Genomic DNA, 121,177 nt, shown 5'->3' on the forward strand with positions numbered 1-121,177 from the left:
TGGTCAGTCTGTTTCTCTGTTTTTGTTTCACAATGTTCATTGTTGAAAATGTTGCTTCACATGAATAAGTGCTGACAAAAAATGATGTCACCTTTTGCACACACTGCTTCAGAAGTGGATACTCTGTGTCTGACACAAGGCTTTTTTTTTTAAGTGCTTGTACTCCATGATACCATTGAATTTTGACTCAAACTTCAACTCTTCCAACACACGCACAAATGCATCAGAGCTAAATGTTGCAGTGTGTCTGGGTTGGATGTGGTGACTGCTCTGAGTTTTGGGAAATTAACTAAATGTCAGGTATGAACAGTGTGGTGGCTTTATTTTGAAATGCTGTGACCAGACGTAGCATTTTGCACTGAATTTGAGCTTTCCCTTGGAGCTGGAGATTCACTGTGTTCAGGTGGCAGGTGATGTCACTTAAAAAAGAAAGCTTTAATATCCATTGTGGATCATCCATCTCTGGCTCCTCTCTCCCCTGGCTTGCAACAAATTCACGGATTTGACTACTTGCTGCATCACATTCTAAGTCACAGTCTGAGTGTAGCCACAAGTGCTTCCTGAGGAATGATACAATGAAACGTAACACATTTGCCAATATCCTCTTTTTCTCATCAGGCCTATGAGTCCCGTCTCCTTCCCTCACATGTTTGGGGCGCCGTCAGTGGACACAGATCCCAGATTTGACCAGTCAATATTATTATCATCAAAAAAAGTAACAAGGGCTTTCAAAATATCATCTCCTCGTGTTTGTCCCTGAAGGGGCAGTAAACATAAGTTCCTCTCTGAACGACTCGTTTTGAGGGAAACGGACCAAAACACATAATTGGGCAATGTCCAATATCCAAGCAATCTCATATGTTGCCTCTGTCGTTTTCTATGCAACACTGCTAGATCTGTCCACCATTTGTTGTTGTCCTTCGAGCTGTCTTTTGAGTTGCGCTATTATGTTGTTTCTGAGGTTGCTTTGAGGTGGATATGTTTTGTCAAAGTGGGCATGGTGTGACTGGAAATGTTGCTCTAAATTTGCTCGTTTAAAACAATTGACTGTCTTCTGGCAAATTAGACAAAGTGAGCTAGTCCCATCATGCAGTACAAAAAAATATTTGTTTGTCCATTTCTCTTGGAACTATCTGTTCTTCTTGAATTGACCATATCCTTCTCTTAGCCACCGGAGCCATGTTTGCTAGCTGCATTTCCCCCACACCATCTTCCTGATTTTCCTGGGTCTCAGGTGGTTTTTGGTTCATACTGTAGCTGTCACGTTGTTCTGCAGCTCTTCTCCCTCATTTTCATTGTCAATATATTTAGACTGCAAAATTAGCTAGTAGCAAACTGACATGTGTCAGTCGCTGTAGCTGAGCAGTTGCCTTCTATTTCGGCAAACGTTCTATTTCGGCCTTTCTGTTCAACAGCTGCGCTATACTGCCATCTATCTGCCGTCCAGAGAACAATCGATATATTCAATGAAGTGATTCAGGCCTGCTTTAAACACCTTGAATTGAAACTGTATCATTATTAAAAATGGATATGAATATGAAAATCCCAGCGAGCTGCAAATTAAGGGTTCATGCGGCCTGCGGGGGCACGCAATGAGTACCACTGGTATAGGCCAACAGCTAAACACAGAAGAATTTGTTCAATGTCAATTATTTAGTGTCAAACACTAGCAAATTTAATTAGTTTCATTGGTTACTATAAAGTTTGTGATTTTAGCTATTATTCTTCCAGTCCATAAAACCAAACTTTCTATTTCCTTATAAGTCAATATAATTGGTTGTGCTGATGAAAAGTAATATATTGAAATAGGAAAGAAGGGTCATGAAAGCTAGCGATGGGAAAGGTCCTCTCTGTGACCTTCATCACACTCTAGTTCTGACAGCAGCAGCAGTTCTGCCGGAAGCAGTGTTCTCCCCCACAACGGTTCAGGTTGAGTAGTTCCAGCTGTCTCTCTCTCTCTTTCTCCCCCTCTCCTCATATCCTCTCTCTCCCTACAGTGGGACAGATAGATCTCCTCTGATCAGGGCTGAGGTATCATGGTCATAGTATGGCAAATTTCTCTGTATGCACAGTGGTATCTAGTTACTGTTAAGACAATGATAGGTAGAGATGATACAATTGGCTAACAATCAGCAAGCAAAGGAAGGCTTTAACCTTGAGTGCTCTCTCTCTCTCATTAAAGCTTGTGAATGGATGCTTGTCTTTTTATGTGGCACAACATTGTTTTCTCTGGCTTGGCATTACTGAATGAGCCAGCCCGCTTTTAAAATGCATGTTTACATCTATTTTATCATAATACTGTATTTGGTTGAATTAGCAACCTCTTTCAGTAATAGGAAGTCTCTCCTAACAAACTAAAATATTGGAATGTTCTGTCGGGTGGCTAAAGTTTAACATTTGGTTCTGGATTGCCGAGATTAGTTTAGAATCAATGTGGATAATTGAAGTCATGCTACAGCAGCATTCAACTGAACAGTGTAAACCCCTTCAGCCTCCCAGCAGGCCTCAGCTCAGCAGAGGGAGCATGGCAGGCTGGGGAGAGGAGAGGGAAGGAGTGGAGGAGGAGGGAGGGGCTCACTGTGACATGGCATAGAAGAGACCATATGAAAGTCAGACAGACACAAACACACACCTGCTATGTCTAGGTCGGACTCAGAGGCATGCATGTCTGTCTGCTTTGCGCAAGATCAGTCAGTCACTGTTCAATAATTAATTGGTCAGAGATAATGGTGACCAGTCAGTCCTTCCTGCTCTGACATGGGCCATTTTGGAATCATTCTGATTGGATACCCATGCTCACTGTACTGTAAAGCTGCAAAAATAAACAGTATAGCTGCTATTGGTATGTCCTGTACATACAGGGTAAATATTAATGTTGCATGTTGGAACATGTTTTAGTAAATACCAGGGTTGGGCTAAATTCCTTTTTAATTCCAGTCAAATCAGGATGTACACTGAAATTCCAACTCTTCAATGCTCTTCAAAGAGGACATTTGGAATTGCGTTTACTTTCTGAAATTGAAATGGAATTGACCCCAACCCTGGTAAATACTTACTTGACCAAACTATTGACCAGAACCAGACAAATCTGACTCAAATAGTAGATAGGCTAGCTACTCACTTGAGACCCTATTTACATACTCATAATTTGTATTGTGTGTACATGTGTTATTACTCCTCTATACTCCTGTTGTTTATGTATCCCGACAGAATGTCACCAGGCTCTCATTTCGTGGCCCGAGGTCTTATCTTTACTGTATTCATCTCAATCAATAGTTTGTTAACCCCTGAACTCATCAATCACCCCTTCCTGTTAGCTAGTATCCAGCTGTTATTATGCTAATGTATCCTGACACACATCACGTGATTAACCTAACCCAGTCAAACCAGACCAAGCTGTCCTGAGCTGGCCTGGTTACACATCCACCACACAGGAACAGGGTTGGAGTGAACCTAGAGGAGGGAGTGGCTTTCCAGGAACAGGGTTGGAGTGAACCTAGAGGAGGGAGTAGCTTTCCAGGAACAGGGTTGGAGTGAACCTAGAGGAGGGAGTAGCTTTCCAGAAACAGGGTTGGAGTGAACCTAGAGGAGGGAGTAGCTTTCCAGAAACAGGGTTGGAGTGAACCTAGAGGAGGGAGCAGCTTTCCAGAAACAGGGTTGGAGTGAACCTAGAGGAGGGAGCAGCTTTCCAGAAACAGGGTTGGAGTGAACCTAGAGGAGGGTAGCTCTCCAGAAACAGGGTTGGAGTGAACCTAGAGGAGGGAGTAGCTTTCCAGGAAGAGGATAGGAGTGAACCTAGAGGGAGTAGCTTTCCAGGAACAGGGTAGGAGTGAACCTAGAGGAGGGAGTAGCTTTCCAGGAACAGGGTAGGAGTGAACCTAGAGGAGGGAGTAGCTTTCCAGGAACAGGGTAGGAGTGAACCTAGAGGGTAGCTTTCCAGAAACAGGGTTGTAGAGCACTGCTCTATACAGTGCGAAAGGAAAAACAACAAATATGTTACAGAGGGATACAATAACCTGTTCTCAGTACAGGAACATTTAGTATTGAACACAAACTACCCTTATAACTGATAAATAGCATGCAGCTATTGCATGACAGAGCAAAATGTGTAAAATATATTTTAGTCAGTTGTATGAGGTCATTATGAAACAAATCATGAAACGGCTAATACCAGTAAGGATACTTAACAACAAACATATCATACAAGGATTCAAGGCAAGTGCTGCGTTTATGAGATAAATAGGCCCAACCTCAACCAATCTGCTCAATGAACTCCATTCCAAACAACCTCCGAGTGTTTCTTTCCTGTGAGATCTAAAGCATCAATAATAACAGAAAGCTTCAAAGAGGATTCTGGGGTTGAGAGAGCGAGAGAGAGATAGAATCCGCATCTCATCCTCCTCACCTGAGACAGCACCGACACACACACACACACCGTCGTGAACAGGGGTGGGGAAGGAGGTGGGTAATAGGACACAGGGGACGTGCACCAGTAATAGTTCCCGAATCTGACACCACACCTCCAAAACACATCATACAGTCCTGGACCAGGCTGTAACATAAGGAAACTCGAGACTGCAGCTAATACTGTAGGCACAGCAGGCTAGCTAGGCTAATGATAACATACAGTACCAGGCCATAACATGGACATTGGACAACATATTACAAAGACTGCATGCAGCACATGGCCAAGGCACAACAGGCTAGCTAGGCTAATAATAACATAAAGGCCTAGCAAGGATACTGAGCCAAGCCCCATACTAATCCCATGCTGTCATAATGAAAAGGACAGATTTCGAGGCTGTGCTGGATGTTGTTGGATGATGGATGATGTTAAGGAGGTCCAGTTCGCATCCCAAATGGCACCCTGTTCCCTATTTAGTGCACTACTTCTGAGGGAGGCTAGCCAGGCCAAAGCCATTATGGAGAAGATATTAAGGCGTGACCTCCCCACCTGCTCAGCATTTACTGGGAAGAAACATTCAGACAAACCTTTTTCTTCCCTTTCAGGGTGGGATTAAAAAACAGCAATGTAGGAGGAGAGGAAAGGGTGCGATGAAAGGATTTTGTGGCCGGGGTATTAACTAACTAACGCTCACTGGGCATTTTGTTTAGTCATGCTCATGCAAAAGGGAAGGGAAACTACCTGACACATCCTAGACCTAGAGAGGTGGGTGGAGAACATGACAATCACATCCCATAAAAGGAGCAACAGCTAACGGTGGTAGCAGCTTATAGCTACAGGCTATGGCTGGTAAAAAGAGGTAATGATCCAGCTATTGTCCATCCCAGCTGGGGGCTAGGGCTGGGGCATTTGTGTATGCGGACTGCAGACCCTTAGCTCTGCAGGCCGCCTGGCCCCTTTAGCAAAGCTGCCTCTCTCATTCTAATGGTGTTAGCATCAAACAGCCCATTAAATCAGCCTGCTTGAGAGGATCACACACCCTCCTCACTGCCTGCTTGTAAAACACATAACACAACACAACAGTCAAACACAGAGAGCACAGAAAACCCAGCACCTACCTACCATATCCCTTTTCGCGTCCACATCATTTTCCTTTTACTGAGTGTTGATGGAGACTGTGCTGCAGCGCGACATGAAGCAAGAGAAGATGCTTGATGTTACCCACTGCTGGGCTGATAGCTCCTGCTTCCTCTCGACCAGCCCTGCGTGGATGATAATGATGATGCGGCGCCTTTCAGGAGAAAGGCCCTGCCCGTTGCCTTGGAAACTAAAAAGTGATGGAGAGGTGGTGCTGCGTGGCAATTGGTGATGGATCCCCCCCCCCCCCCAATGAGGGGCTCCCTTGCTGGGACTGGGAGGGTCATGGCTCGAAGGGATCCATCTTTTGTCAGAATTGACCTTTCGTAGCAGGTTTAAGAGAATTTACGCAGCAAATTAGTGGAATAAACATGGCAGGTTAGGAAAGGAGTTAGGGTTAGCTAAGATGCAAAAAATACAGAAAGAAGCTGGATCCCATCTAGACATGACCGGTGGGAGGTGCTGTTGCTGTAGATGAGAGCCAGGGCAGGCTGAGCAATGAAAAGAGCTTGGATGTAGAGGAGAAAGTGATCTCTGCTAAAACAACAACCTCATCTAGTAGCAGCATGGAACAAAACACTGGGGAAAGATTCTGCATATTGTTAGGGTTGCGTCAATTCGAATCTGGTATCAGGATAAATATGACATTGAGTCACCGATTGTATACTATGTATTTTTTATTACATAAGCAATAAGTGGTAAATGCAATTTTCGTAAATACGGGCTCTCTGTCCCACCTCGCAGGGCAAACAGAGAACTGACTTGTTCCTGACAAAGATATTATAAATATACTCTGACAGAGGTAGTTCCTGCTTCCGAGCCGGCCTGCCAGTAGAGACTGGGCATGGTTTAGTCTCACCCAGCCTATCGTTGATTGTTGGCGCAGAGGCTAGTCCCAGCCCCCTAAGCGCTTCAGCGGTCAGTTGTTGTAGCTGTGTAGAATATAAAGTTATCAGGCACCTGGCTCCTGTTATCTAACAAAAGACTAATGGCTTTCTTCCTGGGAAGGAGAGGCGGACCAAAACGCAGCGTGGTTAGAGTTCATGTTAATTTAATAAGGTAACTCAAACATGAACAGGATACAAAACAATAGACGTGAAAACTGTCTTCATGTTATTCTGTATTTTTCCATCATGAAAAAGGCCCTGAAAATGTTTACAATGTTTCAAGTCAGCTATGTTGCATAACACATACAACCACACAAGCCAACAGCAGATAATATTCAATCACATATATGGTAACGGGCTATAGTGCATAACACAGAATCCTCATAATCTGGGTTCTACTTCGAAAACGTATTCAAATTAAGCATAGGTTGATTTATCCAAATGATTAAAATATCGTTTTGTCTAATGTAACTGTTGAGTTAGAAATGGAGCTATTGCACAGTGCAATATGCCTACATGAGCACAATAAGATAAAGTTACTGTTATTTCAGATTGTGGCAAGGTGGGCACCTTGAAGTAAGGAACAGTTTTACTCTAATGGATCATTTATTTGAATAAATAGAGTGGTTAAAATCAGGACACAAACTGAAACTATAAAACAAGGCATAAAATCTTGCCAATTTACTCTTGCTTTCCACTCCAAACTGCCTCTCTTTCCAAACACATATACACCTGCATTCAATCAACTCAAATTGGTGGGAGGGGCTTAGCATACACAATTGAGTACCAAAGTATCAGTCATAATACAAATAAAACCTAGCGTTAAAACACAAAAATGGTTCCAATAGTTTTTATGGCATTTTTCCATAGGGGATTTTAGAACTTCTTCTTATAAGGCCTGTGTTTTGCATACGCTTACCCTGGTGTGACGTTTTGATCATGCGCAGATCTCACTTGGACAAGGTAATATATTTGCCTGTAATTACCCCCCCCCGCCCCCCCCCCCCACACACACCAAAAAAAAGAAACCTAGTTAGCTGTTAATGTGGCTATCAGAACTGCACATCCTGTCGCAAGTTTTGACATCATCGCTCAAGGCAGAGTGTGGGGAAAACCTCCATATTTCTCCATACAAACTCATCGACATGTAGTAAGTATATATTATAGCTTTTTTGTTTTTCATGTAAATAATTGATATTGTGTGTATTCTTGTTTAGCGTTTTTCAAATGACCTAGCTAGCTATCTTAGCATGTTTTAATTACCCCCAAAAATGTATTAGCCTGGCCTTTTTGTAGCTAACTTAGGTCTCTGCGTCAATCAGAAGCAAGTATGGCTCTGTGCTATGGATTGTAACCAGTACCCCCAATAAGCACAAGTGCATTTTATTGTTTTCCAACCTCTGTAAGCGAGAGGCGTTGCTGGAGATGTGCGATAAGGTAAACCCTGTTTGCTAGCTGCAAACAAGCTATTTTGTGTCATGCCTTGGTCTTAGTATTTTGTGTTTTCTTTAATTATTTGTTCAGGCCAGGGTGTGACATGGGTTTATGTTATTGTATTTTCGTATTGGGGTTTGTAGTATTTGGGATCGCGGCTGATTAGGGGTGTTGTATAGGCTTGGCTGCCTGAGGCGGTTCTCAATCAGGAGTCAGGTGCTTCTCGTTGCCTCTGATTGGGAACCGTATTTAGGTAGCCTGAGTTCGCTTTGTATTTCGTGGGTGATTGTTCCTGTCTCTGTGTAGTTTCACCAGATAGGCTGTAATTAGGTTTCACGTTCCGTTTGTTGTTTTTGTATTTATCGTTATTTCATGTACCGTCACTTCTTTTCATTAAAGACATGAGTAACCACCACGCTGCATTTCGGTCCGACTCTCTCTCAACAAACGAAGAACGCCGTTACAGAATCACCCACCACACACGGACCGAGCGGCGTGGTTACAGGCAGCGACCGCAGGAAAAGCGAAAGGAGGAATGGACATGGGAGGACGTTATGGACAGCAATTGCATGGAGTATACGACGTGGGAAGAAATCGACAGGTGGGCAGCCGACCCAGAGAGAGTGCAGGAGCCCGCATGGGATTCGCTAAAGCAGTGCGAAGAAGGCTATAGGCGAATGGAGTTGGAGAAACAGACACGGCGGCGCAGAGCGAAACCCGAGAGTCACCCCAAAAAATTTCTTGGGGGGGGGGCTTACAGGGTGTATGGCTATGCCAGGTAGGAGACCTGCGCAAACTCCCTGTGCTTACCGAGGGGCTAAAGAGACCGGGCAGGCACCGTGTTATGCTAGTGAGCGCACGGTGTCTCCAGTGCGGGTGCATAGCCCGGTATGGTTCATACCAGCCCTTTGTATTGGCCGGGCTAGAGTGAGCATCGAGCCAGGTAAGCTTGGGCAGGCTCGGTGCTCAAGAGCTCCAGTGCGCCTGCACGGTCCGTTCTATCCAGAGCCACCTCCACACACCAGTCCTCCGGTAGCAGCTCCCCGCACCAGGCTTGCTGTGCGTGTCCTCGCTCCAGTATCACCAGTGCCCGCACCACGCATCAGGCCTACAGTGCGCCTCGCCTCTCCTGCTCTGTCGGAGTCTCCCGCCTGTTCAGCACAGCCAGAGCCTTCCTTCCCTCCTGCGCTGTCGGAGTCTCCCGCCTGTTCAGCGCAGCCAGCGTTTTCCTCCTCTCCTGCGCTGTCGGAGTCTCCCGCCTGTTCAGCTCTATCAGAGCCTTCCTTCTCTACAGCGCTGCCGGAGCCTCCTGCCTGTTTGAAGCTGCAAGGAGCTGCCAGTCTGCAGGGAGCTGTCAGTCTGCAAGGAGCTGTCAGTCTGCAAGGAGCTGCCAGTCTGTAAGGAGCTGCCAGTCTGCAAGGAGCTGCCAGTCTGCAAGGAGCTGCCAGTCTGCAAGGAGCTGTCAGTCTGCAAGGAGCTGCCAGTCTGTAAGGAGCTGCCAGTCTTCAAGGAGCTGCCAGTCTGCAAGGAGCTGCCAGTCTGCAAGGAGCTGTCAGTCTGCAAGGAGCTGTCAGCCTGCATGGAGCAGTCAGAGCTGTCAGTCTGCAAGGAGCTGTCAGTCTGCATGAAGCAGACAGAGATGTCAGTCTGCAAGGAGCTGTCAGTCTGCATGAAGCAGCCAGAGATGTCAGTCTGCAAGGAGCTGCCAGTCTGCAAGGAGCTGCCAGTCTGCAAGGAGCTGCCAGTCTGCAGGGAGCTGTCAGTCTGCAAGGAGCTGTCAGTCTGCAAGGAGCTGTCAGTCTGCATGAAGCAGCCAGAGCTGTCAGTCTGCAAGGAGCTGCCAGTCTGCAAGGAGCTGCCAGTCTGCAGGGAGCTGTCAGTCTGCAAGGAGCTGTCAGTCTGCAAGGAGCTGCCAGTCTGCAAGGAGCTGCCAGTCTGCAAGGAGCTGTCAGCCTGCATGGAGCAGTCAGAGCTGCCAGTCTGCAGGGAGCTGTCAGTCTGCAAGGAGCTGTCAGTCTGCAAGGAGCTGTCAGCCTGCATGGAGCAGTCAGAGCTGTCAGTCTGCAAAGAGCTGCCAGTCTGCAAGGAGCTGTCAGCCTGCATGGAGCAGTCAGAGCTGTCAGTCTGCATAGAGCAGCTAGATCCGCCAGTCAACCAGAATCTTCCAGATCTGCTAGTCAACCAGAATCTTCCAGATCTGCTAGTCAACCTGAATCTTCCAGATCCGCCAGCCAGCCAGGATCTACCGGAGCCTACTACCTACCTGAGCTTCATCTCAGTACTGGGCTTCCTCTCAGTACTGGGCTTCCTCTCAGTACTGGGCTTCCCCTCAGTTCCGAGCTGCCTCAGTCCCGAGCTGCCCCTCAGTCCCGAGCTGCCCCTCAGTCCCGAGCTGCCCCTCAGTCCCGAGCTGCCCCTCAGTCCCGAGCTGTCCCTCAGTCCCGAGATGCCCCTCAGTCACGAGCTGCTCCTCAGTTCTGTGGGGTTCTGGGTGAGGACTATTAGGCCATGGTCGGCGGCGAGGGTGGATTATCCCAGGACGCGAAGGGGAGGAACTAGGACATTAATGAAGTGGGGTCCACGTCCTGAGCCGGAGCCGGAGCCGCCACCATGGACAGACGCCCACCCGGACCCTCCCTATGGTTTTGAGGTGCGTCCGGGAGTCCGCACCTTGGGGGGGGGGGTTCTGTCACGCCTTGGTCTTAGTATTTTGTGTTTTCTTTAATTATTTGTTCAGGCCAGGGTGTGACATGGGTTTATGTTATTGTATTTTCGTATTGGGGTTTGTAGTATTTGGGATCGCGGCTGATTAGGGGTGTTGTATAGGCTTGGCTGCCTGAGGCGGTTCTCAATCAGGAGTCAGGTGCTTCTCGTTGCCTCTGATTGGGAACCGTATTTAGGTAGCCTGAGTTCGCTTTGTATTTCGTGGGTGATTGTTCCTGTCTCTGTGTAGTTTCACCAGATAGGCTGTAATTAGGTTTCACGTTCCGTTTGTTGTTTTTGTATTTATCGTTATTTCATGTACCGTCACTTTTTTTCATTAAAGACATGAGTAACCACCACGCTGCATTTCGGTCCGACTCTCTCTCAACAAACGAAGAACGCTGTTACATTTTGGTTAGGTCAAAGATATGTGGTTAGCTAGATGCTTATGAAAATGTGCAAGATAACCACCGACTGTACCTACCTTACCTACCTTACAGCTAAAGTTGTACCGTATCTCACAGTGGTTTCCTGACAGGCGGTGGTGATATGCTAGTGAATGTGCCTAAATATCCCTGCCCCAGGGGACATGTTCCATTCCTACACATCAGTCTCTTTCAGATGATCCCCCTATGTGTCGCCAGACCCACTGGCTCCAGGTCATCTACAAGTCCATGCTAGGTAAAGCTCCGCCTTATCTCAGTTCACTGGTCACGATGGCAACACCCATCCGTAGCACACGCTCCAGCAGGTGTATCGCACTGATCATCCCTAAAGCCAACACCTCATTTGGCCGCCTTTCGTTCCAGTTCTCTGCTGCCTGTGACTGGAACGAATTGCAAAAATCGCTGAAGTTGGAGACTTTTATCTCCCTCACCAACTTCAAACATCTGCTATCTGAGCAGCTAACCGATCGCTGCAGCTGTACATAGTCTATCGGTAAATAGCCCACCCATTTTTACCTACCTCATCCCCATACTGTTTTTATTTATTTACTTTTCTGCTCTTTTGCACACCAATATCTCTACCTGTACATGACCATCTGATCATTTATCACTCCAGTGTTAATCTGCAAAATTGTAATTATTCGCCTACATCCTCATGCCTTTTGCACACAATGTATATAGACTCCCCTTTTTTTTCTACTGAGTTATTGACTTGTTAATTGTTTACTCCATGTGTAACTCTGTGTTGTCTGTTCACACTGCTATGCTTTATCTTGGCCAGGTCGCAGTTGCAAATGAGAACTTTTTCTCAACTAGCCTACCTGGTTAAATAAAGGTGTTCTCAACTAGCCTACCTGGTTAAATAAAGGTGAAATAAAAAATAAATAAAAATAAAAATCACTGTTGGTCCTCCTCAGTGACCTCATGGCTGAGGGTTTTAACTTTCCTCTTGAAATAGAATCAGAAGTACAGTCGTATAGCTCATTGCAATACTTCACCTCTATGGGAAAATAGTATTCTAGACTGTCCTGATCATTTAGTTCAGCAACAAGATAATTCCTCCATCCCAGCAGAAATGTCCCATCCACAATGTAGGATTTTAGATGTTTTTGTATTTATTAGGGATCCCCATTAGCTGCTGCCTAAGGCACTTACATTACATAACAAACAAAATATAAAACGGTACATCCTGTATCATTATTACTCCACTACAAATCTACAGTACAAAATGTATAAAACCCCCATACAACAATATTACAATGTACGTGTGTGTAGAGTGCATATGCTAGCGCTTGTGTGTGTATGCGTGTGTCTCTTCACAGTCCCCACATATGCTGAGCACTTGTTGGCTGCTTTTCATTCACTCTGTGGTCCAATTCATTCCAAACCATCTCAATTGGGTTGAGGTCGGGTGATTGTGGAGACCAGGTCATCTGATGCAGCACTCCATCACTCTCCTTCTTGGTCAAATAACCCTTACATAGCCTGGAGGTGTGTTGGGTCATTGTCCTGTTGAAAAACAAATGCAATCGCAAACCAGATGGGAGGGCGTATTGCTGCAGAATGTTGTGGTAGCCATGCTGGTTAAGTGTGCCTTGAATTTTTTTTAAATCACCTCCAGTGTCACCAGCAAAGCACCATCACACCACCTCCATGCTTCATGTAGTGTTCACACATGAGGCGATCATTCGTTCGCCTACTCTGCGTCTCACAAAGACACGGCGGTTGGAACCAAAAATCTCTAATTTGGACTCATCAGACCAAAGGACAGATTTCCACCGGTCTAATGTTCATTGCTTGTGTTTCTTGGCCCAAGCAAGTCTCTTCTTCTGAGGCCTGATTTATGCAGTCTCCTCTGAACAGTTGATGTTCAGATGTGTCTGTTACTTGAATTGCGTGAAGCATTTATTTAGGCTGCAATCTGAGGCAGTTAACTCTAATGAACTTATCCTCTGCAGCAGAGGTAACTCTGGGTCTTCCTTTCTCATGAGAGCCAGTTTCATCATAGCGATTGATGGTTTTTGCGACTACATTTGGAGAAACATTCAAAGTTCTTACTTTCTGGATTGACTGACTTTCATGTTTAAAGTAATGATGGACTGTCATTTCTCTTTGCTTATTTGAGCTGGTCTTGCCATAATATGGACTTGGTCTTTTTCCAAATAGGGCTATCTGAATACCTACCCTACCTTGTCACAACACAACTGATTGGCTCAAACGCATTAAGGAAAGAAATTCCACAAATACATTTTTAACAAGGCACACCTGTTAATTGAAATGCATTCCAGGTGACTACCTTATGAAGCTGGTTGAGAGAATGCCAAGAGTGTGCAAAGCTGTTTGGCAAAGGGTTGCTACTTTGAAGAGACAAATATAAAATATATTAAAATGAGTTATTTTCTGTATCTCCTTGCTAATGTAGGTAGGATTAATTTGTACAATACCATATTCTGTGATAATTGACAAAGTTTCAAAAAGTAAAAACTTGAACTCATTGCAATATCACATCTATTTTAGTCTACTCTCCTTGTATTTTAAATTCTATTCTATTCATCCCAAAAGCATCAACCCACTGGGCATACTGGTTGAATTAATGAAATTACGTTGAATTGACATCTGCACAACGGGACGCTTTTCTACCTTAACGAGGCACTACCAGGCCTATACAGAAGATGGCGTATGTGTGCTATCGTCAAGGAATATCATGGTGGACAGCATGGTGTATATTTTGGTGGTGTATATTTCAAAAAGTTGATTTTGATAGTGTTGATGAAACATGTCTAGTTGCATTGTATTCCCCGAAGGCTAATTGTAACCTTTTGTATCAACCATCTTCACATGTACCCGAGTATCCTCTGACTGGTCTCCGATTACCATTCCATATGTTTACCAGGAGGAAAGACAAGTTTACAACAGATGTTAAGAGTATTTTTATTTTGGTCCTTGCTATGCGGGACCCTTGTGACGTCCCAACTCTGACGTCACAGAATTGAAGTGGTTTATCTAATCTAATGGTTTAAGGTTAGGGCAGGGTTCAAACGATCCCGGATAGCACTAGACTTTTCCTTTTGGTGCATATTTCTGAGGACAATTCTATTGAAATACAGACATTTAAATAATATATTATATGTCTGTGCAAATATGATTAGACATTTTGAACAAAAAAAAACAAAGAACATTTTAAAAAAACATTCTACAAACATGAGCAGGCCAGGCTGCAATACATTTTATGAATATAAAAATAAATATTTTCATGTTGCGGCTAGGACATGTTTCGCCACCAGGTGGTGTACTTTCATCTCTTCTCGCCCGAGGGGGGCTGTGTGACTGGGACATCGAATTAATTGAACTGAACAAACTGTTCTCAAAACTACTGCAGATCCTGTAATTTAGGTTTCAAGCAGATATGAGCTTAAATAATTCATTAATGTGACAAATAGGTTCTAGTTCTGTCACACGAAATGTTGATTGTGTTGTATTGCTCTTTAGCTACTCTTTTACTTTCATACTACACCATGTCAATCAGAGGAGGCTGCTAGGAGGAGTTATAGGAGGACAGGCTCATTGTAATAGCTGGGATGGTATGAATGGAACAGAGTCAAATATGTTTCCATTTTCTTTGTGTTTGATATCACTCCATTAATTCTATTCCAGCCATTGCAATGAGCCGATCCTCATATTGCTCCTCCCACCTGCCTCCACTGATGTCAATGCAGTCCAACAATGACTAAATCCTGTAATCATATTCCCCGCTGTATAAGAAACGAGAGCATATTTCAACACCATTTAGACTCAAGCTTGGAGAAATAAAAAAAATAAAAAACTTTATTATGAAAAAATTATGGAGTAAACCAAACTCTCAATTTTTCTTTTCTTCTCAAAATCATTTATTTCCTATAATACATAGCAGATGTTAAAATCTTAAGAGTTTGTACACCGGCTTGAATGAGGCAGATCTTATGAATAAAATACGGTTGCGTTTTATTGAAATGACACAAAAGGTATATTCTATCTAGCAGCTGCACACTCCTTTCTCCCCTTCCACCACATTATCTGAAGTGTCTCTATAGAGACGAATAACAATAATAGGTTGTCTGAACTGGCATCCTATTCCCTATATAGTGCACTTCTTTTGACCAGGATCCATAGGGCTCTGGTGAAATGTAGTGAACTACGTAGGGAATAGGGTGCCATTTAAGTCACAGGCATAGTCTTGAGTCTTAAAAATGTCTTCGATCTGTCAAGCTGTTACCCGCTTCATCCCACCAAGCTCCTCTCTCCCTCTACTTACACTTTTCCTTTCCACAACTTTCTAAGCAGCATCTTTTACTTACAGCAAAACAGAATTCCGTACCATTTACAAAGAAGCAATGGTTCTTTATTCATAAGATGAATGGCATTAAGTACACAGTCAATTAATCTAGCCCAAACATTTTTGTACATCATACCACAAATAAATCTGATTATAGTAGGTTTTACAAGATTATACAGAATTTCAGTACCCCATGGTATTTTGCTAATAACAATAATCTTATCTGCTGATAAATATATATATATATATATATATATATATATATATATATATATATATATATATATATATATATATATATATATACATATACACATATATATATATATATATATATATATATATATATATATATATACACATACACTTATAATTTTCCCCCCTCTATTTAAGGGAAACAATTAGACAGATAACCAAAATATGATATTAAGAGTTAACTTGCATTGCAAAAAGAATGAATGAACAATAGATACAATTTCAGCCCTGTTTCAATGTTCCCTCAATCAAGTTAGATAAAAAAATATCATCTGAATGAAAGCGGTTAATGTTGAGTTGTAAATTCAGTCTTTTTTTTTTTTATTGTTCATTTTTTGGAGGCAAAAGAAATACATGCAAATGTAGTTGAACAAACAAGAGGAAAACAAAGGTCTCTTATTGGTGAGTATCAAGACCGCCAAGACATTTCATCAATGAAACAAAACAACAGAGACCGAGACTGCTTTGCAATGAGTTCATTTCAGAGTTAACACAGAGATGTGCCAGTAGGGTTCTAGTAGTGGGATGCTTCCTACATAAGCTTCAGGAATTGCATGAGTTCTGCTCCAATAGGAGGCCAGTCTGTCTGTCTTATGTCCCGGTCTGGTGCAGTACAGCATCAGTCTTTCACGTAGAGTCCCCTCCCTCCCAAACAGTGCGAGGCGTTGGGAGCAGGTAGAGACAAAGCCTGCCAACGTTCACTGTCTTTCTGTCCCTCAAACCGTTCAGATAAAAATGTAAATCATACTGGTAAAAATACAAGAATCCATCATCATCGCCAAATCATACAAAAATAAACAAGCAGAATAATGTCTATGCTGGTAGAAGTATCATAACAGATGATGCCTCATCTAACGTCAAGTTCACTTGAATGAATAAAGGGTTTAAAAAAAAAAAACACAACTAGTATAAATATATTTTCCTTATATTTTGCAAGGTGTTGTAGAATTTAGCAAATCATTTTTGCATCGCATGTTTTTGTCCGTCTGCTGGAGGCATACAGCATCTTTATTACTGTGTATTACTGTACAGCACTGAATGAAGAAAAATGCATTTGTTTTGATGTTGTTTTTTTGTTCCTGGGGGAGAGTCAGTCACCCCTGAATCCAGTCAGTCGCCCAGAAAGGGGAGCAGAGAACAAAGTTGATCAAGTAATGTTGTTGTTTTGCAGTCAGAGGGAAGGAGGACACATCACCCTATGTCCCCCCACTAGCCCAGCTGGGTCTATATGAGTGGTTCAGGCTGCAGGGACATACTGTGCTGGATCTGCTGGGGCTGAAGAGGAGGGGGCAGCTGCAGGGGCCTCAGGGCCTCCACCATGCTGTGACAGTGGTGGGGTGGTGGGGTGCTGGAGGTGCTGGAGGTCTCCTGGATGTCTCCGCTGTAGAAGAAGTAGTGGCTCTGCTGGATGAAGGACTCGATGACAGACTGGTTGAGCTTGGTGGTGGAGAGTGTGTCCTTGTTCTCAAAGTCGGGACGCATCAGTGTGGGCCAGAAGCAGATGGATAGATTGTCGGCTGTCATCAAGGTGGTCTTACTCTGCTGGCTCACCCTGGGGAAACACACCATTTCCCTGATTTATTCCAACCATACTTATTTTGTACTTTATTTAAAAAATAAAGAATCAGGTACTCAATTAGAGGGGAGTGCAGATAACTCTGGTCTCCAGAACAGTAGCTGTTCACTAAATATACCTTCCTAATATTGAGTTTCATTCTTGATACACACGAGAAACTGTTGAGCATGAAAAACCCAGCAGCATTGCGGTTTTGACACAAACCGGTGCGCCTGGCACCTACTACCATACCCTGTTCAAAGGCACTTAAATATTTTGTCTTGCCCATTCACCCTCATCTCAATTGTCTTAAGGCTTAAAAATCATTCCTCCCCTTCATCTGCACTGATTGAAGTGGATTTAACAAGTGACATCAATAAGGGATCAAAGCTTTCACCTGGTCCATCTCTGTCATGGAAAGAGCAGGTGCTCTTAATGTTTGTATACTCCGTGTATATCACAACAGAACTGAATTATGTTCATGTAGCATCTCCACGTATCACTACGTTTTCTCCCTACTGAACACGGCCCGGTCCAACTACACAACTGTATGACATGCTTGTTTCTATGACTACGGTCACATAACAAACATCATGTATACTTTGCAGCTTACTTCAGACATACTTCAAATTGCACCCAGTATCAGTCAGCTGAAGGCCTGAGACTGTTTCTGGGTCACAGGGTTGTCTCTTACCTGTTCAGGTGAGTGATGACATATTTAAACACCTCGTAGTTCACTGCAGGGAACTTCCTCACTATTTCTTTCAGCACTTGGAGTCTTTCTATGTGGTCCACAATTTCTGAAAGGAGGAGAACAGAGTTTTTACTGATTCCTTCCCTTGGGAGAAGAAGAAACAATTAAAGGAGTATCACGAAGCCGACAGGGCTGCCAATGACCTCCCACACAAGAAACACATTCAAATACCAGCTAGACCTTCGGCAGATACAACACCAGCCCACTACGCTGCAGACTATACTACTATTTTGGTATAGTCTGCTACCAGCCCACTATACCAAAATACATAGTCCATGAGCCGGACCCCCAGATTGGGGCTGTCGGTATCATCTGGGGGCACAATGTCTCATAGTGATTTTATTGTCACTCTTTCTCTAATTAATAACAGCATCAAATGCACTCCTGTGTTGGATGAGAAGCTCTAACTCTAAGATCGCTGAGTAATAAGAGATGTAGGGACAAACCATCTATTAGGACGTCAACTCTGTCAAGGCATTTAACATACCAATCAGATACACTTTATCACAGCCTGCCAATTAACTCTGACCAAAGTGCTATTGTCAAGGTCAACCGGCCGAGACTACTGGGCTAATCAATAGTTAGAACGTCATATGAGTGTGAGTGTTATGTGTCCCAGAGCAGAGCACTGGGCACCAAGGCTGGCCAGGGCCTGAGACCAACGCTGCATCCCAGATGGCAATAGTGCACTACTTTTGACCAAAGTACTACACTCCATGTATTTGGGACGCAGAGTGAGACTTGGAGATCCTGGTCCAAACACCTCCACATTATGCTGCTTGCAGAATGATAATTTCTACAGAGCTGCTCCAAACTCTTAGAGACAAGCTCCAGGGCTCTGTCTCTTCCTCCACCCATCTCCCTCTCTGTCTCTCATTCTTCCCTCCATCCAGGGGACAGTAGATGGAGGCCTATTTCTGGGACATTAATCTGCAGCAGTGAGCCAGAAAGGAGGCCGACAGCTGGGTTGGTTTCAACACTGATCCAGGATCACATGACTCCAGCTCGGAGATCATACAGAACCACACAGGCTGGGGCCTCCAGCGACCGGGAGACCCATGGGGCGGCGCACAACTGGCCCAGCGTCGTCCGGGTTAGAGGAGGGTTTGGCCGGCAGGGATGTCCTTGTCCAATCAAGTTCTAGCGACTCCTGTGGCGGGCCGGGCGCAGTGCACGCTGACACGGTCGTTAGGTGTACGGTGTTTCCTCCGACACATTGGTGTGGCTGGTTTCTGAGCGAGCAGTGTGTCAAGAAGCAGTGCGGCTTGGTTGGGTTGTGTTTCAGGGAATGCACGGCTCTCGACCTTCACCTCTCCCGAGTCCGTACGGGAGTTGCAGCGATGAGTCAAGACCGTAACTACCAATTGGATACCACGGAATTGGGGAGAAAAAATGGGTTAAAAAAATATATACAAATTAAACACACAGGTTGTGTCAAAAATGGCACCCTTCTCCCTATATATTGCACTATCCTATGGGCCCTGGTTAAAAAAAAGAAGAAAAAAGTAGTGCACTATATAGGGTGCCATTTGGGACACGGGGAGCCAGGCAGGCAGGGGAAAAAGATGCAGATGCATGAAAATCTTGGCATCCTTGGGCAGGAATTAGTCTTTCAGGAAGATGACTGTGAGCTGAGTGTGATGTGACTTAGAGGTGTGAATTATAACTGGGGTTGAAATGTTAATGCAGGCTTGCAGTTCTACAGCAAAAACACAGAGATAAGTGTGTATACAGTCATGGCTGACTGGAGGATGACACAAATATTAATTTTCCCAAAGTCTGCTACCTCAGTTTGTATGATGGCAATTTGCATATACTCCAGAATGTTATGAAGAGTGATCAGATGAATTGCAATTAATTGCAAAGTCCCTCTTTGCCATGCAAATGAACTAAATCCCCCCAAAACATTTCCACTGCATTTCAGCCCTGCCACAAAAGGACCAGCTGACATCATGTCAGTGATTCTCTCGTTAACACAGGTGTGAGTGTTGACGAGGACAAGGCTGGAGATCATTCTGTCATGCTGATTGAGTTCGAATAATAGACTGGAAGCTTCAAAAGAAGGGTGGTGCTTGGAATCATTGTTCTTCCTCTGACACACATGGTTACCTGCAAGGAAACATGTGCCGTCATCATTGCTTTGCACAAAAAGGGCTTCACAGACAAGGATATTGCTGCCAGTAAGATTGCACCTAAATCAACCATTTATCAGATCATCAAGAACTTCAAGGAGAGCGGTTCAATTGTTGTGAAGAAGGCTTCAGGGCGCCCAAGAAAGTCCAGCAAGCACCAGGACCGTCTCCTAAAGTTGATTCAGCTGTGGGATCGGGGCACCACCAGTACAGAGCTTGCTCAGAAATGGCAGCAGGCAGGTGTGAGTGCATTTGCACGCAGTGAGGCAAAGATTTTTGGAGGATGGTCTGGTGTCAAGAAGGGTAGCAAAGAAGCCACTTCTCTCCAGGAAAAACATCAGGGACAGACTGATATTCTGCAAAAGGTACAGGGATTGAACTGCTGAGGACTGGGATAAAGTCATTTTCTCTGATGAATCCCCTTTCCGATTGTTTGGGGCATCCGGAAAAAAGCTTGTCCGGAGAAGACAAGGTGAGCGCTACCACCAGTCCTGTGTCATGCCAAGAGTAAAGCATCCTGAGACTATTCATGTGTGGGGTTGCTTCTCAGCCAAGGGAGTGGGCTCAATTTTGCCTAAGACCACAGCCATGAATAAAGAATGGAACTAACACATCCTCCGAGAGCAACTTCTCCCAACCACCCAGGAACAGTTTGGTGATGAACAATGCCTTTTCCAGCATGATGGAGCCCCTTGTAAGGGTTGTCGTTGGGAGAAAGAGAGGAGGACCAAAGTGCAGCGTGGTAAGTGTTCATGATGATGTTTAATTAAAACTCAGAACACTAAACAATTAATGACAACGTGAATTTACCAAAACCGAAACAGTACCGTGTGGCCCAAACACACACGGAAGCAAACACCCACAAACCAAAAGTGAAACCCAGGCTACCTAAGTATGATTCTCAATCAGGGACAACAATTGACAGCTGCCTCTGATTGAGAACCATACTAGGCCGACCTCAAAAACCAACATAGGAAAAAAAACAGACTGCCCGCCCCAACTCACACCCTGACCATACTAAAACAAAGACAAAAACAAAGGAACTAAGGTCAGAACGTGACACCCTTGCCATAAGGCAAAAGTGATAACTAAGTGGCTCAGGGAACAAAACATCGATATTTTGGGTCCATGGCCAGGAAACTCCCCAGACCTTAATCCCATTGAGAACTTGTGGTCAATCCTCAAGAGGCGGGTGGACAAACAAAAACCCACAAATTCTGACAAACTTCAAGCATTGATGATGCAAGAATGGACTGCCATCAGTCAGGATGTGGCCCAGAAGTTACCTGACAGCATGCCAGGGCGGATTGCAGAGGTCTTGAAAAAGAAGGGTCAACACTGCAAATATTGACTCTTCGCATCAACTTCAAAAATGGTCAATAAAAAACTTGACATTTATGAAGTATGTATACATACAGAGAGAGAGAAGTGTGTATACATACAGAGAGAGAGAAGTATGTATACATACAGAGAGAGAAGTGTGTATACATACAGAGAGAGAGAAGTATGTATACATACAGAGAGAGAGAAGTATGTATACATACAGAGAGAGAAGTGTGTATACATACAGAGAGAGAGAAGTATGTATACATACAGAGAGAGAAGTGTGTATACATACAGAGAGAGAAGTGTGTATACATACAGAGAGAGAAGTGTGTATACATACAGAGAGAGAGAAGTATGTATACATACAGAGAGAGAGAAGTGTGTATACATACAGAGAGAGAGAAGTATGTATACATACAGAGAGAGAAGTGTGTATACATACAGAGAGAGAGAAGTATGTATACATACAGAGAGAGAAGTGTGTATACATACAGAGAGAGAGAAGTATGTATACATACAGAGAGAGAAGTGTGTATACATACAGAGAGAGAAGTATGTATACATACAGAGAGAGAGAAGTATGTATACATACAGAGAGAGAGAAGTATGTATACATACAGAGAGAGAGAAGTGTGTATACATACAGAGAGAGAGAAGTGTGTATACATACAGAGAGAGAGAGAAGTATGTATACATACAGAGAGAGAGAAGTATGTATACATACAGAGAGAGAAGTGTGTATACATACAGAGAGAGAAGTGTGTATACATACAGAGAGAGAGAAGTGTGTATACATACAGAGAGAGAGAAGTATGTATACATACAGAGAGAGAAGTGTGTATACATACAGAGAGAGAGAAGTATGTATACATACAGAGAGAGAAGTGTGTATACATACAGAGAGAGAGAGAGAAGTATGTATACATACAGAGAGAGAGAGAAGTGTGTATACATACAGAGAGAGAGAAGTGTGTATACATACAGAGAGAGAGAGAAGTGTATATACATACAGAGAGAGAGAGAGAAGTGTGTATACATACAGAGAGAGAGAGAAGTGTGTATACATACAGAGAGAGAGAGAGAGAAGTATGTATACATACAGAGAGAGAGAGAAGTGTGTATACATACAGAGAGAGAGAGAGAAGTATGTATACATACAGAGAGAGAGAGAGAAGTATGTATACAGAGAGAGAGAAGTGTGTATACAGAGAGAGAGAAGTGTGTATACATACAGAGAAAGAGAAGTGTGTATACATACAGCGAGAGAGAGAGAGAGAGAAGTGTATATACATACAGAGAGAGAGAGAGAAGTGTGTATACATACAGAGAGAGAGAGAGAGAGAGAGAGAGAGAGAAGTGTATATACATACAGAGAGAGAGAGAGAGAAGTGTGTATACATACAGAGAGAGAGAAGTGTGTACACATACAGAGAGAGAAAGGTGACTGACTGGTACTAAGAGAGGCACTATGAGGGGCTTGGAGGAAACGGCATAAAGGCTGTTCAAACTAAATGTGTAACTAAAGACAAAAGCTTTCAGATGGGGGGGGGGGGGACAGAGCTCATCCCAATTTATATACAATACATTCAGTGCATTCAGACTGGGGCGAAGGTTCACCTTCCAACAAGACAACGACCCTAAGCACACAGCCAAGACAATTCAGGAGTGGCTTCGGGACAAGTCTCTGAATGTTCTTGAGTGGCCCAGCCAGAGCCCGGACTTGAACCCGATCGAACATCTCTGGAGAGACCTGAAAATAGCTGTGCAGCAACGCTCCCCATCCAATCTGACAGAGCTTGAGAGGATCTGCAGAGAAGAATGAGAGAAACTCCCCAAATACAGGTGTGCCAAGCTTGTGGCGTCATACCCAAGAGGACTTTAGGCTGTAATCACTGCCAAAGGTGCTCCAACAAAGTAAAGGGCCTGAGTCCTTATGTAAATGTGATATTAGTGTTGCCATCTCCACGGCCTCCACAATGGATCAGTCCACTCAGACAGGCTCCAATCACACAGGTGTCTTGTACACCATTCATTTAAAAAAAAAATGTTGATAATGCTTGACTAAAGAAATCTTGCTCGACCAACAGCATATTGATTAAACAATCGACCAATCGACTAAAGGGTCAGCCCTACAGTAAAATAAATAACACAGAAATTAACCAAGCAGGAAAAGGACAAGGACAGACTGGGGCACTGTAAAGTAAAATATATTCTATTTAGCAGTACTTTAGAGAGAGAGGGGGAGAGGCAGAGAGGGGGGAGAGAGGGAGAGAGATAGAGGGGGGAGAAAGAGGGAGAAGCAGAGAAAGAGAGAGAAAGAGGGGGGGAGAGAGGGAGAGAGAGAGGCAGAGAGAGAGAGAGAGAGAGAGAGAGAGAGAGAAGGAGCGAGAGAGAGAAAGAGGCAGAGGAGATAGAGGGGGGGGAGAGAGGGGCAGATATATAGAGGGGGGAGAGAGGGAGAGAGAGGAAGAGAGAGAGGGGGGAGAAAGAGGGAGAGAGGCAGAGAAAGAGAGAAAGAGGGGGGGAGAGAGGGAGAGAGATAGATTGGAGAGGGAGAGAGAGAGAGAGAGAGAGAGAGAGAGAGATAGAGTTAGAGAGAGAGAGAGACAGGGAGAGAGAGAGAGAGAGAGAGAGAGAGAGAGGGAGAGAGAGAGAGAAAGGAAGAGAGAGAGAGAGAGAAAGGGGGGGAGACAGAGAGAGAGGGAGAGAGAGAGAGAGGGAGAGAGAGAGAGAGAGAGAAAGGAAGAGAGAGAGAAAGGGGGAGACAGAGAGAGAGGGAGAGAGAGAGAGAGGGAGAGAGAAGAGAGACAGAGATAGAGTTAGAGAGAGAGAGAGAGAGAGAGCGAGAGAGAGAGAGAGAGACAGGAGGAGAGAGAGAGAGGAGAGAGAGAGAGAAAGGGAGATAGAAGAGAGACAGAGATAGATAACTGGTTGAACCCCTCTTCTCTAGCTGCTGTTTGTGATTTAAGGGGAGGTCTGAGGCGCTGGGTGTCAACCCTCCCCACAGCTAGTAGTTATTGAGTCAGGACACTGGCCTCTATAGACCAGACATGGGTTGATAAAATATGTTTTTTCTTTCAATAGCATTTTGTTGAGCCTGCCTGAGAATGCTAGATGGGCAGGGTTTGTACTGCCACTTTTGGGAGTAACCAAGCGCAGCTAAAAGCATTTGAAAGAGACACAATACTATTGAACCCAGGCCTCCAGAGAATGTGTAGCTAACAGTACAGTATAGTACTCACTGGCTGCCTCCACCAGCTCTGGGTGCAGGGTGTAGGGGATGAGAGGGTCAGGTAGGTCAGAAAAAAAGGCCTTCAGAGCTCCCGCCACAGCATTCACAGCCACATCCATCACTATCAGGTCCATACTGTGGTCTGTAGGGAGAGAGAAAGGGAGACAGGGTTAGATTGGAGGGGGGTACAGAGACAGAGAGAGGGGAGAGAGTTAGAGGGAGAGAGAGAGGAGAGGGAAGAGAGTAAAGTGAGAGAGTAAAGGGAGAGCGAGGGAAGAGAGAGAGGAGAGGGAAGAGAGTAAAGGGAGAGAGAGAGGAGAGGGAAGAGAGTAAAGGGAGAGAGTAAAAGGGAGGATGGAGAGAGTAAGAGGGAGGGAGAGAGTAGAGGGAAGGAGCGAGAGTAAGAGGGAGGGGAGAGAGTAAGAGGGAAGGAGAGAGTAAGAGGGAAGGGAGAGAGTAAAAGGGAGGGAGAGCGTAAAAGGGAGGAGGGAGGGAGAGAGTAAGAGGGAGGGGAGAGAGTAAGAGGGAGGGAAAGAGTAAAAGGGAGGAGGGAGGGGAGAGAGTAAGAGAGTAAGAGGGAGGAGGGAGGGGAGAGAGTAAGAGGGAGGGGAGAGAGTAAGAGGGAGGGAAGAGTAAAAGGGAGGATGGAGGGGAGAGAGTAAGAGGGAGAGGGAGGGGAGAGAATAAGAGGGAGGGAGAGAGTAAAAGGGAGGAGGGAGGGGAGAGAGTAAGAGTAAGAGGGGAGGGAGAGAGTAAAAGGGAGGAGGGAGGGGAGAGAGTAAGAGGGAGGGGAGAGAGTAAGAGGGAGGGAGAGAGTAAGAGGGAGGGAGAGAGTAAAAGGGAGGAGGGAGGGGAGAGAGCAAGAGGGAGGGGAGAGAGTAAGAGGGAGGGAGAGAGTAAGAGGGGGAGAGAGTAAGAGGGGGGAGAGAGTAAGAGGGAGGGAGAGAGTAAGAGGGAGGGCGAGAGTAAAAGGGAGGAAGGAGGGGAGAGAGTAAGAGGGAGGGGGAGAGAGTAAGAGGGAGAGAGAGAGGAGAGGGAAGAGAGTAAAGTGAGAGAGTAAAGGGAGAGCGAGGGGAAGAGAGAGAGAGGAGAGGGAAGAGAGTAAAGGGAGAGAGAGAGGAGAGGGAAGAGAGTAAAGGGAGAGAGTAAAAGGGAGGAGGGAGAGAGTAAGAGGGAGGGGAGAGAGTAGAGGGAAGGAGCGAGAGTAAGAGGGAGGGGAAGGAGTAAGAGGGAGGGGAGAGAGTAGAGGGGAGAGAGTAAGAGGGAGGGGGAGAGAATAAGAGGGGAGGGAGAGAGTAAGAGGGAGGGAGAGAGTAAAGGGAGGAGGGGAGGCGAGTCAGAGGGAGGGAGAAAGCGTAAGAGGGAAGAGAGTAAAGGGAGAGAGAGGAGGGAGAGTAAGAGGGGGGAGAGAGTAAAGGGAGGAGGGAGGGGAGAGAGTAAGAGGGAAGGAGAGAGTAAGAGGGAGGGGAGAGAGTAAGAGGGAGAGAGAGAGTAAAAGAGAGGAGGAGGGAGAGAGTAAGAGCGAGAGGGTAAGAGGAGGGAGAGAGTAAAGGGAGGAGTGAGAGAGTAAGAGGGAGGAGGAGAAAGTAAGAGGGAGGGAGAGAGTAAAAGGGAGGAGGGAGAGAGTAAGAGGGAGGGAGGGGAGAGAGTAAGAGGAGGGAGAGAGTAAGAGGGAGGAGGGAGGGAGATAGTAAGAGGGAGAGAGTAAGAGGAGGGAGAGAGTAAGAGGGAGGGGAGAGAGTAAAAGGGAGGAGGGAGAGTAAGAGGGAGGGAGAGAGTAAAAGGGAGGAGGGAGAGAGTAAGAGGGAGAGAGGGCGGGAGAGAGGGGAGAGGAGTAAAGGGAGGAATAGAGTAAGAGGGAGATGGGAGGGGAGATAGTAGAGGGAGAGTCAACGGGAGGAGGAGAGTAAGAGGAGGGAGATAGTAAGAGGGAAGGAGAGAGAAAGAGGGAAGGAGATAAGAGGGAGTGAGAGTGTAAAAGTGAGGAGGGATGGGAGAGAGTAAGAGGAGGGAGAGAGTAAGAAGAGAGAGAGTAAGAGGAGGGAGAGAGAGTAAAAGGAGGAGGAGGGGAGAGAGTAAGAGGGAGGGAGTAAGAGGGAGAGGAGAGTGGAGAGAGATAAGAGGGAGAGAGAGAGTAAAAGAGAGGAGGGAGGACTAGAGAGTAAGAGGGAGAGTAAGAGGAGGAGGGAGGGGGCGAGAGTAAGAGGGAGAGAGAGAGTAAAAGAGAGGAGGGAGGGGAGAGAGTAAGAGGAGAGAGAAGAGTAAAAGAGAGGAGGAGGGGAGAGAGTAAGAGGGAGAGAGAGAGTAAAAGAGAGGAGGGAGGGGAGAGAGTAAGAGGGAGGAGAGCGTAAGAGGGAGAGAGTAAGAGGGAGGGCGAGAGTAAAGGGACGAGGGAGGGAGAGAGTAAGAGGGGGGAGAGAGTAAGAGGGAGAGGAGAGAGTAAGAGGAGGGAGAGAGTAAAGGGAGAGGAGGGGAGAGAGTAAGAGGAGAGGGCGAGAGTAAGAGGAGAGAGAGAGTAAGAGGGAGGGAGAGAGTAAGAGGGGAGGGAGAGAGTAAGAGGAGGAGGGAGAAAGTAAGAGGGAGGGAGAGTAAAAAGGGAGGAGGGAGAGAGTAAGAGGGAGGAGGGAGGGAGATAGTAAGAGGGAGAGAGTAAGAGGGAGGAGTGAGTAAGAGGGAGGGAGAGAGTAAAAGGGAGGAGGAGTAGTGTAAGAGGGAGAGAGGGGGGAGAGTAAGAGGGGAGAGAGGGGAGAGAGTAAGAGGGAGGAATAGAGTAAAGGGAGGCAGGAGGGGAAGATAGTAAGAGGAGAGAGTCAATGGGAGGAGGAGAGTAAGAGGAGGAGGGAGAGGAGATAGTAAGAGGGAAGGAGAGAGTAAGAGGGAGCGTGAGAGGTAAAAGGGAGGAGGGAGGGGAGAGAGTAAGAGGGGGGGAGAGAGTAAGAGGGGGAGAGAGTAAGAGGGAGGGAGAGAGTAGGGGGAGGGAGAGAGTAAGAGGGAGGAGAGAGAGTAAAAGGGAGGAGGGAGGGGAGAGAGTAAGAGGCGAGGGGAGAGAGTAAGAGGGAGGGAGTAAGAGGGAGAGGGAGAGAGTAAAAGGGAGGGGGGAGAGGAGAGAGTAAGAGGGAGAGAGTAAAAGAGAGGAGGGAGGGAGAGAGTAAGAGGGAGAGAGAGAGTAAAAGAGAGGAGGGAGGGGAGAGAGTAAGAGCGAAGAGGGTAAGAGGGAGGGAGAGAGTAAAAGGGAGGAGTGAGAGAGTAAGAGGAGGAGGGAGAAAGTAAGAGGGAGGGAGAGAGTAAAAGGAGGAGGGAGAGAGTAAGAGGAGGAGGGAGGGGAGAGAGTAAAGAGGAGGAGAGAGTAAGAGGGAGGGAGGGAGGGGAGATAGTAAGAGGGAGAGAGTAAGAGGGAGGGAGAGAGTAAGAGGAGGGGAGAGAGTAAAAGGGAGGAGGGAGGGGAGAGAGTAAGAGGAGAGAGAGAGTAAAAGGGAGGAGGAGGAGAGTAAGAGGAGAGAGGGGGAGAGAGGAGGGAGAGAGTAGAGGGAGGAATAGGAGTAAGAGGGAGGAGGGAGGGGAGATAGTAAGAGGAGAGTCAACGGGGGAGGGAGAGTAAGAGGGAGGGAGATAGTAAGAGGAAGGAGAGAGAAAGAGGGAAGGAGAGTAAGAGGGAGTGAGAGTGTAAAAGGGAGGAGGGAGGGGAGAGGAGTAAGAGGGAGGGAGAGAGTAAGAATGGAGGGAGAGAGTAAGAGGGAGGGAGAGAGAGTAAAAGGGAGGAGGGAGGGGAGGAGAGTAAGAGGGAGGGGGAGTAAGAGGGAGGAGGGAGAGGAGAGAGTAAGAGGGGAGGAGAGAGTAAAAGAGGAGAGGAGGGAGGGATAGAGTAAGAGGGGAGGAGTAAGAGGGAGGAGGGAGGGGCGAGAGTAAGAGGGAGAGAGAGAGTAAAGAGAGGAGGGAGGGGAGAGAGTAAGAGGGAGAGAGAGAGTAAAAGAGAGGAGGGAGGGGGAGAGAGTAAGAGGGATAGGGTATGAGGAGGATGGAGGGGGAGAGAGTAAGAGGGAGAGGGTAAGAGGGAGAGAGGGGGGAGAGAGTAAGAGGGAGGAATAGAGTAAGAGGGAGGAGGAGGGGAGATAGTAAGAGGGAGAGTCAACGGGAGGAGGGAGAGTAAGAGGGAGGGGAGATAGTAAGAGGGAAGGAGAGAGAAAGAGGGAAGGAGAGTAAGAGGGAGTGAGAGAGTAAAAGGGAGGAGGGAGGGGAGAGAGTAAGAGGGAGGGAGAGAGTAAGAGGGAGGGAGAGAGTAAGAAGGAGGGAGAGAGTAAGAGGGAGGGAGAGAGAGTAAAAGGGAGGAGGGAGGGGAGAGAGTAAGAGGGAGGGGGAGTAAGAGGGAGGGAGAGAGTAAAAGGGAGGAGGGAGAGGAGAGAGTAAGAGGGAGAGAGGAGAGTAAAAGAGAGGAGCGAGGGGATAGAGTAAGAGGGAGAGAGTAAGAGGGAGGAGGGAGGGGCGAGAGTAAGAGGGAGAGAGAGAGTAAAAGAGAGGAGGGAGGGGAGAGAGTAAGAGGGAGAGAGAGAGTAAGAGGGAGAGGGTAAGAGGGAGGAGGGAGGGGAGAGAGTAAGAGGGAGAGGGTAAGAGGGAGAGAGAGAGAGAAGAGGGAGGGGGAGTAAGAGGGAGGGAGAGAGTAAAAGGGAGGAGGGAGAGGAGAGAGTAAGAGGGAGAGAGAGAGAGAGAGTAAAAGAGAGGAGGGAGGGGAGAGAGTAAGAGGGAGAGGCTAAGAGGGAGGGAGAGAGTAAAAGGGAGGAGGGAGAGAGTAAGAGGGAGGAGGGAGAGAGTAAGAGGGAGGGAGAGAGTTAAAAGAGAGGAGGGAGAGGAGAGAGTAAGAGGCAGAGAGGTTAAAAGAGAGGAGGGAGGGGAGAGAGTAAGAGGGAGAGGTAAGAGGGAGGGAGAGAGTAAAAGGGAGGAGGGAGATAGTAAGAGGGAGGAGGGAGAAAGTAAGAGGGAGGGAGAGAGTAAAAGGATGGAGGGAGAGAGTAAGAGGGAAGAGGGAGGGGAGAGAGTCAGAGGAAGGGAGAGAGTAAGAGAGAGGAGGGAGGGGAGAGAGTAAGAGGGAGGGAGAGAGTAAAAGGGAGGAGGGAGAGAGTAAGAGGGAGGAGGGAGGGTTGAGTGTAAGAGGGAGGAGGGAGGGGAGATAGTAAGAGGGTAGAGAGAGGGGGAGATAGATGGGGAGAGAGAGGGGAGAGAGAGGGGGAGAGAGGGGGGGAAAGCGAGAAGGAGAGCGGGAAGAGTAAGAGGGAGAGAGAACAAGATAAAGAGTGGTGAGAAGAGGAAGAGGCTGAGAGAGAACGAGCTGGTGAAAGCAGGACAGGGCCTAAGATGAACTGACAGCTGTCAGAGTAGATCTCTCTCCCAGAGAACAGAAAGGGAAAGAGGGAGAAAAATGACCTTAATTCCACAAATTCCTGTGGTGAAGAAGTGAGAGAGTGAGTGAGAGAGAGTGAGAGAGAGTGAGAGAGTAAGAGAGAGTGAGAGAGTGAGAGAGAGTGAGAAAGAGAGAAGGCAGTGGCTAGTGTCTTCGGTAAACAGTGTCTCATGGATAGGAAGTCATTTGGCCACTTGACGGAAGGAAGATCTTTCCACCCAGCCCCTTTACACAGCTCGATGGCTCCCCCCGGGGAAATACAGACAACCAGTGAGCTTACGCAGTAATTCAATTCCAGGCTAAAGAAAATAACATCAAATGATTGCTTGTGTAAGTCAAGCTATAAGGCAAATTGGAGTCATTTTGACTTGGTCCGGGCGTATTTAGAGACCATATTTACTGCACTACACCGCAACCAGTATTTATAAGTTGTAAATGTATAACAAGAGGGAGGGGAGGATCCCTCTGCAGCTGAGAGGAGATTACATCCTTCTAAATCATATTATAGGCCATTCCCAGAACTCCCTCATTACAGGTTAATACAATCAGCCATACCCTGTATGTTATAAAACTTACATTCACAGTCATTCAGATATATTTGTGTCTGAAATGAAACAGTTAGGAGGAAAAGTACTTGGGAAGAGTCATTGGTTATTGGTTTTCCCAACCAAACACTTTCGCTCTCTGACGTCTTACTGAACCAGTGTGATCCTGTTCAGTTTCAAAAAAGAAGAAAAGTGAGCTTGTAAAGATAATTAGGAAAACAGTGAGCTTGTAAAGATAATAAGGAAACAGAGAGCTTGTAAAGATAATAAGGAAAACACTGAGCTTGTAAAGATAATTAGGAAAACAGAGAGCTTGTAAAGATAATAAGGAAAACAGAGAGCTTGTAAAGATAATAAGGAAAACAGTGAGCTTGTAAAGATAATAAGGAAAACAGAGAGCTTGTAAAGATAATAAGGAAAACAGAGAGCTTGTAAAGATAATAAGGAAAACACTGAGCTTGTAAAGATAATAAGGAAAACACTGAGCTTGTAAAGATAATAAGGAAAACAGTGAGCTTGTAAAGATAATAAGGAAAACAGAGAGCTTGTAAAGATAATAAGGAAAACAGAGAGCTTGTAAAGATCATAAGGAAAACACTGAGCTTGTAAAGATCATAAGGAAAACAGTGAGCTTGTAAAGAAAATAAGGAAAACACTGAGCTTGTAAAGAAAATAAGGAAAACACTGAGCTTGTAAAGATAATAAGGAAAACACTGAGCTTGTAAAGATAATCAGGAAAACACTGAGCTTGTAAAGATAATAAGGAAAACAGAGAGCTTCTAAAGATAATAAGGAAAACACTGAGCTTGTAAAGATAATTAGGAAAACAGAGAGCTTGTAAAGATAATAAGGAAAACAGTGAGCTTGTAAAGATAATAAGGAAAACAGAGAGTTTGTAAAGATAATAAGGAAAACAGAGAGCTTGTAAAGATAATAAGGAAAACAGAGAGCTTGTAAAGATAATAAGGAAAACAGAGAGCTTGTAAAGATAATAAGGAAAACAGAGAGCTTGTAAAGATAATAAGGAAAACAGAGAGCTTGTAAAGATAATAAGGAAACACTGAGCTTGTAAAGATAATAAGGAAAACACTGAGCTTGTAAAGATAATAAGGAAAACAGTGAGCTTGTAAAGATAATAAGGAAAACACTGAGCTTGTAAAGATAATAAGGAAAACACTGAGCTTGTAAAGATAATAAGGAAAACACTGAGCTTGTAAAGATAATAAGGAAAACACTGAGCTTGTAAAGATAAGGAAAACAGAGAGCTTGTAAAGATAATAAGGAAAACACTGAGCTTGTAAAGATAATAAGGAAAACAGTGAGCTTGTAAAGATAATAAGGAAAACAGTGAGCTTGTAAAGATAATAAGGAAAACAGTGAGCTTGTAAAGATAATAAGGAAAACAGAGAGCTTGTAAAGATAATAAGGAAAACAGTGAGCTTGTAAGATAATAAGGAAAACAGTGAGCTTGTAAAGATAATAAGGAAAACACTGAGCTTGTAAAGATAATAAGGAAAACACTGAGCTTGTAAAGATAATAAGGAAAACACTGAGCTTTGTAAAGTTAAGGAAAACAGAGAGCTTGTAAAGATAATAAGGAAAACACTGAGCTTGTAAAGATAATAAGGAAAACAGTGAGCTTGTAAAGATAATAAGGAAAACAGTGAGCTTGTAAAGATAATAAGGAAAACAGAGAGCTTGTAAAGATAATAAGGAAAACAGAGAACTTGTAAAGATAAAGATAATAAGGAAAACAGTGAGCTTGTAAAGATAATAAGGAAAACACTGAGCTTGTAAAGATCATAAGGAAAACACTGAGCTTGTAAAGCTAATAAGGAAAACAGTGAGCTTGTAAAGATAATAAGGAAAACAGTGAGCTTGTAAAGATAATAAGGAAAACAGTGAGCTTGTAAAGATAATAAGGAAAACAGAGAGCTTGTAAAGATAATAAGGAAAACAGTGAGCTTGTAAAGATAATAAGGAAAACAGAGAGCTTGTAAAGATCATAAGGAAAACACTGAGCTTGTAAAGATAATAAGGAAAACAGAGAGCTTGTAAAGATAATAAGGAAAACAGTGAGCTTGTAAAGATAATAAGGAAAACAGAGAGCTTGTAAAGATAATAAGGAAAACAGAGAGCTTGTAAAGATAATAATAAGGAAAACAGAGAGCTTGTAAAGATAATAAGGAAAACACTGAGCTTGTAAAGATAATAAGGAAAACACTGAGCTTGTAAAGATAATAAGGAAAACAGTGAGCTTGTAAAGAAAATAAGGAAAACACTGAGCTTGTAAAGATAATAAGGAAAACACTGAGCTTGTAAAGATAATAAGGAAAACACTGAGCTTGTAAAGATAATAAGGATAACAGAGAGCTTGTAAAGATAATAAGGAAAACAGAGAGCTTGTAAAGATAATAAGGAAATCAGAGAGTTTGTAAAGATAATAAGGAAAACAGTGAGCTTGTAAAGATAATAAGGAAAACAGTGAGCTTGTAAAGATAATAAGGAAAACAGTGAGCTTGTAAAGATAATAAGGAAAACAGTGAGCTTGTAAAGATAATAAGGAAAACAGAGAGCTTGTAAAGATAATAAGGAAAACAGTGAGCTTGTAAAGATAATAAGGAAACAGAGAGCTTGTAAAGATCATAAGGAAAACACTGAGCTTGTAAAGATAATAAGGAAAACAGTGAGCTTGTAAAGAAAATAAGGAAAACACTGAGCTTGTAAAGATAATAAGGAAAACACTGAGCTTGTAAAGATAATAAGGAAAACACTGAGCTTGTAAAGTTAAGGAAGACAGAGAGCTTGTAAAGATAATAAGGAAAACACTGAGCTTGTAAAGATAATAAGGAAAACAGTGAGCTTGTAAAGATAATAAGGAAAACAGTGAGCTTGTAAAGATAATAAGGAAAACAGAGAGCTTGTAAAGATAATAAGGAAAACAGAGAACTTGTAAAGATAATAAGGAAAACAGTGAGCTTGTAAAGATAATAAGGAAAACAGAGAGCTTGTAAAGATAATAAGGAAAACAGTGAGCTTGTAAAGATAATAAGGAAAACACTGAGCTTGTAAAGATCATAAGGAAAACACTGAGCTTGTAAAGATAATAAGGAAAACAGTGAGCTTGTAAAGATAATAAGGAAAACAGTGAGCTTGTAAAGATAATAAGGAAAACAGTGAGCTTGTAAAGATAATAAGGAAAACAGTGAGCTTGTAAAGATAATAAGGAAAACAGAGAGCTTGTAAAGATAATAAGGAAAACAGTGAGCTTGTAAAGATAATAAGGAAAACAGAGAGCTTTGTAAAGATCATAAGGAAAACACTGAGCTTGTAAAGATAATAAGGAAAACAGAGAGCTTGTAAAGATAATAAGGAAAACAGAGAGCTTGTAAAGATAATAAGGAAAACTGTGAGCTTGTAAAGATAATAAGGAAAACAGAGAGCTTGTAAAGATAATAAGGAAAACAGAGAGCTTGTAAAGATAATAATAAGGAAAACAGAGAGCTTGTAAAGATAATAAGGAAAACACTGAGCTTGTAAAGATAATAAGGAAAACACTGAGCTTGTAAAGATAATAAGGAAAACACTGAGCTTGTAAAGATAATAAGGAAAACACTGAGCTTGTAAAGATAATAAGGAAAACAGAGAGCTTGTAAAGATAATAAGGAAAACAGAGAGCTTGTAAAGATAATAAGGAAAACAGTGAGCTTGTAAAGATAATAAGGAAAACAGTGAGCTTGTAAAGATAATAAGGAAAACAGTGAGCTTGTAAAGATAATAAGGAAAACAGTGAGCATGTAAAGATATAAGGAAAACAGAGAGCTTGTAAAGATCATAAGGAAAACACTGAGCTTGTAAAGATAATAAGGAAAACAGTGAGCTTGTAAAGAAAATAAGGAAAACACTGAGCTTGTAAAGATAATAAGGAAAACACTGAGCTTGTAAAGATAATAAGGAAAACACTGAGCTTGTAAAGATAATAAGGAAAACAGAGAGCTTGTAAAGATAATAAGGAAAACAGAGAGCTTGTAAAGATAATAAGGAAAACAGAGAGCTTGTAAAGATAATAAGGAAAACAGTGAGCGTGTAAAGATAATAAGGAAAACAGAGAGCTTGTAAAGATAATAAGGAAAACAGAGAGCTTGTAAAGATAATAAGGAAAACAGAGAGCTTGTAAAGATAATAAGGAAAACAGAGAGCTTGTAAAGATAATAAGGAAAACAGTGAGCTTGTAAAGATAATAAGGAAAACAGAGAGCTTGTAAAGATAATAAGGAAAACAGAGAGCTTGTAAAGATAATAAGGAAAACAGTGAGCTTGTAAAGATAATAAGGAAAACAGAGAGCTTGTAAAGATAATAAGGAAAACAGAGAGCTTGTAAAGATAATAAGGAAAACAGAGAGCTTTGTAAAGATAATAAGGAAAACAGAGAGCTTGTAAAGATAATAAGGAAAACAGAGAGCTTGTAAAGATAATAAGGAAAACAGTGAGCGTGTAAAGATAATAAGGAAAACAGAGAGCTTGTAAAGATAATAAGGAAAACAGAGAGCTTGTAAAGATAATAAGGAAAACAGAGAGCTTGTAAAGATAATAAGGAAAACAGAGAGCTTGTAAAGATAATAAGGAAAACAGTGAGCTTGTAAAGATAATAAGGAAAACAGAGAGCTTGTAAAGATAATAAGGAAAACAGAGAGCTTGTAAAGATAATAAGGAAACAGTGAGCTTGTAAAGATAATAAGGAAAACAGAGAGCTTGTAAAGATAATAAGGAAAACAGAGAGCTTGTAAAGATAATAAGGAAAACAGAGAGCTTGTAAAGATAATAAGGAAAACACTGAGCTTGTAAAGATAATAAGGAAAACACTGAGCTTGTAAAGATAATAAGGAAAACAGTGAGCTTGTAAAGAAAATAAGGAAAACACTGAGCTTGTAAAGATAATAAGGAAAACACTGAGCTTGTAAAGATAATAAGGAAAACAGAGAGCTTGTAAAGATAATAAGGAAAACAGAGAGCTTGTAAAGATAATAAGGAAAACACTGAGCTTGTAAAGATAATAAGGAAAACACTGAGCTTGTAAAGATAATAAGGAAAACAGTGAGCTTGTAAAGATAATAAGGAAAACAGTGAGCTTGTAAAGATAATAAGGAAAACACTGAGCTTGTAAAGATAATAAGGAAAAGACTGAGCTTGTAAAGATAATAAGGAAACACTGAGCTTGTAAAGATAATAAGGAAAACACTGAGCTTGTAAAGATAAGGAAACAGAGAGCTTGTAAAGATAATAAGGAAAACACTGAGCTTGTAAAGATAATAAGGAAAACACTGAGCTTGTAAAGATAATAAGGAAAACAGTGAGCTTGTAAAGATAATAAGGAAAAAAGTGAGCTTGTAAAGATAATAAGGAAACAGAGAGCTTGTAAAGATAATAAGGAAAACAGTGAGCTTTTAAAGATAATAAGGAAAACACTGAGCTTGTAAAGATAATAAGGAAAACACTGAGCTTGTAAAGATAATAAGGAAAACACTGAGCTTGTAAAGTTAAGGAAAACAGAGAGCTTGTAAAGATAATAAGGAAAACACTGAGCTTGTAAAGATAATAAGGAAAACAGTGAGCTTGTAAAGATAATAAGGAAAACAGTGAGCTTGTAAAGATAATAAGGAAAACAGAGAGCTTGTAAAGATAATAAGGAAAACAGAGAGCTTGTAAAGATAATAAGGAAAGCAGAGAGCTTGTAAAGATAATAAGGAAAACAGAGAGCTTGTAAAGATAATAAGGAAAACACTGAGCTTGTAAAGATAATAAGGAAAACACTGAGCTTGTAAAGATAATAAGGAAAACACTGAGCTTGTAAAGATAATAAGGAAAACACTGAGCTTGTAAAGATAATAAGGAAAACACTGAGCTTGTAAAGATAATAAGGAAAACAGAGAGCTTGTAAAGATAATAAGGAAAACAGAGAGCTTGTAAAGATAATAAGGAAAACAGAGACCTTGTAAAGATAATAAGGAAAACAGAGAGCTTGTAAAGATAATAAGGAAAACAGAGAGCTTGTAAAGATAATAAGGAAAACAGTGAGCTTGTAAAGAAAATAAGGAAAACACTGAGCTTGTAAAGAAAATAAGGAAAACACTGAGCTTGTAAAGATAATAAGGAAAACACTGAGCTTGTAAAGATAATAAGGAAAACAGAGAGCTTGTAAAGATAATAAGGAAAACAGAGAGCTTGTAAAGATAATAAGGAAAACAGAGAGCTTGTAAAGATAATAAGGAAAACAGAGAGCTTGTAAAGATAATAAGGAAAACACTGAGCTTGTAAAGATAATAAGGAAAACACTGAGCTTGTAAAGATAATAAGGAAAACAGTGAGCTTGTAAAGATAATAAGGAAAACAGTGAGCTTGTAAAGATAATAAGGAAAACACTGAGCTTGTAAAGATAATAAGGAAAAGACTGAGCTTGTAAAGATAATAAGGAAAACACTGAGCTTGTAAAGATAATAAGGAAAACAGTGAGCTTTTAAAGATAATAAGGAAAACACTGAGCTTGTAAAGATAATAAGGAAAACACTGAGCTTGTAAAGTTAAGGAAAACAGTGAGCTTGTAAAGATAATAAGGAAAACAGAGAGCTTGTAAAGATAATAAGGAAAACAGTGAGCTTTTAAAGATAATAAGGAAAACAGTGAGCTTGTAAAGATAATAAGGAAAACAGAGAGCTTGTAAAGATAATAAGGAAAACACTGAGCTTGTAAAGATAATAAGGAAAACACTGAGCTTGTAAAGATAATAAGGAAAACAGTGAGCTTGTAAAGAAAATAAGGAAAACACTGAGCTTGTAAAGATAATAAGGAAAACACTGAGCTTGTAAAGATAATAAGGAAAACAGAGAGCTTGTAAAGATAATAAGGAAAACACTGAGCTTGTAAAGATAATAAGGAAAACAGAGAGCTTGTAAAGAAAAAATACATTTCGAGGAGAGGACCGCAAGTAAAATAGTGAGTTGACAATTGCAGCTGTGTTTTACCTTGATCAAACTGCTTCTGAATATTGTCTTGATCAGTCTTGTTCCCACTCACGCGATACAGGCCCTCTGTTGTAAGTCCTGGAGGACAAAAGAACAGACATATTTAGAGCATAAGTACAGGCATTGTGAAGCTACTACATGGTTCCACTGTGAAAAGGGCAGGAGAAGTTTAAAGACACTTTTCCATTTAGCAATGATTTTTGATCAGAGAAAAATAAAACACAGACACAACCACCGTGATATTAAGCATGGTCCGAGACCATTTTTATACACACACACAGACACACACACACACGGACGGACGGACACACAGACACGGACGGACGGACGGACACACGCACACACACGGACGGACGGATAGACACGGACGGACGGACACAGACACACACGGACGGACGGACGGACACACACACACACACGGACGGACGGACACACACACACACGGACGGACAGACACGGACGGACGGACGGACTGACACAGACAGTGTGTAGGGGGTGGAGGAAGAGGCTATCAGGGGTGGAGGAAGAGGCTATCAGGGGTAGAGGAAAAACAGGCCCTGGGATACAATAAGCAACACCTCCAAACCTAATCTAACCAAACCTATCCTAACCAAACCTATCCTAACCTAACCAAACCAAACCTAACCAAGCCTAAACAAGCCTAACCTATCCTAACCAAACCTATCCTAACCTAACCTAACCAAACCTAACCAAACCTAACCAAGCCTAACCTAACCAAACCTAAACAAGCCTAACCTATCCTAACCTAACCAAACCTAACCTATCCTAACCATCCTATCCTAACCAAACCTAACCTAACTAAACCTAAGCAAACCTAATCAAACCTAACCTAACCTAACCAAATCTAACCAAACCTAACCTAACCTAACCTAACCAAGCCTAACCTATCCTAACCATACCATCCTAACCATACCGTCCTAACCTAACCTAATCAAACCTAACCTAACCAAACCTAACCTAACCAAATTTAAACAAACCTAACCAAACCTAACCAAGCCTAACCTATCCTAACCTAACCATACCATCCTAACCAAACCTAATCTAAACAAACCTAAACAAACCTAACCTAACCAAACCTAACCTACTTACAAACCAGCCCAATAGCCAGGCCTATTTAGACGATTATTCATATTAAACATGATGAGGCATTGTCCTTGCATCGTCTAGAGACAGCCATTTGTAATTTGTATTAGGATCCCCATTAGCTAACGCCGTAACTCTAGCTAATCTTCCTGGGGTCCAAAACCAATTAATCTGACATTACAAACAACCACAAATCAAGACTTCACAAACATTCAACAAGTAGACAATACAGACAATTAAAATACCTGACAGGAAACACATTTAACATCCAGTTGATGCTTTCTACTTCCTGTCCAGTCATATGGTCTATAGCATTAGATGCTCTTTCTATTTCCTGTCCAGTCATATGGTCTATAGCATTAGATGTTCTTTCTATTTCCTGTCCAGTCATATGGTCTATAGCATTAGATGTTCTTTCTATTTCCTGTCCAGTCATATGGTCTATAGCATTAGATGTTCTTTCTATTTCCTGTCCAGTCATATGGTCTATAGCATTAGATGTTCTTTCTATTTCCTGTCCAGTCATATGGTCTATAGCATTAGATGTTCTTTCTATTTCCTGTCCAGTCATATGGTCTATAGCGTTAGATGTTCTTTCTATTTCCTGTCCAGTCATATGGTCTATAGCATTAGATGTTCTTTCTATTTCCTGTCCAGTCATATGGTCTATAGCGTTAGATGTTCTTTCTATTTCCTGTCCAGTCATATGGTCTATAGCATTAGATGTTCTTTCTATTTCCTGTCCAGTCATATGGTCTATAGCGTTAGATGTTCTTTCTATTTCCTGTCCAGTCATATGGTCTATAGCGTTAGATGTTCTTTCTATTTCCTGTCCAGTCATATGGTCTATAGCGTTAGATGTTCTTTCTATTTCCTGTCCAGTCATATGGTCTATAGCATTAGATGTTCTTTCTATTTCCTGTCCAGTCATATGGTCTATAGCATTAGATGTTCTTTCTATTTCCTGTCCAGTCATATGATCTATAGCGTTAGATGTTCTTTCTATTTCCTGTCCAGTCATATGGTCTATAGCATTAGATGTTCTTTCTATTTCCTGTCCAGTCATATGGTCTATAGCATTAGATGTTCTTTCTATTTCCTGTCCAGTCATATGGTCTATAGCATTAGATGTTCTTTCTATTTCCTGTCCAGTCATATGGTCTATAGCATTAGATGTTCTTTCTATTTCCTGTCCAGTCATATGGTCTATAGCATTAGATGTTCTTTCTATTTCCTGTCCAGTCATATGGTCTATAGCATTAGATGTTCTTTCTATTTCCTGTCCAGTCATATGGTCTATAGCATTAGATGTTCTTTCTATTTCCTGTCCAGTCATATGGTCTATAGCATTAGATGTTCTTTCTATTTCCTGTCCAGTCATATGGTCTATAGCGTTAGATGTTCTTTTATTTTTCTTGAAGGTAGATTTACTTTTTGCCTGAGAAATATGTATTGGTAAAGAGTTCCATTCAGCTATGGCTCTACATTAAACTGTAGATTTAAGATGATTTGTCCTTGGCTTGGGTTGTCTTAGCTGCCTTGAATTTGCCTTTCTGGTTTGTTAGTTATGCGTGTTGCTAGTATGTACTAACTGGTCTGAAAAATACAGTGGTTTTTTTTATTTTTAAAAATAACATTCCTGAAGAAAATCAGAAGGCTGGATAGTAACTTGTTTTCAACATGAAGCCATGAGAGATTGTGATGCATTTGGATAAGATTCATATAGATAGAGCAATGAAGAGCTAATCTGACAGCCCTGTTTAGAGCAATGAAGAGCTAATCTGACAGCCCTGTTTAGAGCAATGAAGAGCTAATCTGACAGCCCTGTTTAGAGCAATGAAGAGCTAATCTGGCAGCCCTGTTTAGAGCAATGAAGAGCTAATCTGGCAGCCCTGTTTTGAGCAATGAAGAGCTAATCTGACAGCCCTGTTTAGAGCAATGAAGAGCTAATCTGACAGCCCTGTTTAGAGCAATGAAGAGCTAATCTGACAGCCCTGTTTTGAGCAATGAAGAGCTAATCTGGCAGCCCTGTTTTGAGCAATGAAGAGCTAATCTGGCAGCCCTGTTTTGAGCAATGAAGAGCTAATCTGGCAGCCTTGTTTAGAGAAATGAAGAGCTAATCTGACAGCCCTGTTTTGAGCAATGAAGAGCTAATCTGGCAGCCCTGTTTTGAGCAATGAAGAGCTAATCTGGCAGCCCTGTTTAGAGCAATGAAGAGCTAATCTGACAGCCCTGTTTTGAGCAATGAAGAGCTAATCTGGCAGCCCTGTTTTGAGCAATGAAGAGCTAATCTGGCAGCCCTGTTTTGAGCAATGAAGAGCTAATCTGGCAGCCCTGTTTTGAGCAATGAAGAGCTAATCTGGCAGCCCTGTTTTGAGCAATGAAGAGCTAATCTACCAGCCCTGTTTTGAGCCATTTGGAGCCTTTTTATATCTTTGCTGCAGATGACCATATAACTGGACAGTACTCTAAGTGTGATAGGACCAGGGATTGACCATATAACTGGACAGTACTCTAAGTGTGACAGAACCAGGGATTGACCATATAACTGGACAGTACTCTAAGTGTGATAGGACCAGGAATTGACCATATAACTGGACAGTACTCTAAGTGTGACAGAACCAGGGATTGACCATATAACTGGGCAGTACTCTAAGTGTGACAGAACCAGGGATTGACCATATAACTGGACAGTACTCTAAGTGTGATAGGACCAGGGATTGACCATATAACTGGACAGTACTCTAAGTGTGATAGGACCAGGAATTGACCATATAACTGGACAGTACTCTAAGTGTGACAGAACCAGGGATTGACCATATTACTGGGCAGTACTCTAAGTGTGACAGAACCAGGGATTGACCATATAACTGGACAGTACTCTAAGTGTGATAGGACCAGGGATTGACCATATAACTGGACAGTACTCTAAGTGTGATAGGACCAGGGATTGACCATATAACTGGACAGTACTCTAAGTGTGATAGGACCAGGAATTGACCATATAACTGGACAGTACTCTAAGTGTGATAGGACCAGGGATTGACCATATAACTGGACAGTACTCTAAGTGTGATAGGACCAGGGATTGACCATAGAACTGGGCAGTACTCTAAGTGTGACAGGACAGGTTGGATGTTTAGGAACAAAACAGCAACTATGGGGCAAAACAGACGGGGTTGGCTCCATTGTCCTTGGCTTGGGGACAGCACTTGGGGAGCATCTGACCAGCAGAATAATGCAAATGCAGGAACTGTGTGTGTGTGTGTGTGTGTGTGTGCGCGCGCATCTCAGACACAGAGCTGAGCAGCGCTGAGCCAGTTTATAGTACACACACACAGGCACGGAAACACAGGCAAACACACATACACACACACAGGCACAGACACACAGGCAAACACACACACACATACACAGGCACACACACACAGGTACACACACACAGGCAAACACACACACACAGGCACACACACACACACACACACACACACACATACACACACATACGCATACAGGCACACACATAGTGTGGGACTAGCTAGCTACAGTATACATTCCTGAGATGCTGTAACATGTCAGAGCAGGTCCTCTCTTAGACTACTGACGTGATGGCAGTGTGTTCATATAATAATTTTATATAGTAAAGCACAGGGGTGCAGGTAGAGGGGAACGGTAGGAGCTGAATTTAAAATATAGTAAAGCACAGGGGTGCAAGTAGAGGGGAACGATAAATGGCAGGTGGAAATCCAGATGAATCCCACACTCCCTATTCCCTATATAGTGCATTACTTTTGATCATTTGGGACACGGCCCTAGCTTAGTTATGAAATGAACAGCAGTGTCTTATGGGAATGGGAAGCGTAAATTTCCTCCCCAAAACGGCCCTTGTGCAATTTGTTTGAAAGAGTGTGTATTTGTGTGTGTGTGTGTGTGTGTGGGTGTGTGAAAATACTACACAAGAGCAGCTGCTTTACGAGAGGCACTGGGGACATTTCCATGCATGATAAGATAGAGATAAGAGCTTCTACTTTATAGGGCAGAGTGTAATACTGACTCCCCCTTAAAGCTGTCATTCATGACTTATGTTCATATTTCCTGCAACTACTATTTCATTAGAAGCCTGTTAAGCTCTGTTTCCTGTAACCACTATTAGAAGCAACTAAAAAGCCATTCAAGGTCTATTCTGAGAAGCGACCGAAGGCATCATAATAAGACAGCGCTAGGGCTAAATAGCCCAGTCTAACGACCTCCTGTCAGTTCTAGAGGTCGACCGATTATGAATTTTCAACGCCGATACCAATACCAATTATTGGCGGCCAAAAACGTCCGATGCCGATTAATCGGCCGATTAATTTATTTGTAATAATGACAATTACAACAATACTGAATGAACACTTTTATTTTAACTTAATATGATACATCAATAAAATCAATTTAGCCTCAAATAAATAATGAAACATGTTCAATTTGGTTTAAATAATGCAAAAACACAGTGTTGGAGAAGAAAGTAAGAAAGCTTGCTCCGAACAAGGGAACATATTAAAGCTTGATATTCCTTTTAACATGAGTCTTCAATATTCCCAGGTAAGAAGTTTTAGGTTGTAGTTATTGTAGGACTATTTCTCTCTATACCATTTGTATTTCATATACCTTTGACTATTGTATGTTCTTATAGGCACTATAGTATTGCCAGTGTAACAGTATAGCTTCCATCCCTCTCCTCTCCCCTACCTGGGCTCGAACCAGGAACACATCGACAACAGCCAACCTTGACGCATCTTTACCCATCGCTCCACAAAAGCCGCGGCGAGCGACTACTTCAAGGTCTCAGAGCGAGTGACGTCACCGATTGAAACGCTAATAGCGCGCACACCGAACGCTAATAGCTAGCCGTTTCACATCGGTTACACCAGCCTTATCTCGGGAGTTGATAGGCTTGAAGTCATAAACAGCTCAATGCTTGAAGCATTGCGAAGAGCTGCTGGCAAATGCAGGAAAGTGCTGTTTGAAGGAACACTTATGGGCCTGCTGCTGCCTACCACTGCTCAGTCAGACTGCTCTATCAAATATCAAATCATAGACTTAATTAGAACACAATAACACATAGAAATGTGAGCCTTAGGTCATTAATATGGTCAAATCCGTAAACTATCATTTCGAAAACAAAACTTTTATTCTTTCAGTGAAATACGGAAACATTCCGTATTTTATCTAACGGGTGGCATCCCTAAGTCTAAATATTGCTGTTACATTGCACAACCTTCAAAGTTATGTCATAATTATGTACAATTCTGGCAAGTGAATTACGGTGTTTGTTAGGAAGAAATGGTCTTCACACAGTTCACAACGAGCCAGGTGGCCCAAACTGCTGCATATAGCCTGACTCTGCTTGTACAGAACGCAAGAGAAGTGACACAATTTCCCTAGTTTAAAAGAAATGCATGTTAGCAGGCAATACTAACTAAATATGCAGGTTTAAAAATATATACTTGTGTATTGATTATAAAGAAAGGCATTGATGTTTATGGTTAGGTAAATTGGTGCAACGACAGTGCTTTTTTCGTGAATGCGCTTGTTAAATCATCACCCGCTTGGAGAAGTAGGATGTGATTCGATGAAAAATTAACAGACACCGCATCGATTATATGCAAAGCAGGACAAGCTAGATAAACTAGTAATATCATCAACCATGTGTAGTTAACTAGTGATTATGTTAAAATTGTTTTTTTATAAGATAAGTTTAATGCTAGCTAGCAACTCACCTTGGCTCCTTGCTGCACTCGCATAACAGGTAGTCAGCCTGCCACACAGTCTCCTCATGGAGTGCAATGTAATCGGCCATGATCGGTGTCCAAAAATGCAGACTACCGATTGTTATGAGAACTTGAAATCGGCCCTAATTAATCGGCCATTCCGATTAATCGGTCGACCTTTAGTCAGTTCCACCCCACATCATGACTTCTCCGACCGTTGTCATGACATTGCTGAAACAAACACGTTTTTTTCCTTTGTGTGTGTGTGTGTGTGTGTATGTGTGTGTTGATGCTGATGGGCCAAGGTTTTTGACTGGAAGTGACCCTGCCTGCACTTTAGTCAAATAACTGGGAAGAAGGTTGCAGCCAAAGACAATAAGAACAAAATGAACTCAACTGAGGGAGGGAAGCACAATAGGGAAGTTATCCGAATTTAGATGTGTTCTACAAGCCGGATGTTCCATTGTCCTGCTCCCTAACTACACATTAACTGAACATCACCTCCACTACTACTACCACCTCCACTACTACAACCACTACCTCCACTACTACTACCACCACTAATACCACTACTACTACCAGTAATACCACCACCTCCACTACTACTACCACCACTAATACCATTACTACTACCACTAATACCACTACTACTACCACCACTAATACCACTACTACTACCACCACTAATACCACTCCTACTACCACCACTAATACCATTACTACTACCACCACTACTACCACCACTAATACCACTATTACTACCACCACTAATACCATTACTACTACCACTAATACCACTACTACTACCACCACTAATACCACTACTACTACCACCACCACTAATACCACTCCTACTACCACCACTAATACCATTACTACTACCACCACTACTACCACCACTAATACCACTATTACTACCACTACTACTACCACCACTGATACCACCAATACCACTACTACTACCAACCACTAATGCCACTACTACTACCACCACTAATACCACCACTATTACCACTACCACCACTAATACCACAACCACTAGCTCCACTACTACCACCACTAATACCACAACCACTACCTCCACTACTACCACTACCACGACCACCACTTAAAAAAAAAAGTATTTACCTAGGAAAGCAAGTTAAGAACAAATTCTTATTTATAATGACGTCCTAGGAACAGTAGGGTAACTGCCTTGTTCAGGGGCAGAAGTACAGATTTTTTACCTTGTCAGCTCAGGGATTCGATCTAGCAAGCTTTCAGTCACTGGCCCAACGCTCTAACCACTAGACCACCTGCCGCCCCACTAGGCTGCTGTTGTCGCTGCCGCTACCATTCCCAATACTACTACCACTACCACTACCAATACTACTACCAATACTACTACGACTACCAATAATACTACCACTACCAATACTACTATGACTACCAATACTACTACGACTACCAATACTACTACGACTACCAATACTACTACCACTACCAATAATACTACCACTACCAATACTACTACCACTACCAATACTACTACGACTACCAATACTACTACGACTACCAATACTACTACCACTACCACTACTACTAACCACTACCAATACGACTACCAATACTACTACCACTACCAATACTACTACCACTACCAATACTACTATGACTACCAATACTACTACGACTACCAATACTACTACCACTACCAATACTACTACCACTACCACTACCAATACTACTACGACTACCAATACTACTACGACTACCCATACTACTACCACTACCAATACTACTACGACTACCAACACTACTACGACTACCAATACTACTACCACTACCAATACTACTACGACTACCAATACTACTACGACTACCAATACCACTACCACTACCAATACTACTACGACTACCAATACCACTACCAATACTACTATGACTACCAATACTACTACGACTACCACCACTACTACGACTAACAATACTACTACCACTACTACTACCACTACCAATACCACTACGACTACCAATACTACTACGACTACCAATACTACTACCACTACCAATACTACTTCCACTACCAATACTACTACCACTACCAATACTGCTACGACTACCAATACTACTACCACTACTGATACTACTACCACTACTACTACGACTACCAATACTACTACCAATACCACTACGACTACCAATACTACTACGACTACCAATAATACTACCACTACCACTACCACTACTACTATGACTACCACTACGACTACCACTACCAATACTACTACCACTACCAATACTACTACCACTACCAATACTACTACGCCTACCAATACTACTACGACTACCAATACTACTACCACTACTACTACCACTACCAATACTACTACTCCCATTATGTCTTTGTCTGGGGGTCAGAGCACTTGATTAAGTGAGTAGCATCATGTTCTACATATCACTATACAAAGTTAACCTGGTCCCAGATCTGTTTTTACCATCTTGCCAATGCTAACTCCTATGGTCATTGTCAGGAGTTGGTAGGTGCAAGACAGCACAAACAGATCTGGGACCAGGCTAGTACAGAACATAAGCTCTCTTTACAACTACAACTTTCATAAATAGTGTAGCAGACTGATGGCAGCACTAGAATCTTTGCATTTCAAAATCTGACCTCCAGCGGTAGATAAACTTCTGATATCCTTTTGGATGGGCGTGACCGGTAGTTCCTCACGACGTCATAACGTCCTAGAAACAGTGGAACAATCGACTAAAGCGTTTCGTTTAACTGCCCGGGCAGCTGCCTGGATTGTTTTATGACTAACTTTTATCTGCTGCAACGGAAACAATAAAATCCACTAACCTGGGCAGTGCTTGTCACATGATGCTAGTACAAAAGGTCAGCAGTTAGCTAGAGTTGTACTCTACCACTGCTTTCATAATGTTGTTGAACACAAATATACACTGCTCAAAAAAATAAAGGGAACACTAAAATAACACATCCTAGATCTGAATGAATATAATATTCTTATTAAATACTTTTTTCTTTACATAGTTGAATGTGCTGACAACAAAATCACACAACAATTATCAATGGATATCAAATTTATCAACCCATGGAGGTCAGGATTTGGAGTCACACTCAAAATTAAAGTGGAAAACCACACTACAGGCTGATCCAACATTGATGTAATGTCCTTAAAACAAGTCAAAATGAGGCTCAGTAGTATGTGTGGCCTCCACGTGCCTGTATGACCTCCCTACAACGTCTGGGCATGCTCCTGATGAGGTGGCGGATGGTCTCATGAGGGATCTCCTCCCAGACCTGGACTAAAGCATCCGCCAACTCCTGGACAGTCTGTGGTGCAACGTGGCGTTGGTGGATGGAGCGAGACATGATGTCCCAGATGTGGTCAATTGGATTCAGGTCTGGGGAACGGGTGGGCCAGTCCATAGCATCAATGCCTTCCTATTGCAGGAACTGCTGACACACTCCAGCCACATGAGGTCTAGCATTGTCTTGCATTAGGAGGAACCCAGGGCCAACCGCACCAGCATGTGGTCTCACAAGGGGTCTGAGGATCTCATCTCGGTACCTAATGGCAGTCAGGCTACCTCTGGCGAGCACCCCCAAAGAAATGCCACCCCACACCATGACTGACCCACCACCAAACCGGTCATGCTGGAGGATGTTGCAGGCAGCAGAACGTTCTCCACGGCGTCTCCAGTCTCTGTCACGTCTGTCACATGTGCTCAGTGTGAACCTGCTTTCATCTGTGAAGAGCACAGGGCGCCAGTGGCGAATTTGCCAATCTTGGTGTTCTCTGGCAAATACCAAACGTCCTGCACGGTGTTGGGCTGTAAGCACAACCCCCACCTGTGGACGTTGGGCCCTCATACCACCCTCATGGAGTCTGTTTCTGACCGTTTGAGCAGACACATGCACATTTGTGGTCTGCTGGTGGTCATTTTGCAGGGCTCTGGCAGTGCTCCTCCTGCTCCTCCTTGCACAAAGACGGAGGTAGCGGTCCTGCTGCTGGGTTGTTGCCCTCCTACGGCCTCCTCCACGTCTCCTGATGTACTGGCGTGTCTCCTGGTAGCGCCTCCATGCTCTGGACACTACGCTGACAGACACAGCAAACCTTCTTGCCACAGCTCGCATTGATGTGCCATCCTGGATGAGCTGCACTACCTGAGCCACTTGTGTGGGTTGTAGACTCCGTCTCATGCTACCACTAGAGTGAAAGCACCGCCAGCATTCAAAAGTGACCAAAACATCAGCCAGGAAGCAATTGCCTATAATTTCCACCTGTTGTCTATTCCATTTGCACAACAGCATGTGAAATTGATTGTCAATCAGTGTTGCTTCCTAAGTGGACAGTTTGATTTCACAGAAGTGTGATTGACTTGGAGTTACATTGTGTTGTTTAAGTGTTCCCTTTATTTTTTTGAGCAGTGTATATATAGAGTTTAGGCTTAAATAATGTAGCCTGTGGGCTGTCAGTAATTCCCCTAGTTTAAATTCCAGTACAAAAAAGTGCAGCATCAAAACTGTTATGTCACGCCCATGCCATAGAGAGGCTTTTATTCTCTATTTTGGTTAGGCCAGGGTGTGACTAGGATGGGCATTCTATGTTCATTTTCTATGTTTTGGATTTCTGTGTTGTTTGGCCGGGTGTGGTTCTCAATCAGAGGCAGCTGTCTATCGTTGTCTCTGATTGAGAACCATACTTAGGTAGCCTGTTTTCCCACTATTAGTTGTGGGTGGTTATTTTCTGTTTAGTGTTGGTTGCACCTTGCAGAACTGTTTTGGCTATTCTTTTGATAGTTTGTGTTCAGTCAGTTAAGCTAATAAAGATGAACACGTACCCCACTGCATTCTGGTCCAATGACTCCTCTTCTTGCGACGAAAGCCGTGACATGTTAATTGAAACCAAATAGAATCCAAATGCTCCTTGGTAACAATGGTATGAGAAATATGCTGTGTTAAACCGGGGGGTTGAGCAAATTGGGGTCTTCACTGCCTGTGATCCCCATCCTCCTGATCTAATGTTATCCTACACCAGTAGCAGCAGCAGCCCACAGATTCCCAGCCACACTCCACAGGAAATTGGTTTAAAAATAAAACGTGTTTTATTAAATCCATTCATCACAAGGCTAATTCAGTCAGAGAAATAAAACAAATAATCTACTATCGCCCAAATGACCTTGACTGTTGTGCTGGTGACTGAACCCAAACATCACAGCCAAATCTATTGCAATGTTCTGGTCGTTTGTAGCTAGTATCTACTCTGTCATCTATCCTGTGTGGAATAGTCTAGGAGCCCTATTCCATCCTCAGCGGTGAGAGGCGGAGGCTCAGGCTAGTGCTCTGTGCATCCTAAATGGCACATTATTTCATATACTTACTTCTGACCAGGGCCAAAAAGCCTGGCAGGCATAATTACAGTAGTAGCCCATCCTCCAGCAGCTCCAACAGTTACTGCACTGTGTCAAGAGACCAGAGCATCCGAGCCAACTCATCAATTTCCAGCCTAGTGCGTTAACTGTCCTTTCTTGCAGCCCTCTGTGCCCATAAATCACCAGCCCTAGATGCAATGCGGGGGAGGGACTAGTCTGTGTCCCAAATGGCACCCTATTCCCTATATAGTGCACTACTTATGATGTAGTACTAGGGCTTGGGCAACAGTAGTGAATGTTAAAGGGAATAGATGAGCAACCAGACACCCATTCCTCACACACACCTTCAACACTGACTCAATATCCAGACACCCATTCCTCACACACACCTTCAACACTGACTCAATATCAAGACACACATTCCTCACACACACCTTCAACACTGACTCAATATCCAGACACCCATTCCTCACACACACCTTCAACACTGACTCAATATCCAGACACCCATTCCTCACACACACCTCCAACACTGACTCAATATCAAGACAACCATTCCCCACACACACCTTCAACACTGACTCAATATCCAGACACCCATTCCTCACACACACCTTCAACACTGACTCAATATCCAGACACACATTCCTCACACACACCTTCAACACTGACTCAATTTCCAGACACCCATTCCTCACACACACACCTTCAACACTGACTCAATATCCAGACACCCATTCCTCACACACACCTCCAACACTGACTCAATATCAAGACAACCATTCCCCACACACACCTTCAACACTGACTCAATATCCAGACACCCATACCTCACATACACCTTCAACACTGACTCAATATCCAGACACCCATTCCTCACACACACCTTCAACACTGACTCAATATCCAGACACCCATACCTCACACACACCTTCAACACTGACTCAATATCAATACACCCATACCTCACACACCTTCAACACTGACTCAATATCAAGACACCCATTCCTCACACACACCTTCAACACTGTCTCAATATCAAGACACCCATACCTCACACACACCTTCAACACTGACTCAATAACCAGACACACCCACCTTCAACACTGTCTCAATATCAAGACACCCATACCTCACACACACCTTCAACACTGACTCAATATCCAGACACACCCACCTTCAACACTGACTCAATATCCAGACACCCATACCTCACACACACCTTCAACACTGACTCAATATCCAGACACCCATACCTCACACACACCTTCAACACTGACTCAATATCCAGACACCCATACCTCACACACACCTTCAACACTGACTCAATATCCAGACACCCATACCTCACACACACTTTCAACACTGACTCAATATCAATACACCCATACCTCACACACCTTCAACACTGACTCAATATCCAGACACCCATACCTCACACACACCTTCAACACTGACTCAATATCAAGACACCCATACCTCACACACCTTCAACACTGACTCAATATCAAGACACCCATTCCTCACACACCTTCAACACTGACTCAATATCCAGACACCCATTCCTCACACAGACCTTCAACACTGACTCAATATCCTGTGACGACCCTCCCACTCTGTCTGCCATATTCTCTCTCTGTTATTTCCTTATTAGGATGCTGGTGGGCGGAGTTGGGAGGGTCGTCAGCTACATGGGAAACACCTGGGCCCGGTGTCTCCCAGGATAAATACACCACTTCCCCATTCATGGAGGAGACTCTCTCCATGCAGATACCTTTATGGATTTTGTTGTGTTTCTTGGTGGTTTTTGGGTTGTTTGCGACAACATCTTTCAACACCCTGCATTATCACATTCATGCATGCAAAACACTCACTTACACTACTGATTACACACACCATTGTATATTTTCCTTAGTTGCTTTAGTTAATAAATATATATTTTGTTACGCCTTATCTCCATGTTGTCTCCCTTTTGTTACGGGCTTTGAGACGGTTCGTGACAAGTGGGGGCTCATCCGGGATCTTTGAACTATTGGTTTGGGAGACCGTGAAGGTACGTGTTTGGTTTGCATATTTTGTTTTGAGTTTGATAGGCCCAGTATTGGTTGCCTTTTGTTGTTTGGTTTGTGTGCTGTGTTGGAGAGAGTATAATGGTTAGTTTCCAGGCCCTGCCTAGCCTGAACTCTTGTTCTACTTTCTGTTGGGACGTCAGTCTGAGGTGAGTAATCGGCTGTGTACCTCGGTGGGAGATTTGGGTAGGGTAGTGGAACTTGCTACCCGGAGCTATAGCCTTTTTCCCCCTGATAGGTTTAGCGATGTGTTTCATTTTTTGGAATATGTTGGGCATGGTTAATGTTTTTTATTTTTGTGTGTTGTCTGTGGACTGAGCAGTTGTCTCGGGGGCACATCCTTGGCTTGGTGGAATTTGCCAGCATGCTGGGGAGTTTTTCCTTGCCAGCGGGCTACAGTGCGTAAATTCCCACCGCAAATCTGCATGAAGACTAGTGTTGAGTTATTGTAGGTTTTGGGGAAGCTCCATATCTCATCTCTCTTCTGTGGTGCTCAGGGTGATTGTCAATTCTCGGGTTGTGGTCTGGTGTGCTCAGCAGAAGGGAAGAGCGAGAATTTTTTTGTGATTATGGCGTCTTATGTAGATAAGTTCATTCACTCTCCATCAGAGGAATTGTTAGATTTAGGTACTAAAGAACAGCTGTTGAAGGTCGCGGAACACTACAAGGTTGAGATTAGTGATAAACGTCTAAAGAATTCTATTAGGTTGATATTGAAGGCCAATCTGATGGAGGGTGGTATTCTTGAAGTTACCACTGGTCCAGCCTCTGCTGAGGATTTGTCGTCTCCCCATAACGTTACAATGGCCATTCCATCGGTTAGTCCTAGTAGCCTTCTTTTTGAACAGCAGAAAGAACTGCTTTTGTTACAGCTGGAGCATGATCGTGAGAAGAGGGAGCATGCTCGGCAGCATGATCGTGAGAAGCTAGAGCATGATCGTGAGAAGCTAGAGCATGATCGTGTAAAATATGAAAAGGAATTGGCATTTAAACAAGATATGGAGCGTGCTAAAATCAAGTTGCAACAAGAACGTATAGAGTTGGTTAGGGAAGGAAATATCTCAGGGGAGAGTTTGTTTTGGGAAGGTGACCCAGATTTACCTAGGGGTAGTTCTGCTTTTGGTCGTGCCCCAGAGACATTTGATATTGTTGGGAACTTACGGTTATTGCCTTAGTTTAATGAAAAGGACCCCGAGACATTATTTTTGTTGTTTGAGCGGGTTGCTGACGCTAGGAGTTGGCCTGATTCTGACCGCACTTTAATGTTGCAGTGTGTGCTGACTGGTAAAGCGCAGGAAGCATATTCAGCTCTTAGTGTACACGACAGTGCCAGTTATGATAAAGTTAAAACAGCTGTGTTACAGATTTATGAACTGGTCCCTGAGGCTTACCGCCAACGATTTAGAACTTTAAAAAGGGATGATAAGCAGACTCATGTTGAGTTTGCGCGACAGTTAGCTTTACAGTTTAATCGCTGGTGTTCCGCCTCTGCAGTTGTGACTTTCCAAGGGCTGTGTGATCTGATTATGTTAGAGCAATCTAAGGACACAATTTCTGATCGTATTGCCACGTATATTAACGAACTGAAAGTAAAGAATGTTGCTGAAGCTGCGGTTTTGGAGGACGAGTATGTGTTGACTCACAAAAGTGTCTTTGCAGAGCCCCGTATTCGGAAAGAGTGGGGGCGTTCGGATAGATTTGGGCTTCGCTCACCGAGATACTTTGGTTCACGGGCAGAGTTCTATTCAACTAGGGTTGAGCCTGACTCTCATGGTAAAGCTGACTTTGGGCAGGAGTGTCACTACTGTCAAGGTTCAGGTCATTGGAAAAATGAATGTCCACTTCTCAGGTCAAAGGGTGCTTATGCTAAATCTAAGCCTACTGCGTTAGCTGCACCTGTTCCACATCAGTTCACTCATGACTCATTTCCTCAGGCCCAGGAGAATGTGAAAGTCCATATTGATCCAGACTATTTACCTTTCATTATGGAAGGTTTTGTGTCTATGTTAGGAAGTAAAGACCTAGTGCCAGTGAAGATCCTGAGAGACACAGGTGCCTCTGAATCATTTGTGTTGGAGTCTGTGTTACCCTTTTCTGCTGAGACTGATTCGGGGAATAGTGTTCTAATTAGGGGAATAGGTTTGAACACTCTGTCAGTTCCATTCCATAAACTGATGTTGGATTGTGGGCTGGTGAAGGGTGAAGTTGTTGTGGGGGTGCGTCCTTCGTTGCCTATTGAGGGTATCGACGTTATCCTTGGGAATAACTTGGCTGGTGAGCGTGTATGGCCTGTCGTGTTTCCATCTCTAGTGGTTTCCACTAAGCCGTCATTTGTTGGGATTCCTGGAGAGTGTACAGAGTTTCCCAGAGGTGTTCTCTGCATGTGCAGTGACACGTTCTATGAGCCGTGGCGACTAATGATAATAATACAAAGTATGTCACTGTTTTCCCTGTTATCCCGTTATCTGTAACCCGGTCAGATCTAATCAATGCACAACGGGATGACCCCACATTGGAAGAGTTGCGTGATCAAATTGTGCCTGTAGAACAGTTGGGAGATGTCGCCCATGGCTATTTTCTCCAAGAGGATGTCCTGATGAGAAAGTGGGTGTCTCATGATAGTAGTTTTCTGGGGGAGGCAATTAGTCAGGTTGTTGTACCAGTTAAGCTTCGTGAGTTGGTGTTGGAAACTTCTCACAGCGACGTTGCTGGACATATGGGGGTGAGGAAAACCTACAATCTCATATTAAGCCATTTATTTTGGCCTAGATTAAAGAGGGATGTTTCTGATTTTATCAAAACTTGCCACACCTGTCAATTAACTGGTAAGCCTAATCAAGCTATTAAACCAGTACCATTGTTTCCTATTCCTGTACTCAGCCAACCTTTTGAGTATCTGATTATTGACTGTGTGGGTCCTCTGCCTCGTTCTAAAAAGGGTAGCAGTTACCTGTTCACTGTGATGTGTCAGACCACTAGGTTTCCAGCTGCCTATCCTCTCTGATCTATCACGACTAAATCGGTGTTAAAAGCTTTGACTCAGTTTCTCTCATTGTTTGGAATCCCTAAGGTCATTCAGAGTGATTCTACACCGTGCTTCTACACCTGCATTGCTTGCTGTTTGGGGTTTTAGGCTGGGTTTCTGTACAGCACTTTGAGATATCAGCTGATGTACGAAGGGCTATATAAATACATTTGATTTGATCAAGGATCAAATTTTACCTCATCTGTTTAGTCAGGTTCTTCAACAGCTCCATATTAAACACAATTTGTCTAGCGCCTATCACGCGCAAAGTCAAGGAGCACTGGAACGTTTCCATCAAACACTTAAGTCTTTGAGAGCTTATTGTACTGAGATGGATAAGGATTGGGAGGAGGGGTTGCCTTGGTTACTGTTAGCCGCTAGGGAAGTTTCACAGGAGAGCACAGGTTTCAGTCCAAATTACCTTGTGTTTGGACATGGGGTGCGTGGACTTTTATCTGTTCTCCAGGATGACTGGAAGTCTCCCGAGCCTCCTCAGTCCCTATTATTGTATGTGTGTGATTTCCGGCGACGACTGTACGCCGCTGGTGAAATGGCTAAAGAGAAGTTATCTTCACAGGAGAGGATGAAGGGCATATTTGATTGCCGAGGTGACCAGGTTCTTGCTCTGCTGCCAATTGTTGGTTCTCCTTTTCAAGCCAAGTTTCAAGGTCCATATACAGTGGTGCGCCAGTACACTGAGCAAAATTATCTAGTTGCCACTCCAGAACAGAGGAAAGCACACCAGCTATGCCATGTAAATCTGTTAAAACCCTATTATGCACGTTCCTCTGAGACTGAACAGTGGGATTCTACAGAGGACGGTAAAACCTGTTCTTATGGCTGATACCGTTGTTTCCTTGGGTTCTTGTTGTGCTAGATCTGTGCATGAGGATGTTCCTGGTCCTGACGATTGTATATTGCAGGGTAGATTGTCTAAAATATCCAGTGTTTCTGAATTTTTCAGTCTTCTCACTCACCTACCTGTTGATGGGCGGAAAGAGATGGTTGGTCTTATTCAGAGATTTCCAGGTTTGTTTTCTGATACACCTACACGTACAAACTTAATAGAGCAAATTTGACCTGTTAAAAGGCTATTGGCAGGTGCCACTGACGAGTAGGGCAGGTGCCACTGACGAGTAGGGCACGTGAAATCTCTGCCTTTATTACACCCTTTGGTCTGTACTCTAATTCGGTTATGAGTTTCGGTCTGCGTAATGCACCTGCCACTTTTCAGCAAGTTATGAACAGGGTTGTCGCCGGTCTGCCCGGGTGCGCTGTTTATTTGGACGATGTAGTAATATATGCAGATACTTGGGAAGAACATCTGTCCCGTATTCAAGCCTTGTTCGAACGTCTGGCTGCGGGTCGCCTCACAATCAATCTGGCTAAATGTGAGTTTGCTCAGGCGACCGTTACATACCTTGGAAAAGTGGTTGGGCAGGGTGAAGTGCGTCCTGTTCAGGCTAAAGTGGTGGCTATTGATGCTTTTCTACCACCAACTACTAAAAAGGAACTGATGCGTTTCTTGGGCATGATTGGCTATTACCGTAGTTTTTGTAATAACTTCTCTACTGTGGTCGCTCCCTTGACAGATATGCTGAAAGCTAAGGCTGTTTACGTTTGGTCTACTCGTTGTCAACATGCTTTTGAAGATGCAAAGAGGTTGCTTACCTCAACTCCGGTGCTGGCTGCTCCTCTCATGGATTTGTCATTTACCTTGCAGGTGGATGCTAGTCATGTGGGGGCAGGTGCAGTTTTGCTGCAAGCAGATGTTTCTGGGGTTGCGAGGCCTGTTAGTTTCTTTTCCAAAAAGTTTAACGATTATCAGTTGAACTATTCGGTTATTGAAAAGAAAGCGCTAGCACTCATTTGGGCGCTACAACACTTCGAAGTGTATGTCGGGTCGGGGGTAGTACCTATTGTGGTCTACACCGACCATAACCCCCTCACTTTTTTGAGGTCCATGATGTGTCCAAACCAGAGGATAATGAGATGGTGTTTATTTTTACAATCATTCCATCTCGATGTGCGGCACATCCGGGGGACTGAAAACGTGATTGCTGATGCGCTCTCTCGTGCGCCCTGTTCCTAAATGTTTACGTGACTGACCATTGTTTCGTATTGTCATGTTCTCTCTGTCCTGTCTGCTCCCTCCTGTCTTGTTTTCTTATTTCCTCTTAAATGTTGCTTCCTGTGCGAAGGTCGCTGAGGTCTGTGGAGGAGGTTGGCTGGGGCAAATTGTAAGTGTGAACACGTAAACCCTCATCAATTTGTGGCGCAGAAGCTGTGTCAATTTGGAACTTAGAGGCTGGTATTTTGTTCCGGGGTCCTTGTTGGTCCCCGGTTTTATGGGGGGGATGTGACGACCCTCCCACTCTGTCTGCCGTATTCTCTCTCTGTTATTTCCTTATTAGGATGCTGGTGGGCGGAGTTGGGAGGGTCGTCAGCTACATGGGAAACACCTATGCCCGGTGTCTCCCAGGATAAATACACCACTTCTCCATTCATGGAGGAGACTCTCTCCATGCAGACACCTTTATGGATTTTGTTGTGTTTCTTGGTGGTTTTTGGGTTGTTTGCGACAACATCTTTCAACACCCTGCATTATCACATTCATGCATGCAAAACACTCACTTACACTACTGATTACACACACCATTGTATATTTTCCTTAGTTGCTTTAGTTAATAAATATATATTTTGTTACGCCTTATCTCCATGTTGTCTCCCTTTTGTTACGGGCTTTGAGACGGTTCGTGGCAATCCAGACACCCATTCCTCACACACCTTCAACACTGACTCAATATCCAGACACCCACTCCACTAAAGCCACACTGACTCAATATCCAGGACCAGCTAGACAGGACACTTATAGTAGGCACAATTAGAACTAAGCTTCATAGCTGGAGTCTTTTGTCATCCGAGCGAGGCAAGATTATCGCATCATTGATCCCGTTATCAAATGTAATTTGGTCTCTACCGTTTGTAGTGAAATGGTCAAATAACCCAGCAGGACAGTGTTGAAACAATTTAAACTTTGACCACAAGCTTGGATATACAAGACACATGACTGCTTCTCTCTTCGCTGGGTCTGAGTGAGCACACCCAAATCCAGTTTGCATTCCATATGGCACTCTATTCCCTATATAAGTGCACTACTTTTATCCAGAGCCATTTGGGCCCTGGTTAAAAGTAGTGCACTAAATGGGGAATAGGGAGCATTTGGGAGGTAGCAGCAGAGTGAAGGATGAGCTCCTAGACGTCAGGCCCAGGTGCCAGAGCAGAGCGCTGTCTGTCTGAGTGTCTGTCTGTCTGTGGACGTAAGGTGTTATCACACAGGAATGTGTACAGATACAGCAGAGCGGGCTGGAAGAAAGCAGCAGCTCTTATCTGGGGCCTGCAGCACAGTTCTGTACCTCATGCTGCTACTGCTCTGACTAGAAGAGAGGAGGCAGTCATTATCATTTACTTCTTCTCTCTCCCTTTCTATATTTCCCCCTATCCTCCATCTCTCTACCTCTACTTGTCTCTCTCTCCCTCCCTCTCTCCGTCAGGGATGATAGAGGGCTGTCTGAACTGACTCAGCTATACAGGAAACCTGGGCAGAGACTGGCTAATCATGAGAGGAAGGAAGAGATGGGTATTGGAATCCATAATGAAGTCTGGTAACCTGACCATGTTACCTAAAGCCACCACTGACGTACAGTGAACAGGGTAAAGAACTGAGCAAATTGTTGAGCTCCAGGCCAGCCGTCAGTGTAAAATCATATTCTAGTTGCTGTATAGGCTGTGTCATATGGCTCTGGTCAAAAGTAGTGCACTCAGTAGGGTATAGGGTGCCATTTGGGATCAAGGCATAGTCTATCAATTAACTAAGACCCTTAGTATTAACAGAGCAATAATAACCACAAATTGTCAGACTGATATTGATGGCAAATTATCTCTACAACAGCCTAACATAAGTGTTCATTAAGTTTTCTGGAGGCTTGTTGTGATCACTGGAGCTTGTCTGAGGTGTTAGCCTGGGACCAATCCTCAAGTGAGACTACGGTCAGTCAGACCCTATTCCCTATACAGTGCACTACTTTTCATTATGGTCAAAACCCTACGGGCTCTGGTCAAAAGTAGTGAGTGCACTTTGTAGGGAATAGGGTTCCATTTAAGATGCATCCAGTCAGACAGCTCCTCCTCCTCCTGTCACAGACGGTAGTGGTGGACATCTGTCCCTCTCTGAGCCAAACTGACACAACCACCATCGCATCATTTGATTCAACTCATCTCAAACTTATCATGAACAGATGGGGCACATTTGAAAAATAGACCCTTTACTTCTCAAACTGTAGCAATTGCATAATAATTTGCAGTGTGTGTGTGTGTGTGACAGTAAATGAGAAAGATGTACATCACTGTTCCACTTTCCTTACACCTCTCTCTCTCTGCCCCTCTCTCTGCCCCTCTCTCTCTCCCCCTCTCTCTCTCTCTCTCTTCTCTCACCAGGGACAGCAGTAGCAAACCAAAGCTACATAAATTGTCTTATTGCAAAATATTAACAGCTGTGTGGCCCATTAAATATCCTGGCCTGGATATAATAGGATAGAATGTGATGGATTATTATGCTAGCAACAAAAAAGGCTTGTAATAAGACAAATCTGAATTCCTCTAAACAGTGTATTAAAGTTGACCTAATAGTGTATGATAATCTACCGAGGAATATACTTCATGTTTTGGTGACATTAGCCATAGATATTGACGTCACATGGACAGAATGACTTTCTGATCAACAGCTAGGCCACATTATTTTGCTTCCTTAAACTTTCTCAATACTTGTCTTTTTTGCTGGCAGGTTAGACAAGTATGAGCCTGTAAGTAAGTATTTCACTTTGAGGTCTATACCTGTTAAACTGTGATTTGATTTGAGTAGTTTGGTGGATTTGTCTGAAAAGTGCCAAATATACTCTCTCATTCACACACACACACACACGTCTAACGCTAATCACACTAGGAGTGTTAGAGAGGCGTATAACACAATGATCCGCACATTCAAACACTTCCCTCCAGCATCCCTGAGAAGCATTCCTACCTGGGGTGAAGTAGCTATGCTGGCTAACTGTGTGATATGTGGAGGACTACAAGTCAAGCCACGATGCCAGGGCCCCTCAACTTCAAGCATAGAGCCATGAAAACAAGAATACATGTTCTGTTCTATAGTGTAACAGTGTGTGTGTGAGCGTGGGTTATTTAGCCCTGGCTGACATACCAACAGTTGTTGAAGAAGAGAGAACAGGAACTCTAGTGAACTCTGTGCTATGGGTGGGTAGGGCTGGCTGATGACTGATGGAGCCACAGTACAGTTACTGCGTCCCAAATGGCACCCTATTCCATATGTAGTGCACCACTTTTGACCAGGGCTCTGGTTACAATTAGTACACTATGTAGGGGATATGGTGCCATTTGGGACACAAGCCAGTGTTTAGCGCCTGCTGGCAGGGAGTATTCTGTTCAGGCAGTGTTGTGTTGTTCTGCCATTGTGAGGCTGACGTCACGGGCAGCAGAAGAGGTGCCTGTGGTGGGGAATCACTAGGGAGGGACGGTGGCTCTGGCAGGCAGCTCTGAACAGGGTTGTGTTCCGTAGGGAGAAAATGTTTTGAATAGGTGTGAAACAAGGAGGGGCCACTTGATCTTGTCCAATAAGAATATAGATTTTTGTTTTGCGTTGCGTGTTCTACTGAACAAGACCCATGCCTGCTGTTATACACCGTGGCTTCCTAGGGCCAGCACCAGGCTAGAGGAGGTGGAGGTGGAGGAGTGCTTATCACCAGCCAGCCCAGCCTGCTTGCAGCCACAGAAGAACGGGACCTGATTTGTGTAGAGTCGACAGCTCTGTCATATCCAACTCACTCAAGCTCCCTCTGTGACATCCCCTGGCCCCACACTGAGGGGAGAAAGCAGAACACGCTGCCAAAGGGAATAACAGGAGATTGTTTTGTTCAACATGGACAGCTAAGCGTTCGCCCTATCTGCCAAGACCTTGATAAAGTAGCCTGCCGCATCATCACAAACTTCCCCAGCTGCAGCTGGTCTGTAGCAAGGTGCTTGAGTCACATCCGTCAGGAGAAGAGACAACACAACAGCAGCAAAGCAGGGGTCAGATCCTCAGTTCCAGTATTAGTTTAGAGAGAGAAGCCCCAACAATCAATTATCTGGAGCACAGGGCCTGCCATGTCATGCATCCACAGAGCAGAGCCCAGCCCCACAGAGCAGAGCCCAGCCCCACAGAGCAGAGCACAGCCCCACAGAGCAGAGCCCAGCCCCACAGAGCAGAGCACAGCCCCACAGAGCAGAGCCCAGAACCACAGAGCAGAGCCCAGAACCACAGAGCAGAGCACAGCCCCACAGAGCAGAGCACAGCCCCACAGAGCAGAGCCCAGAACCACAGAGCAGAGCCCAGAACCACAGAGCAGAGCCCAGCCCCACAGAGCAGAGCCCAGCCCCACAGAGCAGAGCACAGCCCCACAGAGCAGAGCACAGCCCCACAGAGCAGAGCCCAGAACCACAGAGCAGAGCCCAGCCCCACAGAGCAAAGCCCAGAACCACAGAGCAGAGCCCAGAACCACAGAGCAGAGCCCAGCCCCACAGAGCAGAGCCCAGAACCACAGAGCAGAGCCCAGAACCACAGAGCAGAGCCCAGCCCCACAGAGCAGAGCCCAGCCCCACAGAGCAGATCCCAGCCCCACAGAGCAGAGCCCAGCCCCACAGAGCAGAGCCCAGAACCACAGAGCAGAGCCCAGAACCGCAGAGCCCAGCCCCAGAGCAGAGCCCAGCCCCACAGAGCAGATCCCAGCCACACAGAGCAGAGCCCAGCCCAACAGAGCAGAGACTAGCTAGAGCACAAAGCCTGAAATGAAGCTTAACAAGCCCCAGAGGCTACTGCTGGAGCTGGATGGAAGGGAGGCTTGGCAAATAGATCTGATCATGGCCCTACTACAGCTCCTCCCTCCAGTGCTCTCCTCCTGGGCCTGGCTCACCACTAACCAGGAAACATGACTCTACAGCTCCTCTCTCTCCTCCTGGGCCTGGCTCACCACTAACCAGGAAACATGACTCTACAGCTCCTCTCTCTCCTCCTGGGCCTGGCTCACCACTAACCAGGAAACATGACTCTACAGCTCCTCTCTCTCCTCCTGGGCCTGGCTCACCACTAACCAGGAAACATGACTCTACAGCTCCTCTCTCTCCTCCTGGGCCTGGCTCACCACTAACCAGGAAACATGACTCTACAGCTCCTCTCTCTCCTCCTGGGCCTGGCTCACCACTAACCAGGAAATATGACTCTACAGCTCCTCTCTCTCCTCCTGGGCCTGGCTCACCACTAACCAGGAAACATGACTCTACAGCTCCTCTCTCTCCTCCTGGGCCTGGCTCACCACTAACCAGGAAACATGACTCTACAGCTCCTCTCTCTCCTCCTGGGCCTGGCTCACCACTAACCAGGAAACATGACTCTACAGCTCCTCCCTCCAGTGCTCTCCTCCTGGGCCTGGCTCACCACTAACCAGTAAACATGACTCTACAGCTCCTCCCTCTCCCCAGCTCCTCCCTCTCCCCCTGGGTCTGGCTTACTGGGCCCTATCTGAAAACTCTTGCCTGGATGGGCCGTAACAAATCACCTGAACATCTAATTCCACCGAGGCTCAACGGCAATGTGCTGCAGGGCATTATGGGAGAGAGAGAGAGGGAGCGAGAGAAGAGAGACACAGAGAGAGAGAGAGAGAGAGCGAGAGAAGAGAGACACAGAGAGAGAGAGAGAGAGAGAGAGCGAGAGAGCGAGAGAGACAGAAGAAGTCTAACAAAATATATAATATAATAAACCTAGATAAGAATAAGTTAGAATATATATTTAAAACATTTGACTATTTCCTATTCAATATTGACTGTAGTACAGTGAGTATCCTTGAGGGCGAAATCTGTTGTTTGACATTGACGGCTAGCGTGAGTAACTCAGAGACTAGCATGACTGGGGCCTGACGATCATTGACCCATTGAGGAGCAGAGTAATCCCTGAGGCTGAGGAGAATGCTAAACAGGAAGCCGTAGCCCCATCTTCAGATCCAGGGGCTAAGTGTGCACACACTCATGCATACACTATTGTGAAGAGCTGACTGATGCTTTTCCACTCAGCATGAAGTCACTTTGAATCCTGAAAAGGCATATGGTCATTTTAACTGCATCAAATCAAGCTTTATTTATACAGCACATTTCAGAAATGGAATGCAACGCAACGTGCTTCACCGGGAAAAAAACATGAAATATTTACTACTCAACAAACATAAAATAAAATCCAAAAGAATGATAGAAACTGAACGATTAAAAGCACCCTGAGGAAAAGCAAAGCTAAAAAGATATGTTTTAAGATCTCTTTTATATATGTCCACAGTTTGGGCCCCCCTCAGGTTCTCTGGCAGGCTATTCCAGAGGCTGGGGGCATAATAACTAAAGGCTGCCTCTCCATGCTTCTTGGCCCCCCTCAGGTTCTCTGGCAGGCTATTCCAGAGGCTGGGGGCATAATAACTAAAGGCTGCCTCTCCATGCTTCTTGGCCCCCCTCAGGCTCTCTGGCAGACTATTCCAGAGGCTGGGGGCATAATAACTAAAGGCCTCTGCAGGCCTCTTAGATGATTCTTAAAATTAATTCTAAAACTCAAAGGCAGCCAGTACAGAGACCTTAAAACCGGTGTAATATGTGCTCACCATCTGGTCTTGGTCAGTACCCGTGCTGCAGCATTCTGTATGTTTTGCAGTTGACCAATGGCTTTCTTGGGTAGGCCAGACAGGAGAGCATTACAGTAGTCAAGCCTGCTTGTAATAAAAGCATGGATGTGTCTCTCTATATCAGCATGAGAGAGAAACGTATCCGTGAGCTGTTCTGAGTTAGTAACGTTAAAGCACCAATGATCTGTTCATAGACCCTACTGATCAGCATCTTGCCTGGTGTCCATTATTAACATTACAATACCAGTGATCTGTTCATAGACCCTACTGATCAGCATCTTGCCTGGTGTCCGTTAGTAACATTACAATACCAGTGATCTGTTCATAGACCCTGCTGATCAGCCTCGTGCCTGGTGTCCATTAGTAACATTACAATACCAGTGATCTGTTCATAGACCCTACTGATCAGCATCTTGCCTGGTGTCCGTTAGTAACATTACAATACCAGTGATCTGTTCATAGACCCTGCTGATCAGCCTCGTGCCTGGTGTCCATTAGTAACATTACAATACCAGTGATCTGTTCATAGACCCTACTGATCAGCATCTTGCCTGGTGTCCATTAGTAACATTACAATACCAGTGATCTGTTCATAGACCCTACTGATCAGCATCTTGCCTGGTGTCCATTAGTAACATTACAATACCAGTGATCTGTTCATAGACCCTACTGATCAGCATTTTGCCTGGTGTCCATTAGTAACATTACAATACCAGTGATCTGTTCATAGACCCTACTGATCAGCATCTTGCCTGGTGTCCATTAGTAACGTTAAAGCACCAGTGATCTGTTCCGAGACCCTACTGATCAGCATCTTGCCTGGTGTCCGTTAGTAACATTACAATACCAGTGATCTGTTCATAGACCCTACTGATCAGCATCTTGCCTGGTGTCCGATAGTAACATTACAATACCAGTGATCTGTTCTGAGACCCTACTGATCGGCCTCTTGCCTGGTGTCCGTTAGTAACATTACAATACCAGTGATCTGTTCCGAGACCCTACTGATCAGCATCTTGCCTGGTGTCCATTAGTAACATTACAATACCAGTGATCTGTTCTGAGACCCTACTGATCAGCCCCTTGCCTGGTGTCCATTAGTAACATTACAATACCAGTGATCTGTTCTGAGACCCTACTGATCAGCATCTTGCCTGGTGTCCGTTAGTAACATTACAATACCAGTGATCTGTTCATAGACCCTACTGATCAGCCTCTTGCCTGGTGTCCATTAGTAACATTACAATACCAGTGATCTGTTCTGAGACCCTACTGATCAGCATCTTGCCTGGTGTCCATTAGTAACGTTAAAGCACCAGTGATCTGTTCCGAGACCCTACTGATCAGCATCTTGCCTGGTGTCCGTTAGTAACATTACAATACCAGTGATCTGTTCTGAGACCCTACTGATCAGCATCTTGCCTGGTGTCCATTAGTAACATTACAACACCAGTGATCTGTACTGAGACCCTGATCAGGACATACTGAGGTGAGGCCTCAACATGAAGGCTGACACAAGTGCTAACCAGGTCAATATTTCCAAATATAATTTGGTCTCAGTTACTTGTGTGTGACAAATGTAGGAGTAAATCCGTTATGCTCACGGAATACCAATGCACTCATCTCCTTTACTTACTGTATAACCTACATTTTATGTACACAAATGTTACTTCGAGAAGACAGGTGTACTGTATTGTGACCCCTCGTCCATCTGTTGTGGGTTAAAGGGGAATTTTACATCAAATAAATGTTCACGTGTATTTGTAGTCTCCAAATATCATAATTTACTGTACGGTTGCATCATAGCTATCGAAACACCCCGTCTGTAAAATAAAGTTGCATAGCCTCGTCAAATCACCATACAAGACTTTGCACTTCGAACCTGCCCTTACCTGCCCCTCTTGCTCTGTACAACCGACGGTGAGCGTGTAGTTAAAATGATTTTCTATGTTTAGTAGAGCCCATGCCCGCAATGTTCAGACCTAGACCCACTTCAATTGCTTCCGAAAACCTAAATTTGAAATAACCGCATTAGTAAATCCATTCGCTGGTCCTCACTATGTCACCCGCTCCCTGCAGACTGCATGTGCTCTGTGTGTGTGAACAACGGCTCCGCTTGGGCTGCTGAGTGACGAGACATGAGAGCACAGAGCATGGCTGTAAGCTACTTTTCATCACTTTAAACTATGACAAAACTCAACAAACATTATTTTCTGTGAAATAATCTCTCCTGTGTTATATAACATAGTGCACCGAGGCAGGACTGTGGGCTCTCATTCTCCGAGGCCAACGTAAGTAAGATATTTAAGCATGTTAACCCTCGCAGTGCTGCCAGCCCAGATGGAATCCCTAGCCGCGTCCTCAGAGCATGTGCAGACCAGCTGGCTGGAGTGTTTTTCAGACATATCCCAGTCTGCTGTCCCCACTTGCTTCAAGATATTCCACCATTGTTCCTGTACCCAAGAAAGCTAAGGTAACTGAACTAAATTACTATCGCCCCGTAGCACACAATTCTGTAATCATGAAGTGTTTTGAAAGTCTAGTTAAGGACCATATCACCTCCACCCTACCTGACACCTAGACCCACTTCAATTTGCATACGTCCAAATAGATCCACAGATGATGCAATCGCCATTGCACTGCACACCGCCCTAACCCATCTGGACAAGAGGAATACCTATGTAAGAATGCTGGTCATTAACTACAGCGCAGCCATCAACACCATACTACCCTCCAAACTCATTAATCTCGAGGCCCTGGGTCTGAACCCCGCCCTGTGCAACTGGGTCCTGGACATCCTGACGGGCCGCCCCCAGGTGGTGACAACACCACTTCGCTGATCCTCAGCACAGGGGGCCTACAAGGGTGCGTGCTCAGCCCCCTCCTGTACTCCCTGTTCCCCCATGACTGCGTGGCCATGCACGCCTCCAACTCAATCATCAAGTTTGCAGACGACATAACAATAGTAGGCCTGATTACCAACAATGACGAGAGCCTACAGGGAAGTGGTGAGGGACCTGACAGAGTGGTGCCAGGAATATAACCTCTCACTCAATATCAACAAAACGAAGGAGCTGATCATGGACTTCAGTGGACAGCCGAGGGAGCATGCTCCATCCACATCGACGGGGCCACAGTGGAGAAGGTGAAAAGCTTCAAGTTCCTTAGCCTACACATCACTGATAATCTGAAATAGTCCACCCACACAGACAGTGTGGTGAAGAAGGCTCAACAGTGCCTCTTCAACCTCAGGAGGCTGAAGAAATTCAGCTATGCCCCCTCAGACCCTCACAAACTCTTACAGATGCACCATTGAGAGCATTCTGTTGGAATGTGTCACTGCCTGGTACGGCAACTGCACCACCCGCAACCGCAGGGCTCTCCAGAGGGTGGTGTGGTCTGCCCAAAGCATCACCGGGTGCAAACTTCCTCCCCTCCAGGACACCTACAGCACCTGATGTCACAGGAAGGACACATCAACCACCTGAGCCACGGCTTGTTCACCCCGCTATCTTCCAGAAGGCGAGGTCAGTACAGGTGCATCAACGCTGGGGACGAGAGACTAAAAACATATTCTATCTCAAGGCTTCAGACTGTTAAATAGCCATCACTAGCTGGCTACCGCCTGGTTACTCAACCCTGCTACTGCCTCTAAGGTGGAATCACTGGTCACCTTAATAATGGAATCACTGGTCACTTTAATAATGTTTACATACTGTTTTAATCATTTCATATGTATATACTGTATTCTAGTCAATGCCATCCTATTTAACTATTGCTGTGTATATACACTATTCTATCCTCTGTATTCTACAGATATACTAAATATTCTATCCACGTAGTGTCCATTATGTCTATAATTTCACATATATACACTACCTTTCCAAAGATTTGGGTTCACTTTGAAATGTCCTTGTTTTTGAAAGAAAAGCACATTTTTTGTCCATTAAAATAACATAAAATTAATCAGAAATACAGTGTAGACATTGTTAATGTTGTAAATGATTATTGTAGCTGGAAAAGACAGATTTTTTAAATGGAATATCTACATAGGTGTACAGAGGCCCATTATCAGCAACCATCACTCCTGTGTTCCAATGGCACGTTGTGTTAGCTAATCCAAGTTTATCATTTTAAAAGGCTAATTGATCATTAGAAAAACCTTTAGCAATTCTGTTAGCACAGCTGAAAACTGTTGTGCTAATTAAAGAAGCAATAAAACTGGCCTTCTTTAGACTAGTTGAGTATCTGGAGCATCAGCATTTATGGGTTCGATTACAGGCTCAAAATGGCTAGAAACAAAGAACTTTCTTCTGAAACTCATTAGTCTATTCTGGTTCTGAGAAATTATGGCTATTCCATGCGAGAAATTTCCAAGAAACTGAAGATCTCATACAACGCAGTGTACTACTCCCTTCACAGAACAGCGCAAACTGGCTCTAACCAGAACAGAAAGAGGAGTGGGAGGCCCCGGTGCACAACTGAGCAAGAGGACAAGTACATTAGTGTGTCTAGTTTGAGAAACAGAATCCTCACAAGTCCTTCATTAAATAGTACCCGCAAAACATCAGTCTCAACGTCAACAGCGAAGAGGCACCCATCTTAATCTTTTCTTTCTATTGGTCTGTCTGAGATATGGCTTTTTCTTTGCCTCTTCATTGTTGACGTTGAGACGTTGATTTGTGAGTACTATTTAATGAAGCTGCCAGTTGAGGACTTGTGAGGCATCTGTTTCTCAAACTAGACACTCTAATGTACTTGTCTTCTTGCTCAGTTGTGCACCGGGGCCTCCCAATCCTCTTTCTATTCTGCTCTCTCTCTATGTGACCCAAGCCTAAGTACTAGTCTGCGTGTCAGTCTGAACATGCTTCTTATGCACATATGTGCAGTCAGTCATTATTTAATTATCTTTTCCTATCCTCCATTTGTGATGTGGAGATGAGAACGTCCATAGCGGCAGGAGAGCGAGAAAGTGCAAGAGAGAGCGAGAGACATGGAGAGAGAAAATGGGAAGCAACGGGTGTCTGTTAATTGAATGTGATTGCTCAGCATTCCTCAGAATCTTGATAAAGCCAGCTGCCCTCTTCCTGCACTCTGCATGTTATGTTCAGTGATCCGATGATAGCCTAATACCTATAAACTAAGGCCCCCAGAGCAAAATCCAGGCCCTGTCTGAGTCATGTCAGGCCCTTGTCATTTAAAACTAATAGAAGTCACAGTATTTGGGTGAGCCTGGTCTGTAGGGAAACAGGCATCAAAGCAGCAGCAGCAAGGCCTCTCTCTCAGGTCTCCATCCCCATTCTACCAGTTCTAGTGTCCACAACACCATGCAAAGCCCCTCACCCCCCAGTCACTACAATCTAGTGAGGGTCACACGGACAGCAAAAAACAAGCAAACTTGTTGAATGAGTAGTATCTTCAGGTAGAGAAAGAAAACATTTAGAAACTAGACACAATGACTGAAACGTGAAAATATATGACAGTGTTTTCCACTAGTGCCGGCGTGAAGATGCATGACAGTGTTTTCCACTAGTGCCGGAGTGAAGATATATGACAGTGTTTTCCACTAGTGCAGGCGTGAAGATATATGACAGTGTTTTCCACTAGTGCCGGAGTGAAGATATATGACAGTGTTTTCCACTAGTAAAAGCGTGAAGATGTATGAGTGTTTTCCACTAGTGCCGGAGTGAAGATGTATGACAGTGTTTCCACTAGTGCCGGAGTGAAGATGTATGACAATGTTTCCACTAGTGCCAGCGTGAAGATGTATGACAGTGTTTCCACTAGTAAAGGCGTGAAGCTGTATGACAGTGTTTCCACTAGTGCCGGCGTGAAGATGTATGAGTGTTTTCCACTAGTGCCGGCGTGAAGATATATGACAGTGTTTTCCACTAGTAAAGGCGTGAAGATGTATGACAGTGTTTCCACTAGTGCCGGCGTGAAAATGTATGAGTGTTTTCCACTAGTGCCGGCGTGAAGATGTATGACAGTGTTTTCCACTAGTAAAGGCGTGAAAATGTATGACAGTGTTTCCACTAGTAAAGGCGTGAAGATATATGACAGTGTTTTCCACTAGTAAAGGCGTGAAGATATATGACAGTGTTTTCCACTAGTAAAGGCGTGAAAATGTATGACAGTGTTTTCCACTAGTAAAGGCGTGAAAATGTATGACAGTGTTTCCACTAGTAAAGGGGTGAAGATATATGACAGTGTTTCCACTAGCGTCGGAGTGAAGATGTATGAGTGTTTTCCACTAGTGCCGGCGTGAAGATGTATGACAGTGTTTCCACTAGCGCCGGAGTGAAGATGTATGACAGTGTTTTCCACTAGTAAAGGCGTGAAGATGTATGACAGTGTTTCCACTAGTAAAGGCGTGAAAATGTATGACAGTGTTTCCACTAGTAAAGGCGTGAAGATGTATGACAGTGTTTCCACTAGCGTCGGAGTGAAGATGTATGACAGTGTTTTCCACTAGTAAAGGCGTGAAAATGTATGACAGTGTTTCCACTAGTGTCGGAGTGAAGATGTATGACAGTGTTTTCCACTAGTAAAGGCGTGAAGATATATGACAGTGTTTCCACTAGCGTCGGAGTGAAGATGTATGACAGTGTTTTCCACTAGTAAAGGCGTGAAAATGTATGACAGTGTTTCCACTAGTAAAGGCGTGAAGATGTATGACAGTGTTTTCCACTAGTAAAGGCGTGAAGATATATGACAGTGTTTTCCACTAGTAAAGGCGTGAAAATGTATGACAGTGTTTTCCACTAGTAAAGGCGTGAAAATGTATGACAGTGTTTCCACTAGTAAAGGCGTGAAGATATATGACAGTGTTTCCACTAGCGTCGGAGTGAAGATGTATGACAGTGTTTTCCACTAGTAAAGGCGTGAAGATATATGACAGTGTTTCCACTAGCGTCGGAGTGAAGATGTATGACAGTGTTTTCCACTAGTAAAGGCGTGAAGATATATGACAGTGTTTCTACTAGTGCCGGCGTGAAGATGTATGACAGTGTTTTCCACTAGTAAAGGCGTGAAGATATATGACAGTGTTTCCACTAGCGTCGGAGTGAAGATGTATGACAGTGTTTTCCACTAGTAAAGGCGTGAAAATGTATGACAGTGTTTTCCACTAGTAAAGGCGTGAAAATGTATGACAGTGTTTCCACTAGTAAAGGCGTGAAAATGTATGACAGTGTTTCCACTAGTAAAGGCGTGAAAATGTATGACAGTGTTTCCACTAGCGTCGGAGTGAAAATGTATGACAGTGTTTTCCACTAGTAAAGGCGTGAAAATGTATGACAGTGTTTCCACTAGTGTCGGAGTGAAGATATATGACAGTGTTTCCACTAGCGCCGGCTGTCGGCTATACAGCCGGTTACACACTCATTTTCAGATGTACTTTTTTAACTTAAATTAACTAGGCTACTTTTTTACATTTCGCAAGTCAGAAAAAAAGACAGCCGAGCCCTTTCGCACTAGAATGAACGATACGCATCTTCTAGCGATCTATTGATAGGACAAGCGCCTGTCAGTCACAAAGTGAGCGATTTCAGAGAAGCACCTCCAGTTTGAAGGTCTGAAGTCTGTCCTGCATCCTGGAACCTGGGTCTGTGTGTTGTGTACACTGTGGTTGCAGTCAAATGTCTTTACAAGGAGGGAGAGAGCACAATGCTCCTTCATCGTCTGTGAGTCCATTTGGATGTCCCATATCATGGCGGAAACCACTTAGCCTATTGTTTTCTGGCACATTCATTTATTTTATTTTGCTTGTTTCAAATGCAGCCACGATGTGCTTGTACATCGGCTTACTGTGCTTTGATTGACGAACAGTAAGCTTGACTAGTTTATAAATGGTGTTGGACTGACTGAATAAAGTCAATCTCATACATCCTTGCCATTCATAAATCATACAACTTATATGTCCATGGTATCACATTGGGACATGTCAGCTAAAGATCTCTTTTGTAATTTCGATATGAAGTCCATCAGGACTTGCCAGACAGTAACGTTGAAGTGAGTGACTCGTCAGTAGCCTATCGAATTGCATCGGTAAGAGAGACATTTATTTAGTTCACTAATTTGCACACGGGTAGGCTTTTTGGTCGATTATCTGCAGATAAATGATGAAAACAATCGATGAAGATGGTGAATCCTACTCACTGCAGGAACAAAAGGTAGGCTAGTGGAGAGATAACCTCACTGCAGGAACAATAGGTAGGCTAGTTCAGAGCGCCTCACTGGTCCAAAATACGATACAAAATAACTGATTGAATTGTTTTAAAAGCTAGTGTTACTTCTATGGTATTTTCTAAAATATTGATATAAAGTAGGTCTACTGATTTAATCAACGTGTTGACAATGGAGAAGTCAACAGCTGCTTTCTGTGTAGCAAGGCTCATGATTAACACCTTCTTCATTCTTCAATCATACCTGTATTACAGATGGCTGAGAAAATGCCTCTTAAAAGGAAGCTTGAAGCCTGTGGAAGTCAGCAGGTTCTTTAAGAAGAAACCTGTGGATCAGTTGTTAAACAAGTACTTTTTGGAACAAATGACATACTGCAATTCACAAAGAGAGTTGCAAACACTTGTTGAAATCGTTCCACTAATTTAACTCATGTCGTTCTATCTTCTCTTAACATGTATGGAACTTATTTGAGCACCTGTTCCTTTTGTTTTAGAGACCAATTTTTTCATTTGAAAAAGTGGCCATCACACAATTTGTTTTGTGGCACAAACACACAAGTAACCTTTTATTTTTTATTCAAGATCATTTAGGCAATTTAAATTGTTCAGTTTAAATCAAATACATAATTCGAAGAACAAATATAATTGTGGGAAGTCATATCTTGCTGTAAAATACATGAATCTCAAGAGAAGATGGGTTAAATGATTAAAAGGTTTAATGTTCTCTTACTTAGAAAATAGTCCTGATCATATAGGCCTAGTTCAAGATGATATCAAAATGTCAAAAACAATACACTGGATTCATACATTTTTTGTCATTTAAATTGTAAACACAATACCACAACAATGTTTTCCAATCTGTGTATTTCGGATGGAATCAAAGCAATAGAATGTAACAGAGAACACCAAAATAGAGCTTGTTCGGCAAAACAATCTTAACTGGCTGGCTACTTTTTCTATTAGGCTGGGTACTCCATGTGCTTGTGGGAAACACTGGTATAATGATGATGATAACATGGCAATGATTTCTGAAGTCTGAAGTCTATAACCTTCGCCACCACAGAACACACACCAGTCTCTAACCATCGCCACCACAGAACACATACCAGTCTATAACCATCGCCACCACAGAACACACACCAGTCTATAACCATCGCCACCACAGAACACACACCAGTCTATAACCATCGCCACCACAGAACACACACCAGTCTATAACCATCGCCACCACAGAACACACACCAGTCTATAGCCATCGCCTCCACAGAACACACACCAGTCTATAACCATCGCCACCACAGAACACACACCAGTCTATAACCATCACCACCACAGAACACACACCAGTCTATAACCATCGCCACCACAGAACACACACCAGTCTATAGCCATCGCCTCTAAAGAACACACACCAGTCTATAACCATCGCCACCACAGAACACACACCAGTCTATAGCCATCGCCTCCACAGAACACACACCAGTCTATAACCATCGCCACCACAGAACACCAGCGGCCAATCGTTGAGTACAGAAATAGGCTCCCACCATCAAACATAACCACAGGATCCAGTCTGGTACCATTTCTGCACCACCAGAATGTGCCCTACTTCCATCTCCAAACATCCACAGGCACCACAAATAGGAACTATTTCATCCAACCACACAGCAGTGTGCTGGGCTTGTCTCATTGCTACACAGCAGTGTGCTGGGCTTGTCTCATTGCCACACAGCAGTGTGCTGGGCTTGTCTCATTGCTACACAGCAGTGTGCTGTGCTTGTCTCATTGCCACACAGCAGTGTGCTGGGCTTGTCTCATTGCTACACAGCAGTGTGCTGGGCTTGTCTCATTGCTACACAGCAGTGTGCTGGGCTTGTCTCATTGCTACACAGCAGTGTGCTGGGCTTGTCTCATTGCTACACAGCAGTGTGCTGGGCTTGTCTCATTGCTACACAGCAGTGTGCTGGGCTTGTTTCATTGCTACACAGCAGTGTGCTGGGCTCGTTTCATTGCTACACAGCAGTGTGCTGGGCTTGTCTCATTGCCACACAGCAGTGTGCTGGGCTTATCTCATTGCTACACAGCAGTGTGCTGGGCTTGTCTCATTGCCACACAGCAGTGTGCTGGGCTTGTCTCATTGCCACACAGCCCACTGCTTCAAAGGCATGTACTAGGCTACTCAGATCTGTGTGAAATTCACCTCTTTGATATTCACCACAATGTTGGCTTGTCTGAGACCTCAGGCTTCTCACTTACTGGGTATTGAGTCAATACCAGTCAATGTTTCCATTGAACACGGCAGTCATGTTCAGGTTTCAAGTTAGTTTTTTAGTTTGTTTTTTCATCATATACACATGATATGCATGGGGCACACAGTGCAATGAAAGATGCCCCTGATACCAATAGCCTAGCAAGCAGGGAGTTTCCAATGACTACTACTGGAATGAAGTTACTCTATTCCATTGACTTCATAGCAAACAAAAACAATCCACTTTTTTTACTGAGCTTGTTTAATTGGTTTAACATATCTTCAGAGATTACGTTCAACTCCCCAAAAATAATAAGTTTAAATTGAGAAAATACATAAAAAATAATGGTCCATTGAGGGTTCACTGCAGTCAGAGATGATATCATTTCCAGTTCCAGACACTAAGGTAAACTGCATATTTACAAATCAGATATCATTACGAATAACCTAGAGGGAGATTTCTGCTGCTGCATTCAAAATATTGGTCGGCATTAGCATTAGGCTAAGTGAGAGAATAATGGCCAATGAGATTTCCAAATGCATCAACATCAAATTCCAGTTAATCATTCACCATGCCCAGTCATCGCCCTCCCCTCTTCTGCCCCCCCATTAAACACCATTTATTAGTGGGGAAAAGGAAGCATTTAATGAAATCCTCAATTGAATGTGTAAGCAGTTCGAGGAGTCTTCTCTCCCCAGTCGTGGCTTACATCTGGCGACTGATGCACTTTGCAGAAACTAAGGCGATTCAAACCCTTTGATTCACTGCAAGGGGAAACAATATTGCTACAATGCTACGTTTGACTACTAAAGGATTGTGAACAAATGTAGCTTGGCATGTCAGTGAATAAGCTTGTTTAAAACCCATGGGCCGAATGAATCACTAGATTAACCCCTAACATTACATGAGATCCAACAATTAAAAGGATCAAGTGCGCTAAGAGCTTAAGCACATGTTAAGCAGGTTAAGTCGATACAAACAGGCGGGGAATCTAAGAAGGAATCATACTATACCTGTAATAAATGAATCCTCTCTTCTTTCTGGAAATCCGTGGTTTGTAATGCAATAACAGTAAACTCAACCACAATGACGTTCTGTCATAAAGGTCATGCCAGTCAGTTGGAGCAGAGGGGTTATCATATTATCACACAACTGAAATCCCAAGAACTGTCAGCTAATCGTGAAAAGGCAGCATGACTGAATGACACATTTTGTTAGCAGCAGCCACAAAAGGCTCAAGTGAATTCCGACCAAATAGCATACATAATTGGGGTAGCCTATGTTTTCACACACACACACACACACACACACACACACACACACACACACACACACACACACACACACACACACACACACACACACACACACACACACAGTCAAATAGTAACAACAACTCAAATCAGGGATGAGGGAGAACTGATATAAAATAACCTACCAGTGCGTTCAATGTAGTCCACACACTTCTCAATGAACAAGGGGATTGGCCGGTCCGGAGTGACCAGATTCTGTAGGGGAACACCAAAGTAGTGGCTCTCCCAATTCCTCCGTGTGGGAGGGTACAAAGGCTTTGTGGGCTTGGATTTTGGCTGTGAATTGAAAGAAAACATAATAGCATCATTTTCAAAACAAACTACAGAAATAAAGTTCATCCTTTCAATTTTAATTCTTCAAAAGAGTTGTCATTCCCCACAAGACTTAAGCTCTAATTGAGAAAGAAAAGTGTAAAACACCTTGCAAGAACTAACATTTAGTTTTTTGTTAATGTTCTGTTCAAAGACATCAAAATGTTCAAACAACAAGCGTATACTTAATGGCAGTGGTGCTACTGTAGTGAAAACGATTCACCATGCTGATATATGAAGTTTGGCTTTCAACCAAAACATTTGTGTATGATTGTCCTGTTATGTGCAGACAAAATCATTTTACAAAATGAAGAATGAAGCAAGCTCCTTGAAACGTCATTGTGAGTGTGGACCTACTGTACAGTACTGTAGTGAAAATGTGAAGTGGACAGCTTTTATGTCCCAAATGTCACCCTATTCCCTATATAGTGCACTACATTTGACCAAAGCCCTATTGCCATTTGGACCATAAAAGCTGTCCACTGGTTCATGCCTCAGAGCACTTCCTCCACACCCTGGGAACTCTGCCTGCCTCCAAATGCCTTTAACAGACTACAATACAGTGGGATACCCAATTCTCCTCTCACTCCTCAACTATGGCGGTCATATTTAACCGTGATTGTGTTGTCATTGCTTGTGTTATATCCCATGTTAATTGCTAAGGAATGGGAGTGCATGCTTGGCCAGGAGAAAGTCATGTTGCAACATTCAACAAAAAGTACAATTCACATTTACTCTCAGTGTGATAGTTCAAACATTGATTTTCTTCAATGCATGAGCGCAGACCATTCTGAATCTGTGTTATAGTAATCATGAGAGCAGACCATTCTGAATCTGTGTTATAGTAATCATGAGAGCAGACCATTCTGAATCTGTGTTATAGTAATCATGAGAGCAGACCATTCTGAATCTCTGTTATAGTAATCATGAATCAGAATGCCTACCTTTTTAGGTTCCTTTGTCTTTGGCGTTTTCTTCTTTTTCTTCTTCATGTCATCCTGCTCAGGATCGGAGGTGATGGCAGGGTTGTCTATCCCTCCCTTCCAGGGGTCCGCAGGGGACAGCAGGGGGTCTTCCTCACTGCCCCGATGGGCCCTGCCCTTCTTCTTCTTCTGCATGGCCGGCCCAGACTCATCATCGCTGACGTCGGAGTGGACACGTCTGTGGTACATCTTGGTTTTGCTGAAGAGTATTTTGGAGCGGTGCTTATACTTGGTGGGCCTCCTGCTGGCCTGCGCCTTGTGGTCGAAGCCGTTCTCCTCGTCCCCGTGTGAGACGTGAAGCATTTTGAGGGTCCTGCTGTGGGTGTCCTCTGGGACAGCGTAGATGTTGTCGATAAAGCCCTTTGATTTCAGGAGAGTGTCTACGGGGTCTGCGTAATTGTCGGACGCCTCGACGTCTTCACCTTGGGCCATGGGGCTGCGTTGTCGTCTGTTGCTCCTCATCCCAGCCTCAATGGTCTTCAGGAGATTGGGGTCCAACTTCTTGACGTTGGGCTTGGATAGTATAGGCTTGGGTCTAACCGGGGGAGGCACTCTGTGGTTGCGCTCTTGGTCACCGACAGGTGTGCTATGGACAGGGTACTCGTTCCCCTCCAGATCGATCCTGCACTTTCCACGTTCGCTAAGCGTTGGAAGAAGCTGCACGTCGTCCCCGATGGGGCTGTAAGGTGGAGGAGCCTCGGTGTCGTCCTCTGAGTCAGGGTAGAAACTGTAAGCAGGGGAATGGCTGTGGGGAGACTGGGGGAAGACATCTTCACTCGCACCCGTGCAGTCTCGAGAGCTGTCAAACATGAAGGCGCTCTCGATGCTGCTCTTCTTCTCTAGCACCTCGTTGAAGAACGGCGTGAAGACTTCCGTCTGACGATGGTACTGAGACAGAGAGTAGAGAGCTGTGAATTTAGCGGTTATCTCTGTAGCGATGTGCTCTCCTTCAGTCATGAGGTCTTTGATTGGGTCATTCTCAAAGAAGTCTGCTTGACTGTCTGTGACGGCCACCATTTGAACAGGGATGACATCTTGGACCTCCGCCAGGAAAGCTCTGAGCATCGCCATGGAGGACTTGCGTTTTGCTGAGTAGACCAGGATGTATCCATGGACGAGCTCGTCCTTCCTGATTCCGATGGAGGAGTGGTAGGAGAGGACAGTAACCTGTATTCTTCTGCGACTGTCGCCAATGATTTTGTTGAGGATCAGAGTGTTACTTTGGCCAGGTTGCCCTGCGCTGCAGGAATGTGAATCCAGGAAAGGTGAGAGGATGAGGTCTACACTAAATGGATCCCCACACACGGCACACATAACAATCCTCAAGTCGGTCTCTGACATGTCTTTGATGGACGGCAGAGGGCTCATCACATCAAAGTTGTGCTTTAGTCCTTCTAATACTCCTCTGAGAGCCTGTTTAATTTGGAACTCGTTAAACTTCCGTGGAAAGGTAGCAGAAGGTATATCTACAAAGGTGCACTGTAACTTATTTGCAAGCTGTTGGCCCTGATGCCTTAATATAGGCATATTTTTGCAAACGCTGTCTCTCTGGTTTGCTAGGATTAGAATGAATGGCAATGGCAGTGCATATCTCTCCCTCCTGTTCTGTGCAATCTCTGCCCTGATTCTCCCTACGCAGTCGCCAATACAATTTAGCGACTCTATGGAGCTGAAGACACAGAAGATTCCGTGAGGTTTGAAGGTCGATGCCCACGTATGACTAAAGAGCAACGTTGAGTTGACATCAACAGGCAGAAGCTCCAGTTCATAGATTTTCCCATCCAGGGTGTACTCGTCGTCTGTGGACTGGGCTCGGATTTCATTTGCAAGTTCTTGTGCGAGACCCTCCCTTCCCAAGAGACACAAATTGACTTTATCAATGTTGGCACTGTTATAGTAGAGATTAGAGCGACCATGGTCCAGCTGAACTAGCCTGTTAGCCAGTACCTGCTCGACATTCATGTCAACGCAGCTCTGTCCGCTCAGACACGTCTCCTTCGTGGGGTGGTAGACGAACCCGATGTGCTTGAGAAGAAGTGACTCCCTGTCAGGGGCCAGTTTCTGCAGAGCTCTGTATCTGGGCTCCTCGTTGAGCACAGTGTGGATCTCGCTCATTTTGTCACAGCTTGGGGTGGCATTTAAATCAAGGTCATAAAACAGCTCTGCGTGTTCAAAAAGCATTTCCTGAAATTCCTCTTTGGCCCTTTCAACTATTTCCTGCTGATGCTGGCTGTAAACATCCCTGTGATCAGATTCACTGATATACTTGTAGGCCTCGTCCTCCATGACAAAACACATGACCTCTTCCCAGGGTTGTCCAGGGCTGATGAAATGGACTCTATCCAATGTCTTCTTGAATCTATTCTTCATTTCTAACCGCATTTTCTCTGAGAACAGATGCTGGACATGGTTCTGAAAAATCTTCTCCCCTTCCAACGTTTTAAGGAGATCAAAGGGCACTCTTCTGTCGTTGACTTTGTCAATTTGGTCCGTCTCATCCCACGGAGTGTGCTCCAGCACCACAAACCAGAAATGAAACTCAGCCCTGCTCTTCAAGATACTTTGAGCCTCCGACCAGCTCAGGTTCTCGAGTTCTTCCAAGTTGTTGAGCAAGTTATTGAGAATTTTTGGCAGGCTCTTGAAGTATTCTTCCCTCCTTTTCCTGATATGTTCCTGCTTCAGCTGTTCGATGTGCTTGTTGAGGGTGTTTCTAGCTTTTCGGGTGCCTTCCAAGTTGATGTATTCCTCATAGTCGTGGTGGTTTTTCAACATGTTACTCACTGTTTTCCAACTTGTGTGATAATCTCTGACGGTTTGTACAATCCTCTTTTCAAACTTGTCGGACACTGAGGCTACTAATTGTCGCTGAACTTTATAGGCCTCCAAATAAGGAATGATTTTGGGTTTGCCTCGTGTTTTGTCCATCTGCTGGGTCAACGCGTTAAAACAGAGGTCTACATTGATTCTCGATCGAGCTGACGTTTCTACCACCAGGAGGTTCTTTTTGCTTGCAGCGAACACCTGAAGGTCCCTTAGATACTGCTCCATGCACTCGTCACATTTAGTTGCAGCAATGACGATGGGCTTTTTCGATTTGACCATTTGAGAATAAAGGCTGTTGACAAATTTAATCTGATCCTCAAATTTCCTATTGCAGCCTTTGCTCACATCTATGCACAATAAAAAACCGTCAATGTTCAGTTTCCCATCGGCCATCTGCTTCTGATCAAAATCCTGTTCCAGGCCAAGCTGGTCGGTGCAAATGTACATCAGCTTCTCAGCAGACTGTAGCTTGAAGGCTGCAGCCCTTTTACTATAGGGCTGCAGGTTTGTGCTGCGATGTGGCAAGAAAGTCTGATCATCAATGAACTCTGTTTGTTCAATGATTTGAATTTTACACTCCAGCCCGTCATCGCTTCGGTGTGGCACTTCACCCCAGTAGAGGAAGTGATCATTGTTCACCACACGACCTCCAAAGTCAATTGTGCTCAACACAGAAGTGTGCTCAGTGTAGTAGCCGTCAGCGTTGGAACACACATATCTGTTGCATAGGCAGGACTTGCCCACGCCACAATTGCCCTTCTCCTTCTCTGTCCCTGAGAGGCCGACAACACTAACAGCATATGTTGGGGGGCGTGCCTCCTTGTTCTTGGCCATTATATTCCCCCTGTCATTGCTTTGTCAATTTCAAGAAAGGTTTCTACCAGCACAGCTATCATTCCACTCCAATTAGTTAGATAGGTGGCTGGTGCACGTTCATGGCTTTCTCCCTTTAGTGGTGAATCGCTCTATCCTCCTAGATCCTCGAGCTGGGATAGGGCAGCTGGTTCTCCATTATTATGACCTCCCTGAAAAAGAAAGAGTGTATAATTGAACTACACACACATATGAACACAAAAACAGATCATATAGGCCTAATATGGTCTACATACCAAATGGCACCGAATTCCCTTTATAGTGAACAACTTTTGCAAACAGTCCACAGGACTAATGATACAATCTGAACAGTTACAGTAGGCTATTTCCGCTCTAGAGACTGCCAGTCATATGAGGCAATAACCTACAACAGAGGTTAACCTGCAAAAAAAAATGTGATAAACTGCAAATAAAAATGTTGATAAATCCTGTACTGTCTGTAGGAGTGTAACAAATAAGTTCCTTGTTCAGTGTCAGTGACTCTTTTCATGAGTAATTTCCCCCCACAGATATTGGCCATTCCATTAAAAAAAACTAATTTTATCCAATTTCTGCAGAAGATAAAAAATGTTATGCAACTTCAGACTTGGAGGCAGTGACCTAGAAATAATGAAAAAAGCGTAAGGAGACAAGATCATAATTTAGTTATTTAGCAAATCCCAGAAACCTACTATTCATCATTCAATATGGACTATATTTCAGTTTACTCCAGCAATACTATTGTTGCAGATGTTACTAGAGAACTATTGCACCTGTCATCATTGAACCTTTTGACAATACTGGCTATTATTTGTTGCACTTCGCATGTTCGTCACCTAAGAATCATGCAACACACCCCATCATGACATCTTACAAAGCAAACAGTCCAGTTTTGACGTCCGATTTATAATACTGTAGTTACACTGGTCCTGCGCTTCTAGTATTAAACAGGAATTTAGCTATTGCATATCTATTTTTTTTTTTTTTTTGTTATTATCGAGATGTGTGACTAGCACTGCCCAGGTGAGAAGGTAGCCTATCACTAGCAAACCATTGTAGTGCCTGGCTGTGGTAACATTTCTTTCTGATCTGCTACGTTCTGAACGGTGCGCCCTTCTAAACCCCAGTCATTAATGAATGATAATGGTATTCAACCAAGAATGTCATTGCCAGGGAGGCACACCAATCAAAACTCAAAAGCAATCCTCTACCACGAGAGGTTAGAGGTTATTCAAAAGCACGACGCTGCTCTGGACAACTTGTCAGTAACAATTATCATCTTGCAACAATCCGAGGTTCATTAGTTAGCTAGCTAATGTACCTGTCCTAGCTAGCTAACATTAACTGCGTGCGAACTATCAAGCAAGAAACGTCCAGCAAGTGAAACTGTCACACTTCCAAATAGGTTGCTAGCAAACGTGGTTTGCTTTATCTGCACATGGTAACAATTATAATAACCCATGCAATAAAAGGTTACGTCTCTGGCTATGCCATTGTAATCAGAAACTATGACAATGATAACCCCATCATCAATGGCATTTGGTTGGAAGAATGACTTGTATAGCCAACTCAAGGGCCTAAGCTAAAATCGCTTGCTTCCAGAGTAGTCTCTGGCTGAGCTTAGCCCACTAGCTAGCTGTAGCTAACACTGCCTAGTTAGATAGCAAAATAGTGGTAGCTGGTCGAACAATAATACATTTCACTCAGCGCAAAATACAAACGAATGACCTTGCCGGAATATTTCGTTACGTCCCTTGATCCTTCATTTACATTTTTTAAATTTATTTGACACAGACAATTTTATCCAGGGTGTAGCTCATGAAGAAATTCGATTCAGTCCATTCCAAATACATTCCCCTACCTAACATGGTCGCTCCCAGCTCCGAGACCACGAAAAAAGGTAGCATTCCAAGTGTATTATTTTACTCCAGCAAAATCCATTTTTCAACGGCTCGTGCACTGCAATTCATGGGAAACGTTCCGTGTATCCTCTTTCTATTCCAAATGTGTTTGTTTTTATATATTTTGTTTAATTGGTGGTATGCGTGTAATCGGAGACCTGCTCCCTCCTCTCTCTCTCATCCCGGTCAGTAATGGCGACTGATACATCCTGCTCTCACCCACTCTCTCTCTCTCTCTCTCCCCAGTAACTTTTCCATTAGGGCTCAAAGCAGGGGCGCGACGCTCGTGCATGGTTGCTATGTAATTGTGTGAATTAATCATGTCTGGAAATAGTATTCGCTAATGCCTGAATATTTAGTGGCTTATTTTTGTGATAGTGATTAGAGACCAGTGATTAGGGATCATGTCCACGAGATGGCACATTGTCAACCAGAATAAACATCTACGTAGAGAATGTAATAACCTACATTGTTCAATCGTACATAAGGTTGGACCATCTAGTTTTGCAAATACAGTAGGCTACTGACACATCTTTGTGGTTACTTATAGTGTGGAGCCAAACCAAGTTATTACATGGTTATAGCAAGTTTATTACAGGGATATGCGCATCTGAAAGAAGCCATCTGAAGAATTGCAGTAACATTCATGTGAATTACAATAATATTCCATGAGGGTTTTATATGACAGACAAACCTAGTTTTTTTTTCAAAATAGTGTACAGCTCTCTGGAGAAATTCAACGGCAGGTTTTTAATACTACACAATATGCTGCTCACCCTAAGGCCTTTACTTTCAATGCTTCGCTAGTGGATTCTAGGCAGATTTGCAAAACCTTGTTTGTTAAGCTCTTGCTTTTATCTTGACTTAGAGGGAAGGGGGATCCCTACAGCTTGTCTCTCACTCAACCATAGTCTACACTTCTACACATTTTTTATACTGTTCTATACACATTAGCGTCTTCTGTTGATGATTAATTTGTCATTGAAATGTAAATTAATTGTAGAATACATTTCAACCTGATTTGGTTCTATCCAGGAGGTACAGTTCATTTCAACCTGATTTGGTTCTATCCAGGAAGTACAGTTTATTTCAACCTGATTTGGTTTTATCCAGGAGGTACAGTTAATTTCAACCTGATTTGGTTCTATACAGAAGGTACAGTTAATTTCAACCTGATTTGGTTTTATCCATTAAGATTGACAGAGCCCTAGTAGATAAACTATGCATATGCAATGAAGGTACATGATGATGTTCAACTTACATGTTGTAATGTGCATGTAAAATATCTGCATCAAGCATCTTATGAAAAACATGTGATATGAAGTAAGTTTCTGAAAAAAATTGTATCAAAGAAAGTGTGTCCCTCACAACTGACAGACACAAAGTTATCAACCCTTTTATACAAGCCTTTTCTACATTGAGTTGGAAATCCAGACATCGCTGTGCTATTTATTGTTAGCCATCATAATGCAATAGCCTTTAACAGTGAAGCTGAGAGTCCAAGCTCCATTGTCTGGGTCTGTTTTGGGCTCAACTGTCCCTCTTCAATTGTTGCGACATTAAACACCAGGGATGAGCTGGAAGGCTCAGGGAGCTTTGTCCAATTGTTTGTGTCACTTAAGTGTTCATATTTTCATGTTATCCTTCAAACTTCAAATAGTTCTACGCACTGTTGTTTTGATGATGGCACACTGAAACAGAGTGTAAATATTCTAGTGAGAGTGGGCATTCTCTCCCAACCAACGCTGAATGGTGGAGAGAAAGTGGGAGTTGTTTCACACAGGATCCCAGAGTTCTGGGTTGGCATCTATCAATATGAACAGGAACAAAGCATTGGAATCAGAGCCTTAGTTTTACATTTTACATTTTTTATTGAACCTTTATTTAACTAGTTACTTACAAACTTAACAGACTCAGAGCCAAAAGGCTCATTGCCTCGCTCTCTCTCTCTCTCTCTCGCTCTCTCTTTTTCTCTCTCTCTCTCTATTTTTTTTCTCTCTCTCTCTCTATTTTTTTCTCTCTCAGTGCTTTGCAGCTTACATGTCAAAGGTCAATCAATATAACTTTCACACAGTGTCATCGGTGTCATTGTTGTCACAAGTGATGCAGTAAAAAGAGGAGGAGGGAACGTATTTATTAGCCAATGGTTTAATTCAAATCAGTTCCAAGAGCAGACTATGTGTGAGGTTGCCATGCCATGCAAGTGTGAAGCTTGTGATGGAACAAGAACAACCTGTAAATAGATGTGATGATTCCTAGCAACAGGCAGTAAGTAGTGTGTTCTCATCTGATGTAAGTGTTGGTTGAGAATCTTAACTATTGGTCCTTACACCCTCCTTGTCCTCAGAACAATAAGGTAATTGCCTTCTCTTTCAACTACCCTGCCCGATCAGTATAGTCTGAGTCTACCGCCGCCCTGACTCAGGGGTGTGAATACTTATGTATTTCAGTTTCAATACATTTGCAAAAGATTCTAAAAACATGTTTTCACTTTGACATTATAGGGTATTGTGTGTAAATGTTTGAGAGAAAAATATATATTTAATCCATTTTGAATTCAGGCTGTAACACAATAAAATGTGGAGTAAGTCAAGGAGTATGAATATTTTGTGAAGGCACTGTATAAGTAAGTTGACATTTTCATTGTCTTGTGGTTGTTATGAAACACTCATGTACTGCTCATGTATGTGGTATGTATGGGTTATAAATGTATGAAGTCCTATACCCTTTAAATAACTGTTCATTCTGCTTTTGGCCCTCTTCATGTCAATGATGCGGAGTGGTGTTATCATAAGGAACCATAACAATTCATTCCTCTTTGAGCAAAAACGAGTTGGGTTTTCCATGCGCGACAGGGTGGCCTTCATAAGGCGTGAAACAGCTGCCTATGGGAGATACTCATGTTAAAAGACCTTAATGACAGCCTCCCACGTTGAACTGGAAGCGTATGCACTCATAAGCTGCTAGAGTATAGACATGCAACTTCCTTCTTACCGATTTTTTTCGCAAACACTCCAAAGAATGTATAATTGTTAGGATGGGGATGGGATGTTATTCTATACTGTATATATTCCTGTCAGCACAACACCATGCACGTGTATTAAACACCAATGACACCACAGTACAGCCTGTACAGGAGAAAACTCACAACATCCAAATGGTTCTGTCATTATCAGCAACCAGGTCTTAGTCTGCATTATAAAACGTATGCTTTTATACGTTTGAAACAGATGACAAATTAGTCAGGAAAATGCAAAGTGCCTCAATGAAAACAACTCACAACAACCCTTTGATGTTCAGTTGTGCTTAAGGCTTCATTTGTATTATGTGGCGGGGAGGGGGGCACTAAGGGCTGTAGCTACTACCAGCTTCAAGTCTGTCTGTGTTAGTGAGTGTTTGTGTTCAATTCACAACAATGGTGTCTTCATGCTCTCTGTCTGCAGGTTAAGGTGTCGGTGAGACTTCACTATCAATTGGACCCTTGATCACCTGAGAGAAATCGTCTGTCGCCTCCATTTCACCTCAGTCTGCCCTGCATGTGTAGATTGCAAACAGGGAAGTAGCTGCTTGTAGCCACCAAGCCACCTGTCACATCCATGTATTTATATGTCCTTTTAGCTAACAGGTGGAAGGAAACAAGACTAAAACGTTTTTTTTCTGTGCATTAGCCAGGAAGGCCACAGCATGTGAATAGAAAGCAGTGTTCAGCCGAGGAAACAGTCTCACAGTGGAAACAAAGCTTGATTAATCCCTGTAGCTTTGTGTTGTGGTGATGCTGATTTCTAATGGTCAATGTTTGGCATTATTTCTGATCTATAACTATTATCTCCTTAAGTTTCAAAAGGCTATAGCTTCCTGTGAGAGATGAGGGGCATTTCTTGTAACATCCAATGGAGCACTTATGGTGCATTAGTATTTTGGCTGAAACATAACATACTGTAGGCGTTAGACAAGGAACTCCCAGAATAACCACCACCATCATATCTGTCTTAGATATGTAAGGTCCATTTGTCTCAAGAATAGGCCTTAAAACATTGCAAAACACTTCATACTATATTGACTGCCTTCTTGCTATCGCTATTGAAACTACAGTGACTATGTGGGTAAATTATTAATCTGAAGATAGTGATGTCATTTACGGCAAGTGTGTGCTATATCTCTTTAACTATGGGCTTGAAAGGTTGTCAAACAAACAATCACAAATAAAATTCCCCTCAAAGCGATGTACGGTGTATAATCACCTCTACGTTGTGGGAAAAATAAAGGCCTATTGGATTTAGTTTTTTGCTTGGATCAAGTCCTGGTACAGAAGCGAATGTCCTTGAGAGCTGATGGTGAAGTTGCTACATATTACTATAGCAGCCTAAGCTTAATTTTTAATTGAACACTGAGGTCGAGGCAACATTAGTGAGCTCCTCCATTTCATCCATCCCCACCACTGGCCCATGCCTCAGACACACGTCCTTCAGCAGCAGACACAGAGAGCAAGGTAAAGACGTTGATGCGCCCAGACCAAGTCTCACACACCACCCAGCCATGCCCATAGACACAACGTTCCTATAATGGGCTTAGCCCCTCAGACCACATCAATTTTAATGCCTCCTCAGCACCCACTGGAATGGGGGTCCCCATTCTAATAATTACATTTCTATGGGCATGCCCGCCCAGACATCAAAAACCCAGCTGCAGGCCAATACCCCAGCTTTCTTCTGTCTGTCCCTCTAGGGTTGTTTTCCTAAAAAAGTTACAACCACTTTCTGTTTTGTTTCCTTGCCACGATACTAATGGGTATCGCAATACTGGTATGGTCCCGGCTCTACACAGTACCCCTGCTTCATCTAAAATCTCCTTCTCCACAATCATGAATTATTCACCTCACCAACCCTCAAATCTCTCTCTTTATCTCCTCAGATCTACAGTCTCCTGCCAGTTGTGTTTGAGAGTCCCTCTACATCTTAGCCTGTGGCTCACTGGGCTCTTTGGTCCCTTGTTTACTCTGGAGCTGCAGGGGAAGAGGTGAGCCCTAATAAGCTCCAAACCAGGCTTGACACTGAAATAAAGAACTCCAAACTGAAACAACTGAATCAAAGGAGAGTAAAGAATGTGTATCCTGATACCAAAGAAAGCAGTATTTGTATTTGTATTTCCAATGTGTATCTGACACTGCTGTGTCCTAGGCCTAGGATATCATCCAATTTACATGGATGGTTTCCCCTGTTGTGCACTGAACAGAGATCCCTAGGCTCTGAAAGCAAGTCCTTTTTCAGCTCTGCTAGCAGTGTGTTGCGTCTGCATGTCGTTTTTCAGCTCTGCTAGCAATGTGTTGAGTCTGCATGTTGTTTTCAGCTCTGTTAGCAGTGTGTTGAGTCTGCATGTCGTTTTCAGCTCTGTTAGCAGTGTGTTGAGTCTGCATGTTGTTTTCAGCTCTGTTAGCAGTGTGTTGAGTCTGCATGTCGTTTTCAGCTCTGTTAGCAGTGTGTTGAGTCTGCATGTCGTTTTTCAGCTCTGTTAGCAGTGTGTTGAGTCTGCATGTCGTTTTCAGCTCTGTTAGCAGTGTGTTGAGTCTGCATGTCGTTTTTCAGCTCTGTTAGCAGTGTGTTGAGTCTGCATGTCGTTTTCAGCTCTGTTAGCAGTGTGTTGAGTCTGCATGTCGTTTTCAGCTCTGTTAGCAGTGTGTTGAGTCTGCATGTCGTTTTTCAGCTCTGTTAGCAGTGTGTTGAGTCTGCATGTCATTTTTCAGCTCTGTTAGCAACGTTGAGTCTGCAAAGTTCTAGAGCTCTCAGCAGTATGCAGAGAGCAGAACAGGAAGACAGGTGACTGGGGTGTGTGGGGGCACTGCTGCAGTCCCCCCTCCGCCTCCCTCCACCCAACCTCCCCCACCCCTTCACTCCTGTTCTGAGCCAACACATGCCCTCCCAGTGACACAGCACAATTGCAACCAGCTGCTGCTGTTTACCCAGAGCCCTGCTGTAGCTGCATTGGCATGGCAATGGATCAACGCTAGGGCCTGCCAGGCAGGACAGGGACCCCAAGGTCAAGGGAGATGGGGCCACGGATAGGGGGGAAAGGGGGGGATGTGGGGGATAAGGAGTGGGGAGATTGCCTAGAGCAGGAAGGTGAGAGACTTCATCCACCACCACCATGAACACCAACTCCATCCTACCCTGCAGCTAAGCTTTATCTAATTATGATGATGAGGTCTGGAGATTGTTTTATCATGATATGAATCTGTCTGATAATAAGTTCAAAGACAAGTTTTTTTTTAGGTCACGGCATACAGCAATAGCAGGGCTCTGTATTTTGAATGGCAGGTTTAGTAACTGATTTTAGAAAGTGAAAGTATCCCTGCCTGCAGAGTGCAAAAAATCGCAGATGTTTTTTTTGGTCTCTGAAAATCCATTCTTCTCTAATTTTGGAATGCAGGATGTGGCTTATACAACAATAGAGAGTTATAGTTAATTTAGTTGCTGACAGAAGCAGATTGAACTGTTGGAATGACACCCAACTGGTATATTTAACGGAAAATACAAATCTTTTCAATAAGAGATTTTCAAAACTAACCATAGTGTAAAAATATATTTTTGAAAGTATAGCGCTCAAAGAAAAAAAAAAACATAACATAACCTCAATCAATAAAATATTTATGTCTTGTGTAGAATTGATGTTTTCACTTAGGATGATTTACAGCAATAAATATACAGTATGAAGACTTATTTTTACATCTTTACATCTTGCACTTTAATTGAGTGCATAGCATGTTATGAGTTATGAGGTTATGGCATTTTAAAACTCTTTAGACACACACATATTAATTTTATTTTCCTTACTGTCACGACTTCCGCCGAAGTCGGTCCCTCTCCTTGTTCGAGCGGCGTTCGGCGGTCGACGTCACAGGCCTTCTAGCCATCACCGATCCACTTTTAATTTTCTGTTTGTTTTGTCTTTGTTTTCTACACACCTGGTTTCACTTCCCCCATTACATGTTCATTATTTAACCCTCTGGTTTCCCCCATGTTTGTTTTATTGTTAGGCTGTATCTGATGGCTGGTATTATTGTTGCCGGGTTTTGTTGTTACGCCCATTTATTTTGTGGTATCGGTATTTTTCCAGCACCATAGTATTGTGTTTATACTGGTGTTTTCTTGAATTAAATACCTTGTCCGCTCTGCGGTTACCCACAGCCTTGAGACTTACACTTTATAAGATTACAATTGAGAATCTGTGTACAAACATAAATTCCCAATCAATATATTTTCTTGGGGCTCAGATGTCACTGACACCAGACCCCCCCCCCATGCTTTCCCAATTTCATTATAGATTTTTCTTCAGGAAGTACCGTAGTTCATTCCTTTGTATCATGGTATGTTTATTGCAGTAAAGACTGAGGATACGTCCCAAATGACACACTATTCCCCCTATTGAGTGCACTACCTTTGACCAGAGCCGTAAATGCCCTGGTCAAAAATAGTGCACTAAAAAGGGAATAGCTTGCAGACTGAGACAGAGAGAAATCCCCAACCTAGAGAGGGAGATAATTTAAGTCAGCTGAGCTATGTTTAACTGTGCTGTTGTGTTTGTATGGAAATACCTTGCTTCTCTCTGCCTAGAAAAGCACCACATGTCTGGGCAAGTGCCACTGGCAGCTGCCCATAGGGAAGAGTGCCAGTCACTAAGGAGTCACTCAGTACTGAATCACATACTCACTGAATGGATTTCTCCCACTCTCTCACTCCCACAAATACACACACACACACACACACACACTCTCTATCTGTCAGAGAAAGAAATCTGTAGGAAGAACTTGGCAAACGAGGCCATCCTCTACATGTTTCATCTGTAATGCATCCAACCTGTCCGGTGTCTGTAAGAGCCACACCAATAATTACTGTACACGGGAGTCATCATTTTGGACCCTTTGGCATTTTCCTCCTCAGTGCTGGCATTGTCAGGTGTGACTGTGTAGCCTTGAGCTAGCAGGTCTGCCTTGCAGTATCTCCCTCATTTCACCTCATACAGCCACCTTTCATCCTTCTCTAAGTCTCACTTCTCCATCTTCGCTTTACACCGTTCCCCCTTTCAGGAATACATCTAGACTTACTGGAGGGAGATTTGTATTTTTAGAGGAACTTGTGCTTTTGTGATGAACATAAACAAATGATATACTGCCATATTTAGTTATTTATTATATGGTTGTTGTAATGATATTTTGGGGATCAACTAGCATTATACCGAAAGTTGACCTAAAGTCAATGGACGTTGGTTTGTTGTCACGCCTTGGTCTTAGTGTTTTGTGTTTTCGTTATATATTTGGTCAGGCCAGGGTGTGACAGGGGTTTATGTTGTTGTAATTCGTATTGAGGTTTGTAGTATTTGGGATCGCGGCTGATTAGGGGTGTTGTATAGGCTTGGCTGCCTGAGGCGGTTCTCAATCAGCAGTCAGGTGATTCTCGTTGCCTCTGATTGGGAACCGTATTTAGGTAGCCTGAGTTTCGCTTTGTCTTTCGTGGGTGATTGTTCCTGTCTCTGTGTAGTGTTCACCAGATAGGCTGTATTAGGTTTCACGTTCCGTTTGTTGTTTTTGTATTTATTAGTTATTTCATGTATCGTCATTTTCTTCATTAAAGACATGAGTAACCACCACGCTGCATTTCGGTCCGACTCTCTTTTAACAAACGAAGAACGCCGTTACATTTGTATAGTAAAGACAGTGTGTTCGGAAAGTATTCCGGCTCCTTGACTTTTTCCACATTTTGCTAATTTTATTCTGAAATAGATTTGTTTTTAAATGTTCACTCATCAATCTACACAAAATACCCTAAAATGACAAAGCAAAAACTAGTTTGTAGAAATGTTTGCAAACGTATAAAAAATAATAACTGAAACATCACATTCAGACCCTTTGCTATGAGACTCGAAATTGAGCTCAGGTGTATCTTGTTTCCATTGATCATCCTTGAGATGTTTCTACAACTTGATTGGAGTCCCCCTGTGGTCAATTCAATTGATTGGACATGATTTGGAAAAGCACACACCAGTCTTTATAAGGTTCCACAGTTGACAGTGTATGTCATCGTGGAACCCCGATGGTCACTCTGAAATAGCTCTAGAGTTCCTCTGTGGAGATGGGAGAACCTTTCAGAAGGACAACCATCTCTGCAGCACTCCACCAATCTTTTATTTTATTTAACCTTTATTTAATTAGGCACATTTTTTAAATACATTTTAGAATAAGGGTGTAACATAACAAAATGTTGAAAAAGTCAAGGGATCTGAATTCTTTCTGAATGCATTGTATATATGGGATTAAAGACAATATCATGCTGATCAGTGTCCCTAAAAATGAAGGTCAAGTTCAGGTGAAATAAGTGTACAGAACTGAAAACAGGACTTGAATGGAAATAAATTGACCACAATACTGTTCAGTTCTTTAAACAGAACCACAAATAGATGGCTGCACTAGTGGGCCTTCCTCTTCAACAACCAGTCTCAACCCCAGCCAGTGTCTCCAAACACAGGACAGGCCTCAGCAGTGGTGTAAAGTACTTAACAAAAAATACTTTAAAGTACTACTTATTAATACTGTATAAGACATTTGAAATGATTAATACTTTAACTTTTGATACTTAAGTATATTCTAGCAATTACATTTACTTTTTAAACTTAAGCATATTTAAAACCAAATACTTTAAAACTTTTACTCAAGTAGTATTTTACTAGGTTAAATGCACTTTTACTTGTCATTTTGTCATCAAGAACTAGTCTGAAGGGGTTTGGTAGGACCTCTCAGGCTGCGTTCACAGGCAGCCCAATTCTGATTCTTTTTTTTGACCAATCACATCAGAGCTTTTTCAGAGTTGATCTGATTGGTCAAAAGACCAATTAGTGAAACAAATATCAGAATTGGGCTGCTTATATAAACACAGTCATACTTTGTTCCTAAAATATAGAACAGCATGCAAATTAATAACCACAGCTACACAGGAAAAGCAGTAAATGTTCAATGCTCATTGACCTGATAAGACACTGAGCTGTCTGGCTTGGCTTTCATGGTGGCTGGTTTGGTTGAAAGTGAAACAGCTGCTGTAGTTAGATGAGTCTAGGGAGTGACAGAAATATGCGGGAAGTAGTCCTGTTGACCCATGTCACAGAGTGCTTATCCCACTCAGGCTGAGGAAATAAATATCACCAACCTGGACTCATGGATAGACATAACATAGTAAATGTAAATCCGAGAGAGTCCAATTAGTTTGATATGTTACGATTTGTATGGTATGTATTAATTTGTGGATGTCCATAATCCATTTAGTATATTTAACAAATTGTAAATTCGTATATGTTACGAATTGCAATTAGTACAATATGTTGTTCTGAAAACCAATTCCTGTGACATTTTTTAAATTTGCAAAACGGATATGTTATGAATTTCTATTTGTTGTCGCTAACGTTAGCTAAGTGGCTAAGGTTAGCTAGGCTAGGGGTAGCTAACATGCAAATTACTTGCAAAGTAGCTAAACTGTAGTAAGTAGTTGCAAAGTTGCTAATTAGGAAAATGCTGAAGTTGCCACATGATGAGACTCGAACATGCAATCTTTGGGTTGCTAGATGTTCACGTTATACGCCTGACCAGCCACCCTACTTTAGTTTTTGATTTAAGTAACCTGTCATATGTAACCATACCATATGTAATATATCATACTAATTTGAGTGTTCCAGATTTACATTCAATATGTTACATCTAGTCTATGAGACCAGGCTGATAAGACTGGTGGTTGGGGATGTTTGATTCGATATGCAGTGCCACCAGGTGTTTATAGAGAGTAACTGCAACTCTTATTAGGCTTCCAAGTCAAGTGGGCAATAGTAGGTTGTTTATTTTCATCTCTGACTTAGTAACATATTGCATTTCATGAAGATGGAAGATTGTGTAAATATTATTTAAAAAAGAAAAGCACAACTCACCAGGCATCAAGTAAAAAACAATATACAACCAAAGCATTCCTTTATATTCACCTTATGCTTTAGGACAAAAATAACAACCAATGAGTTTACTGTGGACTGTACATTGTGGTCTCAAGGCTTAAATTAAACTTGTTGTATTTGAACAGACTGAACACAATCTATATATTGAATACTCACCGGTTTGAAGAGACAGATTGAAACTGAACATAATGTTATCACTGTCACAACAATGAAAGTCCAATATAATGTACATCATTCAATAGAGTAAGTATGTAATATATACACATGTAACCAGATCAGATAACATGGATTTCTGCAGACTCTGCGGCAACAATGGGGAATAAGGAGAAGTGCAGTGTTCTGGTCTATTTTCTGTAGATTACTAGTTGTCCTACACAGAAAAAGACTAGATGTCCAGTTGTCCTACACAGTAGATGGCAGTCACTCAACCAGAGAGTTCTTCTAGACGCTGGACCACGGCAGTCGCCACTTTTCTTTTTGCCTCAGCCGAACACCATAGGCATTGGCAGATATATATTAAACAAACTCAGGTAGAAAACTAACATGGTAAACTCTCAAACGTGTAAAACGTACACAATGTTAGTGACGAATACACCGTTTGTCTCCCAACATTGCCAATGTTTGTCTTTACTATCTATTGTTACCTCAGGGCTATCAGGCGAAGACACCAAAGGCTGGCCACTGTCTGACATCTCTCTGATGTTCAGGTGTAGAGGAATGTCTCCTAGACAGAGGAGGGAGAAGAAACAGTCTACACTCTATTATCCTTCTATTACACATGAGATTCAGATAAATTATTAACTCTGTAACTCTGTAATGACCCCCAGAGTATCAGCAAGCGACCTTTCTCCTTCTGACTCAAAGATGTGGGTGGTTACACTGGGGGCACTGAAACACGCTCATATTCTGGACTATACCCAGAACCTATGAGATGTGACATACAGTTGAAGTCGGACATTTACATACACCAAATACATTTAAACTCTGTTTTTCACAATTCCTGACATTTAAGCCTAGTCAAAATTCCCTGTCTTAGGTCAGGTAGGATCAGAATAATAGTAGAGAGAATTATTTATTTCAGCTTTTATTTCTTTCGTCACATTCCCAGTGTGTCAGATGTTTACATACACTCAATTAATCAGAAGTTTACATACACTCAATTAATTAGTATTTGATAGCATTGCCTTTAAAATGTTTAACTTGGGTCAAACATTTCGGGTAGCCTTCCACAAGCTTCCCACAATAGGTTTGGTGAATTTTGGCCCATTCCTCCTAACAGAGCTGGTGTAACTGAGTCAGGTTTGTAGGCCTCCTTGCTCGCAACACAATTTTTCAGTTCTGCCCAGAAATTTTCTATAGGATTGAGGTCAGGGCTTTTGGCATGTGGCATTATGGCCAAACAGTTCATTTTTTTAGTTTCATCAGACCAGAGGACATTTCTCCAAACAGTACGATCTTTGTTCCCATGTGCAGTTGCAAACCGTAGTCTGGATTTTTTATGGCGGTTTTGGAGCAGTGGCTTCTTCCTTGCTGAGGGCCTTTCAGGTTCTGTCGATGTAGGACCCATTTTACTCTGTAAATGTTTTATTTGACTCCTTTTTCTCCCCAATTTCGTGGTTTCCAATTGTTAGTAGCTACTATCTTGTCTCATCGCTACAACTCCCATACGGGCTCGGGAGAGGGCTGCCTCTCGGGCTGCCTCTCGGGCTGCCTCTTGGGGCTGCCTCTCGGGTTTCCTTGCTAGCTGTGTACCTTCATATCGTTGTTGTTCCTCTATTCTCCAGTATTTCTCCTCATAGTATCGCCGTTCCTCTTGCGCTTCCTCGAACGCCTCCTTAGGACCGCGATACTCCCCCGGCTGTGTCCAGGGTCCTGGTCCATCCAATATCTCCTCCCAGGTCCATTTCCCCATTAAGCGCTGTTCCTCCTTTTCACGCTGCTTGGTCCTTGTTTGGTGGGTTATTCTGTCACGTTCGTCATAACGAGGAGACCAAGGCGCAGGGTGATAAGAATACATTCTTCTTTATTAAACAAAGAACACTAAACAAACTAACAAATGACCGTGACGCTAATTACAACAAGTGCTGACATGCAACTACACATAGACAATAACCCACAAAATGGCAACCTAAATAGGATCCTCATTCAGAAACAACAATAAACAGCTGCCTCTGATTGGGAACCAATTCAGACCACCATAGACCTACATTTACCTAGACATACCAAAACCCCATAGATATATAAAAACCCTAGACAAGACAAAAACATACCACCCTCGTCACACCCGGACATAACCAAAATAATAAAGAAAACAAAGACAACTAAGGTCAAGGCGTGACATAGTGTGACTGAAAAGGCAGGTTCTCCATAAGCAAGATCTGTTCTTCAGCAGTGTCTCTATGCAATGCTTCAAGTCAAACGTGCAGATGATCAATCTGATGCTGAATGCGTGGAGGTACTACTGAATTATGTTCTACTCCTTTTTCAAATGCAAATATGGTCTATACTAGTGAGAATGCATGCTAATAATAATTGCACCGTGCCTAAAATAATAATTTGGTGTTTTCATAAGATTTCATGTTTTCAGATTGACAGAGGGATGGTATATATCTGCTTTTTCAAATGTGCTACAGAGGACATTATCCCCAAAATGGGTAGGTGTTCAGCTTTTCCAGTTTTGGACAATACTGCAATAATGCACCTACCTGGGCTTCGCAAGACTGTGAACAGTAAATGTTACTGTTCTTCAATGAATCGTAAAGCAGTATTGCTACTGAGTGGTTATTAATCCCTTTGCTATACTATACTCTACAGCGAACACTCTGTGTGAGGCTGACTCTGGGAAGTATGTGTCAGTGCTGGACCTGCCTGGGAGCGTTCTCATCGTGCCTCAGGCTACACTGGGAGGCAAGGCCAAAGGGAAGGGCATGCAGTACCACAATAACATTGGGAAAGAAGAGGGCCTGCAGCTGTATTCTAACTTTGTCTCCTTCTTTGAGAAGGAACTGGCTTTGTCCAGTAAGAGTAGTAAGATTGCAACCATCATCAAACATGGAACTTATGGGAACAGACAAGTGCTGAAGCTGGATACCAACAGACCATGCACACACCTGATGGAGTTTTGAAACTTCCAATACTAATTACATTTCACATTGAATGACCAATTGCACTCTTGTCCCTAAAATGGTGGTACTGTATGTGTATATCTGATGAAAGCTGCCAATAGTTTTTATTAGAATTTGTGTGTTTGTATCATGTTCTTTGGTTAAATTATACAAATGTAATATGATAATGAAGTCAAAAGAAAGTCTGAACTCAACTGAAATATTTGTTTTGACATCCTTGTTGCAATTTGTGAATTGGTTTATAAATGGCAACTTGTGACATCTAGTGGGAATTTATAAGCACTGCACCAGCAACACAAAAATATAAATGCAACATTTACAGTTCACATAAGGAAATCAGTCAATTGAAATGAAATCACTAGGCCCTAATATATGGATTTAGGGCCTAGTATATGTGCATCTGTTGGTCACGGATACCTTAAAAAATGGGAAGGGGCGTGGATCAGAAACCCAGTCAGTATCTGGTGTGACCACCATTTGCCTCATGCAGCGTAACACATCCCCTTCACATAGACTTGATCAGGCTGTTGATTGTGGCCTGTGGAATTTTGTCCCACTCCTCTTCAATGGCTGTTGCTAGATATTGGCGGGGACTGGAACAATCTGTCGTACATGTCAATCCAGAGCATCCCAAACATGCTCAATCGATGGTGACATGTCAAATCAAATCAAATGTATTTGTCACATACACATGGTTAGCTGATGTTAATGAAAGTGTTGCGAAATGCTTTTGCTTCTATTTCCGACCATGCAGTAATATCTAACAAGTAATAGAACCTAGCAATTTCACAACTACCTTATACACACAAGTGTAAAGGAATGAATACGAATATGTACATAAAAATATATAAATGAGTGATGGCAGAACGGCATAGGCAAGATGCAGTAGATGGTATAGAGTACAGTATATACATATGAGATGAGTAATGTAGGGTATGAAAACATTATATGAAGTGGCATTGTTTAAAGTGGCTTGTGATACATTACATCAAGATGGCAAGATGCAGTAGATAGTATAGCGTACAGTATATACATATGATATGAGTAATGTAGGGTATGTAAACATTATATAAAGTGGCTAGTGATAAATTGATTACATCAATTTTTACATTATTAAAGTGGCTGGAGTTGAGTCAGTATGTTGGCAGCAGCCACTCAATGTTAGTGATGACTGTTTAACTGTCTGATGGCCTTGAGATAGAAGCTGTTTTTCAGTCGCTCGGTCCCCGCTTTGATGCACCTGTACTGACCTCGCCTTCTGGATGATAGGGGGGTGAACAGGCAGTGGCTCGGGTGGTTGTTGTCCTTGATGATCTTTTTGGCCTTCCTGTGACATCGGGTGCTGTAAGTGTCCTGGAGGGCAGGTAGTTTGCACCCGGTGATGCGTTGTGCAGACCTCACTACCCTCTGGAGAGCCTTACGGTTGTGGGCGGAGCAGCTGCCGTACCAGGCGGTGATACAGCCCGACAGGATGCTCTCGATTGTGCATCTGTAAAAGTTTGTGAGTGTTTTTGGTGACCAGCCAAATTTCTTCAGCCTCCAGACGTTGTCTGTGTGGGTGGACCATTTCAGATGTGTACGCCAAGGAACTTGAAACTCTCCAACCTCTCCACTACTGTCCCGTCAACGTAGATAGGGGGCTGCTCCCTGCTGTTTCCTGAAGTCCACAATCATCTCCTTTGTTTTGTTGACATTGAATGTGAGGTTATTTTCCTGACACCACACTCCGAGGGCCCTCACCTCCTCCCCGTAGGCCGTCTCGTAGTTGTTGGTAATTAAGCCTACCACTGTAGTGTCGTCTGCAAACTTGATGATTGAGTTGGAGGCGTGCATGGCCACGCAGTCGTGGGTGAACAGAGAGTACAGGAGAGGGCTGAGAACACAGTGTTGAAGATCAGCGGGGTGGGGATGTTGTTACCTACCCTCGCCACCTGGGGGCGGCCCGTCAGGAAGTCCAGGACCCAGTTGCACAGGGCGGGGTCGAGACCCAGGGTCTCGAGCTTAATTACGAGTTTGGAGGGTACTATGGTGTTAAATGCTGAGCTGTAATCGATGAACAGCATTCTCACATAGGTATTCCTCTTGTCCAGATGGGTTAGGGCAGTGTGTAGTGTGGTTGAGATTGCGTCGTCTGTGGACCTATTTGGGCGGTAAGCAAATGGGAGTGGGTCTAGGGTGTCAGGTAGGGCGGAGGTGATATGGTCCTTGACTAGTCTCTCAAAACAATCTGTCGTACATGTCAATCCAGAGCATCCCAAACATGCTCAATTGATGGTGACATGTCTGGTGAGTATGCAGGTCATGGAAGAACTGGGACGTTTTCACCTTCCAGGAATTGTGTACAGATCCTTGCGACAAGGGGTTGTGCATTATCATGCTGAAACATGAAGTGATGGTGGCGGAAGAATGGCACGACTATGTGCCTCAGGAATTTGTCACGGTGTCTTTGTGCAATTGTGTTTGTTGTCCATAGCTAATGCCTGCCCATACCATAACCCTACCGCCACCATGGGGGCACTCGGTTCACAACGTTGACATCTGAAAACCGCTCTCCCACACTACGCCATACATGCTGTCTGCCATCTGCCCGGTACAGTTGAAATCAGGATTCAACCGTTTAGAGCACACTTCTTTAACGTGCCAGTGGCCATTGACGGTGAGCATTTGCCCACTGAAGTCAAACTGCAGTCAGGACAATACCCTGATAAGGACGACGAGCACACAGATGAGCTTCCCTGTGTCGGTTCCTGACAGTTTGTGCAGAAATTCTTCAGTTGTGGAAACCCAAAGTTTCATCAGCTGGCTCATCTCACACCATCCTGCAGGTGAAGAAGCCAGATGTGGAGGTCCTGTGCTGGCGTAGTTACACGTGGTCTGCGATTATGAGGCTGGTTGTGCGTACTGCCTAATATTCTAAAATGACGTTGGAGGCGGCTTATGGTAGAAAAACGTACATTCAATTCTCTGGCAATAGCTCTGGTGGACATTGCTGCAGTCAGCATGCCAATTGCATGTTCCTTTAACTTGAGACATCTGTGGCATTGTGTTGTGTGACAAAACTTCACATTTTACATTTTAGAGTGGACAAAGACATGGTGGTTGGAACCAAAAATCACATATTTGGACTCATCAGACCAAAGGACAGATTTCCACTGGTCTAATGTCCATTGCTCGTGATTCTTGGCCCAAGCAATTCTCTTTTTATTATTAATGTCCTTTAGTAGTGTTGTTTTTTGCAGAAATTCGAACATGAAGGCCTGATTCACGCAGTCTCCTCTGAACAGTTGATGTTGAGATGTGTCTGTTACTTGAACTCTGTGAAGCATTTATTTGGGCTGCAATCTGAGGTGCAGTTAATTGTCGATTTCTGAGGCTGGTAACTCTAATGAACTTATTCTCTGTAGCAGAGGTAGCTCTGGGTCTTCCTTTTCTGTGGCGGTCCTCATGAGAGCCAGTTTCATCATAGCGCATGATGGTTTTTGTGACTGCACTTGAAGAAACATTCAAAGTTCTTGAAATTCTCCGTATTGACTGACCTTCATGTCTCAAAGTAATGATGGACTGTTGTTTCTCTTTGCTTATTTGAGCTGTTCTTGCCATAATATGGACTTGGTCTTTTACCAAATCTGAATACCTACCCTAACTTGTCACAACACAACTGATTGGCTCAAATGCATTAAGAAGGAAAGAAATTCCACAAATGAACTTTTAACAAGGCACACCTGTTAATTGTTAAATAACACTTGTTACCACTTATTAAATAATAATGTCCAGTTTCTTCTACTTCTTTGAGACTTGTGCTGTACAGTTTATAACTGTGGCAATGAACGCACCCAAATCCAAATGTTTAACACACAGGGTATCTTTTGTCTGGCAGCAAACATTTACTACAGGCTGTGGTGTATCCACTACCATATCTTCACTAGCATCTCTTGTTTTCTCAACTATTTTAGTCGACCTGCAAAGGAGATTCAATTGTCCGCTCTTACTTTTGCCACCTCCATTTCCTTCACCCTTACAGGGCACTCCAGGAACTCAGGATCATGATCCCCACCATAATTGCAAACCGTCTTCCTTCTACACACCATTCTTCAGTATACTCTGTTCGTCTGCACACACTTGAGAAATTGCTCTTTTTCAAAAAACAACAGGACCGACAGACTTTCTTCTTTTTCTCTATTCACCCAGCGAGTCAGACGCCAGGCACCAAACACACCAGGAATTATCTTCAGGTATTCAACCTGAACATCTGTTTTCACCCCTGAGATGACTCCTTTCACAGGTTTTCTACTCCGAAGTAAAAAACACAAAACTTCTGTTGTCCGGATTAGGGCTGTGGTGTTCACAAAATTTCATCAGCATATGATTGTCACAAACACATTTAGCATCTCCTGGCTTCCACACATAGCCTACAGGCCACTGATGCAGACCTTTGGAACATCTACATTTTAAAAAGTCTAATAAATCCATTTAGCCTACACCAGTCTATTTCAGAAGAACAGAACAGCATACTCTGAGTTGTCCTTTTGTTAGGTCCCCACGTAGGACTGGCAGCCGGCCAGGTAGGTAGGTACAGTAGATCCAGCTGGCTGGTCGGACAGGTATATATGTCCGGCTCGGCCAGGTAAGTATGTCTGGCTGGCCGGTCGGCCAGATATGTGGGTCCGACAGGCCGGCCAGGTAGGTAGTTCCAGGCCGGCCAGGTAGATAGATCCATCCCGCCGGCCAGGTAGGTAAGAATTTTGTTTTTTAAATCTGTTTCTACTTGCATCAGTTACCTGATGTGGAATAGAGTTCCATGTAGCCATGGCTCTATGTAGTGCTGCGCGCCTCCCATAGTCTATTCTTGAATTGGAGATTGGGAAGAGACCTTTGGTGACATCTTGTGGGGTATGCATGGGTGTCCGAGCTGTGTGCTAGTAGTTTAAACAGACACCTTGATGCATTCAGCCTGTCAACACTTCTTACAAAAACAAGTAGTGATGAATCTCTCCAGTTTGAGCCATGAGAGATTGACATGCATATTATTCATGTTAGCTCTTCGTGTACATTTAAGGGCCAGCCATGCTGCCCTGTTCTGAGCCAATTGTAATTTTCTGAGGTTCCCACTATCAACAAGGAAGGTCCTCCAGGCTCTAGTTTTATCGCACCTGGACTAGTGTTCAGTCATGTGGTCAGGTGCCACAAAACTAGAGCCTGGAGGACCTTCCTTGTTGATAGTGTTGTTAAAAAGGCAGATCGGCGCTATATTGCGGACAGACGTCTCCCGATTTTTAGCTACTGTTGTATCAACATGTTTTGACCAACTTGCTCAGTTTCCACATGATTTATTGCAATATTTAGTTGAGATCTAGGGTTAAGTGAATGATTTATCCCAAAACAATGCTTTTCGTTTTTGAAATATTTTGGACTAAATTATTCCTTGCCACCCATTCTGAAATGAATTGCAGCTCTTTAAGTGTTGCTGTGATTTCACTAGCTCTAGTAGCTGATGTGTATAGTGTTGAGGCCAGTGGCATGTCATTAGTAAAGACTGAAAAAAGTAATGGGCCTAGACAGATGCCCTGGGAAATTCCTGATTCTACCTGAATTACTTTGGAGAGGATTCCATTAAAGAACACCCTCTGTGTTCTGTTAGACAATTAACTCTTTATCCACAATATAGCAGGGGGTGTAAAGCCATAACACACGGACATATTCAATCTCTCCCTATCCCAGTCAGCTGTCCCCACATGCTTCAAGATGGACACCAATGTTCCTGTTCCCAAGAAAGTGAAGGTAACTAAACTAAAGTACTATCGCCACGTAGCACTCACTTCTGTCATCATGAAGTGCTTTGAGAGACTAGTCAAGGATCATATCACCTCCACCCTACCTGATACCCTAGACCCACTCCAATTTGCTTACCGCCCCAAAAGGTCCACACACTGCACTCTGCCCTCTCCTGTACTCCCTGTTCACTATCACGAGAATTTTGCTAGCTCAATGGTTGAACTCAACTATCACTCAAGCTTTGTCTATTTCCCAGAGGTCGTAAATCTCCGGTTAATAAAGAATTAGACAAAGTCTCAGATTCTGCAATGGATCAATACTTTATTCAGAGAGCGCTCTGTCTTCTAAATGAGAACACAATATTTTTATAGCACACACACACACAAACATACATTGTTTATCACCCTTCTGCAACATGTTTCATTATCTTCTGCAAGCCATTTCTAACAGTTTTTCTCCTCCCTGTGGTGGGGAGGCCTCTTTCCAGTTTTTAGTTGAATGTCTCAACTGTACCCAGCTCATATTGTGAAATAGTAACACAATTGCCTAGACACACACCTTATTGGATTTACACACATTTCATACAATTATATGGTTTCAGGGTGGAATACTTTAGTCATTATCTTAAACATACATATTATTCTATCATTCACCCACGACTGCGTGGCCATGCACGCCTCCAACTCAATCATCAAGCTTGCAGGCAACACTACAGTGGTAGACTTGATTACCAACAATGACGAGACGCCCTACAAGGAGGAGGTGAGGGCATCGGAGTGTGGTGTCAGGAAAATAACCTCTCACTCAACTTCAACAAAAGAAAGGAGATGATCGTGGACTTCAGGAAATAGCAGAGGGTGCATCCCGCCATCCACATTGACGGGACAGTAGTGGAGAAGGTGGACATTTTTAAGTTCCTCGGCGTACACAAGAACAACAAACTGAAATGGTCCACCCACACAGATAGCATGGTGAAGAAGGCGCAACAGCGCCTCTTCATACTCAGGAGGCTGAAGAAATGTGGCTTGTCACCTATAACACTCACAAACTTTTACAGATGCACAATTGAGAGCATCCTGTCGGGCTGTGTCACCGCCTGGTACGGAAACTGCACCGCCCTGCTTTCCAGAGGGTAGTGAGGTCTGCACAACGCATCACCGGTGGCAAACTACCTGCCCTACAGGATACCTAAATGACCCGACGTCACAGGAAGGCCAAAAAGATCCTCAAGGACAACAACCACCCGACCCACTGCCTGTTCACCCCGCTATTATCCAGAAGGCGAGGTCAGTAAAGTTTCATCAAAGCTGGGACAGAGAGACTGAAAAACAGCTGCTGCCAACATACAGTCTCAAATCTCTGGCCACTTTAAGAAATTGATTTAATAAAGGTATCACTTTATATAATGCCACTTGAATAATGTTTACATACCCTACATTATTAATCTCATATGTATATACTGTATTCTATACCATCTACTGCATCTTGCCTATGCCTGCACGGCCATCGCTCATCCATTTATTTATATATATTCTTAGTCATTCCTTTACATTTGTGTGTATTAGGTAGTCTTTGTGAATTTGTTAGATTACTTGTTAGATATTACTGCACTGTCAGAACTACAAGCATAAGCATTTCGCTACACTCGCATTAACATCTGCTAACCATGTGTATGTGATAAAATAATTTAAATGTTGGAAGATAATGATGAAATAATTCCACTCTGAAACCTTATAATTGTATGAAATTGATTAGAATCATAAAATTATAATCTGATGTGTGTACCTTTAGTCAGAATTAGGTTAAACAATGTATCTGTATAGTGGAAAAACACAGACTGTCTGAGCAAGGCGTAGCTTCGGTGCCGACCTGGCTAGGCCCCTGAGAGACTTGGGAGAGGACAGGGAGTACTTCTCAAGGTCTCAGGTCGGCTAGGCCTCTGAGAGACTTGGGAGAGGACAGGGAGTACTTCTCAAGGTCTCAGGTCGGCTAGGCCTCTGAGAGATTTGGGAGAGGACAGGGAGTACTTCTCAAGGTCTCCCTAATCTCGGGGGATGGAACTGTCGGCTGGGTAGTGATACAGTATGTGCATAGGATACCTACTGTTTGTGTGTGAAGGTATGTGCGTAAGGAGCCAGTATAAAATGGATGGTTTTGTACAACAGACTAGGACGTCCTCGTGAATAAACACTTTGACTATTGTAAGCTGAGAAATCTGTCTGTTTCATTTAAACCAGAATCTTACAAACTCTTTATGAACATTGATAACAAAATTCTAGTAACAATTTGGTCCTTCGAGCCGGATTCCAATACCTGTCCCTGTCGTCCAAAGGTAACACGCCGAAGACCGTGCACGGGCGGGTCATTGACCCGTTAATTAAAGACCTGTCCCCTAACATTGGAGTTCCATAACGGGCCGGTATATATCTATGGTCGACAGAGACAGTGACGGAATCCAACCAACATTGCTTTTCCCAGCCTACAAGACAAGTTGAGTAAGTCTTGATTCACGAATTTGGGGAATATTTTAAGACATCTTGGACTTGATATTCTAAACACCTAGAATTAATCAAAGATAGGAACTTAGGTATTCTAAACAGATTCACCGGGACGGTCTAATACTTTGTGTATTAACAAAATCATTCAGACCTGAGGTACCTGTGCACGACCACATACAAAATTCTCATATCAGTATGTGACCAATAAAATTTGATTTGATATGTTTTTCCATTAGCAGACTATGTTCCATAATGTCAAAACCTGCACTGAAGTGTAACAAAACAGCTTTTCATCATAAATATCTCTCAGCCAATCATCAGTCATTTGTTTAAGTGTCATGCTTGTTGAATGTTCTTCCCTATAAGCCTGATGAAAGTCTGTTGTAAATTTGTTTACAGTAAAATAGCATTGTGTCTTGTCAAACACAATTTTTTCCAAAAGTTTACTAAGGGTTGGTAACATTAGTAAATGGGATAAGCAATTTCATAAATGTGTCAAGTGCAGCATCTGGTTGCTCCTCATTACACACCACGGACCAACACATATTCTTTACATCAACAACATAGGAATCATGTCTCTCTTCTCAGCACTTACGATACATTTTCTGCTCTGAGATGCTTTGTGGTTACGGGTCCAGGTAAAAAGAGACACATTTTGCCACATTTGATCACAGCTTCTGTCCATCCACGGCCTGTTACATAGGTGTGTGTCTTTGTTTGTGGTATCTGTCCTCTGCTATGTGATCAGAGCAGAGTTTTTCTACTGTTTCTTTTCACTCAATGAAGAACTAAATAGTGTTTGTGGGTTGGTGGTTTTCCTTTGAAAGTTAAATTAATCTCTCACTTTTTTTTCTTATAGTTCTATGTCCCTTTTTAGCTCTCTTTATCACAGAGATAGGTTTGATACTTTTTATTAAACTTTTTAAACTCAATTTGAGTGACTGTGTGACTGCTGTTACAATTATTTTGGCTCTACCTCAGGCTCTAAATGATTAATCTCCCGTATCCTGGACAGGACCCAGATTCTGGAACAGTTTACTGAGTCTCTGAAGCAGTTGAAGGGTTTCCGGCAGCAGACTGTTCAGACTCACGTGACCGCAGCTCTCTCCAGTGTCCTGAAGGTAAACACTCAGAGCCTGAACTCTGACATCTTGGTAGGCCTGATAGAGTTGCCTTTTGCATTACCAACCTATACAATATTATGTTTTCTTACTCTAAAACCCCCTGCTGTGCTGCATGGCTGCTGAGGGCTTGTCTCGCTTGGTACAGGTGGTCAACGACCCTGCATTCACCCTCTCCATGACCCTGCTCAGCTTCGAAAAGTGAGTGGACAACCCCCAACCCCTTACCACACACATACTGGACTGTTCTGCCTTTGGCAGTGATATTGTACAATGTCTTGCACTGTCTTCATTTAGGATGCCATATTAGCGTTCATACTAAGTTAATGTTGTGACATTTGTGTGTTGGTTGGACAACAGTTTATCAGTTTCACAGTGTGTTGGACCTCAGATTGATCCTATCTCACCCCCCACCAGGTTGAAGACCGATGCTGTGAGGCGTACGGGTCATGCACTGGTGCTGGGTGCCCTGTACCGCTATGTAGAGGCCATCAGCTCCCCCCAGCACCTCAGTTACTGTGTGGGCATCCTCTTCACCCTGTCCCAAGACAGCATTTCCCGAGAGGTCCAAGTACAGAGTTTGTTTCTATCGTCACCCACTCAACAGCTGTTATGGACAGACCCTGTATGTCACTTCCTCAGCACCTCAAAAAATAAGTTGAAAAGGTCTATAGGGAAATAAAAGTCTCTGTTGGGAACTTGGCAACTGTTTCCTCTTTGTCTGTACAAGAGGTGGGTGCTGCACTCTCTGTCCAAGGATGATGGACCTGGATGGTCCTCTGTACCATGGCCATGTGAAGGCCAGCATCACCCTGGTGCTGAGGCAGCTGCTCTCTATCCCCCCCACCCATGTAGAGACATACCAGAGCCTGGTCCGCTGCCTAAACTCCCTCATCACCACCCTAGGACCTTACCTACAAGGTGACTCCCATACTTAATACAAAGACTGTCAAGGATAATCTGATAGAGAAGAAAAAGAGGGGTTTATTTTACAATATGAGGACCTGACCTACAAGGTGACCAAACTCATAGGTGCACACTGAGTCACTGTAAAGTAGAAATCTGATACCAGAGAAAATACCATTGATTTCTTGGATTGTTTTACAGAATGTGTCTTAATGTAGCATGTTGACGTTTATTTTAGTTTTTATTTTAGTTTTTATTTCACCTTTATTTAACCAGGTAGGTCAGTTGAGAACAAGTTCTCATTTACAACTGCGACCTGGTCAAGATAGCGCAACGCAGTGCGACACAAACAACGCGGAGATACACATGGAATAAACAAATGTACAGTCAATAACACAATAGAAAAGTCTACATACAGTGTGTGAAAATGCAGTAAGATTAGGGAGGTAAGGCAATAAACAGGCCATAGGGGCGAAAAAATTACAATTTAGCAGTTAAACACTGGAGTGATAGATGTGCAACAGATGAATGTGCAAGTAGAGATACTGGGGTGCAAAGGAGCAAAACAATTAATAACAGTATGGGGATGCGGTAGTTGGGTGGGCTATTTACAGATGGGCTAAGTACAGGTGAAATGATCGGTTTATTGGGATGAGTCTTGTCCTTGAGGTAGAACTGAGTGATTTCCACTAGATGGGCAGCTGTAAAGTCAAAATTGGTTATATTGTAAAACTTCATCAAAACAAAAAGGAGCTTTTTGGTTTTAATTCAAGCTTTGGGTTAGCAGTGTGATTAAGGTTAGAGGTTAAGCTTGAATGACTTTGTAAGCCTTGCCAGGCACCTCACGATAGGATATTATCACTGTCACGGCTGTTGAATGAAGAGGACCAGGGTGCAGCGTGCTGAGCGTACATTTTGTTTTTATTAGAAAAGACGCCGAACAACACAATAAACACTACAAAACAAACCGTGAAGTTAAAGGCTATGTGCCATAAACAAAGTCAACTTCACACAAAGACAGGTGGGAAAAGGGCTACCCAAGTATGGTTCTCAATCAGAGACAACGATAGACATCTGTCCTTGATTGAGAACCATACCCGGCCAAAACATAGAAATACAAATAATAGAACATAGAATACCCACCCCAAATCACACCCTTACCAAACCAAATAGAGACATAAAAAGGATCTCTAAAGTCAGGGCGTGACATTACCCCCCCCCCCCCAAAGGTGCGGTCTCCGGCCGCAAAACCTGAACCTATAGGGGAGGGTCTGGGTGGGAATCTATCCGCGGTGGCGGCTCAGGTGCGGGACGCAGACACCATGGATCATCACTGGAGGCTTCGTGCCAAGGATCATCACTGGAGGCTTCGTGCCATGAATCATCACTGGAGGCTTCGTGCCATGGATCATCACTGGAGGCTTCGTGCCATGGATCATCACTGGAGGCTTCATGCCATGGATCATCACTGGAGGCTTCGTGCCATGGAACATCACTGGGGTGGACAGTCACACAGGAGGCCTGGCTCTGGGAGCAGGCACAGGACTCACCAGGCTGGGGAGACATACAGGAGGCTTTGTCCTTTGCAGAGGCATCGGATACACTGGGCCTTGGAGGCGCACTGGCGGTCTCAAGCGCAGAGCTGGCACAACCCATTCTGACTGGATGCCCACTTCCCCCCCGGTAAATGCGGGATGCTGGCACAGAGCACACTGGCCTGGGAATGCTCACTCGAGACACTGTGCGCATCACCGCATAGCACGGTGCCTGACCAGTCACATGCTCGCCACGGTAAGTACGTGGGAGTTGGCTCAGGTCTGAATCCTGACTCTGCCACACTCCCCTTTCCCCAGGCCTCTCGTGCCTGCTTCGATGGTCAGCCTCCTCATATTGCCACCGCTCAGCTTTAGCTGCTTCCAGTTCCTCTTTCGGACTGCGATATTCCCCAGCCTGCCTCCAGGGTCCTTTCCCGTCCAGGATTTCCTCCCGAGTCCATGAATCCTGAACACGCTGCTCCTCCTTACCACTCTGCTTGGTCTGTTTGTGGTGGGAAGTTCTGTCACGGCCATTGAATGAAGAGGACCAAGGCTCAGCGTGGTGAGCGTACATTTTATTTTTATTAGAAAAGACGCCGAACAACACAATAAACACAACAAAACAAACCGTGAAGCTAAAGGCTATGTGCCATAAACAAAGTCAACCTCCCACAAAGACAGGTGGGAAAAGGGCTACCTAAGTATGGTTCTCAATCAGAGACAACGATAGACATCTGTCCCTGATTGAGAACCATACCCGGCCATAACATAGAAATACAAATAATAGAACATAGAATACCCACCCCAAATCACACCCTGACCAAACCAAATAGAGACATAAAAAGTATCTCTAAGGTCAGGGCGTGACAATCACAATACTTAGGTGCGGATTCTATATGTATAGTGATTCGATACTGCAATTTGTGTCTGCTGCAGAGAGATGAGAGACCATTAGAATATTAGTTTTGATCAGTCATGGGGAAAAAAGTGCTGAAAACAGAAGACGGAGAACAAGTTATAACAAGCTAAAGGATGAAAAATACCTGAGTTTTGGTGCAGGTACAGCTGACTACCGCTAGCTAAAGCTACCTAGCAAAAATAATTGATACTTGCAGTCAAAGTATCGATATAATATCACCCAAAATAATATTGCAGTATGTAGCTATACATTTTTTCTCCCCCATCACTAATATGTAGGAGTGTCATTTTGGTAATAGGCAAACAGAGGAGGAGGAAGAGGAAGAGGAGGCATGTGTATCCTACTGTGGAAGAGTTTTGAAATCTGCCACACACCCTTTGAAACAGCAATTGTTTTCTTGGATGAAAAAAGCATGCACACATTTAAAAATGATATGCATCTTATCCTTCTGTCTATAAAATGTCTAGCACAACTAGCTACATTTCTTTTTCCGCTTTACACATGTATTCTGGGATTCCACCTCTGTAAACGTCATTTGCCTGATGACGGGCTAGAGAACGAGTCTCATTTCATACAAGCGCATTTGTTTCCTTCCCTAGACTCCCCTCCTCCACTATACCTTTGACCTTTTTCAAAAGAAGGCGAGGAGAGGATGGAGAAGAGGACGTGAAAGATCCTAGGTAGCTAATTAGCTAATGTCATTCCTAGCTGATGCTAAGCTATTGAGCTAATGATTCCATTAGGATAGTGTCAGCAATCACTCAGACACACACACACGCAAACACACACACACACACACACACACACACACACACACACACACACACACACACACACTCCAACACAGCCATAGAAATAAGAAATAGACCTACCTAGTTGAACACAGTTCTCTTTTGATTGTTGATGACATTTTTTTGTTATAAAATGTGTTAAACCAGGCAGTCCCAGAGAGTGTTTGTGCACCTTTGTAGTGACGGTGTGCATTCCCTCTCATACAGGAGATCTTGTTGGATTATTCTATGTTGGTAGGTTCTTTCTTGTAATTGGGAGAGGGGAATCCGATTTACATGTCAATGCAACACAAGTTATTCCTCAAATGTACATTTATGAAGTTACCCAGAAGGCATATTTCAGGGACAAGTGGGAAAGGGACCTCCATAATAAAGGCCAGGGAGTCATAAACATCACTCTCTGGATTTACGTACATCTGGTTTTGTGCATTGTTGCATTAGCAATTAGTCCACTCTTAATAAAATCTGTATGTGTCATTGTTAGCTTTGGTAAAGTCATATCTCCAAAAGTGCTTCTGAGAAAGTTTCTTAACTGTAAATAACAAAATACCCCATCAAAATACCCCATCTATATAACTATGTTCTACATGACATAAGTACCCCATCTATATAACAATGTTCTACATGACATAAGTACCCCATCTATACAACAATGTTCTACATGACATAAGTACCCCATCTATATAACAATGTTCTACATGACATAAGTACCCCATCTATATAACAATATTCTACATGACATAAGTATCCCATCTATATAACAATGTTCTACATGACATAAGTACCCCATCTATATAAATATGTTCTACATGACATAAGTACCCCATCTATATAACAATGTTCTACATGACATAAGTACCCCATCTATATAACAATGTTCTACATGACATAAGTACCCCATCTATATAACAATGTTCTAAATGACATAAGTATCCCATCTATATAACAATGTTCTACATGACATAAGTACCCCATCTATATAACAATGTTCTACATGACATAAGTACCCCATCTATATAAATATGTTCTACATGACATAAGTACCCCATCTATATAACAATGTTCTACATGACATAAGTACCCCATCTATATAACAATGTTCTACATGACATAAGTACCCCATCTATATAACAATGTTCTACATGACATAAGTATCCCATCTATATAACAATGTTCTACATGACATAAGTACCCCATCTATATAACAATGTTCTACATGACATAAGTACCCCATCTATATAACAATGTTCTACATGACATAAGTATCCCATCTATATAACAATGTTCTACATGACATAAGTATCCCATCTATATAACAATGTTCTACATGACATAAGTACCCCATCTATATAACAATGTTCTACATGACATAAGTACCCCATCTATATAACAATGTTCTACATGACATAAGTACCCCATCTATATAACAATGTTCTACATGACATAAGTACCCCATCTATATAACAATGTTCTACATGACATAAGTACCCCATCTATATAACAATGTTCTACATGACATAAGTACCCCATCTATATAACAATGTTCTAAATGACATAAGTACCCCATCTATATAACAATGTTCTACATGACATAAGTACCCCATCTATATAACAATGTTCTAAATGACATAAGTACCCCATCTATATAACAATGTTCTACATGACATAAGTATCCCATCTATATAACAATGTTCTACATGACATAAGTACCCCATCTATATAACAATGTTCTAAATGACATAAGTACCCCATCTATATAACAATGTTCTACATGACATAAGTACCCCATCTATACAATGTTATAGTCAAAGTCTAGTCTATAGTCAAAGTCTTGTTTCAGACCAAATAACTTACGAATTTCATACCAAGATTTTACTAAATTGATGGTACAGGGATTGCTTGTTTTTGTTGATATAGTCTTGGGGTTCCACTTGTAGATAATATTACTCCCAACCTCTTCATTAAGAGCAAACATTTCCATCTGAGTCCAAGAAATGGCTGGTTCAGTTTCAAATAGGAATGAAATTAACCTTTTTACGGCTGCGGTCCCTGTACAGGGACCAAATCAGCGGAAATTTCAGAGAGCCAACTAATAGTACTCGATACAACTCAAACTTTCATTAAAACACACATGCAGGGTATTCAATTAAAGCTACACTCGTTGTGAATCTAGCCAACATGTCAGATTTGTCAAATGCTTTTCGGCGAAAGCATGAGAAGCTATTATCTGATAGCATGCAACCCCCGAAATAACCAAATGGGACGTAAACAGAAATAATTAGCGTAGCCGGCGCTACACAAAACGCAGAAATAAAATATAAAACATTCATTACCTTTGACGAGCTTCTTTGTTGGCACTCCTATATGTCCCATAAACATCACAATTGGGTATTTTTTTCCCCGATTAAATCGGTCCATGTATACCCAAAATGTCCATTTATGAAGCCCGTCTGATCCACGGAAAAAGCACCTTTCTAAAACGCAACAGCGTTTTTTTAAATTAAAAAAGTTGCCTATAAACTTTGACAAAACACTTCAAACTACCTTTGTAAACCAACTTTAGGTATTAATAAACGTTAATAATCGATCAAATTGATCACGGGGCGATCTGTATTCGATAGCAGCAAGTCTTGAAATCATCGTCCATATTCTCTCTTTCATAACTTCCTTCGGTGGACCCCAAGACAGGAAGTGCCTATACGTCATCCCACCAAGGATAAACTACAACTGAATTGCCAGTACTGGTGACATCGTGTGGAAGCTGTAGGCATTGTAAACGGGGCTCTATCTATGTTCCCTTGCCTTAGACAATACAGAGACTGGCGGATGGATATTTTTTTTGTGTTTTTGGTGAACAGTTTGTCTCCTAAACATGTTCTGTTATAGCCACAGACATGATTTAACCAGTTTTAGAGACTTCAGAGTGTTTTCTATCCACACATGCTAATCATATTCATTTACTATATTCCTTGCATGAGTAGCAGGACGTTGAAATCTTGCGCGATTTTTAACAAAAAGCTGTGAAAATTCGCAGCCTCCCTAACAGGTTTTAATCTAATTTGCGCTGGCCAGTAATACATCTTGAAATTTGGTAGCAGAGACCTCCTAGACTATAATCCCACGTTAATTTGCCCAGGCTCACCCTTGGGGTTTTACGGTTCCATACAAATTGTCTTATGGTCTTGTTAAAGGACTTAAAGAAACTCTCGGGTAGGGATTTGGGTAAAGATTGAAATCGGTACATCATTTTAGGCAGAACGTTCATCTTAATACAGCTAATTATCCCAAATAATGTGAGAGGCAGATATCTCCTTCTATTCAAGTCATCCACCACCTTCTGAACTAAGGCAGAGTAGTTAAGCTTGTACACATTTCTTAAGTCATTATCAGCTCCTAGATATTTGAACCCCTGTGGCAACCATCTGAACGGACCCAAGTCAGTTAAAGTATTTAACTTTTGTCCATGTTAAGCCTACTTTTTTATTAGTGTTTTCTTTGTCCGCTGCGCCACTCGGGAGTTGTTCCTTCCCTCCCTCCCTCCCTGCACGAACCCAGTCTTCACTATGAGTCATGCATACATCAATTGTCTTAAATCATTTATTTATTAACTAACTAAACAATCACAGAAGTGCACACACAAACAAACAAAGTAAATATGGTTACAAGAAATGAAAGGGGAATGTGCCGGCTTGGCGTCTTGTTCGACAAAAGGGGAGTGGGGGTCAGCTGAGAAGTCACTACATAGTTGATAATTATAACAATTGAAATGCTAATTTTCACATGAATGCTCACATGCACATGAACGCTCACTCATTCGGGAACAATTGCAATCAATATATATATTTACGCTCAGTGTGTCGTCGGGATCTCTGTTGAAAAATGTGTTTCTGTTGGAGAGTTTGTCCGCCCTCTCTGTCTGTCGTGGTTAGAATGGATAGTTCAGAGTGACATTCATTCATGTCGTTATGGATAGATGTTTCGGCGGTTGTCGGTCTTCGCGTTCAATGATACCGAATTCCTAGCTGCAGACTAGTAATTCATATCAAAGACTTGTTCTTATTCTGTCGGTATCGATATTCTAAGAGTTTAACCACGTGGGCTGGTTAAAAGAGTCAGTAGTCTGGTCTCAAACCTTGGCCCTCTCCTTATCGAGGTAAGCTGGTCTGCAACCTTTGTCCTCTCGTAATTGAGAGCAACATGGTCTGTTGAGAAATTCTCAAGGTGGGTTTTTATTCGGAACATGCAAAAGGGCTGTCTCATGACGCCCGGTCCTGTCTGTGCCCCTGGGGGCGTGCCAAGGACTTAGTGAAACTTTTTAGGGAATTGGAGTTTCCTTTATTAAACAGTCCAAAATCACATTTCACAATTTCACAAACAGTTCCATCCCCACTCATTAATTTTATACAACAATTAGATGTAAGCCTCATATCTGAGGCTATTATATAAACAGCGTTATGGTAATGTAGCCGTATTGTCTCCCATGAGTTTCACAAAATTGTACCACACGGACCAGTTCGTAGCTGGATTCTTCACCAATCTTTTATACCTTCTCCAGAACATAAATGTTGTTCGGACCTCAAGTTCTGTGAGGTGGAAGAAATTCATTTGTTCTCTATGAAAATTCACTCTGTCTCTATACTGTGGCCATGAGGAGATAATCTCCTCTAGGAATTTATGACCTTTCTCTGACCACAGCAGCCTGGGTGTAGGAGACAAGGAGAGGGGGATGGGGCTTGCTGTACCCAAAGAGGGCAACGTCATGACAGTAGTGAGTTCTGAAAAATGATGACCATGACTGAATGACCATAAGTAGTAAAGATTGATTGATGACTGATCTAAACAACAAACAACATATCATATGGTCACTGATGCAAGTACAACTATCATTCCCAGTACCTCAGCTGTCAGATCTTTCCCACACTCCTCTAGCTTGGTCACAGATATGTTGGCGCAGTCTTGCCAACTTGTTGACAATGACCTAACAAGGATTATAGGGGTTGGCAAGACAGCAAAAACTGATCTAGAACCAGGCTAATACTCCTCCCATCCCCTCTAAAGGGGCTTATGTTGTTTGATATGACAGGAAGATTAACAGCATCATGGCACCAGGGAGGACTAGTTTCTAGTCTCCACTCCCAGGGAGCTAATAACACTTTTCTGTTGCTTGTTGTTTGTCTTCTGCTGTGTAACTCACAGTCTGTTCTCTTTTCTGTCAACCCCTGGTTTGATATAGGATTTTCCAGTTAGCAGTCAAAATCATTTGGGATTCAGTTGTTGACACACAAACATTGAAAGTAATTGCTTGCTGAAATATCCCTGATATTTTGGTTTCACTAGCTGCTCACAGCAATTATTATTTTGTATCCGTTCCAGCATGATGTTGAGCTGAACATTTATTAATTATCTATGATAGTGTTTCTACTGGGGTTTTGAACAGTGGAGTAGTCACACTGTTAAGATGGACAGACTTGGTCCTGTAATGAAATGTGATCTGACTCACTCTTAGTTCCCTTCTTCTATGCTATGAATTGTTATGTTTCAACCAAAGTGCCAATCACTCCTTTATTATGAGACTCTCCATGTGCTACTATCACTTTAGAACACAGAGAGAATGGTCACCCTCTCTACAGGTTAGGGTCTTGTTGTGTCTTTACTGTCAATAAATTAAGACTTTTAGTTTTATCAAAGATTCTCTGTAGTTACTATTACGCGATCAAATAGATTAATCATGTAACTTTAATTAACTAGGAAGTCAGGGCACCAAGGAAAATAATCAGATTACAAGGTTATAATTTCCTAAAATAACTTTTCAGATATTTTATCTGATCAACTAGTCTAGTCATGTCCTGCTAGTGTCCTCACCTGTAGTGCTGTAGTGCTGTAGTCATGTCCTGCTACTGTCCTCACCTGTAGTGCTGTAGTGTTGTAGTCATGTCCTGCTAGTGTCCTCACCTGTAGCCTTTAGTAATGTCCTGCTAGTGTCCTCACCTGTAGTGCTGTAATCATGTCCTGCTAGTGTCCTCACCTGTAGTGCTGTAGTGCTGTAATCATGTCCTGCTACTGTCCTCACCTGTAGTGCTGTAGTGCTGTAGTCATGTCCTGCCAGTGTCCTCACCTGTAGTGCTGTAGTCATGTCCTGCTAGTGGACATGACTACAGGTGAGGACACTAGCAGGACATGACTACAGCGCTACAGGTGAGGACACTAGCAGGACATTACTAAAGGCTACAGGTGAGGACACTAGCAAGACATGACTACAACACTACAGGTGAGGACACTAGCAGGACATTACTACAGCACTACAGGTGAGGACACTAGCAGGACATTACTACAGCGCTACAGGTGAGGACACTAGCAGGACATTACTACAGCACTACAGGTGAGGACACTAGCAGGACATTACTACAGCACTACAGGCTACAGATCATGTTCTGGGCCTGGTGGGGTTGTCTGTGTCACTGGGTAGATGGTAGATCATGTGGGTCAATGGCAGTTAATGTGGGTAGAGAGTAGTTAATGTCGGTAGTTGCTCTGAGTTATTAATCGATGTGTGCCTGTAGTTGGGATGGAATATTGCATTGGTTTAACCATTTTGTGTGTGTTTGTCAGGAGGGACGTTTTGCACATTAGAGACAATGGAGCAGGCCAGACCCTACTACTGCAGTTCCTTGACTCCTATCTTCCAGGCCACGACCCTGTGGCTCAACAGCACTGACTTCATCATGGTTCCCTGCCAACCTGTCACGGCCCGTCACCCCCACCTCCATGGGCCAGTCCACCTCCCTGGCCTCCATCAAGTCCCCTGAGGACATCAGCTCCGACCGACTCGACCTCATCCTGGGTGAGAAGAAATGGGCATGCCCACGGCTTCTCTACTAACTGCCTATGTTGTGTATGGTCTTTCTGTTTGGAGTCACACTGACTCAAGGGCAGCTTTCTATGAATATCATCCAATGAGGGAGAGTGTGGAACAGGAAGACCTGCCTGCCTTGTTTGACCGATCAATGAAGAAACAGCAATGATAGGGAGAAACAGTGGATGATGGGGAGCGTTACCATCTCTAGCACATGTATTCTACCACTGCAAGGTAGTGGTAGAATACCACTACCTTTAAAAGATTGACATTTTGGCCTTCAATGGCCAATGAGGGTAAGCCAAGCTGGGCCTGCTTGCTATACTAACCTGGACTGTGGTTAATTAATTCCATCTAAACTCAACCAAGTCAGGAAGTAAACAGCACAGAGAGTAGGTCAAGACCATGATTAATCGTGAGATTGATTCAGGGAGAATGATTGATTATTTGATCAGTAATGGTCAATACATGACTCACAAATGGACGAATACTCATTTGCAAATGAATGTGTTAAAGCCCTTTAAAAACAACTTTATCTTGTTTTAAAGAATGATCACTCAGATGATAGGCTGATTAAACATTCTCCTCCTCACCTCTCTTGTCTTTTCTATTGTGCTGTGGTTAACCTGTGGTTAATAGTTAAACCCTCTCTCTTCTCCCCTCAGAGGTAGTGTATCCATCCTGCCTACAGTTGATGGGGGTGCTGAGCGAGTTAGTCCAGCAGCCCTGTGGTGTTGGGGCTCTGGGGCCAGGTGGTGCCTCCTTCCCTATGAGTCGCTCAGAGAAGAGCTGTGGGGCCTGGGCCCACATGTTGCACTGTGCCCTCAACCACCCTGCTGGACTTCTGGGACTCGGGTACGGAGTCAGGGACTAAGCGGAATGGGACCGCATGTCACATAGAAAACAGAATCATGCACACACACACAACCAATCACCCCCCGCCCTCCCCATACACACGCAGTCAGTTATGACATGGGAGGCCACATCACAAGGAGAACTTGATCACACAAACCAGCCTACATCAAATGGCATGGCCTTTAGTTTGAAAGTCTACACATGCACAATCCCACTGGCTTCCTGTCAAAGCAAGGGCTGATTTCAAGGTTTTACTGCTAACCTACAAAGCATTACATGGGCTTGCTCCTACCTATCTCTCTGATTTGGTCCTGCCGTACATACCTACACGTACGCTACGGTCACAAGACGCAGGCCTCCTAATTGTCCCTAGAATTTCTAAGCAAACAGCTGGAGGCAGGGCTTTCTCCTATAGAGCTCCATTTTTATGGAACGGTCTGCCTACCCATGTCAGAGACGCAAACTCGGTCTCAACCTTTAAGTCTTTACTGAAGACTCATCTCTTCAGTGGGTCATATGATTGAGTGTAGTCTGGCCCAGGAGTGGGAAGGTGAACGGAAAGGCTCTGGAGCAACGAACCGCCCTTGCTGTCTCTGCCTGGCCGGTTCCCCTCTTTCCACTGGGATTCTCTGCCTCTAACCCTATTACAGGGGCTGAGTCACTGGCTTGCTGGGGCTCTCTCATGCCGTCCCTGGAGGGGGTGCGTCACCTGAGTGGGTTGATTCACTGTTGTGGTCATCCTGTCTGGGTTGGCGCCCCCCCCTTGGGTTGTGCCGTGGCGGAGATCTTTGTGGGCTATACTCAGCCTTGTCTCAGGATGGTAAGTTGGTGGTTGAAGATATCCCTCTAGTGGTGTGGGGGCTGTGCTTTGGCAAAGTGGGTGGGGTTATATCCTTCCTGTTTGGCCCTGTCCGGGGGTGTCCTCGGATGGGGCCACAGTGTCTCCTGACCCCCCCTGTCTCAGCCTCCAGTATTTATGCTGCAGTAGTTTGTGTCGGGGGGCTGGGGTCAGTTAGTTATATCTGGAGTACTTCTCCTGTCCTATTCGGTGTCCGGTGTGAATCTAAGTGTGCGTTCTCTAATTCTCTCCTTCTTTCTTTCTCTCTCTCGGAGGACCTGAGCCCTAGGACCATGCCCCAGGACTACCTGACATGATGACTCCTTGCTGTCCCCAGTCCACCTGGCCATGCTGCTGTTCCAGTTTCAACTGACCTGAGCCCTAGGACCATGCCCCAGGACTACCTGACATGATGACTCCTTGCTGTCCCCAGTCCACCTGGCCATGCTGCTGTTCCAGTTTCAACTGACCTGAGCCCTAGGACCATGCCCCAGGACTACCTGACATGATGACTCCTTGCTGTCCCCAGTCCACCTGGCCGTGCTGCTGCTCCAGTTTCAACTGTTCTGCCTGTGATTATTATTATTTGACCATGCTGGTCATTTATGAACATTTGAACATCTTGGCCATGTTCTGTTATAATCTCCACCCGGCACAGCCAGAAGAGGACTGGCCACCCCACATAGCCTGGTTCCTCTCTAGGTTTCTTCCTAGGTTTTGGCCTTTCTAGGGAGTTTTTCCTAGCCACCGTGCTTCTACACCTGCATTGCTTGCTGTTTGGGGTTTTAGGCTGGGTTTCTGTACAGCACTTTGAGATATCAGCTGATGTACGAAGGGCTATATAAATACATTTGATTTGATTTGATTTGAAAATACGGTTCAGAATGCACAATTCCATTATAAATTGTATTAAGTTTAGTCAGATTCTAACTGAATTAATTATTATCTTTGTGTCCCTGTCTCTGTTAACAGATGCGCCCAACCCTGCGGTGGCTGAGATCAGTCTGTTGACAGCTCTCACCATCTTCCTGCTGTCTGCCAGTTCTGAGGTCACCACAGCCCAGCCACTGCAGACATGCTGCATAGACAAGTTTCAAGACATCCTGGATTCTAAAGACCCTGTAGAAACTCAGCACTAAATAGTTCAGCAGTAATACAAAACTAAAGCACAAGACAGCTTTTTAGGACTCCTTGGTGACTCACTGTCTTATGATGAATATAAAAGTATTTTAAGAGTCAACTTTTCTACTATTCTAAGTTCCTCAGTATTACATTCTCTTCAAGCGTTCAATGCAAAGAGGTTCTCCCCACTGATTCTCATATGTAAAGGTCGTTATCCACAGCTGACTCTACACCAGCTCTCTACTCTTCCTCAGGTGTTCAGCAGGAGTTACCAGCTGCTGATGTCAGTGTACCAGAGCCAGACGGGGGTGGTGCCCTTCATCCAGGCCCTGGAGGACTGTGTGGTGGGACACCTCCAGGGGGTGGAGAGGAGGAGGCCCCCAAGGTGCTCCAGGCCATCCAGAATGGAGTCAGGACCCTGGAGGCTCTGGTATTTGCTGCAGACGAGACACACAGTGAGTAGGCTAAGTTACCTCAGACTCCCGAATGCTGTGGTCATTAGTGGTCAATATTATTCGTCAGCTTTTCTAGATGCTGAAGTGAAAAACAATAATACGTTCCCAGGTTGGATAATGGGTGTCAAATATGGATTGGTTGATATTTTTCTTTCCTTTCCAATTGTTCTGTCTTTCTGTCCCATGATGCATAGTCTTATTTTGATTGTGTTTTGATCTTTGACCTCCAGGTTCCTAGTTGGTGGCCATTCTCCTTCCCAGCCTAATTTCTTGTCTGCTGGATGAGAACGCCCTGTCCTCTGACCCTGCGCCCTGCATGGGTCGGGCCTGCAGGACCTAATACGCATCGGCCCCCAGCACTCGTCCGTCTTCAAAGCCCTGATGGCCTCCTCACCCTACATGAAGGCCAGGTTGGAGGCTGCTGTCAAGGGCAACCAAGATAGTGTCAATACCAAGGCCACACAGCCCCAAGTACCCAGCAAGACCTTATTTACCGAAATTAATGCTTAATTATCATGAGCAGACAAGAAACAGAAACACCCACATGTTGTCATTATTAGTGCGTACTGTCACTTTATCTTAGTAGGATTCTTTTTATTTATTTGTACTTTTTACCCCTTTTTAGTGATATCCGAATGGTAGTTACAGTCTGGTCCCATCGCTGCAACTGCCGTATGGACTCGGGAGAGGCGAAGGTTGAGAGTCATACGTCCTCCAAAACACGACCCTGCCAAGCCACACTGCTTCTTGACACACTGCTCGCTTAACCCGGAAGCCAGCTGCACCAATGTGTTGGAAGAAACACCGTCCAGCTGACGACCAAAGTCAGCTTGCATGCGACCGGACTGCCACAAGGAGTCACTAGACCATGATGGGACAAGGCCATCCAAACCCTCTCCTAACCCAGACGACGCTGGGCCAATTGTGTGCCGCCTCATGGGTCTCCCATTCGCGGCCGGCTCCGACACAGCCGGGTCTGTATTGACGCCTCATCACTGCAATGCAGTGCCTTAGACCGTTGCACCACTCGGGAGGCCATAGTAGGATTCTTACCGCATTAATATTTTTAATAGTCACTAAAGCCAGACACAGATCAAGGACAGTGCCGTAAAAATAATTGTATGACTTTGTATAGTTTAATTTCATGGTAGAATATG

At 43.5% G+C, this 121,177-nt stretch overlaps 2 protein-coding genes, 1 long non-coding RNA gene and 1 pseudogene across 3 annotated transcripts in view; 2 read left to right on the plus strand and 2 right to left on the minus strand.

The window, feature by feature from the left end:
- Nucleotides 1-5,733, minus strand: part of LOC116353317 (A-kinase anchor protein 6) — an 86,424-nt gene extending 80,691 nt beyond the window's left edge. The window contains exon 1 of the mRNA XM_031787604.1: nucleotides 5,528-5,733. The gene's annotated coding sequence lies outside the window, so the exon portion shown is untranslated. The remainder of the gene's footprint in view (nucleotides 1-5,527) is intronic.
- A 9,082-nt stretch (nucleotides 5,734-14,815) lies between these two features.
- On the minus strand, nucleotides 14,816-82,451 carry LOC109904579 (rho GTPase-activating protein 5). Its single transcript, XM_031787946.1, has 7 exons — nucleotides 82,211-82,451; nucleotides 76,636-80,522; nucleotides 75,505-75,655; nucleotides 37,534-37,611; nucleotides 24,589-24,720; nucleotides 17,829-17,934; nucleotides 14,816-17,131 (listed from the first exon to the last, which is right to left on the minus strand). Exons 2-7 carry the CDS (start codon nucleotides 80,329-80,331, stop codon nucleotides 16,804-16,806), a joined length of 4,491 nt encoding a protein of 1,496 aa, XP_031643806.1. The 5' UTR covers nucleotides 80,332-80,522; nucleotides 82,211-82,451; the 3' UTR covers nucleotides 14,816-16,803.
- LOC109904238 (uncharacterized) lies at nucleotides 51,822-59,556 on the plus strand. The gene is made up of 3 exons (XR_002257145.2): nucleotides 51,822-57,103; nucleotides 58,418-58,577; nucleotides 59,361-59,556. It is a non-coding gene; the product is annotated as an uncharacterized LOC109904238 (long non-coding RNA).
- Nucleotides 82,452-86,695: 4,244 nt separating the features above from the next.
- LOC109904578 (D-aminoacyl-tRNA deacylase 2-like) lies at nucleotides 86,696-96,355 on the plus strand (annotated as a pseudogene).
- Nucleotides 96,356-121,177: the final 24,822 nt, after the last annotated feature.

This window comes from Oncorhynchus kisutch, linkage group LG14 (assembly GCF_002021735.2).
Source record: "Oncorhynchus kisutch isolate 150728-3 linkage group LG14, Okis_V2, whole genome shotgun sequence".
In the NCBI taxonomy this organism is placed as follows: domain Eukaryota; kingdom Metazoa; phylum Chordata; class Actinopteri; order Salmoniformes; family Salmonidae; genus Oncorhynchus; species Oncorhynchus kisutch.

Coding starts and splice junctions, on each gene's coding strand:
- LOC109904579 (XM_031787946.1), bottom strand. CDS start 80,331: ATGGCCAAGAACAAGGAGGCACGCCCCCCAACATATGCTGTTAGTGTT. Junction 75,656..76,635: donor AGACAAAGGAACCTAAAAAG/GTAGGCATTCTG, acceptor TTCAATTCACAG/CCAAAATCCAAGCCCACAAA. Junction 37,612..75,504: donor GGACTACATTGAACGCACTG/GTAGGTTATTTT, acceptor TTTGTCCTCCAG/GACTTACAACAGAGGGCCTG.